Here is a 144179-nt window from a genome sequence, read left to right as displayed (position 1 = left end):
TGTTGTATTCTGATTCGTCTAGCTAAGAGTCTGGTCGCTCTCGTTCCTTCTTCATAGTATGTCTGTTTCACATATCTAGCCTTTTTCTCAATTTCTGTCAGTAATTCTTTGTTTATCTTTTCTCTAACGTCTTTTACTTCCCTAAGTGTCTCTTGGTTCTTTGAGTTTTGGTGTTTTTTCTCTAATTCTTTCAGTTTCTTTACTAAGTTCTGGTATGTCTCTATTCTGGCCCTCTTGAGTAGTGCTGCCTTTGCTATCAATTTTCCTCGTATTACTACCTTCATTGCATCCCATATAATGTTTGGATCTACCTCTCCGTTATCATTTTCCTCTCTGTATCTTATTATGTCTTCTTTTACTTTGTCTACTAAGCATTTGTTATTCAATAGCCCTACGTTCAGTCTCCAGACTGTGTTTCTCCATCTACTTTTCAGATTTACTGTCAGATATGTTGCGCTGTGATCTGATATGTCTGTTACCCCTATTCTACAATCTTCTACTCTGTATCTGTCCCCTGTTGTCATGAGGAAGTAATCTATAACTGAATATGTTGTGTGTGGATGTGAATAATGTGTGTATTCCCTGTCTAGTGTGTGTGTTTCTCTCCATATATCCGTGATTCCTAATTCTGTCATTTGTATTTTCATATATTTGCTAATGTGTGTTCTCCATCTCTTTGTGCTTGTCGTGTCCATGTCGTAATTCAATACTACGTTGAAGTCTCCTGTACAGATTAAAACGCCTTCCCCTTCCATTGCTATAATATCAAAGATTGTTTCAAATAGGTATTTCTCACTGTCTGGGGGTGCATATATATTCATTAATGTTACCATTTGGCCTTCCATTTTCCCCTTGGCCATTACATATCTCCCCTCTTTATCTCTCACTTCTTTAATCAATTCAAACTTCACTGCATTCTTAATCAATATAGCTACTCCTCTCCTAAGGTTCTGTTTAAAAGAACTATAAAACATATTCTCGTATCCGAATCTCTTCAGTTTTTCATGTTCTTGTTGTATTAGATGAGTTTCTTGTAGAAAAATAACCTGTGCCTCCTCTTTTCTAAGCTTCGTCATCACCTTACTCCTTTTGATTGGATTATTCATTCCATTAACATTCAGCGACATCATCTTAATACTTTTAATTTGTGTCATCTTTCCATTCGAAATGATCTCCCGTTCTACCCATGTCACATAAAATAATATTTGTAGTTGTAGCCACTGCTAACTCTACTCGACTTACATTCAAAGAACTATAATAAACATTTACAACATTCACAAAGTTTGACAATTCCATGGTGTCAGAGGTATTTATTTTCTTTCCTCTATCCCCTGCTGGGGGGTGGGGAGAAAAGGCTCTCCTATTGAGAGGGCTCCCCCTAGTGGCTAAAAAAGAAAGCTCACCATGTAAGTCCAGCATTGTCTGTGTGCTGCCCTGTCCTTGAGCTCCCGGTAATATGATTTTTTTTTATTTATTTTTTTTAATATATATATATTCTTGAGATTCTTGTGTATACTGATGTTATGTTTTAGCACATATATTTGTTTTTTGGGGGATATTTGTTTAAATGTATAATCTGTTGTTAGAAGCTCCCATGTTAATTTTCTTGTCCTCAGCAAGGGTCACATTATTGACCAGCCCAAAAAAGCTTGAAAAACCTCTCCACTTACATACATATCAAATCAAGGATAAGGGTTATAAATGTATAAAACAATGCATGCCATGAAACTCAAATAATATTTTCCATAGAAATCTGCCTATCAAAGTTGTGTCCTCAGTTTATGTCAACTCCGTCAGACTTTTTCATAAACCTAATTAAATCAGGCAATAGCATGGCCAGCTCTATCCCTGAGGACCCCTTTTCCTTTCCCTGCCTGTGGTGAATGCAACACTACCACACATGGTCTGGTAAATTTGATACTTTTTGATATTTTAGACAAACAATGTCAATATTCCTATGGTCACAGCTGGAACATGTCAACACCATCTCTCCGTTATTATACTTTTAAAAAACAATAGTGGATTGAATTCAAGTGTTTCAGTGAGATTATTAAGACAGCTAGCAACTGCCAAAAAACTAGCTAGCTGCAGTGCACAATACAGGCTTGGAGGGAAAATGTCTCTGTCAGACATCAACTCCATCAGATTTTGTGTCTGACGGAGTTGACGTGTAAGCTGACGGAGTTGACAAATCCATCAATAACGTCATACTATGCTATTATTATACTATTTTTGAACATGGTAAAGGATTTAAATGTTATTTCAGAGTTGTATCTGCACAGAAGTAGCATGCATAGCATGCATTACAATACACTTCTGACTTTTAGAGCATGGGCAGGCTGTGGTCTGCTTATTGAATAATTGTCTTACTTTCCCAGCACATGTGTTAATACATAAATATAAATATATCACTTGTCTACGTGGTTGATTGATTGATGTAAAATTTCATAACCCAGTAGGGATACAAGACAGAAGAAAACAGTTATTCTTGTTCTTATACTGTTTACTTAGATCATCAGAGCAAAGGTGAACAGTGGTAAACTGTGGATATTTCATCTTAATATTTTTATAATAATTCTTAATAGGACTGGTCCATGTGTGTCTACTGTAGATTGCTACATCATCCTTTATCTGACTCTTTCCATCCATAGTGTAATACATTATGGTATGGAGTGATCAACAGGATAATATTTTGCTAGTCAGTTGTCTCAATCTTATCAGTTGTCACAAGTGTAGAGTTCAAGAAAAATCAGGATCAGATAAAAATCAGATCAGGATATTCTAGATAACAATGCCAGACAGTGCAGGGAGTCTCTCAGACAGGAAAAGCAACGAAGTAAAATGCGAAAAAGGCATTCAAGAGAAATAAAAACTATGAAAGAGAATATTACAAATGTAACAAAGCAACGAAACAACCTGATAAAAACAATAATGTGCAGAAAAAAGGCTACAAATACATCACCACTGGACTCTCCAGGCACGGAAACAAAGAAGATGCTATCAGGAAGCAAAGTAAGGAATCCGAAAATCCAAAAGGCCCTTCTATTCCACAACATCCCCAGAAGAGGGCTGAAGACAAACAAACAAACTCCTGGCCCACGGCGCCAAAAACCAGCACTGAGTGTGTCATCAGGCACGATTCTTAAAAAGTATCGTCTTCTTCAACAAATGAAAGAGTTTGGGTTAACCTACAAGTTAATGAGAGAAAAGGAGCAGCCTCAGAAAAAGCCAACATTAATACAGGGTATAACACAGACTGTTCAGGATTTCTTCCTGAACTCTGCACGTGTGACGACGGATAAGACTGACACAATCACCAGGAACAAGATCAAGCGGCAGATAATGATCCTGCTAGACTCCATGCTCAACCTCCACACTGAATTCCAGATTAAGAACCCCACTCTAAAGCTGAGCTATTCTTCATTCTGTGCTCTGAGGCCCTTCTATGTCACAGCACCAAAAGCATCTGATTGGAAGACATGTCTGTGTCAAATACATGAAAATGCATGCTTAATGCTCGAGGTCCTTAAAATGTCTGGTGTTGTGAAGTCAAACATACTGGATGACAGTTTTCAATTAGTTTGTTGCTCTGCAGCAAGTGAGACATGCCTTCTTCGCGCCTGCTCACGATGTCTAAACAAAGGTACAGTTACAACCCAAGAGCAAGACAAAATCGATGTTCAATGGAGGCAGGGGGAGAGAGTTCAAGAAGACACACGCAATGGAATCGACATCAACACTAAGCTCGTCGAACACCGAGGCAGCCTTTCAGAGCTCATCAAACTCTATGAGCAAAAACTCAGAAAGGAAACCACAACACATGTGTGTTCAGTGCGAAACCAGTCAAAAGAATACAGCAACACAATTGAGTCCTGTGATGAGAGTACAGCAATCGTCCATGTTGACTTTTCAGAATCCTGGAAATTCAAATATAAAGCTGAAGTTCAGGCCTGCCATTTCGGACAAAATCTGCCACAGATAACACTCCATACCAGAATGTATTACACTAAGGGTGGAAAGGCAGGGTTTTGCACACTGTCAGAGTCAAAGAGACAGGATGCTGCGGCAATCTGGACACAAATGGATCCAGTCCTAAAAGATATCAAGACAAAATATCCACAGGTTACCACCGTGCACTTTTGGTCTGATGGTCCAAGCAAACAAGAACAAGAAGAACTTTTTTCTTCTGGGGTTTGAAAAGACAACGTGGAACTTCTTCCCCACTTCTCATGGTAAGGGCGCACCAGACGGCATTGGCGGAAGAGTAAAAAGAACATTTACATTTACATTTAGTCATTTAGCTGACGCTTTTATCCAAAGCGACTTACAAGTTCTGTACGACAAGCCATCAGGAAGGGCACAACTCTATCAGCTGAGCAACAATGTTCATCAAAGTGTTGAGTGCTACAGTGTAGGTTAGTTTATTAGGACAAGTGCATGACAGTACGGTTAGTTAGGGTTAGATTTTTTTTTTTTTTTTTTTTTTTTTTTAATTCAGATAATGGTTGAAGAAGTGCGTCTTTAGTCGACGGCGAAAGATTGGACGTGATTCGGCTGTCCTAACTGGGGTGGGTAGTTCATTCCACCATTGTGGGGCAAGGACTGAGAATAGGCGACTTCTCTTTGATGACCCTCCCGGAGCTTGGATAGGAGTAGGTCTGAGGCGGCCAGAAGATGCAGAGCGTAGGGGTCTTGAGGGTGTGTAGTTAGAGACCATTGACCGGAGGTAGGCGGGAGCGGTTCCCTTTGCCGCACGGTATGCTAGGTCGAGGGCCTTGAAGCGGATTCGTGCAGCAATGGGGAGCCAGTGCAGGTCCCTAAGAATAAAGTAAATAAGAGTAAAAAGAACAGCTGACAACCTGGTCCTGAGAGGAAATGATGTGACGGATGGACACATATTCTTCAAAAAGGTCTCAAACAGTCTGAATGGTGTTCAGCTGTATCACATTGTGGAAGAAGACATGCAAAGATACGACACTTCTCATGAATCCTCTCAAACCGGTTCCCTCAACAAGACAAATACACCAGATCATCACACATAAGGACAGGATCCACAACAGACAACTATCCTGCTTTTGCAGCGAGATGTTGGATTGCCAGTGCTTCTGCCCAGCTACCTCCTATTACCATGGCAACCCAGGAGAACAGCAGAGTGATACACGGAGGGCAAGGAAGAAGAGACCTCTGGCCATGTTGTGGGAGGAGATGGAAAATGAGATGGAAGAGGGTATCGAGATGGAAGATGTAATGGAGGAGTTGGACAAAGAACCTTTGAAAGGTCCTGAGGGTACGGTGACAGTAACGACTGTTAGCAGCCTTAGTAATGGATACTGGTTAGCAGTAGTATATGATGACCACTGGTGGCTAGCCAAGACCATCAATGTGGATAATGAGCAACAAGATGTGAAAGTTGAATTTCTGCATCCCCATGGTCCAACAGAAAAGGTTCAGCCCAAATGTGGCAAGAAGGATGTCTGTTTCTGCCCAGTTCAAGACATCATAGTGAAACTAATCAGAAATGCAGAAGGAAAGGAAGAGGAGAAGTGGGTGAGAAAGTGGAGATCAGGAAGTGGTGTAGAGGAGGTAGATGAAAACAGGGACGAGAAGAAGGGGTCCTGTTCTCCATTATTGTTTTTGTTGTTGGAAACGGTGCATTTTGTAATAGTTGGAAACAGTGTATGTAAAGTTTGTTGTTTATTACAATTGAGTTAACAAAATGTTCAGTATAAGACAAGGAGTTATTAGTTCTTATTATTGTCACTTTCATCTGTTTAAAAAATTTAGCAGAGATGTAAATCCAATTTTGTCAACTCCGTCAGTTTCTCAGATGACCGTCAGATCATTGTCAACAATATCAGATGTTTATTTTTGTTAATCTTGGGGAAAATACAAATACCTTCTTCAGTTTATGTTGTTTAAGTAATAAAGTAGCATTAGATCTTCATCCTATTGTGTCTTATTTACTTAATGTTTTTTTTTTATCATATCAAAATTTAAAACAAAGTTTGAAAATGCTAATATTTCTAACTCTGGGTTTTCAGAATAGTGTGAAATTACACCTGAGGTTTATATATTATATTTTATTGCATACCAGAGTAACTAAACACTATCTGCAGTGCACAATACAGGCTTGGAGGGAAAATGTCTCCGTCAGACATCAACTCCATCAGATTTTGTGTCTGACGGAGTTGACGTGTAAGCTGACGGAGTTGACAAATCCATCAATAACGTCATACTATGCTATTATTATACTATTTTTGAACATGGTAAAGGATTTAAATGTTATTTCAGAGTTGTATCTAATCCTTCACTACTTCCAACGCTTCCAGCTTATTTACAGGACACTACAGATGTTCTCAATAAAATCAAAGAGCAAGGTAATATTGGACCAGGCACTTACTTGGCGACAATGGATGTAGAAGCCCTTTACACCAGTATTGCCCATGACCAAGGCATGACAGCCATGAGACATTTTTTAGATACTCGCACTGACTCACAGGACCCCCCTACAGATTTTTTGGTCGAACTAACCAAATTTACTTTACTTAATAATGTGTTTTTATTTCAGGACAAAATTTATCGACAGGTAAAAGGCTGTGCTATGGGTGCATGTTTTAGCCCTTCATATGCAGGCTTGTTTATGGGAAAATGGGAGGAGGACTATGTGTTCAACACTCAAAACGTATTTAAAGATAAGATCATCTGGTGGGCCAGATATATAGATGACATCATTATGTGGTGGAAAGGCACTATTGATGAATTGAAAGCTTTTCATAGTTATTTGAACAACACTAACCCAAATATAAAACTGTCTCTAGATTTTAGTCCTGATAAGATCCATTTTCTGGACTTAGAAATCACTAAAGACTTGAATGGTGACTTACATACGTCATTGTACAGGAAGTTAACGCATAAAAATACTATTTTACATGCAGAGAGCTTCCACCCCTCTACTTTGATCAACAATGTTCCGTACGGCCAATTTAAAAGAGTACGTAGAATTTGTGACAGTGAGGCTGATTTTAGAGAAAAGAGCGGAGAAATGTATGATCGCTTTAGAGAACGTGGCTATACACATAATACTCTTAAAATAGCTATATCTGAAGCCGCTACTGTAGAACGCGACTCCCTCTTAAAAAGAAAGACACTGAAAGAGAAAACCGATAGGGTGTTTTTCTCTACCACTTATAGTACTAAAGCCCTTGCTGTTCGCAATATAATTAAAAAGAATTGGAGCTTGATCCAATGTGATGAGTCCCTGTCTAACATTTTCCCTGACCCGCCCCTCTGTACATTTAGGAGAGCTCCCAATCTCGGAGATAAATTAGTACGAAGCCATCTACCGGCAGATGTCAAATCTACATGGCTACCTAAGCCTCCTATAGGAACGTATAGATGTGGTCACTGCAAACAATGTGATGTGGTGATAAGATCAAAAGCTTTTACCCACCCAGTTACAAAACAGACATATACTTCTAACAGCTTTATTAATTGTCAAACGACACATGTTATTTATATACTGTCTTGTTCCAAATGTGACTCTTTCTATGTTGGTCGTACGAAACGCTGTCTACTTGATCGACTGGCAGATCATAAATATGCTATTAAAACTAACAACATGGATTATGCAATGGCTAAACATATTCATGAAGTTCACCATAGTACCTCTGCTTTATTTACAGCTATCGGAATTGACAGTGTTCCACTCACGTCTAGAGGAGGTAATAGACAAAGAATTCTAAACCAGAAAGAAAGTCGCTGGATCGATAGACTACAGGCCACCTCACTCCCAGGTTTAAATGATTCCATAGACATGGTATCATTTTTATAGGCCAGTAGATCACTTTATTTATTTATTGTATTTATACATTGTTATTTATTGTATTTTGATAGACTACAGGCCACCTCTTTACAGGTTTAAATGACTCTACGGACATACTGTCACTTTTATAGGCTAAGTAGATTACATTATAGTATTATTATTCTTTGTCATGCATTACTCAATGCTCTTACATTGTTGTCTTTTGATAATTGTTTTTTGATAATTGTTGGTAATTGTTTATATTGTTATTGGTCTATTCTATTTTTGACTCATTTCTTTATGTTGTTATAATATTTTGAGCTTGTGTGTATATATACTTATATAATATACAAATTTGTTTTTCTATTTAGTATTATTGTATATTTACTTCAACTCAAATTGAGAATGTTGCTTTGCCTTCATTTAATTGGGACCAGCTGTCCCCCATTGTAATTAGTGTCTCCCTGAGTTGTGTGTTTTTTCCTTTTTTCCTCTATTTAGTCACAGTATTGTTTTTGTCACAGCAACACCCTGAAGAAGGCCATGTAGGCCGAAACATGTTGGACTTTTAAAAGATTTTTCTAAATAATGTAAGCCACTTATTAAAGGCTTTTTAAAAACTGTAGAGCTGCCTTGGATCTCAACCTCTCTTATATTACAACATACTTCAGAACTTTAGATTCTTGTTGGACTGGAATAATTAGAATTATATACTTTTTTGTGTGTCTGACAGAGTTAACACAAATCAAGTTTCAAAGGGAAACATGTGAATTTGTTGAAAATGTTTTTCTATGTAGAGCCCGCACCTTTACATGGTTAAATAGCTCAGACCTTTCTCTACATGAATATATAACTCTAATCAATATAGTGTGTATTCTCAAAATATAATATTTAAAAAGTGTTTTGTCCCGACTCTCAAGAATCAGTGATATATATAAAACATTTAAAATAAATGTATTAAAAATAAAAAATTCGAATCTTGATTTAGAATTCTAATGCCAACGTAAGGAACGAAGGTCCGAACATTCGAGCGTTTGGGCTCAGCCCTAGTGTGTGTGTGTTTGTTTGCGTTTGCACGTGCCTGTAGAGTAAGTGTGATGTGAACCACTGTGTGTGGATGCAGTATTATAATATTCATGTTTTGCTGCAGGCTATATTATCAATACATAAATCATGGCACCGTGGGCATAGACCGCTGCCAGCGGCTGGACGACTAACGGCTGCAGAACTGCAGAACTATTGGGGACGTCGACAGCACAGGCCGCTATACCAAGAGGTGAACTCACTGCTTTGCATTGAAAATAGAGCTGATGACGGATCCATTTGAGGTATGGGGGCTGACTTAGATCGCATCCTCCTCCCGGTCATCACCACGGGACGTCCACCACTCTGGTCATCACCACATTTACATTTACATTTACATTTAGTCATTTAGCTGACGCTTTTATCCAAAGCGACTTACAAGTTATGTACGACAGGTCATCAGGAAGGGTACAACTCTATCAGCTGAGTAACAATGTTCATCAAAGTGTTGCGTGTTACAGTGTAGGTTCGTTTATTAGGACAAGTGCATGACAGTAAGGTTAGTTGGGGTTAGATTTATTTGTTTATTTATAAAAAAAAAATCCCATTATTTCAGATAATGGTTGAAGAAGTGCGTCTTTAGTCGACGGCGAAAGATTGGACGGGGTTCGGCTGTCCTAACTGGGGTGGGTAGTTCATTCCACCATTGTGGGGCAAGGACTGAGAATAGGCGGCTTCTCTTTGATGACCCTCCCGGAGCTCGGATAGGAGTAGGTCTGAGGCGGCCAGAAGATGCAGAGCGTAGAGGTCTTGAGGGTGTGTAGTTAGAGACCATTGACCAGAGGTAGGCGGGAGCGGTGCCCTTTGCCGCACGGTATGCTAGGTTGAGGGCCTTGAAGCGGATACGTGCAGCCACTCACAGGGAGACAGGGCGAGGGGACAAACTCAGCGCACCCCTAGAGATGAATGAGTAGCCTCTTGCAAGAAGGCAGCAGCTACTACACATTCATGCTTGTGAAGTCACCTAGGCAGTGGCGGCCGGTGGGTACTTCGCCACTAGGGGCGCTATACCAAACATTTTGCAAACATGTACAAGGCACGCATTGGCGAATATTATCACCATTGCCATCGATCAATATATGATCAGTCAGTCAAATGCAACGACGTTTCCAATAGCCCAACACAAACACGCACAGCTCTCTCTCTCTCTCTCTCTCTCTCTCTCTCTCGCTCTCTCTCTCTCTCTCTCGCTCTCTCTCTCTCTCTCTCTCTCTCTCTCTCTCTCTCAGATGATGTCAGATCCATTCAATAATAAACACATTTGTAAAGCTCGTTATTTTAAACAAGTTACCATTCATTGTCTGAGTGGTTATGCCCCACATGCGGCGAAATTAGAGAGAGAGAGAGAGAGAGAGAGAGAGAGCGAGAGAGAGAGAGAGAGAGAGAGAGAGAGAGAGAGAGAGCGAGAGAGAGAGAGAGAGCATTTTAGTAAAGTTACATTTTCAACAAGATTGCTGCTATTTAAACACTTCATGGAAACGGGGTAACGTTAACCTTATGTCGACTGTAGTATTGTATGACCTCGACATAACGTTTAAACGTTAACGTTACTCCGTTTCCATGAAGTAATTATAAAAGTGGCCAGCTAAGATAACGGAGCTAACAGCTAGCAGTAGCTAACGTTAGCTGAAAGCTGTAACGTTACAACGTTATGCGGCATCAGTAGACAACGTATCATGTATTAAACTAGAGTTAAGATCGCTAATCTACCTTGTTGTTGGCTTGTTGATAAAGTATATCCACTACATGGCATTGTCCATCCAGCCTGTGTTGATGTCCATCCATTGTTGTCCCTCCGCATCCATATAGCTTGTTGTTAGCCAACAAGCTGTGTGAGTGAAGAGCTGTGTCTTTGTCCATTTCCGCCTCGAACAGCCTGCAAACTACCTGGCGTTCTATCGCCATGCTCTAAGACAAACTCTAACCTTAACCAACTTTGAAAGAGTGCCTAAGCTTAACAGTCTAAAGAACTTGCAGTCACGGCACGCTCGTCTAAGACAAACAGCTGCCTGCATCATTCTCACAACAACACAACTATCTCCACCGACCAACCTAGGAATAACCTAGAATTGGAACATTAGAAATTGGATTCGGCCAATCAGAGATCGTCTCTGTGAAATTCTGCTACGGAAAAAAATACTGGCGTCGGCCAATCAGAGAGCGTCTCTGCGAAATGCGGCTACAGATATTCTTGACGCTACTGGCTAGACCGCTTCAAATCGCGCCCGGATTCCAACATAATAGTCATATTTCAACGCACAACGCGTTATGCACTGATTGGCTGTGATGGATACAGCGATCAAACTGTGACGCGCACTCAGAGCGCTATCGCGTATAGCCCGGGCCGAGAAATACGAAAAAATTAAAAAAAATAAAAAAAACGTGATGTCACTTCCTGCTCTGGAAAACGAGTGTTTTTTAATTGCGATAATAACGTTATATTGTGCATTGGAAACACAAACATACTTAAAATGAGTAAATATTATTAATTTTAAACATGTTTATATTATTTATAGGGCTATAAAACTAAAAACTAAAAACTTATTTTTCTTGTTCTCTCATATAACCAGGGTAGGGCCTGAGGGGGGGGCGGCGCCCGAGCGCCCCTAGTGGCGAGCCGCCACTGCACCTAGGGTCTATGTTCTGATGTGATCAGAACCAATACTCTGCGTTGTGAATTGTCTGTCCTAAAAGCCCTGGTACTTTCAAAAGACCATACTGGCCTTGTTCGACGGCAGCTAAGCAGGAGAAATGAAGGAGAAGTTGTCTCAAATCTGGTTTTAATTCAAAGTTAAAAGTGTAATCACAATGGTTCTGGTTCAATTAAAAAAAAGAACGCAATAGTCGGATCACTAGACACTATGCTGTCTGCGATCCCAACTAGACTAAGAAAGTAGATTAAAGTATGATAGTTGTTGAATTGTCTTTGTTCTCTGTTGATAACAAAGACCGTGTTCTCAGTTCCAAAAGCTTGTTCTCCCTGTGTTCCTTTGTTCCTGCTGCCGCTCCGCTGTGTGAAAAGGTGGGAGGTGTGTTCCTGTGTTGGTTCCGTTTTCAGTGTGTCTCCAAAGTCACAACACCCCCCTTTTTATGTAAAGCCGGGAGTGTCTGCGTGATGTCACAGGAGTGACGTCAAGCAGATGTTCCCCTCCAATCACGGCCTCCCTAAGTTTGAATTTGAAATAGAAGGTTGTCCTCAGTAAGCCAACCCTCTCTACTTTGTTTCAGGTCAAAGAACTAGATACCGTCTAAACTAACTTAATACTTTGGTTATTAACCCCAAGATATATATATATTCGAATTGAGATTGATTTCATACACACAGAGATATAATTTTTGAATAGTTTCTCTTGATGCTAAATGAGAATCACAGTAGTTTTATCATTAAGCCCACTTCTATAGTTTTCTAATCATCTTCTTTTAACTTAAATCCATTATACAGTTATTATTCAGCACTTTTAGTATTTTCCAATGTAGTTTCAGAAGTGGCTTAATTTCAAACTCTGTGATTCTTATTCATAAACATGGCATATTTCATATCATTAGATTCAGGATTATTACCACAATATAACAGGATCATTTGCAGTTCATTTTAAGCTAATTTAGGTATAGAAACAGACATTTGAAAGTGTACCTGAGTTACTGAGATACTGAATCCTAGTCCCTCCTACGGCAGCTGTCCCCACATGTCATGCCACAGGGCCAGTTTAACAGATAACACAGGTGACTCTTGATCTATTGTCTGCAGCTGCCAACAGTTGTATGCAAATCTACCTCCTGTTGTGAGCCCAAGTCTCTGTAGACACACACACTCTATGAGCTAAGTCACCCTAGTCAAATCAGGTTTAAACTATATTTGATTGCCAATTGTTACACTTTGACTGTTTCTATAAGACTAGAACACATGATTTTGATTAGTTTCTGAATTCCTTAACCCAAGGTAACAGACATCCTTTTCTCTTATCTATTTGAACACAAGTTTCAGGCAGAATGTAGATCTATGGTTACCAAATACTACTGCAGTCCACACTTGGATAGAGATTAACTATCCTTAATTAGCTAGTATTATATGCTAACCATAGATCCTAACTTCTACTTATTGCTTTCCACTACCTGGATAAAATAAAACATTTTAAATCATACTTGGATATAATACATACGGCATCCCACACTTGGATCCTAAAAAATCAAAACAACATTATTTTTCTACATCTCTTTCCTATGTATAATTATCGTCACCCAAACATCTTTATTTTCAGTCCATTTTCATTATTGTGTGCAGTCTTTGACACTCTTTTTCGTACCAGGATCAATTTCCACTGGTTTCCATTGCGGGTGTCAAATTCTGACTTGGAACCAGGAGAGGGGGGTCAATGTTTTCTGGATTGACCTGGCCACCCCCTCCTCATTTCTCAGAGACGGTGCAGATCAAGACTGCTGATCTCACTCTTAATGCTACCGCCAACTCTTGGCTTCAACACAGGGAGGTAGAATCAGAAAGCCAGTTGACTTCCGATCCCTCCCCTTCTTCTGTCGAGGCCTCGTGCCTCGTGCTGTCACTCGAATAGGGGCATGACCCCCTGCTGTATGGCCTGTTCAGTTGAACCAGGAGCTCTTCCCTCAGATGTCAGTTGCGTCGATCTCAGGTGGGGTGATGAGACCTCCCCTCTGGCGCTGTCACGGCTGTTGAGGAGGTTGTGTTGTCTCCTACAGTCGTCGCTGGCTCAACCCCTGTCGACCCTCGGAATAGTGGAAGAGGTTTGATTCCCCCCCCCCTCCGCCTGGTCGTTGATAAGGGCGATAGAGGCTCCACTCCCTCGCTCGATGACACCCGGTCAGTTGCTAAGGCCTTGCAGCCTGTCTGTTGACAGCCGGAGCAGTTGATGAGGCCTTGCAGCCTGTCTTCTCGTAGATTGCCTGTCGTTTGGCCTCTCTCGTTCCCCTCCGAAGCCTCAAGACTCGGTCATTGCGTTGGCCGGAACTCTCAACGCTTGAGAGTTAGGCTTCTCCTGGATCTCTTGGTACCTGCAGTGTTGTGGTTCCCCATGGAACCGCTGGGTAGACACTAGCCAGTGTCCTGGATCAACAGTACCGATGGAGTCCTTGGTCTTCCTCGTACCACACTCTGATGACTGCTGACTCCTCAATCTCCCATTCGTATCCTGCAGTGAGTATATATCGCTTCGGTGGACAACGCAGGTTACTTCTATCACAACAATTGATTGAGAATCCATATTTTTCCTCCCTCAGACACTCTTTACTGGTCTGAGTTTGACAACTTTCTTTTCCAAATCATTTATCTATATATTTCATGGCTTCTAGATCGTTAATATTCAAAATTCAGAAAAATTCACATGGCTCTCATTATATTATGCTGTCAAAACAGTATATCCCCACCACCCTTTGATGTGGAATAACATTCTAAACATCATACCTCTGTTTCTGGACAGCTGCCTCGGGGCCCGGACAGCCAGTACTGACGAGACCTCTCCCCCAGTAGCCCTACACGCACGGCAACAAATCACAGTCTGCTTTAAACACACATCTTTCACACGCTCTGCCAGCCTCTAACAAGCCGTCAGAGTCCCCCACAAGCCAATCATCAATTGCACATGTCCACACCCTACACAAAGGCTATTTGGCCAATGGCGACCAAAACCTACTGAGCTTATCAATGTACAGAGAATCATGTTTTCCAACACTCCACCAATCGCGACACAACCCCCAGATCCTAGATCTGGATCCTTAATGAGCGGATAACAACACCCTGAACCAGCTCTAGTCCATTCACATTGTTCTCAGTCCACTGTATAGACATATATTACCAGTCCCGTTGTGTCGTCACCATCCTCCGTTCCTAAGAAAAAAATAAAGAAAAGAAACAAAACAAAGAAAAAACCGCCCAAAACAATAATTGAAAACAATAAACAAAATTTGTGAGCATCGCTTTTTCAACTCACTCTTAGAAACAAAATTAACCTATCATCTAGGGGCGTAACCACCCCAATATATACTAAGAAACAAAATGAAAAAATCAAAAGAATAAACAAAATGAAAACTTCCAGCCTAAGGCAGGAATTGCTTGTAAAACACTAGGAAAGAAACACGAAAAGAAATAAACGCCTATATCTATTATTCCTGATTATTGATGTTCGTCTATCAATATCTTAAAACCTAGGAAAGACTATAGGTCTTCTTAATTTCATAATCATGCAGTCCACACTTTGACCAAACTGATTATTGATCAAGCATGGATAATTAGTACTGATCACAAGCAGACGCAGTGTCACATCATTTCACTGTCTAATATTTCCTGTCTAATATTAACTGTTTTAACCCAGAGTCTACATGACAATCTTTCTTTCTCTCTCCCATCTGTGCAGCCTGGCCAGGCTGCACAGGTGGGAGACATCAAAAATCGTCCACCATACCATTCTCTCTTACGTTTTCCTTACTGCCACAGCAAGAGTTGATCAGAAACACTGTAGCAAAAAGGAAAATCTATGATTGGTATATTTCCCTACTGGGAATATTTGATTTGATGTTCTTGTTAGTCCGATTAGTTCATGCATCCGTCAGTTACTTCATCCCTCCACGTTAGTCACACATCCATTTTAGTAACTTCCACTCATAACCTAATCACCTAACCCCTCTATATATTTTTTATTCTATTTTTATTCTAATCAGTTGTATATATTTTTTATTCAATTCATTCTATTTTTTTTCTAATCAGTTGTATATATTTTTTATTCAATTCATTTTCATTTTTAATCGCTTTCTATATTCTTTATTCTGCTGGCGGCCTCTGCAGACATGACCTTTGAAAATGACCTATCAGTCCACAGATCCAGCAAACCTGTCTTTGTTCCCTCGGTTGTGGGGCCCTGTGGGCCCCCGCCTGTAATCGGATGGCCCTGGGTTCATCGGGCCCAGAGTCTGTCCTTGCTCTCTGCCATTATCTCCATGGCTCTCACCTCTGACAGTCCATTCCTGGTTTCGCCCCCCTTGAGCCTGTTCTGGGGAGAAAACCACGTACCTATTTTGTTCAGCCACCGTCCTTTGAGCCTGCTGTTGGGAGGGGTCTGGAAATTAACCCCGCCCGAGGCTCTCAGCACCCTGTCGAGGCCCCGCTCCCTGTCTGGGCAACGTGGCACAGGGCATTGCTTGATCACGGCGGCCTAATTCCGACGCCCGAAGCATGGCCTCAATCACTGTACCATCTCAAGTTTCAAGTTTCAAGTTTCTTTAATAGTTGTCATACAGAAGTACAGAATACTTTCATACAAAATGCTTCTTACTGTTACGCTCCAGAGACTGTGCTAGACAAGATAGTATCAAATAACATAGTATAGCATGTAATTTTAGAAGAAGAAAATGAGGTCACAGTGTTCGGTATAGACATATGTACAATGTTCTGAGTTACCATATAATATACAATACTATGCAGTGTACTAATGTACAGTACTATATAGTGCAAAGCAGAAATGGGATGAGGTACAATTTAGGTACAATTTACAGTAAGGTGTACGAGTTGTAGTGCAATCCTTCATCAATAAATATAAAGTGTGGGGAGTGGGTGCTACAGTGTGTTTGTTTAAAGTGGGTGTGTGCTATAAAGTGTGTGGAGTGGGTGCTACAGTGTGTTTGTTTAAAGTGAGTGTGTGCGTGTGGATGTGTGTGCTATGTGCGTTTGGTGGTTGTTGTTGTGTAGTGTTCATTCATTGTTCGTTTAGCAGCCTGATGGCCTGGGGATAGAAGCTTCTTCTGAGTCTTTCTGTGCTCGCCTTGAGACTCCGGTATCGCTTGCCTGACCGCAGCAGTTCAAAGAGGCAGTTGTTCGGGTGACTGGAGTCTTTAATGATTCTCTTCGCCTTGCCCTTGCAACGCTTGTTGTAAATGTTCTGGAGGGTGGGGAGCCCCCCTCCAATTGTGCGTTCGGCTGAACGTGTCACTCTTTGTAGTCTGCTTCGGTCTTGTGCAGTGCTATTCCCAAACCAGGAGGTGATGTTGCCGGTCAAGATGCTCTCTATTGTACATGAGTAGAAGTTCTTAAGGATCTTCTGACTGACTTGGAACTTCCTTAGGCGCCTGAGGAAGTAGAGGCGTTGTCGTGCCTTCTTCACAACACTGTCAATGTGTGTGGTCCATGTCAAGTCCTCGGATATGTAGGCTCCGAGGTACTTAAAGCTGTTGACTCTCTCAACCGGTGCCCCGTCGATGCTGAGGGGGCTGTAGTCCTTGACCCCCGACCTCCTGAAGTCCACAATCATCTCCTTTGTTTTGCTGACGTTCAGGGAGAGGCTGTTTTCCTGGCACCATCCCGCCAGGACCTTGACCTCTTCCAGGTAGGCCCTCTCGTCGTTGGCAGAGATCAGGCCCACCACCACTGTGTCGTCAGCAAATTTGATGATTGTATTGCTACTCCGCTGAGCCACACAGTCGTGTGTGTACAGGGAGTAGAGGAGGGGACTCAGAACACAGCCCTGGGGGGCCCCTATGTTGAGGGTGATGGATGAGGAGGTGCAGTTGCCTGCTCTCACCACCTGGGGTCTGCCAGTCAGGAAGTCCAAGACCCACTGGCAGAGGTCATAGTTCAAGCCCAGGTCCCTGAGCTTGGCTATGAGTATGGAGGGGACTATGGTATTGAATGCCGAGCTGTAGTCGATGAATAGCATTCTCACATAGTTCCCCTGCCTCTTGTCCAGGTGTGATGCTGCTGTGTGCAGCACATGGGCTATGGCGTCCTCCGTGGACCTGTTGGGGCGGTATGCAAATTGCAGGGGGTCCATGTTGATGGGGAGGGAGGAGCAGATGTAGCCCTTTACTAGCTTCTCAAAGCACTTCATGGCTATGGAGGTGAGAGCTACAGGGCTGTAGTCGTTGAGGCAAGCAGGCTTGGATTTTTTGGGTACAGGGATAATAGTGGACTTCTTCAGGCAGGTGGGGATGACAGCCTGTTCTAAGGACAGGTTAAATATGTCAGTGAATACTGGGGCCAGTTGGTCGGCACAGACTTTTAGGACGCGGCCGGGGATGCCGTCTGGACCTGCTGCCTTCCTGATATTCACTTTCTTAAAGGTCCGCCTCACCTCATGCTCTGTTACCCTGAACACTGCGCCTCCATCAGCAGCCGACCCCCCCCCCCCCCCCATTGCCGTGGCTTGTGAGCTGGTGTTGTTATTACCAGCATCAAACCTTGCATAGAAGGTATTGAGGTCATTTGCTAAGGAGATGTCACTGTTCAGTTTGAGGGAGGCGCCTTTGTAGTCTGTCATCGTTTTGAGCCCCTGCCACATAGCTCTAGAGTCAGCTTGTTCAAACTGGAGTTCAATTTTATCCCTGTAGCGCCGTTTGGCCTCTGACACTGTCCTCCTTACGTTGTATCGCGCCACCTTGTGGTCATTCATGTTGCCTGCCACTAGGCCGTCGTTGTATGCTTTGGTGCGCTCTCTCAGAGCTTCACGGACGGATTTGTCTACCCAGGGTTTTTGATTTGGGTAAACTCTCATTTTGGTAGTGGGGATTGTTTCTTCCACCATAGTACAAACATAGTCCAGCACTGTTTCCGTGTAGACATTAATGTTATCTGTGTCGCGGAACACATTCCAGTCTGTGCAGTCAAACGCAGACCGGAGCGTCTCCTCTGACGTCAAATCCCATTTCTGCACCTCTCGCGAGACTACAGGAGTACTTTTGATTCTCTGTTTGTACATTGGTGAAAGAAAGATTGACGCGTGATCTGATTTACCAAAGCCACTATCAGAATGAGCCTTGTAGCCACCTTTAAATTGCGTGTAACAGTGATCTAGGATGTTACCGCCTCTGGTGTTGCAAGTCACATGCTGATAGAAGTCAGGTAATACCTTTCTCAGATTGGCGCTATTGAAATCACCCAGCACCAAAATGGCGGCGTTAACGTTCGCCGCTTGTATTCTATTTACCTCGTCGTGGAGTCTGGAGAGCGCGACGTTGTTACTGGCTTGCGGTGGAATATACACTCCTACAAGGATGATCGCCGTTAACTCCCTCGGGAGGAAGAAAGGACGACACTTGATGGTTATATATTTCAGATCTGGGCAGCAGTGGTTGGATAATTCCTTCACGTTAGTTGGATCGCTCCAATTGTTGTTGAACATGAAGGCAATACCTCCTCCACGTTGTTTACCGGACTCTGCTGGCCGATCTTTGCGGTGGATAAAGAAGTGTTCGGCTGGTTGGATTGCGTGGTCTGGAACCTCCGGCGTGAGCCACGTTTCGGTGAAGCAGAGAACGTTGCAGTCCCTAACGTCTCTTTGGTATTGAATCCTTGCTCGGATGTCATCCAGTTTATTGTCAATTGATTGTACATTGGCTAGCAATATACTGGGCAATGGTGTTCGGTGGCGTCTGGATCTCAGCCTGTTACGGATCCCAGCTCTCTTCCCACGCCGTCTGGTTCTTTTGTTCCTGGGATCAAGGAACAAAGGATCTGGTCCTACTCTCCGGAGGATCTCCTCAGGCCATTGTTGCGGTTCGGAAAGCTGGTCCAGTGAGTAATCCAATCGGTAAGTTTCCCGTAATCCGATGTCTATAAGTGACTGACGGTCATACACATTAAATGCACCTACTGTTGGTACAGACAAAACTCTTAAAACTATAAATATTAACAAAAGTAAGCACAGTCTCGACGGAGCGAACAGAAAGGCAGCCGGTCGGTGCAGCGCCATTCTCTCCAGTAGCAGTACATTCTTTCTCGCCAGTTCTTGCTCCAGTCGCTGCATCTCGTGTGCGGCTTGACCAATCTCCAGCTGTGTCTTCATCAGGTCTCGATGAACTGCCTCATGTCGTTCGAACGCTGCTATAAACGCTCTCTGTTGTCTATAGGTCGACACCTCTTCCCCCATCCCAGCGCTGGCGGTCTGACTTCCCATCTCCGGGCCCCGCCTCTCATCTTGACCCTGGTGCTGAGGGGGTTCTGGACCGCGGGGACTTGCGGGCTGTGGACACTGTTCTTGATACCGACCCTGGTTTTGCCCGTGTCCGCCTCTTCGTCTGTTATTCCATCGCGGACCTCCTCCTCTGGGTTGAGGACGATACTCTTCTCCTCGGGGTCGATATTCTTGGTCACAGTCCCTAGCTGTATGTCCGAGATTTTCGCACCACCCTGGCCCTTGCTGACTGGCTCCTCGTCCCCTGGCCACGCCTCTCAGTTTGGTGCTGATGTTGGGGGTGGGGGGAACCTGGGCAATAACACTGGTGGTCTGTAAATTGCAGTCACCTGCAATGGCCACTCCAGCGTGGATCGGCTCTGGTAATACAGTTGTCTCTGGTTCTCTCTCCCCAAAGACCCCCTGTGTTGGAGTTAAAGACATTATTTCCAGTCCCTCCGTCACACTGGTCTCAGGAGGGGAGTCAGTCACATTCAAATCAAATCAAATCAAATCAAATTTATTTATAGGGCCCGACAACACACGTTAATGTCCCCATGGGCCGTACAGGTCTTCTTTAAACAAGTCAAGAAGACAACATAACAATAAGTCAAGAACAGAACAAGAACACCATAGGGTCCAAACATTTTTTAGATGAATGCAAATAAATGAAAGAATGCAAGCACTCCCAGACATACCCCACGCGAAGGTAAGGAAAAACTCACTAAAACCTAACAATAGGGAAAAAAAAGCTCCACAGGCAATGTGGAGGAGAGAAACCTTAGAAGGGCCGTTCAAGGGGGGATCTCCCTTCTTAGATGTCGGTGATAGTAGTCAATAGTAAATCAATCAGGTTAACGTCACTGTTCAATTCGGTCAATGAAATGTCTGCAGAAGTTATCGGCATGTCCCCACCATTGGCCTAACTACTGTTGGCCATTTTTATATTGCTTCTATTTATTATACTATGGGTTAATGAAATAGACTAATTTTCAACTCTCTTTTTCGTTATCTTATTTTTTCTTCTCATTGCTCCTATCAAAGCTGGTGAATCTGCTCTATATTAACCATTCCCACTCGCTCTCATACACTAAAATTTTACCGTTTGGAAAGCAAGTTCCTCTGTACTTCACCCTATTTTTACAACCTTGAGTTAAAAATCACTCATACTGGCAGAGTTCTCTTCGGTTCAAATAACAAACTCAGCAAGACTGACGACTTCTCGGTTACAGTGGGTGACAATATTGTCACAAGGAAAGATGAAATTACCTACCTGGGTTCCATCCTAGAGGCTAATCTTTCCTGTGACAAAATGGCATCCAATGTAATAAAAAAAGTCAACCAACGAACGCGATTCTTGTACCGGATCTCCTCTCTGGTAAACAAGAATACCCTGAAGACTCTAGCAGGAGCACTCATTCAAGGGTACTACGACTATGCTTGCACCTCATGGTACCAAAGCACCTCAAAGGCACTAAAAAACAAATTACAAACATCTCAAAACAAGCTAGTCAGACTACTACTTGACCTGACTCCTAGAACCCACCTCACCCCTGCCCACTTTGACAACCTAGGATGGCTTAGAGTAGACGACAGAGTACAGCAACTTGCAATGGGCCTGGTCTACAAGATACACTACGCGACCAAGGTACCCATGTACATGTCAAAATACTTCCCAAAGGTCAGTGAATACCACGATCACAACACCAGAGGGAGCTCCACAAATCATGTAAAACCCAGATTCGGCTCAAACAAGGGACTAAACACGTTTCGCAATTATGCCACATCAATGTGGAACGCCCTGCCTAAAGCTGTAAAGGAATGTGAATCACTACCCACCTTCAAAAACACTCTCAAAAAACACCTACGTGAGACTGCAATTCGAAACTGGCCCCTACAAATGTCCTAACCTAGTTGTACAGTAAATGACCAAGTAAGGCTTTGTCAACATTCCAATGTACAGTGTAAAATGTGTGTGTGTCCCCTACCCAACCCCCCCCCCCCCCCCCCCCCCCCACCTCCAATGTACAGCCCTCACCCAACCCACCCAACCCCACCCCACCAACCTCCTCCAATGTACAGTTTCTACGCCAAATGTATATACACTCCTTTTCTGGACACTTTTGTATCACAAACAGTACTGTATTTGCAAATCTGATATGTCATAAATGTATAGATGTAGCAGTACTGTCTATCTGTATGTCATGTATGTCATATATGTTATGATGAATTGAAAATGGGGGACCCTGGTGGAAACAAGACGAAAGTCTTTCTCTGGTCTGCATCCCCTAACAATTGTATGTATTGAGATGTACTGTACTGTACCCATTCTGCAATCTGTTAATAAACTTTTCAATCAATCAATCAATCAGTTATTTGGTGCAGACCGGAATTGACAAAACGCTTAGTGATACTACACCCAGACTTCAACAGTCAATTTGATCCCCCGTTGGAGTTTGGAATCGTCAGCACTGCCTCTGTCCGCCCTCGAGCAGCTATGAAGAAAGAAAGAAAAAAACATACACTTAATTATCAGTGGCATTTCCCTTTCACAATCCATCATTATCTTTAAGCATGGAATGTCGGGCATCTTCTATACTAATATCACTTTAGAGAGCGTTAGTGCAATTTTCTTTCGAATTTTAACGACACGGCCTTAGTTGTTTTCTGTTCTGTTGTCTTCATCGGAAAACTGGATCTTCCAATCCTTCTGTCATGTATCCGCATCACATGACTCTGGGGAACACTATTTCGCATCGGCCTCTTCCGTCTGTTGATCAATCAGAAATTTGTTATTCACAGCCTATTATTTCTAAACACTTGTGCTGGATATGGTAATTTAGGTGAATAAAATCACTTCTTCCGCTTAATGAATTTGTAATTCCTTTCTCATAAAATATTTAAACTCTTATTGCTCTGCAAATGACTATGTGTATATGTAATCCTAACATGTCCTTCTATGTGTAGCTTTATTTATTTCTATCTGAGAAAGTCTAAAAATGTATTCCTCTCATATATCGCTTTTTACACTATGTGTAGCTGTATTTATTTTTATCTGAGGACGTCTAGAATGTATTTCTATCATCATTTATTTTTACATCACAATATTCACATAATTTACTCATAATTAATCCACATTCCCCCCGTTTTAACACCTTAATCTTAGGTGCTAAACACCACGCTTTCAACTCACGAGGAATTAAATCAATTTTCCGTGATTTATATCACAGAATCCCTGTGGCTTGGCACAGTGTCCCCCAACCTGTTCATTAAACCACAGGTGCAGACACCACCCCCATCTTGAAATCCCTGCAGACCAATGATATCCCACCGGTCGCCATTCGCAGCCCTAGGCCCCCCTTCCAGTAGCGACCTGAAAGTGAAACCCCGGGCTCCCCGCACAAGGATACTCAAAATCCATACTCAAAATCCATACAACCACCGCTACACTCACACAGCACCTCAGATTCAAATTAACAACAGCAAACACCTTCACATAAATACCCACACATAATGCGACTCAACGCGCGTAGTGTGGCAGCGAGCTATGACACAGCGCACACACGACGCATCCACATTAATGCGCGCAGTTAGACAGCGAGCTTCGACGCAGCTGACTACCCCCGCACGCCACGACGCCTGCAGTCCCCAGTGGGGGAGTTGGGAGCTGGCACCCCCGTCGAAATGAAAAGAAAAATTACACCTTCTTCGCCGAAATCTAAACACAACCGTGGCCGGCAGGAATCCTACCACTGAACCCCCAATGCATAACAAACCCTGGCACGTCCCCTCCATCACACGCCTTGTTCTTCCACCAACATCGCCATCGCAGGTGCAGCCGAGCAGAGCGACCCCTCATACGCAGGTCCATCTGCGCAGAGAGTCCCAAACCTAACCTCAAAACACGCTCCGACTTACGGCCCACCATCATGAACGCAACACACAAGACACTGACACGGAGTCTCTACCACACCAGCCAGAGTTCGTCCAAACGCAAAGGAAGAAGCACGAGCGTCATGCCAACCAAAGTGTAGCGCCACTGGTCCAACACGACCGGCCGCCACCCAGGGACCACATCATACGGCCCTTATCGCCTCACTTCTCCGTTAAATCAAGGGACCGGAAGATGGCCGGAGACCCTGAGTGAGCCATAAAGCATGGCCCCACCGCCGCTGCCACGACATCATTGCCCTGACGCTGGCCATTACCACCACCAGCACTAGAAACCTTGCAGAAAATAACAATAACCTGCACTAGAAACCTACAGAAAAGACCAGCAATCTGCACTAGAAACCTACAGAAAATAACAATAGCCTGCTCCAGAAACCTACAGAAAAATAACCATAAACAATTAAACAAGTTCAAACATGAGAGAAAGAGAGAGCGTAGAGAGCTTGTACCATTGTAAACTCGCACCCAGTCTAACTCAGCTGCACACCTAACCTGCATGAGTCACTAGGCCCACCCAACCGAGGGAGAGGGAAAAGGGGGGAATATGAATGAGCGCATCACTGTATCGCATCGCACCCCTAATGCACACCTGTGCCATCTCCATTTGCACTCAAACTACACCTCCAGAGAGAGAGAGAGAGAGAGAGAGAGAGAGAGTGAGAGAGAGAGAGGGAGGGAGGGAGAGAGAGGGAGAGAGGGGGAGGGAGGTCGGGAGAGAGAGAGAGGGAGTGAGAGAGAGAGAGAGAGAGAGGGAGAGAGAGAGAGAGAGATAGAGGGAGAGAGTGAGAGGGAGGGAGAGAGAGAGAGAGAGAGAGAGAGAGAGAGAGAGGGAGGGAGGGAGGGAAAGAGAGGAAGGGAGAGAGGGGGAGGGAGGGCGGGAGAGAGAGAGAGAGAGAGAGAGAGGGAGGGAGAGAGAGCGGGAGAGAGGGGGAGGGAGGGCGGGAGAGAGGGAGAGAGGGGGAGGGAGAGGGATAGAGGTAGAGAGTGAGAGAGAGGGAGGGAGAGAAAGAGAGAAAGAGAGGGGAGAGAGAGAGAGGGAGAGAGGAAGAGAGAGAGGGGGGAGAGAGAGAGAGAGAGAGAGAGAGAGAGAGAGGGGGGGAAGAGGACTTAAAGAGCTATCATGTCCACGTATCACCCTATTGGCCGAAACTACAACCCAATCTATGCAGTACTAGCGACTAGACCCTCCTATGACTAGAGCCTAAAACATGACTTTTCCGCCCCCTAGTGGACTTTAAACCCCACACCATCCCCACCGACCCCAGCTCTCACACCCATTACACCAACAGCCTAATGCGCACGCGCGTGTCCCCCTTATGGCCACCAAATGCCCTAACCATAATTACAGTGTCCCCAACATCATTACACTGTAACCTAAACACGACGCATCAGCATTAATGCGCGCAGCTAGGCAGCCTATAGCCCCTGCAAGCTACGACGCAGCGAACACATGATGCCCCATCACTAATGTGCGCAGTTAGGCAGCCTCTCGCCACCGCAAGCTATGATGCCGCGGTTTACCACCGCAGCCACAACTCTGCGGTCCTCAGCATCGAACTGCCCCATCGAGAGAGAGAGGGAGGGGGAGGAGGGGGAGGGGGGGGAAACCTGGGCCCCACATTCCACTACTAGATTAAACTATTTCACCAAACTACCACAGCATAACAATAAAATATTTAAACTCTACTATCAAACTAATCTCTAAAAGAAAAACCTCCTGTGTGTAGAACCACATGAAACAAAAGCAGCTTTGAATGGAAACTTAACCTGGCCTCTGCTGCCCCCTACTGCATTCCTAAACAAACACCACCTTGAAAAATACATTTGTTTACAAGTGAAGTCCCATCCCTAGCATCCCGCGAGATAACCCGAGAGCCCCGTCATGCTACGTCGTTAGCACAGGTAGCTTAGCATATTAGCCTCGTTAGCTCTTTAGCTCAGCAGCATAGCCTAGCAGTGCCCAGGACGACTTCCGGGTCAAACCTCCGCCCCAGTTGATTCCTTATTACATTAAATTGTTACCTTAAACGTGCCGAATTTGAAAATTTTAAAGTGCCATACACATCCCCGTAGCCCCATGATATTTCCGATCGACTTCATATACTCGAAACCACGACACCCAGACCACCGTTAACCCCGGTCGCCCACGTGGCTAAGAGACATTAAGAGTGAGAGATTAAGAGTGAGACATTAAGAGTGAGAGATTAAGAGTGAGTGAGACAGTAAGAGTGAGACATTAAGAGTGAGACATTAAGAGTGAGACATTAAGAGTGAGATATTAAGAGTGAGACATTAAGAGTGAGAGATTAAGAGTGAGTGAGACAGTAAGAGTGAGACATTAAGAGTGAGAGATTAAGAGTGAGACATTAAGAGTGAGAGATTAAGAGTGAGTGAGACAGTAAGAGTGAGACATTAAGAGTGAGACAGTAAGAGTGAGACATTAAGAGTGAGAGATTAAGAGTGAGCGAGACATTAAGAGTGAGACAGTAAGAGTGAGACATTAAGAGTGAGAGATTAAGAGTGAGTGAGACAGTAAGAGTGAGACATTAAGAGTGAGATATTAAGAGTGAGACATTAAGAGTGAGAGATTAAGAGTGAGTGAGACATTAAGAGTGAGACATTAAGAGTGAGACAGTAAGAGTGAGACATTAAGAGTGAGATATTAAGAGTGAGCGAGACATTAAGAGTGAGACAGTAAGAGTGAGACATTAAGAGTGAGAGATTAAGAGTGAGTGAGACAGTAAGAGTGAGACATTAAGAGTGAGATATTAAGAGTGAGACATTAAGAGTGAGACATTAAGAGTGAGTGAGACATTAAGAGTGAGACATTAAGAGTGAGACAGTAAGAGTGAGACATTAAGAGTGAGAGATTAAGAGTGAGTGAGACATTAAGAGTGAGACATTAAGAGTGAGACAGTAAGAGTGAGACTTTAAGAGTGAGATATTAAGAGTGAGCGAGACATTAAGAGTGAGACATTAAGAGTGAGACATTAAGAGTGAGACATTAAGAGTGAGACATTAAGAGTGAGATATTAAGAGTGAGAGATTAAGAGTGAGTGAGACAGTAAGAGTGAGACATTAGTGAGAGATTAAGAGTGAGTGAAACATTAAGAGTGAGACATTAAGAGTGAGACAGTAAGAGTGAGACATTAAGAGTGAGATATTAAGAGTGAGCGAGACATTAAGAGTGAGACATTAAGAGTGAGACATTAAGAGTGAGACATTAAGAGTGAGAGATTAAGAGTGAGTGAGCTGCGTTCCAAAGACCCCTGAAAAAACTATCACATTTCCCCACGGCTGTTGGTCATTAAAATTTCATAATAATACAACAACAAGCTCTCACGTTTTGTCAGTCATTCCTAACCTCTAGCAGACTCTCAAACATACATAGTAGTGCAACACATTACCTTAGATATAATACAAACACCCATACAGATTCACATTCTATGCAACTTTTTCCAATAGCTTCCGCGTGGCCATTTTGTTAAAATTCACATTTCATTTAACTTTTTTCAATAGCTTAACAGCGCTCAATTTTACCGCACTCAAGTGCATCATCATACTACAAACGCAAAGGACGTTTACCTTGCAAACGCATATTGAAACAAATATTGTTACTAATCGCTTTTTGTAATCGTCGTCGCGGGCCGAGACAGTGGAATTGAGCGTCCAGGCGAGCATGCCCTCTCAGGATATGTACCGAATATTTAACCTGTCTTGAACTCGCTTTTTCAGGGCCAGCCAGGCAATTCGATCCCCCTAACCAAGCTCTAACACGGCCAGATTATGGTAGGATAGCTGCTACGTTTAGTAAAAAATCCCCGCCCGTAGAAACACCGGGTATAATCGGCTAGACCGAACAAACCTCTAAGCTAATTGCATGCTCACCCAAAACTCAGCCGCCGTCCGCCCATCCCCACCATCTGGGAACCCCGCGACTCGCAACGAGCTTATACCATATTAGCACCCTCTTAACATAACCACCCTTCCCCGCGGCCTGCAACGGTGTTGAACTGAAACCTGGAAACTCCATTCGCGTCCTTGCCGACGTCCTGTACCCCTGCTTTCTGTCGCTTGAGAGGCGCCAGTAAACAAAGGCACGGCGTTAGCCCTGCAATCGCACATATCAAGGCCCACTCACCGTATACAGAACACGAAAAACACAACTCATCACTACACACCCTGGAAGACGACCCGCGATTGACTGAACTAGCCGGGGCCAGTCATATCCAGAGCTGCACACTAACGTACCTACCCATCACATAGATAATCTAGCAGTGATCAAACGCTATTTATCCAGTGCGGCACGTCCCCTTCTATTGAAGCGGAATACCTTGAACCCCCTGCTTCAAATCGATGCTCCCAATATGATAAACGAACGTTACTGTTGTGAAGGGCCAGATTAAACTGAGAATCTACCTTTATTGTTTGATATACTTTGTATATTATTTATATATATACACGGAATATCCCTTTACCTGCGTTCAAACCAGAGTAATATTCGCTCTCCTTATTGGACAGCGCCCCTAGGCGCCAGCGCGCAGGCCCCCAACGGCAGGTTCAAAGACAAGTTCAGGCATGTCAGGACATGCCCGGAGACAGCGTATTGATACCAGACAAAGACTGCGGTTTGGGACTAGATATTCACTTAAGTATATATACGGCGCAGGTGCGCAGAGTTGTTGTTCATCCCGAGTCAACGTGCAGTGAAGTGAGCAACCTTGCGTCTAACAGAGCGTTGAGAACCACGTGCGAATAGAATAGTAAAGTGTCAGAGTTTAATGCAGTAACGTCGAGTTCGACCTAATCTAATGTGAAGTAAATAGTTCTTCATTTATTGTATATCGTGCGGCCACAGTTCGTTCGTGTGTAGCATTACCCAGCGGTTCGTCGTGTCTTTAGCTAGTGTACTTAGCCAGGGTGTGTGGCCTAAATACGTCGCCCACACCCGAGCAGTCCTAGGCGGAGAACCGTTGGACATGTACACAGGAGAATCGGCGTCGGCGATTGCAGAACCATTACTGGTTGGATTATATTGATTTGGAACGTGTTACCCGGAGAAGAGCATCGTTGATTTCCACTATCGTTTGGGATTCAACCTCGTGAGGATTACAACTCGGGCTGGCCTCGTGGACGGAGGCTGGCTAACTGTCATCAATGCTATCGAGCATTTGGATTACAATTATTGCTTTGCTGCTGATCAAGGGAGTTACAAGGACCGACTCCTGTACCTGGAGTCTCTTTATTCCTCATTGAATCAGACTGAGTACCCGAACATTCCTCTACCCTCCAGGCCTTACACCCCCGGAGGGAACCCATTGTCTCCAGGCGGTACCAGTGTTGCCCTATATAGTTGCTACTATACGACAGGTGGTGTCAACTTAGACCCATCGTAGGATTCCTGCTATTCTTAGTGACTCATGCTATTGACTGACTTTATGCATATTCTTCGCCATACAAGCGCAACCCTAATTCTCATTCTGTAACCTAATGTTGCATAATAATAATAAAATACCCTCAAATACTATTTCTTTGTCAATGCCGTGTTCTTGTGGGTGTTCACCATCTATATTTGATGTACTGTCTGGCCAGTAATTAAAGTACATAACTAGCAGTGGTTTAATCTATCACAATCTTTAATACAGTCAGGGTTTTGTAACCCCTCAGTTACAATTGGTCCTTCGAGCCGGAGGGTATCAGTGTAATATTTAATATAATATTAATATTGACATGGCCAGCGGTGAACACTCTCCAAGCGGCTCCCCTAAACTAGAATGCCCGCAGCGCAAACGTCAGCTACCTCCATATCTGGAGGACTTCGCTTTCGTTCTACCCCTTAGCTTATCTAAACAGACGTTAAATACGGATAAATCGGATAGTTTAAGCATGTCCAATCCTATCGACTTGGCGACCCTGCCAGTAGAGACCCCAGTGGGTTCAAACGAAACGGGACTATACCTCCAGCCAGCGTCACCGGGATAGACCCCGGAGCGCTCCAGGATAAAGAAAGCGCTCCAGGGATAGAACCCGACACACAACCAAGAGAAGAGTACCGCGCCCAGGAGATAGATCTCGGAGCGCGCCAGGAGAACAGATCTCCAACAAGCCCTGTCAGCACCCGATCACCTCCGTCAGTGTCATCCCCCAGCGAGGCGGACCAGAGACTGGCGCAAGCCTTGATCGCCACGCTGACAGCCTCAACCGAAAGAGACCGACTTCAGGGTGAGCGCGACCGGCTTCAAGCAAAGACGCTTAGCGAGCGCGAACACTCTGCCATGGAGAGAGAGCGCCTCCACGCGCAACTCCAAGCGCAAGCCCTTAGTGAGCGCGAACACTCTGCAGCGGAACGAGAGCGCCTCCGGGCGCAACAATTAAGTGAGCGCGAACACTCTGCCGCGGAACGAGAGCGCCTCCAGGCTCAACAAATGAGCGAGCGCGAACAACGAGAGCGCCTCCAGGCGCAACAATTAAGAGAGCGCGAACACTCTGCAGCGGAACGAGAGCGCCTTCACGCGCAACTCCAAGCGCAAGCCCTTAGTGAGCGCGAACACTCTGCAACTGAACGAGAGCGCCTCCAGGCGCAACAAAGGAGTGAGGACGACCGCATCAGACTGGAGGAGAGGCGCCTTCAGACGGAAGAGAACATCGAACGAGACCGCGCCAATGCACAGCGCGACGCCGCCAATGCACAGCGCGAAGCAGAGCGCGACGCCGCAAATGCGCAGCGCGAAGCAGAGCGCGACCGGCTGCAGGCGCAGATGATAGAACAATTGATCGCCAGGGCGACACCCCCTCTCTCCGCACGGAGCTCCCGGAGATCATCACAAGAACCGGCCTACGTCGCCGAGAGACTAACTAGAAGACTCCAGGACCTAGAAGAGGAAGAGGAGGAATATCAAGCCCACCAGCACAAACATACTTTGGACCAGGAGGCCCAGTACAGCCCCGACTTCAGCCCCGAGTCACTGCACTACAAACCCCCGACCCAACTCACGGGTGAGTTTGACGTACAGTCAGCACCGAGGAACAGCACCTGGGGACCCGGCCTCTGGTACCCACCAAGTACTAACCCACGACCACACGTACGGGGAGACTCGCCCAGGAGGCCTCTTCCCCTACGCTCACCAATGTACCAGCCATCCATGGCATCGTACCTTGGCACACCGACGTTCCCAGACTTTACGCGCGAGGACAGAGCACAGTACACGGAATTACGCATGTGTTTGGAGACTATGATGTCCGATGTCCACGACGAGTCGTACAAATATGCCATCCTCCTCAAGCATCTCAAGGTGCCCAGAGCGCATAACATAGCGCTGGCATATTCCAACTCAAGCACCCCATACTCCGCGGCTCTGGTGGCCCTCGACCAGCGTTATGGACGCATATGGGATTACGTGATCCAAGAAATACGGGATATCGACCGCCTCCCCCCAGCCAAAGACAATAGAGCACTGGATGACCTCTCTATCAAGGTACAATCCCTCGTGGGGATGCTGGGGTCCCAAAAGGAGAAGGGGAGATATGAACTGTATGCAAATTCTAATGTGGAGCGAATACTGGAGAAGCTCCCTCCAGCCCGCCAAGAGCGTTTTCGGCGGCAGAGAGACCACCGTGATCCCAACGGCCCCGAGCCATCCCTCCTAGACCTGGCCGCTTTCCTCGCAAGGGAAGTTAGCAGCCTACGACTGGACACATTCGTGTGGAGTGGATCTAGCCCAAGAGATGGACCTCGGAGGTCCAACGATAACCGCCGGTCAGTGACAGTTATGCACCAGGCCGAGTCAGTGCCGCAGCACAAGAACCACAGCACCCCCCAGACCAAAAGGAAGTGGAATATTGTATGCCAGTACTGTGAAAATGAACATTGGCTGTCTCAATGTGACACCTTCAAGAAGCTGACCGCTGACGAGGTGAGTCAGTGGATCAAAGCCAACCGCCGCTGCTTCCGCTGCGCACGCAGCCATATGGCAGCTGAGTGCCGCCTAAAGAAAAGATGCAGCAAGTGCGACGGCGCCCACTTGGAGGTCCTACACGACAGCAACAAGAAGAAACCCGTACCCCCAAGCAGCTCGAGAGTGAACGTCATGTACATAGACCCTGCGAAGAGCGGGAGCTCCCGAGTGCTCTTGAAGGTGGTCCGAGTGCTCTTAAGCTACGGGGACAAGGTCATGGACACTTACGCCGTCCTAGACGATGGGTCAGAAAAGACTCTCCTCCTCGCATCCGCCGCAGCCCGGCTGGGTCTGCGGGGGAGCGAAGAAACAATGACAATCCGTACCATTAGAAGAGACCTGAAAACCATAAAGGGTGAAAATGTCTCCTTCACGATAGCAGCGGTCGGGCAGCCCGAGAAGCAGTATAGCATCACTAACGCCTTCACCAGCCACGACATAGGCCTGTCACAGTACACCTACCCCATCCCAAAGCTGATGGAGAAATACGTGCACCTACGTCAACTACCTATACCGCTCATCGACGACACCACCCCGACCCTGCTCATAGGATCCGACCACGCACACCTCATCGTCCCAACGGACCGGGTCCACATCGGGCCCAGAGGCTGTCCAGCAGTGGTCGAGACCCGCCTGGGTTGGACACTACAAGGCCCCCTCTCCGGGTCTTCCAACCGACCGACAGCCACTCGCTGTCTCTACACGAGGATAAACGAAGAAGACACCACCCTCTTGCAGCATGTCGAGAGGCTATGGATATTAGACGCGATGCCCTTTAAGAATGAAAAGAAACTCGTTCGTTCAAAGGAAGACACTTATGCCATAGCCCTCCTCGAGCAGAAGACAAAGAGAGTCGAGGTCAACGAAGTGATGAGATACGCAACTCCACTCTTGAGGCGAGAGGGTATGCCCACCCTCCACGCCTCCAGAGAAGCGACAGAGCGATATCTACTGAACACCGAGCGGCGTCTAGCCAAAGACCCCACTCAAGCCACTTTGTACCGCGCTGAGATCGACAAGCTGATCACAGCGGGACACATAAAGAAAATTGACATTCAAGAGGCCGACCAGACGACTGAATCCTGGTACGTGCCCCACCACAAGGTCCACCACAACGGCAAGGATCGCATTGTATTCAACTGCAGCTACCAGATCGGACTACAGAATCTGAATAAAGAACTCTTGCCCGGCCCGACACTCGGCCCCTCTCTCCTCGGCGTACTACTACGTTTCCGCCAAGACAAGGTGGCCATCAGCGGCGACATCAAAGGGATGTTCCTGCAGGTGCGACTAGTGGAGGAGGACAAGCCCCTGCTGCGGTTCCTATGGAGAGAGAGGATCAAAGATGAGCAACCATCCATCTACCAATGGGAGGTCCTCCCCTTCGGCACCACATGCAGCCCATGCTGTACTACGTTCGCACTTCAAAAACATGTGACAGAAGACCCTGAAGCTGACGAGGAGGTCAGACAAAGTGTAGAGAGGAGTTTCTACGTGGACAACTGTCTGCAAAGCGTCTCGACGCCAGAAGAAGCCGAAGCCCTCCTGCTCAAGCTCCGCACCTCACTGATCAAAGGCGGCTTTGATCTCCGGCAGTGGGCCAGCAGTGACCCTCAAGTACTTCGCAGCCTCTCCCCAGAGACAAAGGCAGCAAGCAGCGAGACCTGGATGGCGACCACCCCAGGTGAAGCACAGGAAATGACATTGGGCCTAGTCTGGCGCTTCAAAACAGACTCGCTCCATTACAAATACACACCCCTGACCCCGGAGCAGGGAAGGTCAACCCCTCTACCGACCCCTCTAGCGTATACAGAACACTCGCAAGTCAATACGACCCGCTGGGGTGTATCCTACCTTACACCACTCGGGCGAAAATGATTGTACGAGAGCTGTGGGACAAGGAACAGGGCTGGGACGACCCCATACCCGACCACCTAGCTTCCACCTGGAGAGAGTGGGAGAGAGAACTCAGCTCGCTCCAAAATGTGAACATACACCGGAGCTACTTCCCACCCACAGTGCGGCTGGAGACGTGCCAGATGGACCTGCACGTCTTCAGTGACGCCTCGGAAGTGGCCTGCGGCTCGGTGGCCTACTTGCGGGCCCGAGATGAGGGAGGAGAAATACACACAGCCTTCATCCTGGCTCGCTCAAGAATAGCCCCCGCAAGCAACAATCGATCCCGCGTCTAGAGCTCTGCGCAGCTCTGGTAGGCGCGCAACTCGCCACGTTAATCCAACGTGAACTCACCATCCCGGTGCAAAGAACAATCTTGTGGTCAGACTCCATGACCGTACTCACATGGATCCAGTCCGATTCTTGTAGATACAAGGTCTTCGTGGGAGTCAGAATCACAGAGATTCAAGACCTGGTAGGATCAGCGTGCTGGAGGTACGTGGACACGAAACAGAACCCAGCCGATGTCATCACACGGGTCCCTAGATGACCTCACACGTCCCAATATCTATAGTGACGGTCCTGAGTTCCTCAAGCTCCCGGAGGAGGAGTGGCCTACCCCCACCCCACGGGAGGCTAGTCAAGAGGAGGCAGAGATCAAGAAATCTATGTTCTGTGGGTTGATGCACACCCCAGTCCCCACTGACCCTAACATAGACGACTGCCTCACCTTTGAGAGTGCGCAGCTAAAAACATTCCTGTGGCACCACCCTGAGGTTCCCCCCACTACAGACATTGACGCATCGAACTACGCAGAGGCAGAACTCCTTCTGCTACAGCGAGCCCAAAGAGACTCGTTCCCCGACGAGCTAGACTGCCTGCAGGGAACAAAGCCAATCCCGTCAGACAGCAGACTGCTCCACTTGGCCCCTGAGCGCGACACCCATGGCCTCATCAGGGTGGGTGGTCGTCTGAGACGGGCCCCGGACTTAACGGATGACGCCAAGTTTCCTATAGTCCTCAACAGCCGACACAAGGTCACTGAGCTCATCATAAAGAAATACGACGAGGATGTACACCACGCTGGCGCAGAGAGAGTCTTCGCTGAGATCCGACGTCGCTATTGGATACTGAACGGAAGAGAAGCAGTACGTCGCTTCCAGCGGACTCGTCTAGACTGTCGCAAGTGGCGAGCACAACGCCCTCGAGTACGTCTCAAGTTATGTAGCAGATGTCGACCCAGTCACCCCCAACACTCTCTTGATGGGGCGGCTGGACCCCGCGCTTCCACAGACGGTGTACAGACCTGAAGAAGCGAACGGCCGAAGAATGTGGAGGTACAGTCAAATATTGGCTGACAAGTTTTGGAACAGTTTCCTCCTCCACTACCTACCGTCTCTCCAAACCCGTCAGAAATGGGTAAAGGACAGAGACAACTTACAAGTGGACACAGTCGTTATGATCATAGACCAGTCACTACCCCGAGCCAGGGGAGTAAAAAGTACCCAGAAATTATACTTAAGTGAAAGTATGGGTACCGTCTCAAAATCTGACTCAAGTAAAAGTCAAAGTATCTGGCTAAAAACACACTTGAGTAAAAGTAAAAAAGTCCTACTTTTAAATGTACTTAAGTACTAAAAAGTAAAAGTAATTTTTTTTAAAGGGATAGACCTCAAACTCATTCCATCGTGGGCCAAGTTTTCATTTGAACTATACATTGATTGCACCAGGTGAGTTAGATGAAGGGGTGAGCCAATTAGTGAAATCATCAGCTGGTGTTTAGGCAAGGCTGGAATGAAACCAAGCATACACTCTGCCCACAATGGAATGTGTTCTGTGATAGACAATGCTGAAATGAAAGAACAGAGGACACTTTTTTAGCATAAAAATTATTTAATGCACTTCTCCATTGAAGGTAAACTAACATGGACGGCATTCACATCACAGCATGAATAATATCACAATATTAAAAACAGAATGGTGTATCCTGAATAATATCACAATATTAACCACAGCATACTGGATTATCCTGAATAATATCACAATATTAAAGGCAGAATACTGGAGTACCCTGAATAATATCACAATATTAAAGACAGAATACTGGAGTACCCTGAATAATATCACAATATTAAAGACAGAATACTGGAGTACCCTGAATAATATCACAATATTAACCACAGCATAATGCGGATCTGACTGTCTATTCTTCTGATAGCAGGTGTTTAATCAAAGATCCCCGCTTTCTAGTGTTGCACAAGGACCAATCAGCATGGGTATGAGAGGTCGCCATTTCGCAGCAGCAACAGGTTCCCAGCACTTTTGCAAACATTTGCTTGTTTCTATCGCATAAAACCATTTTGAGAGAAATTAAACATCTTACTATCAGACTGGATTTGTTAGTGGATGAAACTATCAACGATTTGGAAGCGTTTATTGACGTGTTTTATGATAATATGTCGGCCAAAAAGGCAGCTGGACAGGAAAGAAAACGCAGTAGGACTCAGCTGGGCTCTAGCGATACGGAGTTTTCACTTCTTGCAGAACTAAAAGTAATGCGTGAGTCTATGTCAACCATGCAAAAGCAGCTGGAGAAGTTGGATCTTTTGAAGAAGCTAAGTGACGACGTGGAGGAGTTAAAGCAATCAGTGGAATTCAACAACTCCCTAATCGAAGTCCTAAGGAAGGACAACGCTTCTCTCAGGGCTGACGTTATAAGACTAAAGAAAGTCACAATCGAGCTCCAAGAAGACAACTACAAAACGGCGAATGATGTGCTGGATCTACAGAACCGAAGCATGAGAGACAATATAATTATACATGGGCTTCCTGAACAAAGTGGTGAAGAAAGGGGAGGTAAGGGAGCTTACATAAAGTCGGAGCAGATCGTTCGGTCTTTCTTGGTGGACAGTCTCAAGATGATAAAGCCAGACGCAGACGCAATCCGCTTCTGCAGAGTGCACCGTCTTGGGCAATCCAAGCCTGGGGTCCAGAAGTCTCGTCCCATAGTGGCGAGGGTCACCGAGTCCAAAATGAAGCATGCCATCATGGAGAAAGGCAGAGAGTTGAAAGGCTCTGCCTTCGCGATCACTGATCAATATCCATCGGAGATCATGAGGAGACGACGTCTACTCCATCCAATTATGACAGACGCCAGGAACAGCAACAAAAAGACCCGTCTGTTCATCGATAAACTCTTCATTGATGGACAGTTGTATCGCAACTCCGATATTACATATTGGCTGACGGGCGGTGATGAAAAAGCACAGGCTGGACGCTAACGTGTTTCTACTGCAGTAAACAATGGCGCAGGCTTGTGACGATACACGCGACTATGGTTGCTATGGTAACTATCCTCACTGAAAGTAACATCCCGTTCCAAGTGATGTCTGATGACCATTTATGTGTGTCCTGGGTTGTTGTGGTGTTTCTAACGTATTTTTATAACATATCTGTGGTATTTTCTACATCATGTATATGGGCAATTTACCAAAAGGCTTAATCTTTGCCCACATTAATATATGTAGTCTTAGGAATAAGACACATGAGCTGGCTCTCTTCTTACAGGCTAATAAGATACATATTCTTGCTGTGTCAGAAATGCATTTGGATGACTCTATCTGTAACTCTAGTATGGCTATAGCTGGTTTTACTTTGTATAGAAAGGACAGGAACAGATTTGGGGGAAGAGTGGGATTATATATATATGATCTATTTCCGGTAAAACTACGAAATGACATTGACATCAGTGATATTGAGGCCATCTGGCTGCAGGTACAGCTGCCACACCTAGCTGAGATATCAGAGATTTTACTATTAGACCATTTACATATCTTAGCTATAACACACCTTTTGCTATGACTAAATTTCCAACAAAAGGCCTAATAATGGTTCATCTAAATGTATGCAGTCTTAGAAATAAAATTCACGAGGTAGAACGCCTGACTTGTCAGCATAATATCCATATTTTTACTGTATCAGAAACCCACCTTGAACCCTCATTTGGTAATGAAGAGGTGTCAATACAGGGCTACAATATATTCAGAAAAGACAGAAATAGATATGGTGGTGGTGTGGCAATATATATTCAAAGTCATATCCCTGCTGAACCTATGAATGATCTAACTATAGATGATATAGAGGCACTATGGGTCCTGGTACATCTACCACATACTAAGCCATTTCTTATAGGATGTTGTTATAGACCCCCTAATGCTGGCATGAATTATCTGTCAGATGTATGCAGCATGGTTGATAAAGCCTCTGATGGAAACAGAGAAGTATACTTTTTAGGTGACATGAATATTGATTGGCTTTCTGATAAGTGTAATATGAAAAGCAAGTTATTATCTATGGCTCAAACATGCAATATGACACAAATGGTATCGCAGCCAACACGAATTTTTACCAATAAGCACGGTAGAACTTCTTCTACATGTTTGGACCTTGTAACGCTGTTCTAAAGTAGTCTCTATAGCAGTGGGATTTAGTGATCATAATTTGGTTGCATTATCTAGGAGTACTAAAATCCCCAAAGGAGGTAATAAAATGATCAACAAAAGATCCTACAAACACTTCAATAAGGAAGTATTTGTTGGTGAGGTAGACAAGGTAGACTGGTCTATAGTGTGCAAAGAGAACAACCCCGAAATAGCAGTTAATGTATTTATGAATCTGCTCATGGAAATTGTGAACAGGCATGCACCATTCAGAAAATTTACTGTTCGGTCGAAAGGTGCTTCATGGCTGGATAAAGAAATCCTTGACCTAATGACTCTGAGGGATAATGCAAAGAAAACAGCACATCAACTAGGCTTGAAGTCAGATAGACAAATCTACTGTCAATTAAGGAACAGAGTGACGAGGCTAAATAAAACTAAAAAGAAAGAGTATTATAAACATAGGATTAGTGAAACAAAAAATGATGGGAAAAAACTATGGTCAACACTGAATGAGATAATGGGCAGGAAATCAAATACATCAATCTCCTTCATACAATCTGAAGGTAAATTCATAACAAAACCTCATGACATGGCAAACTACTTCAATGATTTCTTTAAAAATAAAGTTGATAAATTAAGAGGATGTCTACAAAGTAGTGATGGTTCACTATCTCATTCACTAATAAAGAAAGAAATAATGAAAGGCAAAAACTGTCTCTTTAGCTTTAATGAGATTGATAGAGCAACAGTTTTGAAATTAATTATGTCTCAAGCTGATTCCACTTCCTCCGGTATAGACAACTTAGACAGCAAAATACTTAAACTTGTGGTTAACTCTGTAGCTACTCCTATATGTCATATATTCAATCAGTGCTTAATCAGTGGGGTTCATCCTACAGCATGGAAGGAAGCTAAAATCATCCCACTTCCGAAAGACAAAAATAAAACATTTAACGGTCCAAATAGCCGTCCGATCAGTATTTTACCATTGCTAAGCAAAATAATAGAAAAAATAGTATTCAAACAGGTCATGGATTACTTTTTCAATAACAATCTGCTCTCAGCCTTTCAGCATGCATACAGGGAAGGTCATTCTACGAGCACTGCACTCTTGCAAATGAGTGATGACTGGTTATCAAGTATGGATGACAAGAAATTAGTAGGTGCCGTTATGTTGGATTTCAGTGCAGCATTTGATGTAATTGATCATACCTTGCTTGTAGATAAGCTAAAGTGTTACGGTTTCACCTCCAATGCACTATCATGGTTTATTAATTATCTCTCAGGGAGACAACAGAGAGTCTTCTTTAATGGCAGCTTTTCAAAATGGAATCCCATTAACTGTGGGGTTCCACAAGGAAGCTGCCTAGGGCCTTTGTTATACTCCATCTTTACCAATGATTTACCGTTGGCTGTAAAAAATGTTAAAACAATTATGTATGCTGATGACACAACATTATACAGTGCAGCTACAGCTGAGCAAGATGTAACTGACACCTTAAACAGGGCCTTAACAGACATTTATGAATGGATTGAGTGCAACAAGTTGGTGATAAATATCTCTAAGACAAAGGCCATTGTGCTTGGATCTAGACACATGTTGGGCATGCATCCTCAATTAAAACTGTCAATTGGCACCACACAAATTGAACAAGTGAACACAATAAAACTTCTCGGAGTTACTATTGATAGCTCCTTATCTTGGTATATCTAAACATATAAATAATATTGTCATTAAAATGGGTAGAGGAATTTTTATGACTAGGAAATGTTCTGCTTTTATCACTCCCTCCATAATGAAATCTGTTATTCATTCTTTGGTTTTGTCTCATTTAGAATACTGCCCTGTTATCTGGTCGTCAGCTACAAAATCGAATTTAAAAAAGTTGCAGGTTGCTCAGAATAAAGCGGCTCGCCTGGTACTAGGCTGTTCATACAGGACAAGTATTGGTTTTATGCATGAACATCTGGCATGGCTGATGGTTGAAGATAAAGTATCGATGAGTCTTCTAATGCTGCGGAACATTATTAGCACTGGTAAGCCATCTAGCTTGGCTCAGCAGTTAGAAATGACTTCTGAGCATGGTTACAACACTAGAGGAGCCGCTTCTGGTAACATCAGAACAAAATCGGCACCAAAATCAAATTTTCTCAAACTCACTGGCATATATAGGTCAATAGCACTCTGGAATGCTCTGCCGAAAAACATCTCATCCACAATACAAAATAAAATTACTTTCAAAACAAATATTAAGAGATATCTTGCAAACATGTCAAGTATGTAACTGTTATCTGTGTATTATATATATATTTTTTTGTTTGACAGGAATGTTAGATTTTATAATGTGAATTTGTATATTTGTATTAATTTTTAATTTGTGTTTTGTTTAAATTTTTATTCGTATTCTTTGTTGTACATTTGTAATGTATTTTTTTTGTCTAGGACCCCAGGAAGACTAGAGGCTCTTTCATGGGTCTCTAATGGGGATCCTTTAATAAACATAAACATAAACGTATGGGCGGGTTCATTTAACATTGATGGGGATTTGATTAGCTGACCTGCGGTCGCAGGATTAATAACGTTAACGTTAGTTCGGCCAGATAAACAATTAAAATATACTAATTAAAATGGTTGGACCTGTGAGATTTGTACTTTGTACTTTGTAAGTCTGCATTTTAAATGTAAGGAGTAAAAAGTATGTTTTTTTTCTCTGAAATGTAATGGAGTAGAAGTACAAAGTATACAAACCTAATAATACTTGAGTAAAGTACAAATCCCCCAAAACAGTACTTAAGTATTGTAACGAAGTACAATTACTCAAGTACTTTACACCCCTGCCCCGAGCTATGTGGCCGGCTGGCCACGTAAGGAAAGTGATCACTGGTGCCGACGGAAGCAACAATTAAGTGAGCGCGAACACTCTGCTGTGGAACGAGAGCGCCTCCAGGCTCAACAAATGAGCGAGCACGAACAACGAGAGCGCCTCCAGGCGCAACAATTAAGAGAGCGCGAACACTCTGCAGCGGAACGAGAGCGCCTTCACGCGCAACTCCAAGTGCAAGCCCTTAGTGAGCGCGAACACTCTGCAACTGAACGAGAGCGCCTCCAGGCGCAACAAAGGAGTGAGGACGACCGCATCAGACTGGAGGAGAGGCGCCTTCAGACGGAAGAGAACATCGAACGAGACCGCGCCAATGCACAGCGCGACGCCGCCAATGCACAGCGCGAAGCAGAGCGCGCCGCCGCCAATGCGCAGCGCGAAGCAGAGTGCGACCGGCTGCAGGCGCAGATGATAGAACAATTGATCGCCAGGGCGACACCCCCTCTCTCCGCACGGAGCTCCCGGAGATCATCACAAGAACCGGCCTACGTCGCCGAGAGACTAACTAGAAGACTCCAGGACCTAGAAGAGGAAGAGGAGGAATATCAAGCCCACCAGCACGAACATACTTTGGACCAGGAGGCCCAGTACAGCCCCGACTTCAGCCCCGAGTCACTGCACTACAAACCCCCGACCCAACTCATGGGTGAGTTTGACGTACAGTCAGCACCAAGGAACAGCACCTGGGGACCCGGCCTCTGGTACCCACCAAGTACTAACCCACAACCACACGTACGGGGAGACTCGCCCAGGAGGCCTCTTCCCCTACGCTCACCAATGTACCAGCCATCCATGGCATCGTACCTTGGCACACCGACGTTCCCAGACTTTACGCGCGAGGACAGAGCACAGTACACGGAATTACGCATGTGTTTGGAGACTATGATGTCCGATGTCCACGACGAGTCGTACAAATATGCCATCCTCCTCAAGCATCTCAAGGTGCCCAGAGCGCATAACATAGCGCTGGCATATTCCAACTCAAGCACCCCATACTCCGCGGCTCTGGTGGCCCTCGACCAGCGTTATGGACGCATATGGGATTACGTGATCCAAGAAATACGGGATATCGACCGCCTCCCCCCAGCCAAAGACAATAGAGCACTGGATGACCTCTCTATCAAGGTACAATCCCTCGTGGGGATGCTGGGGTCCCAAAAGGAGAAGGGGAGATATGAACTGTATGCAAATTCTAATGTGGAGCGAATACTGGAGAAGCTCCCTCCAGCCCGCCAAGAGCGTTTTCGGCGGCAGAGAGACCACCGTGATCCCAACGGCCCCGAGCCATCCCTCCTAGACCTGGCCGCTTTCCTCGCAAGGGAAGTTAGCAGCCTACGACTGGACACATTCGTGTGGAGTGGATCTAGCCCAAGAGATGGACCTCGGAGGTCCAACGATAACCGCCGGTCAGTGACAGTTATGCACCAGGCCGAGTCAGTGCCGCAGCACAAGAACCACAGCACCCCCCAGACCAAGGGGAAGTGGAAGATTGTATGCCAGTACTGTGAAAATGAACATTGGCTGTCTCAATGTGACACCTTCAAGAAGCTGACCGCTGACGAGGTGAGTCAGTGGATCAAAGCCAACCGCCGCTGCTTCCGCTGCGCACGCAGCCATATGGCAGCTGAGTGCCGCCTAAAGAAAAGATGCAGCAAGTGCGACGGCGCCCACTTGGAGGTCCTACACGACAGCAACAAGAAGAAACCCGTACCCCCAAGCAGCTCGAGAGTGAACGTCATGTACATAGACCCTGCGAAGAGCGGGAGCTCCCGAGTGCTCTTGAAGGTGGTCCGAGTGCTCTTAAGCTACGAGGACAAGGTCATGGACACTTACGCCGTCCTAGACGATGGGTCAGAAAAGACTCTCCTCCTCGCATCCGCCGCAGCCCGGCTGGGTCTGCGGGGGAGCGAAGAAACAATGACAATCCGTACCATTAGAAGAGACCTGAAAACCATAAAGGGTGAAAATGTCTCCTTCACGATAGCAGCGGTCGGGCAGCCCGAGAAGCAGTATAGCATCACTAACGCCTTCACCAGCCACGACATAGGCCTGTCACAGTACACCTACCCCATCCCAAAGCTGATGGAGAAATACGTGCACCTACGTCAACTACCTATACCGCTCATCGACGACACCACCCCGACCCTGCTCATAGGATCCGACCACGCACACCTCATCGTCCCAACGGACCGGGTCCACATCGGGCCCAGAGGCTGTCCAGCAGTGGTCGAGACCCGCCTGGGTTGGACACTACAAGGCCCCCTCTCCGGGTCTTCCAACCGACCGACAGCCACTCGCTGTCTCTACACGAGGATAAACGAAGAAGACACCACCCTCTTGCAGCATGTCGAGAGGCTATGGATATTAGACGCGATGCCCTTTAAGAATGAAAAGAAACTCGTTCGTTCAAAGGAAGACACTTATGCCATAGCCCTCCTCGAGCAGAAGACAAAGAGAGTCGAGGTCAACGAAGTGATGAGATACGCAACTCCACTCTTGAGGCGAGAGGGTATGCCCACCCTCCACGCCTCCAGAGAAGCGACAGAGCGATATCTACTGAACACCGAGCGGCGTCTAGCCAAAGACCCCACTCAAGCCACTGTGTACCGCGCTGAGATCGACAAGCTGATCACAGCGGGACACATAAAGAAAATTGACATTCAAGAGGCCGACCAGACGACTGAATCCTGGTACGTGCCCCACCACAAGGTCCACCACAACGGCAAGGATCGCATTGTATTCAACTGCAGCTACCAGATCGGACTACAGAATCTGAATAAAGAACTCTTGCCCGGCCCGACACTCGGCCCCTCTCTCCTCGGCGTACTACTACGTTTCCGCCAAGACAAGGTGGCCATCAGCGGCGACATCAAAGGGATGTTCCTGCAGGTGCGACTAGTGGAGGAGGACAAGCCCCTGCTGCGGTTCCTATGGAGAGAGAGGATCAAAGATGAGCAACCATCCATCTACCAATGGGAGGTCCTCCCCTTCGGCACCACATGCAGCCCATGCTGTACTACGTTCGCACTTCAAAAACATGTGACAGAAGACCCTGAAGCTGACGAGGAGGTCAGACAAAGTGTAGAGAGGAGTTTCTACGTGGACAACTGTCTGCAAAGCGTCTCGACGCCAGAAGAAGCCGAAGCCCTCCTGCTCAAGCTCCGCACCTCACTGATCAAAGGCGGCTTTGATCTCCGGCAGTGGGCCAGCAGTGACCCTCAAGTACTTCGCAGCCTCTCCCCAGAGACAAAGGCAGCAAGCAGCGAGACCTGGATGGCGACCACCCCAGGTGAAGCACAGGAAATGACATTGGGCCTAGTCTGGCGCTTCAAAACAGACTCGCTCCATTACAAATACACACCCCTGACCCCGGAGCAGGGAAGGTCGACCCCTCTACCGACCACCAGACGGAGCGTATACAGAACACTCGCAAGTCAATACGACCCGCTGGGGTGTATCCTACCTTACACCACTCGGGCGAAAATGATTGTACGAGAGCTGTGGGACAAGGAACAGGGCTGGGACGACCCCATACCCGACCACCTAGCTTCCACCTGGAGAGAGTGGGAGAGAGAACTCAGCTCGCTCCAAAATGTGAACATACGCCGGAGCTACTTCCCACCCACAGTGCGGCTGGAGACGTGCCAGATGGACCTGCACGTCTTCAGTGACGCCTCGGAAGTGGCCTACGGCTCGGTGGCCTACTTGCGGGCCCGAGAGGAGGGAGGAGAAATACACACAGCCTTCATCCTGGCTCGCTCAAGGATAGCCCCCCGCAAGCAACAATCGATCCCGCGTCTAGAGCTCTGCGCAGCTCTGGTAGGCGCGCAACTCGCCACGTTAATCCAACGTGAACTCACCATCCCGGTGCAAAGAACAATCTTGCGGTCAGACTCCATGACCGTACTCACATGGATCCAGTCCGATTCTTGTAGATACAAGGTCTTCGTGGGAGTCAGAATCACAGAGATTCAAGACCTGGTAGGATCAGCGTGCTGGAGGTACATGGACACGAAACAGAACCCAGCCGATGTCATCACACGGGGGATGTCCCTAGATGACCTCACACGTCCCAATATCTATAGTGACGGTCCTGAGTTCCTCAAGCTCCCGGAGGAGGAGTGGCCTACCCCCACCCCACGGGAGGCTAGTCAAGAGGAGGCAGAGATCAAGAAATCTATGTTCTGTGGGTTGACGCACACCCCAGTCCCCACTGACCCTAACATAGACGACTGCCTCACCTTTGAGAGTGCGCAGCTAAAAACATTCCTGTGGCACCACCCTGAGGTTCCCCCCACTACAGACATTGACGCATCGAACTACGCAGAGGCAGAACTCCTTCTGCTACAGCGAGCCCAAAGAGACTCGTTCCCCGACGAGCTAGACTGCCTGCAGGGAACAAAGCCAATCCCGTCAGACAGCAGACTGCTCCACTTGGCCCCTGAGCGCGACACCCATGGCCTCATCAGGGTGGGTGGTCGTCTGAGACGGGCCCTGGACTTAACGGATGACGCCAAGTTTCCTATAGTCCTCAACAGCCGACACAAGGTCACTAAGCTCATCATAAAGAAATACGACGAGGATGTACACCACGCTGGCGCAGAGAGAGTCTTCGCTGAGATCCAACGTCGCTATTGGATACTGAACGGAAGAGAAGCAGTACGTCGCTTCCAGCGGACTCGTCTAGACTGTCGCAAGTGGCAAGCACAACGCCCTCGAGTACGTCTCAAGTGATGTAGCAGATGTCGACCCAGTCACCCCCAACACTCTCTTGATGGGGCGGCTGGACCCCGCGCTTCCACAGACGGTGTACAGACCTGAAGAAGCGAACGGCCGAAGAATGTGGAGGTACAGTCAAATATTGGCTGACAAGTTTTGGAACAGTTTCCTCCTCCACTACCTACCGTCTCTCCAAACCCGTCAGAAATGGGTAAAGGACAGAGACAACTTACAAGTGGACACAGTCGTTATGATCATAGACCAGTCACTACCCCGAGCTATGTGGCCGGCTGGCCACGTAAGGAAAGTGATCACTGGTGCCGACAGAAAGGTCAGAGCGGCAGAAGTTATTGTCCAGGGGCGGACCTACACCCGACCTGTGGCGAGGCTGATAGAGTTGCCGAGGTTCCCTGACTCCCCTGATGACGATCATGACCCACTGACTTTGTAGATTGCCCTACTCCCCCTAACAGACATTGAGCAGTTGACTGGACTATTAATCTGTCTCCTTTAACTAATTAGGTGCGGACTAATTAGGAGGCGGCTGTTGTGAAGGGCCAGATTAAACTGAGAATCTACCTTTATTGTTTGATATACTTTGTATATTATTTATATATATACACGGAATATCCCTTTACCTGCGTTCAAACCAGAGTAATATTCGCTCTCCTTATTGGACAGCGGCCCTAGGCGCCAGCGCGCAGGCCCCCAACGGCAGGTTCAAAGACAAGTTCAGGCATGTCAGGACATGCCCGGAGACAGCGTATTGATACCAGACAAAGACTGCGGTTTGGGACTAGATATTCACTTAAGTATATATACGGCGCAGGTGCACAGAGTTGTTGTTCATCCCGAGTCAACGTGCAGTGAAGTGAGCAACCTTGCGTCTAACAGAGCGTTGAGAACCACGTGCGAATAGAATAGTAAAGTGTCAGAGTTTAATGCAGTAACGTCGAGTTCGACCTAATCTAATGTGAAGTAAATAGTTCTTCATTTATTGTATATCGTGCGGCCACAGTTCGTTCGTGTGTAGCATTACCCAGCGGTTCGTCGTGTCTTTAGCTAGTGTACTTAGCCAGGGTGTGTGGCCTAAATACGTCGCCCACACCCGAGGAGTCCTAGGCGGAGAACCGTTGGACATGTACACAGGAGAATCGACGTCGGCGATTGCAGAACCATTACTGGTTGGATTATATTGATTTGGAACGTGTTACCCGGAGAAGAGCATCGTTGATTTCCACTATCGTTTGGGATTCAACCTCGTGAGGATTACAACTCGGGCTGGCCTCGTGGACGGAGGCTGGCTAACTGTCATCAATGCTATCGAGCATTTGGATTACAATTATTGCTTTGCTGCTGATCATGGGAGTTACAAGGACCGACTCCTGTACCTGGAGTCTCTTTATTCCTCATTGAATCAGACTGAGTACCCGAACATTCCTCTACCCTCCAGGCCTTACACCCCCGGAGGGAACCCATTGTCTCCAGGCGGTACCAGTGTTGCCCTATATAGTTGCTACTATACGACAGGTGGTGTCAACTTAGACCCATCGTAGGATTCCTGCTATTCTTAGTGACTCATGCTATTGACTGACTTTACGCATATTCTTCGCCATACAAGCGCGACCCTAATTCTCATTCTGTAACCTAATGTTGCATAATAATAATAAAATACCCTCAAATACTATTTCTTTGTCAATGCCGTGTTCTTGTGGGTGTTCACCATCTATATTTGATGTACTGTCTGGCCAGTAATTAAAGTACATAACTAGCAGTGGTTTAATCTATCACAATCTTTAATACAGTCAGGGTTTTGTAACCCCTCAGTTACAGTTACGAATCCCCATTATAATCATTGCGCCCACCAAGAACCCCGCGACTGACGCGGAGCCCCGGCGGGCGTCCTCAGCAAGACTATTGAGTCATACATTTCTAATGCAACCCCCGTTCGACCTGAACGCCTCGTACTTTCATTCATCACGGCCCCGTATTCACCTGATCTCTTTGTAGATTCGCAGGAGACTGTCGTGATGAGTCTCCCAGGCACCGATTAGCCGAGAGTCAGAAAAAGATTCCTGGCGCATCAGGACATGGGTCAAGGCACCATTTTGAAGTCACCCCTATGTGATCAGAACCAATACTCTGCGTTGTGAATTGTCTGTCCTAAAAGCCCTGGTACTTTCAAAAGACCATACTGGCCTTGTTCGACGGCAGCTAAGCAGGAGAAATGAAGGAGAAGTTGTCTCAAATCTGGTTTTAATTCAAAGTTAAAAGTGTAATCACAATGGTTCTGGTTCAATTAAAATAAAGAACGCAATAGTCGGATCACTAGACACTATGCCGTCTGCGATCCAAACTAGACTAAGAAAGTAGATTAAAGTATGATAGTTGTTGAATTGTCTTTGTTCTCTGTTGATAACAAAGACCGTGTTCTCAGTTCCAAAAGCTTGTTCTCCCTGTGTTCCTTTGTTCCTGCTGCCGCTCCGCTGTGTGAAAAGGTGGGAGGTGTGTTCCTGTGTTGGTTCCGTTTTCAGTGTGTCTCCACAGTCACAACACCCCCCTTTTTATGTAAAGCCGGGAGTGTCTGCGTGATGTCACAGGAGTGACGTCAAGCAGATGTTCCCCTCCAATCACGGCCTCCCTAAGTTTGAATTTAAAATAGAAGGTTGTCCTCAGTAAGCCAACCCTCTCTACTTTGTTTCAGGTCAGAGAACTAGATACCGTCTAAACTAACTTAATACTTTGGTTATTAACCCCAAGATATATATATTCGAATTGAGATTGATTTCATACACACAGAGATATCATTTTTGAATAGTTTCTCTTGATGCTAAATGAGAATCACAGTAGTTTTATCATTAAGCCCACTTCTATAGTTTTCTAATCATCTTCTTTTAACTTAAATCCATTATACAGTTATTATTCAGCACTTTTAGTATTTTCCAATGTAGTTTCAGAAGTGGCTTAATTTCAAACTCTGTGATTCTTATTCATAAACATGGTATATTTCATATCATTAGATTCAGGATTATTACCACAATATATCAGGATCATTTGCAGTTCATTTTAAGCTAATTTAGGTATAGAAACAGACATTTGAAAGTGTACCTGAGTTACTGAGATACTGAATCCTAGTCCCTCCTACGGCAGCTGTCCCCACATGTCATGCCACAGGGCCAGTTTAACAGATAACACAGGATATGTGACTCTTGATCTATTGTCTGCAGCTGCCAACAGTTGTATGCAAATCTACCTCCTGTTGTGAGCCCAAGTCTCTGTAGACACACACACTCTATGAGCTAAGTCACCCTAGTCAAATCAGGTTTAAACTATATTTGATTGCCAATTGTTACACTTTGACTGTTTCTATAAGACTAGAACACATGATTTTGATTAGTTACTGAATTCCTTAACCCAAGGTAACAGACATCCTTTTCTCTTATCTATTTGAACACAAGTTTCAGGCAGAATGTAGATCTATGGTTACCAAATACTACTGCACTTGTTTCCTCATTTTGAAATTAAGCTCTTTCTATCTGATCAGTCGGCCAAGACAATGTTTACGACATTGTCAGAACATTTTATTTTCAGCGAAGCAGTCCTCTCTCCCTCTCTCTCTCTCTCTCTCTCTCTCTCTCTCTCTCTCTCTCTCTCTCTCTCTCTCTCTCTCTCTCTCTCTCTCTCTCTCTCTCTCTCTCTCTCTCTCTCTCTCTCTCTCTCTCTCTCTCTCTCTCTCTCTCTCTCTCTCCCTCTCTCTCTCTCTATGCACTGCTAGAAAACAAAGGAGGAGAGACTGTACAACTTCCAGAGCACATTATTTGGAACAGAGTTGGAAACATGGCTGTCTGTTGTGCTCCCGTTCAGGTGGTCTTTTTACATTTAACATTTAGTTATTTAGCTGACGCTTTTATCCAAAGCAACTTACAAGTTCTGTACGACAAGTCAGCAGGAAGGGCACAACTCTATCAGCTGAGTAACAATGTGCATCAGTGTTGAAACTTGAAACTTCCAACGAGGTTGTCGTAAGAGACACACACTGTTGGTGAATGAGGTCCAATGTCTTTAGATCAAGCCAATAAGCCAAACATGGTAAACAGTAAGTGATGTGTTACTTGTGAACGCTGCACCAAAATACAAACAGGCTTCTCCTTACTGACTTCTATGTGTCTACTGCGTTAATGTGGCTTCCGATTAGGACCCGTAGTTCTGTACAGGCGCAGTACAAAGGCACATTCTCTGGTGTGGTTTTCTGTTTGGCTTGTGCCCACCACCATGTGGTGGTCAAAAGGGAGGGAGTGGCATTGATTTTATGGTTCATATAAAGTATATATATATGGTTGGTATAAAAGGTAATCCATTACAGATTGAACCAACAAAGCCTGCCACTGCTTTGGCATCAGAAACCTCCGTCTTTGATTTTCACTTATAAAATATTGAGGTCAGTTCTAAGTGTTTTTTCTTTTTTATGTAAAGATGACCGCGTTCATCGTTACGCTTCAAAGAGTCAAATGCCTGTTGTGGAATATGTTGTGGCCTTTTCCTGTCCGGTTATTATCATTTTGAAGTGTTTTTTAGAATTAGAATATCGAGTAGATACTTGTGTCTGTAGAACAGCGTTCTATACAGCAGCTCACTCCTAGAACACTGAACACTCCACACACAAGTACACATGAGCACACACACACACACACAACACACATGCTGCAATCGCTTTAAACAATCGCTTTAAACAAAATGTCACTTTAAACTAAATGGAAAGGTCACTTTAAAGGAATGAGGAATATAAAGGTCACTTTAAGGAAAAAAACGATGTGGTTCTTGGATAGTATAGTTTAGATATAGTAAGTATAGCATAATGACGGAGTTAAAACTGTATATTGTATAGTATATTGTACATAGGACCCAGTGCCTTCTCAGGAATTTAGCATGTCTATTTTTATCATGCACATCTCATGTCTTCTTATTACCTGTTTTTTTATGTCTATTTTATTATTCTATTAGTGCACAATCGATGTGGGCATGACCACCCGCATTTCATTGTGTGCCCTGGTATGGATGTGACAAATAAACCTCTTGATACTTGTGTACTTCTCAGGGGAGATTTAAAAAAGCCTTAAAGGATAAAATAATTTGTTTTTTTTCTTTAAAAAAATTATATCTTGCAGCATATTTTAAGTTTTTCTTTCTTATATTAAAATATATTAGTTTTTAAGAATTTGTAAAGGATAGGCAAAAATAAGCATGTGCTTCAGCCTATTCCTTTTTTTCGGTCGTTGATTTTGGATTTTGTGTGCGAGCTTGCTTTGAATATGTACATTTGTGATTTTTTATTTTTTTATTAAATTTTTTTTGCAAGTTCCCACAGGTGTGTTTGATTTGTCTGTAAACAACACTGAAAAATAAACTTAATTCATTCATTCATTCATTCATTCATTCATTCATTCGTTCATTCGTTCATTCATTCATTCATTCATTCATTCATTCATTCATTCATTCATTCATTCATTCATTCATTCATTCATTCATTCATTCATTCATTCATTCATTCTTGAATCTTGAATCTACCTCCATGGGGGACCAGCAGCTCAGGAGGCAGATCGGTCGTCTGGTCGATGTGCCCTTGAGCAAGACACTTTAATCACCAGTACATTGTATATATATATACTATTTGTAGCAGGGTGGATTATCCCTGCTTCGTGGGAACGGGTGTGCACAGCCACTGGGTAGCGAGACACAGTAGATCTCTGTCTGACTGCACCTCCGTCTTTGGGTCTGGAGCATCAACTGGAGGCTGGCCGTGGGAGTGAATGGGGCCCGGGATTTACCAACCTGGTCTGGTACTCTGGTCTTCATCTCCCTTCCAGGGCGGTCAGCAGTACTCCCCAACATGCTCTCACTTTCCCCAATTACTCCTTTAACCCTCCCACACCTAGTGACTGAATTGTAAATAAATAACTTGGTTCCCCCCGCAAGCAGTACCCTCCCTCAGTGACACTAGAAACCTTACAGTAAGAAGGGAAAGGTGGGATAGGAAGGGGTTAATTGCAGCAACGTTACCCACACCAAAATGGCTAATACTGGGCACAGGAATGGACACGCACACAGAACCCCATTTAAGCCTTTATGTTAGTTGGTACTATTCGGTTACAAGGATTTAATAAGAATGGTCAAATAGAATGAAGTCCTACTATTACTCCGTTTGTAACTCAAGACCTTATAGACTCTTATTTACACCCACCTCTGGGTCAGTACCAGGGATAATATATTCCAATGTGCTCGACTCATCACCCACGTCTGGGTTAGTACCATGTATAATACCTCTAAGGCTTTACTTATGATGCACCAGGTCTGTAACCTCCCCACAGGGAAAGGGTTAATTGAATGGGAATTATTATTAAAGAACCAACACGTTATCACACTCAAAGGAAATCAAAAATGTGGGCCCACTGTACCAAAACAAGAGTCCTATACTAATGCCGGCATAGAATGTATATGGGGTACCCCTATGAACTGTAGTTAGCAACCATTAGCTTCGCCCGTAGGCCGCATTACACTGTGTACTGTGCAATAAGATCCGGCGCATTGGCGCTCTGCTGTACTCAACCAAGATGGCGTCCTCGCCGCGCCCCCACTGTTCGGGGTAGCAAGATGGCGTCGAACGCTCTCGTCACGGGCACTAGCAAGCGGGGCTGGAGCAGAGGAAGCAGTAGCGGGCTGTGAGCGTGTGCTGGATGATGGCGCCTCTGCTGGACGGGAAGAACTCCCGTGCTGGGCTGAAGACCGCCGGTGCAGAGCAGACATCCACGCCGGCGAAGACTGGTTGTTGACGGCCGGTGTTGGATAGACGTGCAGCCATACACTTGCCCTACCTTACACTGAAGCTACTCTCTGGGTCCCAAACAGCCCTCCTGCTAGCCGTGATATAATGACGCAGGGTGTCTCTAAACACCGGTCCTCTTCAGGCCACGCTGGCGGGGCACCTCACTAGAGGGAATATCTTTAACTTAAGCCACACTTGGTTATACCGCACTTCTTCTAGGATAACTCGTTGTATCACTAGGGTTATTCAGTGGGGAAAACATGCAACACTCCACTACGGTTACTCTTCTAGGATAACCCGTAATATACTCAAGTTCAATACGTTCGCCCGTGTGCTCCACAACGGGGGCTCTGTCGAGACACGTCTGATCACATTCAAGTCCAAACTCGAAGAGGCTCGTTCTCTTCCTTCCGTCTCCATTCACCTGCTTCCTCCCCCGTTGCTCTCGTACGCTCACTGCCTGCCACCTCCCCCTGCTGGTCGCCAACTAGCCACACAGGGAAAACTGGATGGGTGAATATGATCCAGTGATACTGCTTATAATCCATATTCCAGCCGGTAGAAAAGGAGAAGCCCGCGTCATTGTCCGAGAGAATATTAATGGAAACTAGTTAGTATGTCTTGGTGCACCAGGGGAGATAAAAGGCAAGTCAGCACTTCTGAATAATAGCCATATTTTCAGGGTGCTACATATTGCACTTTACTGTTACATTTGCACTCTGGTTGGATGCCAAACTTATTTTCTGTTGTACTGTACTTGTGCTGTATGATGACAATACATTTTAATCTAATCTAATCTAATCTAATCTAATCTAATCTAATCTAATCTAATCTAATCTAATCTAATCTAATCTACAGTGTGCATAAATGAGCAATACATTTCTTAAACAGAACCATCTTGTCCTCTGTCCACCGTGGGGATGTTCAACCTCCTATAACCAGACCTAGAGAGAAACATCGAGAGAGAAGAGAGAGAGAGAGAGAGAGAGAGAGAGAGAGAGAGAGAGAGAGAGAGAGAGAGAGAGAGAGAGAGAGAGAGAGAGAGAGAGAGAGAGATGATTCTTCCAGGCATCACAAGGTTCCAGCGCCCAGCGAGCGAGTGGGTTGTTTATTCATGCGCCGAGGAGACGGACACGGCTGAGTGAACATCGAGAGAGATGTGGAACGCCCTACCCACAGCCGTAAAAAAATGTGAATCCCTACCCACATTCAAAACCGCTCTTAAAGAGCACCTACGGGAGGCTGCAATTTGAAACTGGCCACCGTAAATGTCCAAATCCCCCCACCACCACCCGCTCCTAATGTACAGTCTCCTCCCCATCATATGTATATATTTTCTGTTAGGATCTCTGGGTAACAGTACTGTATATTTGCATATCATATATGTCACAAATGTAACAGTACTATATACCTGTATAATGTCATGTATGTCCCTATGTCATAAATGTCATGATGTCATGTATATTGTGTATGTCATAAATGTCACTATGAATTGAAAATGGGGGACCCTGATGTAAACAAGACAGACGTCTTTCTCTGGTCTGCATCCTGCAGAATGGGTACAATACAGTACGGCTCAATACACACGATTGTTAAGGGGATGCAGACCAGAGAAAGACTTTTGTCTTGTTTACATCAGGGTCCCCCATTTTCAATTCATCATAACATTTATGACATACAAGATATACAAATATACAGTACTGTTTATTTACAGACAGAGTTTCTAAAAGAGAATATATACATTTGAGGGGGAGGTAACTGTACATTTGGGGGGGGGGTTGATGAGGCAAAGAGCACGGATAACGCATCAATTAAAACACGTACAACTTGACTGGCAAAGGTTGGAGATCGAGGTTTTAAACTCAAGCTTTAAGAAGAAGAAGAAGTCTTTATTTGTCATGCAGATGAACACACACATGTGAGACGGGCGACCTACAGGAACACACACACACACACACAAATGAGTGTCAATGAGTCGCCAATTAAATGTCTCGCCACGCCCCGGGGACCAAACCAAGTGCTCCTGTCCGTCTTTGTCAGGGACGCGACAGTGTTAGCGATCTGTTATGCATGTTTTTCCATTGGGTTTATCTTATCGGGGGGGGGAAACCCTTGCGAGCACGGGGGGGAGAACATGCAAACTCCACACAGAAAGGCACGGGAGATACCCCACCTGGGTACCTGGCAACACGGAAACCTGGTCCCCAAGCGGGAATCGAACCCTGGGACCTTCTAGCTGTGAGGCGACCCCACTGTGCAGAGAGGTGGGGGTTCACTCAGAGAGGTGGGGGTTCACTCAGAGAGGTGGGGGTCCACTCAGAGAGGTGGGGGTTCACTCAGAGAGGTGGGGGTCCACTCAGAGAGGTGGGGGTTCAGTCAGAGAGGTGGGGGCTCACTCAGAGAGGTGGGGGTTCACTCAGAGAGGTGGGGGTTTACTCAGAGAGGTGGGGGTTCAGTCAGAGAGGTGGGAGTTCAGTCAGAGAGGTGGGGGCTCACTCAGAGAGGTGGGGGTTCAGTCAGAGAGGTGGGGGCTCACTCAGAGAGGTGGGGGTTCACTCAGAGAGGTGGGGGTTCACTCAGCCTCACTGTGGCCCCCTGGAGGCCTCAGATCAAAGACAGAGGCCTATAAACTCAATCTGACCCAGATGTAGAGAAGCCGGATAGTCTGTGTTTAACCCTTTCACTGCCACACTACAGAAGGTTAACCCTTTACTATCACACTACCGACGTTTACCGGTCGGTAGTGTGATAGTAAAGGGTTAACCTTCTGTGTATTGTCGCAGTGAAAAGGGTTAACCGTTTGGTAGTCGTGCAAATTCAGAATCCTTCTATAAAGAAGTGAGCAGACTTCAAGTTTCAAGTTCAAGTTTCTTTATTATTTGTCTGAATACAGAAATACAGAATCCTTTGCATGAAATGTTTCGTTCTGTTTCACACCTGAGAGTGTGCTAGATAATAACAAGATAGTATAAATAAGTATAACAATATACTATTATTATTATTATTATTATTATTATTATTATTATACTAATACTAATAATAATATATAATAATATAATAAAAACGTTTTGTATTTTGTATGGGCTAAACAGGTAACACAGCTGACAATCATTTCTATACATTCTGTATATCGTTTCAGTTTATTGGAAATCCTGCAGAAATAAATTACATTTTTGCCAACTGTACCCAGTTGGGTTGAAATGCTATATATATATATATCCACATCTGTCTGTACATACCTGCATACAATTCCTTTTACATATCTGTAGATATTATATCTATATCTGTACATATCCCTTACCTACTCTTACTAGTTACACTGCTGGCCAGTATGACTTACTACCATAGTGTCTTTATACCTGTATCACTGTACATATTAATACTACAACTCTGTACATACATCTGATTGGCACTATTACTCAGTAGTACTCATTTATATATTTTATACCCAGTTTAATCACTTGTACATTGTATATTACAATCACACTTTATTGTTACATTTGCACTCTGGTTGGACACCAAACTTCCTTTAGTTGTACTGTACTTGTGCTGCATGATGACAATACATTTTAATCGAATCTAATCGAATCTAATGTAATCTAATGTAATCTAATCTAATCTAATCCATGCCGTGAAGACCTCGTCAGGTTGAAACGTCTCCCCCCCTTTTGATCTATATAGGTGTAGCGGAGCAAATAAATATATATATATACATTAGTCCTGTAACAACGATATATATTCCAGCGTCTCCTGGTGCAGATGTGTCCTCCCACGCCTGCCTGTCTTTGATATGTAAATGATATGCTAATGAGCGGGCGTCACGGAGGCAGCAGCGTTCGCTGACATCAGATAGATATAGATATATAGATATAGATAGATAAAACGCAAGAAAGCTTACAGCTTATTTCCATTGCGGAAACCCTTCAGATGTCTGTGAGTGATATGTAGTGGTGGTGGGTGTCTGCCTGGATGTGTGTAGGTGTACGAGAGTCAGAGTGCAGCACGATACAACATGCACTTGTCAGCAGAGCCTGTTGGCCAGATGACCACCAGCCGCCTCGTTGTTTGTGATTGATTGATTTGATATTCATGATTTGATATTCGTGATTTCATGATTTGATATTCATGATTTGATATTCATGATTTCATGATTTGATATTCATGATTTGATATTCATGACTTGATATTCGTGATTTGATATTCATGATTTCATGATTTGATATTCATGATTTGATATTCATGATTTGATATTCATGGTTTGATATTCATGATTTCATGATTTGATATTCATGATTTGATATTCATGATTTGATATTCATGATTTGATATTCATGATTTCATGATTTGATATTCATGATTTGATATTCATGACTTGATATTCGTGATTTGATATTCATGATTTCATGATTTGATATTCATGATTTGATATTCATGATTTGATATTCATGATTTCATGACTTGATATTCATGACTTGATATTCATGATTTCTTGATTTGATATTCATGACTTGATATTCGTGATTTCATGATTTGATATTCATGACTTGATATTTGTCATTTGATATTCGTGATTTGATACTCATGATTTGATATTCATGACTTGATATTCGTGATTTGATATTCATGACTTGATATTCGTGATTTGATATTCATGATTTGATATTCATGTTTGATATTCATGACTTGATATTCATGATTTGATATTCATGGCCCCGGTAAATGTCAAAATCCCGTCCCCCCCCACTCCCCCACCCAACCCCCTCTAATGTACAGTTTCTTCCCCTTCGGACTTCTATTTTTTTTTTTACGATGTTCTCTCTTTCTTACACAGTACCATATATTTGTATGTCTTGTATGTCAGAAATGTCCTGGTGAATTGAAAATTGACCCCGATGTAAACAAGACAAAAGTATTTTTCTGGTCTTCATCCTATTAGAAGTTGTTTTGAGAAAATGGGGGGGTGAAAAATAATGCATGTGGATGAGAGCCTTGACATTAAGTGGTTGTAGCTACGGAGACATGATCCAATAGACTTTTATATACGCCTGAGTCTCCTGAATTCCAAGTCGATCGGCACTTTCTCGGCCGAGCTATAGTCACTTTTCCGCACCTACTCCCGAACTACGCATGCGCAGATCGCCCACAGAGATTGGTTCATCAATCATTATCTGCACAGTGGGAGTAGGTGTGAAAAAGCGACTATAGCTCGGCTGAGAAAGTGCCGATCGACTTGGGATCAAATCATTTTTATTACTGAATGAAACTGTAAACAGAGAGGCCTATTGGGATGTTAGATCCTAATGTGAAAAACTGTGATTTACCTTACCTTGCTACCTCTCTATCTTTTTTTTGCTTGCTTATGCTTATATATATTTTTTTTACTGCTGTGAAGCACTTTGAACTGCAATTTCTGTATGAAAAGTGCCATACAAATAGCGTTTATTATTATTATTTGCATTTTGTTTTTGCATTTAGTACATTTTAGTTTTGTATATTGTATATTTTGTGTAGTGTTTGGTCTTTTTAGTTTTACTGTATGAAGCACAATCTCAGGAGGCTCATACAGAACCAAGCATTTCACTGTAATGTACATGTAGCTTATATGTGGCAAATAAAACAAATCTTGAACTTAAAACTTTAACTAGTATTAGGATACATAATAGTTTCTCTTGCTATTTCAAGAAAAGTAGAATCAGACTTCTGATTAATATATATAAATGCATAATGCTTTGCATTATATTCTCTCTCTCTCTCTCTCTCTCTCTCTCTCTCTCTCTCTCTCTCTCTCTCTCTCTCTCTCTCTCTCTCTCTCTCTCTCTCTCTCTCTCTCTCTCTCTCTCTCTCTCTCTCTGTCTCTCTCTCTCGGTGTGCTCTACCCAGCAGCAGGGAGCTCTGTAAAGAGAGAGAGAGACGACCACAGAGAGCTCTGCTCAGACATTCTATTTCAATTTGACTGCAGCCCCATAAACACGGTGAAATTGAGAGGCGAATCGAAGTAGAATGTGCAGCGGACAGCGAGTAAAACTCCAGCGTCAAGTCGTTCTAACAATAGCCCTGATGATCGGAGCGTGGCGGCAAATTAAAACCGCTTTTGAGGCTTGAGCTGCAGGAAACACAGCGCTGTGCAGTTCAGCCTCAACCAGAGCAGTTAAAGCCACGCAGTTCAGCCTCAACCAGAGCAGTTAAAGCCACGCAGTTCAGTCTCAACCAGAGCAGTTAAAGCCACGCAGTTCAGCCTCAACCAGAGCAGTTAAAGCCACGCAGTTCAGCCTCAACCAGAGCAGTTAAAGCCACGCAGTTCAGCCTCAACCAGAGCAGTTAAAGCCACGCAGTTCAGTCTCAACCAGAGCAGTTAAAGCCACGCAGTTCAGCCTCAACCAGAGCAGTTAAAGCCACGCAGTTCAGCCTCAACCAGAGCAGTTAAAGCCACGCAGTTCAGCCTCAACCAGAGCAGTTAAAGCCACGCAGTTCAGCCTAAACGTTCCAGCCCCCACCCCCCTGGTGTTCCAGCCCCCACCCCCCTGGTGTTCCAGCCCCCGCCCCCCTGGTGTTCCAGCCCCCCTGGTGTTCCAGCCCCCACCCCCTGGTGTTCCAGCCCCCGCCCCCCTGGTGTTCCACCCCCCTGGTGTTCCAGCCCCCGCCCCCTTGGTGTTCCAGCCCCCCCCCCCCCCCTGGTGTTCCAGCCCCCGCCCCCCTGGTGTTCCAGCCCCCTTGGTGTTCCAGCCCCCCCCCCCCCCCCTGGTGTTCCAGCCCCCACCCCCCTGGTGTTCCAGCCCCCCCCCCCCCCCCTGGTGTTCCAGCCCCCACCCCCCTGGTGTTCCAGCCCCGGCCCCCCTGGTGTTCCAGCCCCCTGGTGTTCCACCCCCCTGGTGTTCCAGCCCCCACCCCCCTGGTGTTCCACCACCCTGGTGTTCCAGCCCCCCCCCCCTGGTGTTCCAGCCCCCACCCCCCTGGTGTTCCACCCCCCACCCCCTGGTGTTCCAGCCCCCCCCCCCCTGGTGTTCCAGCCCCCCCCCCCCTGGTGTTCCAGCCCCCGCCCCCCTGGTGTTCCAGCCCCCACCCCCTGGTGTTCCAGCCCCCGCCCCCCTGGTGTTCCACCCCCTTGGTGTTCCAGCCCCCCCCCCCCCCTGGTGTTCCAGCCCCCACCCCCCTGGTGTTCCAGCCCCCCCCCCTGGTGTTCCAGCCCCCACCCCCCCCCCTGGTGTTCCAGCCCCCACCCCCCTGGTGTTCCAGCCCCCCCCCCCCCCCCCTGGTGTTCCAGCCCCCACCCCCCTGGTGTTCCAGCCCCCACCCCCCTGGTGTTCCACCACCCTGGTGTTCCAGCCCCCGCCCCCCTGGTGTTCCAGCCCCCACCCCCTGGTGTTCCAGCCCCCGCCCCCCTGGTGTTCCACCCCCCTGGTGTTCCAGCCCCCGCCCCCTTGGTGTTCCAGCCCCCCCCCCCCTGGTGTTCCAGCCCCCACCCCCCTGGTGTTCCAGCCCCCCCCCCTGGTGTTCCAGCCCCCACACCCCCCCCCCCTGGTGTTCCAGCCCCCACCCCCCTGGTGTTCCAGCCCCCACCCCCCCCCTGGTGTTCCAGCCCCCACCCCCCTGGTGTTCCAGCCCCCCCCCCCCCCCCCTGGTGTTCCAGCCCCCGCCCCCCTGGTGTTCCAGCCCCCACCCCCCTGGTGTTCCACCACCCTGGTGTTCCAGCCCCCACCCCCTTGGTGTTCCAGCCCCCACCCCCTTGGTGTTCCAGCCCCCGCCCCCCTGGTGTTCCAGCCCCCACCCCCCTGGTGTTCCAGCCCCCCCCCCCTGGTGTTCCAGCCCCCCCTGGTGTTCCAGCCCCCACCCCCTGGTGTTCCAGCCCCCCCCCCTGGTGTTCCAGCCCCCACCCCCCTGGTGTTCCACCCCCCACCCCCTGGTGTTCCAGCCCCCCCCCCCCCTGGTGTTCCAGCCCCCACCCCCCTGGTGTTCCAGCCCCCCCCCCCCCCCCCCCCGGTGTTCCAGCCCCCACCCCCCTGGTGTTCCACCCCCCACCCCCTGGTGTTCCAGCCCCCACCCCCCTGGTGTTCCAGCCCCCACCCCCCTGGTGTTCCACCCCCCACCCCCTAGTGTTCCAGCCCCCGCCCCCCTGGTGTTCCTTGGTGTTCCAGCCCCCACCCCCTGGTGTTCCAGCCCCCGCCCCCCTGGTGTTCCAGCCCCCACCCCCTGGTGTTCCAGCCCCCCCCCCTGGTGTTCCAGCCCCCACCCCCCTGGTGTTCCACCACCCACCCCCTGGTGTTCCAGCCCCCACCGCCTGGTGTTCCAGCCCCCACCCCCCTGGTGTTCCACCCCCCTGGTGTTCCAGCCCCCACCCCCCGGTGTTCCAGCCCCCACCCCCCTGGTGTTCCACCTCCCACCCCCTGGTGTTCCAGCCCCCACCCCCCTGGTGTTCCAGCCCCCACCCCCCACCCCCCTGGTGTTCCACCCCCCACCCCCTGGTGTTCCAGCCCCCACCCCCCACCCCCCTGGTGTTCCACCCCCCACCCCCTGGTGTTCCAGCCCCCGCCCCCCTGGTGTTCCTTGGTGTTCCAGCCCCCGCCCCCCTGGTGTTCCAGCCCCCACCCCCCTGGTGTTCCAGCCCCCCCCCCTGGTGTTCCACCCCCCCCCCCCCCCCCCTGGTGTTCCAGCCCCCACCCCCCTGGTGTTCCAGCCCCCCCCCCCCCCCCCCGGTGTTCCAGCCCCCACCCCCCTGGTGTTCCACCCCCCACCCCCTGGTGTTCCAGCCCCCACCCCCCTGGTGTTCCAGCCCCCACCCCCCTGGTGTTCCACCCCCCACCCCCTAGTGTTCCAGCCCCCGCCCCCCTGGTGTTCCTTGGTGTTCCAGCCCCCACCCCCTGGTGTTCCAGCCCCCGCCCCCCTGGTGTTCCAGCCCCCACCCCCTGGTGTTCCAGCCCCCCCCCCTGGTGTTCCAGCCCCCACCCCCCTGGTGTTCCACCCCCCACCCCCTGGTGTTCCAGCCCCCACCCCCCTGGTGTTCCAGCCCCCCCCGCCTGGTGTTCCAGCCCCCACCCCCCTGGTGTTCCAGCCCCCCCCCCCCGGTGTTCCAGCCCCCACCCCCCTGGTGTTCCACCCCCCACCCCCTGGTGTTCCAGCCCCCACCCCCCACCCCCCTGGTGTTCCACCCCCCACCCCCTGGTGTTCCAGCCCCCACCCCCCCACCCCCCTGGTGTTCCACCCCCCACCCCCTGGTGTTCCAGCCCCCGCCCCCCTGGTGTTCCAGCCCCCACCCCCCTGGTGTTACACCCCCCCCCCCCCCCCCCCCCCCCCCCTTGGTGTTCCAGCCCCCCTCGGTGTTCCAGCCCCCCCCCTGCCATGTTCGTCTGTCATTATTCAAACGTCGGCAGTCCCCCCCCCCCCCCCCCCCGGACCCTCACGGGACCACTCAGCCTATCTCAGCGAGGATGATAAGCGAGTCGGGGAGGTCGGGGGGGGGAGACGCTGTAGCTCTACTCTGGTGGGATCTGTGTGGACTGACTCACAGGGCAGACGATGTTACAGCAAAGCAAACAAGATAGAAGACAAAACAAATACTGCCGATACTCACACTCAGGTTTGTATCTGGAGGCGAGGAGCGCGCTCAGCCGTATAGACTCATCCCCCCCATGACACACGCCACACACACACTGCCTGGGACGGGCCTTAAGTGCCGGTAGCCATCAGGCTCCACAACCGTGGGCACAGACTGCTGCCAACTGCTGGAGAACTAACGGCTGGTGAACTTGAGAACTGTCAGGACTGTCTGACTCTTAATAATAAACACTGTTAGGACTATCTGACTCTTAATAATAAACACTGTTAGGACTATCTGACTCTTAATAATAAACACTGTTAGGACTGTCTGACTCTTAATAATAAACACTGTTAGGACTGTCTGACTCTTAATAATAGACACTGTTAGGACTATCTGACTCTTAATAATAAACACTGTTAGGACTGTCTGACTCTTAATAATAAACACTGTTAGGACTGTCTGACTCGTAATAATAAACACTGTTAGGACTATCTGACTCTTAATAATAAACACTGTTAGGACTGTCTGACTCTTAATAATAAACACTGTTAGGACTGTCTGACTCTTAATAATAGACACTGTTAGGACTATCTGACTCTTAATAATAAACACTGTTAGGACTGTCTGACTCTTAATAATAAACACTGTTAGGACTGTCTGACTCTTAATAATAAACACTGTTAGGACTATCTGACTCTTAATAATAAACACTGTTAGGACTGTCTGACTCTTAATAATAAACACTGTTAGGACTGTCTGACTCTTAATAATAAACACTGTTAGGACTATCTGACTCTTAATAATAAACACTGTTAGTACTATCTGACTCTTAATAATAAACACTGTTAGGACTATCTGACTCTTAATAATAAACACTGTTAGGACTGTCTGACTCTTAATAATAAACACTGTTAGGACTGTCTGACTCTTAATAATAAACACTGTCAGGACTGTCTGACTCTTAATAATAAACACTGTTAGGACTGTCTGACTCTTAATAATAAACACTGTTAGGACTATCTGACTCTTAATAATAAACACTGTTAGGACTATCTGACTCTTAATAATAAACACTGTTAGGACTGTCTGACTCTTAATAATAAACACTGTTAGGACTGTCTGACTCTTAATAATAAACACTGTTAGGACTATCTGACTCTTAATAATAAACACTGTTAGGACTGTCTGACTCTTAATAATAAACACTGTTAGGACTGTCTGACTCTTAATAATAAACACTGTTAGGACTATCTGACTCTTAATAATAAACACTGTTAGGACTGTCTGACTCTTAATAATAAACACTTAGGACTGTCTGACTCTTAATAATAAACACTGTTAGGACTGTCTGACTCTTAATAATAAACACTGTTAGGACTGTCTGACTCTTAATAATAAACACTGTTAGGACTGTCTGACTCTTAATAATAAACACTGTTAGGACTGTCTGACTCTTAATAATAAACACTGTTAGGACTATCTGACTCTTAATAATAAACACTGTTAGGACTATCTGACTCTTAATAATAAACACTGTTAGGACTATCTGACTCTTAATAATAAACACTGTTAGGACTGTCTGACTCTTAATAATAAACACTGTTAGGACTGTCTGACTCTTAATAATAAACACTGCTAGGACTATCTGACTCTTAATAATAAACACCGGTAGGACTATCTGACTCTTAATAATAAACACTGTTAGGAGTCGGACTATCTGACTCTTAATTAATAATGAGATGAGATGGCTGGCACAATCCGCATATTTATGTGTTTCCTCTAAAAATGGGAAGCTAGGGAGGGACTTTGCGGATATTGATTGGCGTTTACAGTAGCCAATAGTACTGAACGTGCATTGCGGTCGACCCATTAGCTAACAAGCAAACGTTAGCAACGCTACACAACGCTAGTAAAATTAGCAATGTACATTAGCAATGTTACACAACATTAGAAGCTAACTTTAGCTAGCAAGGTGAAGTTGAACATTGGTTTCATTAACGAGGCAGAGTGCTAGCTTATTCTAGAAAGCATTTCATTGGACACAATTTTTTTTATACACCCCTCTGTGCAGGATGACTGTTTTCTTTTCTTTTTTCTTTTTCTTTTTTAAATCATTTTCTAGGAAATGACAAACTCTAAAATACCATTAAGACAACCGGCAAAACAACTTTTCTTATCATCTCCTCCTTGCTGCAGACTCCGGACACATCAGCCTCCTCATCCTTCTCGACCTCTCAGCGGCGTTCGACACAATATCCCACTCAGTCCTCCTCAAATGCATCTCCGACAACCTAGGCATCACCGGTACAGCTCTGTCATGGTTTCATTCATATCTCACAAATAGATCTCAGTTTGTCAGCGTCAGCGGCTAATTATACTTACTTAATAGGTGTCTACGTGACTGTGCGTTGCTTTAGACCAAGTTAAGGCATTTGTAACAACTTCTGTGAAGTTAGCTGAGTTAGGCAAGTTCGGTCGAGCACAGCTGAACAATGGACAAGAACACCGGCGGGCTGGTTTACCCGCGGCAGGACAACAACAACAACAACAACGGCGGGCTGGTTTACCCGCGGGAGGCTCTCCTCTGCTTTCGAGACAGAGTTGCAGAGCCACAGAGGAATCTACCAGCCGAAATAAGGATTCGCAGACGGGGAAATCGAGCTGGCACGAGCGTGAAGGACAGGAGAAAGGACAGCAGGAGATTCAAGCCTTACCTGCCCTCTGTCGTCATGGGGAACGTGCGATCGCTGGCCAACAAGACCTACGAGCTCTCAGCCCTGATGATCAACCAGCGTGAGTACAAGGAGGCAAGCCTACTGTGCTTTACAGAATCCTGGCTGAACGAGAACATCCCGGACAGTGCAATCGAACAGGAGGGCTTCACGGTGGTGCGCGCCGACCGGAGTAAACAGAGCGGCAAGCGGAGAGGCGGAGGGCTTGTTGTCTTTGTTAACTCCAAATGGTGCCACCCGGGGCACATCACCATTAAGGAACACATCTGTACCCCCGACATTGAACTATTGGCACTGAGTCTGCGGCCATACTATTTACCGCGAGAAATAACACACGTCCTGGCTCTAACTGTTTACATCCCACCCAGCGCGGCGGCGGCGCAGGCGAGTGACGTCATACACTCCACCGTCGCGGCGCTTCAGACAAAACACCCGGATGCATTTATTTTTATCAATGGGGACTTCAACCATGTCAGACTGAACAAGACCCTGACAAACTTCACCCAGTATGTCACCTGCAAAACCAGGGGAGACAAAACTCTGGACCTCCTGTATGCTAACGTGAAGGAGGCTTTCAGTGCGACTTCCCTGCCCCCCCTCGGCCAGTCAGACCACAACCTTGTGAGTCTTGTATCCACATACACGCCTCTCATTAAGAGACAGCCTCCGACCACCATGTCTGTCCCACAGTGGTCTGACGACGTCGAGGAGGAGCTACAGGAGTGTTTCAGGTCGACAGACTGGGATATGTTTGAGAGGGCCCATGGTGATGACATTGATGGACTATCCCACTGCATCACAGACTACATCAGGTTCTGTGAGGAGAGCATCGTACCCACAAAGAAGGTACGCTGCTTTTCAAACAATAAACCCTGGATTAGCAAGGACATTAAACACCTGCTAAACAGGAAAAAGAGGGCCTTCATGGCAGGGGACACTGAGCAGGCCAGGGCTGTCCAAAGGGAGCTCAAAAAAGAGCTAAGGGCAGCCAAGGTCAGCTACAAGGACAGGCTGGAGGGCAGACTACAGGCCAACAACACCAGGGAGGTGTGGGCGGGGGTCAGGACGATCACTGGTTTCAAACAGCAGGGCACAGCTGTTGAGGGCCCGCCAGAGCGTGCAAACGAGTTCAACTCGTTTTTCAACCGCTTTGACCAGAGTGGCCTCCCCACACCCCTCCCCCCACCCATCGACACCAGCACCAGATCACACCTACAAAGCAGCCCCCCCACCCCCCACCCACCCACACCCATCAGCAACGGCACCCCACCGCCAACACCAGCAGACTGCCCACCACCCCCAACCCTGACGATCACAACCAGTCAGGTCAGTAGGCAGCTCTCCAGAATGAATGTAAACAAGGCCAGAGGACCGGACAACACCAATCCCAGGGTGCTCAAGGTATGTGCGGAGCAGCTGGCAGCACCGCTCCAGCATCTTTTCAACCTCTCCCTGAGGCTGGAGAGGGTGCCCCAGCTCTGGAAGACCTCCTGCATTGTCCCGGTGCCCAAGAAGGGACGTCCCAGCACCCTCAACGACTACAGGCCAGTCGCTCTGACGTCACACGTCATGAAGACGTTTGAGAGACTGGTCCTGCAACACCTCAAGCCCCTGGTGCGTGACTCCCTCGACCCCCTGCAGTTTGCATACCAGGCAAACATCGGGGTGGAGGATGCCATCATCTACATGCTCCACAGAGCGTACACGCACCTGGAGAAGCCGCACAGCTCAGTGAGGATTATGTTCTTTGATTTCTCCAGCGCCTTCAACACCATCCAGCCGTCACTGCTAGCGGAGAAGCTCTCTGCGATGCAGCTGGAGCACGGCTTGGTGGCCTGGATCAAGGACTATCTCACTGAGAGGCCACAGTACGTCAGACTAAAGGACAGTCAGTCTGACGTACTGGTGAGCAACACCGGCGCCCCCCAAGGAACTGTGCTGTCACCCTTCCTCTTCACCCTCTACACCTCAGACTCCTGCCGCAACTCAAGCGGGTGCCACCTGCAGAAGTTCTCAGACGACTCCTCCATCGTAAGCTACATCACCGACGATGATGAGGAGGAGTACAGAGCCCTGGTGGAGAGCTTCGTGGGGTGGAGCGACAGCAACCACCTCCAACTCAACACCAGTAAGACCAAGGAGCTGGTGGTGGACTTCCGGAGGGGCAAGAAGAGGCCCCCCCCGATTCCCATCTCCATCCGAGGGGTTTAAGTTTAAGTTTAAGTTTATTTGGATCCCCATTAGCCACAGCAGTGCTGGGGCTATTCTTCCTGGGGTCCATAACACATAAAATACAGTTACAGACTTATACACTCACAACATTTACATGTCATACAGACAATTAAAACAACAATAAAAACCCTTATACACTCATAACATTTACATGTCATACAGACAATTAAAACAACAATAAAAACCCTTATACACTCACAACATTTACATGTCATACAGACAATTAAAACAACAATAAAAACCCTAATCAAATTCATAATACAATATAAAAATATATACTCCGTTATGAATGAATTCATAATACAATACAATAATACCTACTCATAATTAATTCATAATACAATACAGCATAATATACTATTTAGCTTTTACATACATTATCTATGTTCATATCAGCCAATTATACAATATTTTAATAATATATCCCTATCAGACACATGCCTTTTCATCCATATATACCTATCTCTTTATCAGACACATACATTTTCATTTACGTACACACTATCTATTAGGGAATGTCAATTTCTTTGGTTGAAAATGTTGTTTTACCACGATTTTGAAACGACATTTACTATTCTCCTGCTTAACATGTCTGGGAAGAGAGTTCCATTCCTGCATACCACGGAACATGACAGTTCGCTTCATTGCATTCGACCTCACTTTTGGGTGGATGTGGAGATGGTGGACTCATACAAGTTCCTTGGGGTACACCTGAACAATAAACTGGACTGGTCGGACAACACAGAGGCCCTCTACAGGAAGGGACAGAGCAGGCTGTTCTTCCTGAGGAGACTCAGGTCCTTCAATGTGTGCAACAAACTGCTGCAGTCTTTTTACCAGTCTGTTGTGGCCAGCATCCTCTTCTATGCTGTGGCATGCTGGGGAGGCTACATCAACTCAAGGGACACCAACAAGCTCAACAAGCTGGTGAGGAAGGCTAGCTCCGTGGTGGGAGTCGAGCTACCTAGACTTGAGGTGATGGTAGAGAGGGGGATGATGAGGAAGCTGGCTGCCATCATGGAGAACCCCTACCACCCCCTCTACGACGAGCTAGTCAAGATGAGAAGCTCGTTCAGCCACAGACTCATTCCCCCCCGACACTCAACTAACCGCCTCGGACAGTCCTTCATACCAGCGGCCATCAGGCTCCACAACAGTGGGCAGCGACTAGCAGCCTCCAGGCTCCACAACAGGGGGCAGCGACAGCGACTGCTACCAGACATTGACCTGGGACTTATAGGAACCCAAGGAGGACAACCTACACTACCTTAGGCTTACTGCACCCTATGTGGATACTGTGATACTGTGAATAATGTATATTTCAGTGGATACCGTGATACTGTGAATAATGTATACTCAGTAGATAGTAAATTATAACACTACCTAATGCATACTGCACCTTATGTGACACTGTGAATAATGTGAATATTCCTCAGCTAGTCAGATAGTAAATTATATTGACCATATTGATCAAATTGTTTACACTGCCTGTGTTGTTTTTTACTACCTGTGTACTGTGTTGTTTTACTACCTGTACCCCCCCCCCCCCTCCCCGCCATGCTGCTATGATGCCTGAATTTCCCCAAGGGGATCAATAAAGGAATATCTTATCTTATCTTATCTTATCATCCTCCCCCCCGGCCCCAGTCAACCACCGTGCTGGGTCCCCTACTATTCACCATTTACATGCTCCCCCTCGGTCAGATTATACGTCACCACGGACTGAACTTTCATTGTTATGCTGATGATACTCAGCTCTATATCAGCACCTCACCATCCTCCCAGCTCCCCCCACAGTCTGTAGTCAACTGCCTCCACGCCATAAAAACCTGGATGTCAACCAAATTACTGAAACTCAACAGCAAAAAGACAGAGCTCATGGTTGTGGCCCCCAAGGCACTGCTCGGGAAGGTTGGAGATCTCCTCCTCCACGTTGACGGCTGTTCCATCTCCCCGTCTCTCGAAGTCCGTAACCTGGGCGTCACCCTTGACTCCACACTTTCATTTCACTCCCACATCAAATCCGTCACCAAGTTTGCCTTCTACCACCTCAGGAACATCTCCCGTCTCCGACCCTCACTCTCAGACTCTGTGGCTGAGACCCTGATCCACTCATTTGTCACCTCCCGGTTGGACTACTGTAATGGAGTCTTGTTCGGGGTACCCAGCAAAGCCCTGGACAGGCTCCAGTATGTTCAGAACTCAGCTGCCATTCGTTAATACCTGTTATCCAATCGTGGAGCACAGAATTGGGATTAGAACACCATCACTATCAATTGGACCAGAGTTTGGGGAAATATTACTATGGCATCACTCATCAATAGCAGATTCATTTCAATTTTGTCCATAAAACATATTTAACCCCCCAGAAAGCTTATAGAATGAGACGTGCTATTTCACCAAACTGTACACTTTGTTCTCTAAATACTACTGGTACTTTTACACATATGATGTGGGAATGCCCCACAGTCAAACGTTTCTGGGAACAGATAACTAATTATCTATCTAAAGTATTACAAAAACATATTCCCTGTTGTCCCAAATTACTTCTCCTTAATGATGATGATTCTTTAGCTTTAAGTATTGTTCAGAGACAATTTTGGCTGGCAGGAAGTACTGCTGCAAAAAAAATGTTGCCGCTGCGATGGCAAGCTCCACACTCTCAACAGTTATTAGCTGATGTTGTAACAATGGAGCTTTCTACAGCTAGATTAAATGGTGCAAGCTATCAAACAATAGATAGCTGGAACCATATTCTCTATCAAGTTAGGACCTTTACTATATAGCTAGCAGGACATAACTAATTATATCTGTATAATTCCTTTAAATGTTAATTCTTTTGGTCTTTGTTGAAATCTTTGTTCAATTATTTTTCTTCTCAGGCCTATGACGGGGTGGGTTGGGGGGGGGGTTACTATTATTATTATTATTATTATTATTATTATTATTATTATTATTATTATTATTATTATTATTATTATTATTATTATTATTATTATTATTATTATTATTATTATTATTATTATTATTATTATTATTATTATTATTATTATTATTATTATTATTATTATTATTATTATTATTATTATTATTATTATTATTATTATTATTATTATTATTATTATTATTATTATTATTATTATTATTATTATTATTATTATTATTATTATTATTATTATTATTATTATTATTATTATTATTATTATTATTATTATTATTATTATTATTATTATTATTTTATTTATTTTTTGTCAACGGTGGTTGGTGCAGGGGTTAGGGGGTAGGAGTTTCTCATTTTAAATGAGGCAAGGGGCAAGCCAATGCGTGTAATTGGCAAATAATTTAAATGTATGTTTTATGTGCATTGTATGCCTGTACCTGTGCCTTTTCTTCCAAAAAATGAAATAAAAATAATATATAAAAAAAAAAAAGAAAAAAAAAACTCAGCTGCCAGGGTTCTCACTCACACCAAGCCCTGGCAGCACATCACCCCCACCCTCATCCACCTCCACTGGCTTCCAGTCAAGTTCCTCATCACCTTCAAACTCCTGCTCCTCACCTACAAATCCCTCCATGCCCTCGCCCCCTGGTACAGTACCTGTCTGATCTCCTCCACCAGTACACTCCATCCCGGAACCTACGATCCTCTGATCTAGGTCTCCTCTCGATCCCTCGCACCAGGTTACAGACTTTTGGGGACAGAGCCTTCAGCGTGGCATCCCCTACCCTCTGGAACTCTCTCCCCCCCGAAATCCGCAAAGCCCCAACCCTGGACACCTTCAAATCCGCTCTAAAAACACACCTCTTCACCAAGGCTTTTCCCCATCAGTTAGTTTAGATTAGATTAGGTCCATTATCCCTTACCTTCCCTCATCCCCTCTTCCCCCCCCCCCCCCCTATTTTCCTTGCCCTATTTTTTGTCCTGATTGTGAAGCGACCTTGGGTTCTATGAAAGGCGCTATATAAATTTGATCTATTATTATTATTATTATTATTATTATTATTATTATTATTATTATTATTATTATTATTATTATTATTATTATTATTATTATTATTATTATTATTATTATTATTATTATTATTATTATTATTATTATTATTATTATTATTATTATTATTATTATTATTATTATTATTATTATTATTATTATTATTATTGTTGGGACAGATACTGGCATAGATGATCATGTGATAATAATAATAATAATAATAATAATAATAATAATAATAATAATAATAATAATAATAATAATAATAATAATAATAATAATAATAATAATTATAATAATAATAATAAACTTTATTTGCATAGCACCTTTCATGCAAGAATTGCAGCTCAAATTGCATCACAACAGTAAAAACAGACAGGCATAAAATGAGCACAAAATCTACAAAAAAGTGCAAATTTAAATACAAATAAATAAAAGAGTAAAATAATGCAACAGTGCAGTGCAATAAATAAGCATAAAATAGATAGCAGCAAAATAGACAAAGTCAGTATCCTTTCTTTAGCTTTTGTGATTTATGATCACAGGGATAAAAGAACTTAAAACATCTATTTTGATTTCATGGGGCCTTTAAGGGATTACCGTTATTTGGAAGAGGTTAACGCTGCGATGACTAAAATACGTTGAAATACTGTGTGTGTGTGCATGAGGTATAGGGTGACCAGATGCAAAAAGTCCAAAAGTGGGACAACAGTAAGATTTTGGTGGGACAAAGTGGGACAACAGTAAGATTTTGGTGGGACAAAGTGGGACAAAGTGGGACAGATAGATAATGTAATTTTTTTTATTAGAATAACTGCCATGGTCTTCACTGAATAGATTTAAATCAAAGGTTAAAGGTTAAATCAAAATAAATACAAATTAAATACCACCTAACATCTGTTTTAAATATTCAAACGTCATCACTTGACAGGAATGTCTTGTGTTTGATATTCCCTGTTAACACAGAACTAGGGAAAACAGTGTAGTATAATACAAAAATAATAATACAAATAAATTGTGTTTCTATATTAGAATAACTGCCATGGTCTTCACCGAATAGATTTAAATCAAAGGTTAAAGGTTACCACAGTCGGCTGACCTGTATGAATGGGAGTGTTGTACTGTGTGATAGACACTTGTTATCTCAGCTGCAGTGACCTTGTCCGTCTGGCTATCATTGTTTGGTTTAAAAAGAAACGTATCCATAGATCTGGATGTTTCTTTTTGGTGAGCCACTTTCAAGTGAGACTCACGTCCACTGTGGCGCTTCAAGTCGTATTCTCCTCCATGCGCAATTGAAAACGAACTATGACACAAAACACAGAAAGCCTGCTGCGGATTTCCTGCCATCTGCCTCACCCAGTCATGTGTCGTTTGCCAGTCTTGGTTGTAACTGCAGGTCCGTTTCTTTTTACTGCTTTCCATCTTGAACTAGTTTGCTTGTAATGTTGTTGTGTTTTTTTGACCAATCAGATTTGCGATATGAGGTAGCGTCTCGACTCAGTCTCAGTCACGTCACAAGCAGGCAAGCAGCGCGCTAAAGTACTATAACCAATCAGAGCAATGTGTGTGGACAAGAGGCGGGTTGCTACGTTTACTGTCTGTAGGGAGGGGCTTTTAGACGCATGTTTTTTTTGGCTTCGAAAAGAGGGACATCCTCTCAATATGAGGGACGTGGGACATTTGGTCAAATGGTGGGACAGTACAACCAAAAGGGGGACACCTGGTCACCCTAATGAGGTATGACCCGGCATTCCAACATGTTCTGGACATCTCGGAATGATCTATTTTGCATTGCATATTATATTGATTATAGTATGGATCCAAAGGATGTGCACAATTATGCATTTTATGATATTGGATTTCTGCCCGATGTCATTTTAGACGATGGCGATGTGATTTATAGGCTGCACCTTCAACTCTTAAACCTCTGATTGATTGATTGAACATTTTATTAACATATTGCAGAATGGGTACAATACAGTACGGCTCAATACACACAATTGTTAAGGGGAAGCAGACCAGAGAAAGACTTTCGTCTTGTTTACATCAGGGTCCCCCATTTTCAATTCATCATAACATAAATTATATTACATACATGACAGACAGTACTGCTACATCTAGACATTTATGACATACCAGATCTAAAAATATACAGTACTGTTTAAGAGTACAACGCCTTTCATATAGACCCTGGCGTTGGAAACTCTGATTAATAGACAGAGTTTCTAAAAAGAGAGTATATACATTTGAGATTATATACATTTGAGGGGGAAGAAACTGTCCATTGGAGGAGGTTGGGTAGGACTCTGGTCTATCTAAACCACTGGACTCTGGTCTAAACCACTGGACTCTGGTCTATCTAAACCACTGGACTCTGGTCTATCTAAACCACTGGACTCTGGTCTATCTAAACCACTGGACTCTGGTCTATCTAAACCTCTGGACCCTGGTCTATCTAAACCACTGGACTCTGGTCTATCTAAACCACTGGACTCTGGTCTATGTAAACCACTGGACTCTGGTCTATCTAAACCACTGGACCCTGGTCTATCTAAACCTCTGGACTCTGGTCTATCTAAACTACTGGACTCTGGTCTATCTAAACCACTGGACTATGGTCTATCTAAACCACTGGGCTCTGGTCTATCTAAACCACTGTACTCTGGTCTATCTAAACCACTGTACTCTGGTCTATCTAAACCACTGGACTCTGGTCTATCTAAACCACTGGACTCTGGTCTATCTAAACCTCTGGACTCTGGTCTATCTAAACCTCTAGACTCTGGTCTATCTAAACCACTGGACTCTGGTCTATCTAAACCACTGGACTCTGGTCTATCTAAACCACTGGACTCTGGTCTATCTAAACCACTGGACTCTGGTCTATATTCTAAACCACTGGACTCTGGTCTATCTAAACCACTGGACTCTGGTCTATCTAAACCACTGGACTCTGGTCTATCTAAACCACTGGACTCTGGTCTATCTAAACCACTGGACTCTGGTCTATCTAAACCACTGGACTCTGGTCTATATTCTAAACCACTGGACTCTGGTCTATCTAAACCTCTGGACTCTGGTCTATCTAAACCACTGGACTCTGGTCTATCTAAACCACTTGACTCTGGTCTATCTAAACCACTGGACTCTGGTCTATCTAAACCGCTGGACTCTGGTCTAAACCACTGGACTCTGGTCTATCTAAACCACTGGACTCTGGTCTAAACCTCTGGACTATAATCTATCTAAACCTCTGGACTCTGGTCTATCTAAACCTCTGGACTCTGGTCTAAACCACTGGACTCGGTCTATCTAAACCACTGGACTCTGGTCTATCTAAACCTCTGGACTCTGGTCTATCTAAACCACTGGACTCTGGTCTAAACCACTGGACTCGGTCTATCTAAACCACTGGACTCTGGTCTATCTAAACCACTGGACTCTGGTCTATCTAAACCACTGGACTCTGGTCTATATTCTAAACCACTGGACTCTGGTCTATCTAAACCACTGGACTCTGGTCTATCTAAACCACTGGACTCTGGTCTATCTAAACCACTGGACTCTGGTCTATCTAAACCACTGGACTCTGGTCTATCTAAACCACTGGACTCTGGTCTATATTCTAAACCACTGGACTCTGGTCTATCTAAACCACTGGACTCTGGTCTATCTAAACCACTGGACTCTGGTCTAAACCACTGGACTCTGGTCTATCTAAACCACTGGACTCTGGTCTATCTAAACCACTGGACTCTGGTCTAAACCACTGGACTCTGGTCTATCTAAACCACTGGACTCTGGTCTATCTAAACCTCTGGACTCTGGTCTATCTAAACCACTGGACTCTGGTCTATCTAAACCACTGGACTCTGGTCTATCTAAACCTCTGGGCTCTGGTCTATCTAAACCACTGGACTCTGGTCTATCTAAACCACTTGACTCTGGTCTATCTAAACCACTGGACTCTGGTCTATCTAAACCGCTGGACTCTGGTCTAAACCACTGGACTCTGGTCTATCTAAACCACTGGACTCTGGTCTAAACCTCTGGACTCTAATCTATCTAAACCTCTGGACTCTGGTCTATCTAAACCTCTGGACTCTGGTCTATCTAAACCACTGGACTCTGGTCTATCTAAACCTCTGGACTCTGGTCTATCTAAACCACTGGACTCTGGTCTAAACCACTGGACTCGGTCTATCTAAACCACTGGACTCTGGTCTATCTAAACCACTGGACTCTGGTCTATCTAAACCACTGGACTCTGGTATATCTAAACCTCTGGACTCTGGTCTATCTAAACCACTGGACTCTGGTCTATCTAAACCACTGGACTCTGGTCTATCTAAACCACTGGACTCTGGTCTATCTAAACCACTGGACTCTGGTATATCTAAACCACTGGACTCTGGTATATCTAAACCACTGGACTCTGGTCTATCTAAACCACTGGACTCTGGTCTATCTAAACCTCTGGTCTATCGAAACCACTGGACTCTGGTCTATCTAAAGCACTGGACTCTGGTCTAAACCACTGGACTCTGGTCTATATTATAAACCACTGGACTCTGGTCTATCTAAACCTCTGGACTCTGGTCTATCTAAACCACTGGACTCTGGTATATCTAAACCACTGGACTCTGGTCTATCTAAACCACTGGACTCTGGTCTATCTAAACCACTGGACTCTGGTCTATCTAAACCACTGGACTCTGGTCTATCTAAACCACTGGACTCTAGTCTATCTAAACCACTGGACTCTGGTCTATCTAAACCGCTGGACTCTGGTCTATCTAAACCACTGGACTCTGGTATATCTAAACCGCTGGACTCTGGTCTAAACCACTGGACTCTGGTCTAAACCTCTGGACTCTAATCTATCTAAACCTCTGGTCTATCGAAACCACTGGACTCTGGTCTATCTAAACCACTGGACTCTGGTCTATCTAAACCACTGGACTCTAGTCTATCTAAACCACTGGACTCTGGTCTATCTAAACCGCTGGACTCTGGTCTATCTAAACCACTGGACTCTGGTATATCTAAACCGCTGGACTCTGGTCTAAACCACTGGACTCTGGTCTAAACCTCTGGACTCTAATCTATCTAAACCTCTGGTCTATCGAAACCTCTGGACTCTGGTCTATCTAAACCACTGGACTCTGGTCTATCTAAACCACTTGACTCTGGTCTATCTAAACCACTGGACTCTGGTCTATCTAAACCGCTGGACTCTGGTCTAAACCACTGGACTCTGGTCTATCTAAACCACTGGACTCTGGTCTAAACCTCTGGACTCTAATCTATTTAAACCTCTGGACTCTGGTCTATCTAAACCTCTGGACTCTGGTCTATCTAAACCACTGGACTCTGGTCTATCTAAACCTCTGGACTCTGGTCTATCTAAACCACTGGACTCTGGTCTAAACCACTGGACTCTGTCTATCTAAACCACTGGACTCTGGTCTATCTAAACCACTGGACTCTGGTCTATCTAAACCACTGGACTCTGGTCTATCTAAACCTCTGGACTCTGGTCTATCTAAACCACTGGACTCTGGTCTATCTAAACCACTGGACTCTGCTCTATCTAAACCACTGGACTCTGGTCTATCTAAACCACTGGACTCTGGTCTATCTAAACCACTGGACTCTGGTATATCTAAACCACTGGACTCTGGTATATCTAAACCACTGGACTCTGGTCTATTTAAACCACTGGACTCTGGTCTATCTAAACCTCTGGTCTATCGAAACCACTGGACTCTGGTCTATCTAAAGCACTGGACTCTGGTCTAAACCACTGGACTCTGGTCTATATTCTAAACCACTGGACTCTGGTCTATCTAAACCTCTGGACTCTGGTCTATCTAAACCACTGGACTCTGGTCTATCTAAACCACTGGACTCTGGTCTATCTAAACCACTGGACTCTGGTCTATCTAAACCACTGGACTCTGGTCTATCTAAACCACTGGACTCTGGTCTATCTAAACCACTGGACTCTGGTCTATCTAAACCACTGGACTCTAGTCTATCTAAACCACTGGACTCTGGTCTATCTAAACCGCTGGACTCTGGTCTATCTAAACCACTGGACTCTGGTATATCTAAACCGCTGGACTCTGGTCTAAACCACTGGACTCTGGTCTAAACCTCTGGACTCTAATCTATCTAAACCTCTGGACTCTGGTCTATCTAAACCACTGGACTCTGGTCTATCTAAACCACTGGACTCTGGTCTATCTAAACCTCTGGTCTATCTAAACCACTGGACTCTGGTCTATCTAAACCACTGGACTCTGGTCTATCTAAACCACTGGACTATGGTCTATCTAAACCACTGGACTCTGGTCTATCTAAACCACTGTACTCTGGTCTATCTAAACCACTGTACTCTGGTCTATCTAAACCACTGGACTCTGGTCTATCTAAACCACTGGACTCTGGTCTATCTAAACCTCTGGACTCTGGTCTATCTAAACCTCTAGACTCTGGTCTATCTAAACCACTGGACTCTGGTCTATCTAAACCACTGGACTCTGGTCTATCTAAACCACTGGACTCTGGTCTATCTAAACCACTGGACTCTGGTCTATATTCTAAACCACTGGACTCTGGTCTATCTAAACCACTGGACTCTGGTCTATCTAAACCACTGGACTCTGGTCTATCTAAACCACTGGACTCTGGTCTATCTAAACCACTGGACTCTGGTCTATCTAAACCACTGGACTCTGGTCTATATTCTAAACCACTGGACTCTGGTCTATCTAAACCTCTGGACTCTGGTCTATCTAAACCACTGGACTCTGGTCTATCTAAACCACTTGACTCTGGTCTATCTAAACCACTGGACTCTGGTCTATCTAAACTGCTGGACTCTGGTCTAAACCACTGGACTCTGGTCTATCTAAACCACTGGACTCTGGTCTAAACCTCTGGACTATAATCTATCTAAACCTCTGGACTCTGGTCTATCTAAACCTCTGGACTCTGGTCTAAACCACTGGACTCGGTCTATCTAAACCACTGGACTCTGGTCTATCTAAACCTCTGGACTCTGGTCTATCTAAACCACTGGACTCTGGTCTAAACCACTGGACTCGGTCTATCTAAACCACTGGACTCTGGTCTATCTAAACCACTGGACTCTGGTCTATCTAAACCACTGGACTCTGGTCTATATTCTAAACCACTGGACTCTGGTCTATCTAAACCACTGGACTCTGGTCTATCTAAACCACTGGACTCTGGTCTATCTAAACCACTGGACTCTGGTCTATCTAAACCACTGGACTCTGGTCTATCTAAACCACTGGACTCTGGTCTATATTCTAAACCACTGGACTCTGGTCTATCTAAACCACTGGACTCTGGTCTATCTAAACCACTGGACTCTGGTCTAAACCACTGGACTCTGGTCTATCTAAACCTCTGGACTCTGGTCTATCTAAACCACTGGACTCTGGTCTATCTAAACCACTGGACTCTGCTCTATCTAAACCACTGGACTCTGGTCTATCTAAACCACTGGACTCTGGTCTATCTAAACCACTGGACTCTGGTATATCTAAACCACTGGACTCTGGTATATCTAAACCACTGGACTCTGGTCTATTTAAACCACTGGACTCTGGTCTATCTAAACCTCTGGTCTATCGAAACCACTGGACTCTGGTCTATCTAAAGCACTGGACTCTGGTCTAAACCACTGGACTCTGGTCTATATTCTAAACCACTGGACTCTGGTCTATCTAAACCTCTGGACTCTGGTCTATCTAAACCACTGGACTCTGGTCTATCTAAACCACTGGACTCTGGTCTATCTAAACCACTGGACTCTGGTCTATCTAAACCACTGGACTCTGGTCTATCTAAACCACTGGACTCTGGTCTATCTAAACCACTGGACTCTGGTCTATCTAAACCACTGGACTCTAGTCTATCTAAACCACTGGACTCTGGTCTATCTAAACCGCTGGACTCTGGTCTATCTAAACCACTGGACTCTGGTATATCTAAACCGCTGGACTCTGGTCTAAACCACTGGACTCTGGTCTAAACCTCTGGACTCTAATCTATCTAAACCTCTGGACTCTGGTCTATCTAAACCACTGGACTCTGGTCTATCTAAACCACTGGACTCTGGTCTATCTAAACCTCTGGTATATCTAAACCACTGGACTCTGGTCTATCTAAACCACTGGACTCTGGTCTATCTAAACCACTGGACTATGGTCTATCTAAACCACTGGACTCTGGTCTATCTAAACCACTGTACTCTGGTCTATCTAAACCACTGTACTCTGGTCTATCTAAACCACTGGACTCTGGTCTATCTAAACCACTGGACTCTGGTCTATCTAAACCTCTGGACTCTGGTCTATCTAAACCTCTAGACTCTGGTCTATCTAAACCACTGGACTCTGGTCTATCTAAACCACTGGACTCTGGTCTATCTAAACCACTGGACTCTGGTCTATCTAAACCACTGGACTCTGGTCTATATTCTAAACCACTGGACTCTGGTCTATCTAAACCACTGGACTCTGGTCTATCTAAACCACTGGACTCTGGTCTATCTAAACCACTGGACTCTGGTCTATCTAAACCACTGGACTCTGGTCTATCTAAACCACTGGACTCTGGTCTATATTCTAAACCACTGGACTCTGGTCTATCTAAACCTCTGGACTCTGGTCTATCTAAACCACTGGACTCTGGTCTATCTAAACCACTTGACTCTGGTCTATCTAAACCACTGGACTCTGGTCTATCTAAACTGCTGGACTCTGGTCTAAACCACTGGACTCTGGTCTATCTAAACCACTGGACTCTGGTCTAAACCTCTGGACTATAATCTATCTAAACCTCTGGACTCTGGTCTATCTAAACCTCTGGACTCTGGTCTAAACCACTGGACTCGGTCTATCTAAACCACTGGACTCTGGTCTATCTAAACCTCTGGACTCTGGTCTATCTAAACCACTGGACTCTGGTCTAAACCACTGGACTCGGTCTATCTAAACCACTGGACTCTGGTCTATCTAAACCACTGGACTCTGGTCTATCTAAACCACTGGACTCTGGTCTATATTCTAAACCACTGGACTCTGGTCTATCTAAACCACTGGACTCTGGTCTATCTAAACCACTGGACTCTGGTCTATCTAAACCACTGGACTCTGGTCTATCTAAACCACTGGACTCTGGTCTATCTAAACCACTGGACTCTGGTCTATATTCTAAACCACTGGACTCTGGTCTATCTAAACCACTGGACTCTGGTCTATCTAAACCACTGGACTCTGGTCTAAACCACTGGACTCTGGTCTATCTAAACCACTGGACTCTGGTCTATCTAAACCACTGGACTCTGGTCTATCTAAACATCTGGACTCTGGTCTATCTAAACCACTGGACTCTGGTCTAAACCACTGGGCTCGGTCTATCTAAACCACTGGACTCTGGTCTATCTAAACCACTGGACTCTGGTCTATCTAAACCACTGGACTCTGGTATATCTAAACCTCTGGACTCTGGTCTATCTAAACCACTGGACTCTGGTCTATCTAAACCACTGGACTCTGGTCTATCTAAACCACTGGACTCTGGTCTATCTAAACCACTGGACTCTGGTATATCTAAACCACTGGACTCTGGTATATCTAAACCACTGGACTCTGGTCTATCTAAACCACTGGACTCTGGTCTATCTAAACCTCTGGTCTATCGAAACCACTGGACTCTGGTCTATCTAAAGCACTGGACTCTGGTCTAAACCACTGGACTCTGGTCTATATTCTAAACCACTGGACTCTGGTCTATCTAAACCTCTGGACTCTGGTCTATCTAAACCACTGGACTCTGGTATATCTAAACCACTGGACTCTGGTCTATCTAAACCACTGGACTCTGGTCTATCTAAACCACTGGACTCTGGTCTATCTAAACCACTGGACTCTGGTCTATCTAAACCACTGGACTCTGGTCTATCTAAACCACTGGACTCTAGTCTATCTAAACCACTGGACTCTGGTCTATCTAAACCGCTGGACTCTGGTCTATCTAAACCACTGGACTCTGGTATATCTAAACCGCTGGACTCTGGTCTAAACCTCTGGACTCTAATCTATCTAAACCTCTGGTCTATCGAAACCACTGGACTCTGGTCTATCTAAACCACTGGACTCTGGTCTATCTAAACCACTGGACTCTAGTCTATCTAAACCACTGGACTCTGGTCTATCTAAACCGCTGGACTCTGGTCTATCTAAACCACTGGACTCTGGTATATCTAAACCGCTGGACTCTGGTCTAAACCACTGGACTCTGGTCTAAACCTCTGGACTCTAATCTATCTAAACCTCTGGTCTACCGAAACCTCTGGACTCTGGTCTATCTAAACCACTGGACTCTGGTCTATCTAAACCACTTGACTCTGGTCTATCTAAACCACTGGACTCTGGTCTATCTAAACCGCTGGACTCTGGTCTAAACCACTGGACTCTGGTCTATCTAAACCACTGGACTCTGGTCTAAACCTCTGGACTCTAATCTATCTAAACCTCTGGACTCTGGTCTATCTAAACCTCTGGACTCTGGTCTATCTAAACCACTGGACTCTGGTCTATCTAAACCTCTGGACTCTGGTCTATCTAAACCACTGGACTCTGGTCTAAACCACTGGACTCGGTCTATCTAAACCACTGGACTCTGGTCTATCTAAACCACTGGACTCTGGTCTATCTAAACCACTGGACTCTGGTCTATCTAAACCTCTGGACTCTGGTCTATCTAAACCACTGGACTCTGGTCTATCTAAACCACTGGACTCTGCTCTATCTAAACCACTGGACTCTGGTCTATCTAAACCACTGGACTCTGGTCTATCTAAACCACTGGACTCTGGTATATCTAAACCACTGGACTCTGGTATATCTAAACCACTGGACTCTGGTCTAAACCACTGGACTCTGGTCTATATAAACCACTGGACTCTGGTCTATCTAAACCACTGGACTCTGGTCTATCTAAACCACTGGACTCTGGTCTATCTAAACCACTGGACTCTGGTCTAAACCACTGGACTCTGGTCTATCTAAACCGCTGGACTCTGGTCTAAACCACTGGACCCTGGTCTATCTAAACCACTGGACTCTGGTCTATCTAAACCGCTGGACTCTGGTCTATATAAACCCCTGGACTCTGGTCTATCTAAACCACTGGACTATGGTCTAAACCACTGGACCCTGGTATAATGTGGTATATCTAAACCACTGGACTCTGGTCTATCTAAACCACTGGACTCCGGTCTAAACCTCTGGACTCTGGTCTATCTATACCACTGGACTCTGGTCTATCTAAACCACTGGACTCTGGTCTATCTAAACCGCTGGACTCTGGTCTAAACCATTGGACTCTGGTCTATCTAAACCCCTGGACTCTGGTCTATCTAAACCACTGGACTCTGGTCTAAACCACTGGACCCTGGTATATCTAAACCACTGGACTCTGGTCTATCTAAACCACTGGACTCTGGTCTATCTAAACCTATGGACTCTGGTCTATCTAAACCACTGGACTCTGGTCTAAACCACTGGACCCTGGTCTATCTAAACCACTGGACCCTGGTCTATCTAAACCACTGGACTCTGGTCTAAACCTCTGGACTCTGGTCTATCTATACCACTGGACTCTGGTCTATCTAAACCACTGGACTCTGGTCTATCTAAACCACTGGACTCTGGTCTATCTAAACCACTGGACTCTGGTCTATCTAAACCACTGGACTCTGGTCTATCTAAACCACTGGACTCTGGTCTATCTAAACCACTGGACTCTGGTCTATCTAAACCACTGGACTCTGGTCTATCTAAACCTCTGGACTCTGGTCTATCTAAACCACTGGACTCTGGTCTATCTAAAACACTGGACTCTGGTCTATCTAAACCACTGGACTCTGGTCTATCTAAACCACTGGACTCTGGTCTATCTAAACCACTGGACTCTGGTCTATCTTAACCACTGGACTCTGGTCTAAACCACTGGACTCTGATCTATCTAAACCACTGGACTCTGGTCTAAACCACTGGACCCTGGTCTATCTAAACCACTGGACTCTGGTCTAAACCACTGGACCCTGGTATATCTAAACCACTGGACTCTGGTCTATCTAAACCACTGGACTATGGTCTATCTAAACCACTGGACTCTGGTCTATCTAAACCACTGGACTCTGGTCTATCTAAACCACTGGACTCTGGTCTAAACCACTGTACTCTGGTCTATCTAAACCGCTGGACTCTGATCTAAACCACTGGACTCTGGTCTATCTAAACCACTGGACTCTGGTATATAATCTAAACCACTGGACTCTGGTCTATCTAAACCACTGGACTCTGGTCTATCTAAACCACTGGACTCTGGTCTATCTAAACCACTGGACTCTGGTCTAAACCACTGGACCCTGGTCTATCTAAACCACTGGACTCTGGTCTATCTAAACCACTGGACTCTGGTCTATCTAAACCACTGGACTCTGGTCTATCTAAACCTCTGGACTCTGGTCTATCTAAACCTCTGGACTTTGGTCTATCTAAACCACTGGACTCTGGTCTATATAAACCACTGGACTCTGGTCTATCTAAACCACTGGACTCTGGTCTATTTAAACCACTGGACTCTGGTCTATCTAAACCACTGGACTCTGGTCTACCTAAACCACTGGACTCTGGTCTATCTAAACCACTGGACTCTGGTCTATCTAAACCACTGGACTCTGGTCTATCTAAACCACTGGACTCTGGTCTAAACCACTGGACTCTGGTCTATATAAACCACTGGACTCTGGTGTATCTAAAGCACTGGACTCTGGTCTATCTAAACCACTGGACTCTGGTCTAAACCTCTGGACTCTGGTCTATCTATACCACTGGACTCTGGTCTATCTAAACCACTGGACTCTGGTCTATCTAAACCACTGGACTCTGGTCTATCTAAACCACTGGACTCTGGTCTATCTAAACCACTGGACTCTGGTCTATCTAAACCACTGGACTCTGGTCTATCTTAAACCACTGGACTCTGGTCTATCTAAACCACTGGACTCTGGTCTATCTAAACCTATGGACTCTGGTCTATCTAAACCACTGGACTCTGGTCTAAACCACTGGACTCTGGTATATCTAAACCAATGGACTCTGGTCTAAACCACTGGACCCTGGTCTATCTAAACCACTGGACTCTGGTCTATCTAAACCACTGGACTCTGGTCTATCTAAACCACTGGACTCTGGTCTATCTAAACCACTGGACTCTGGTCTATCTTAAACCACTGGACTCTGGTCTATCTAAACCACTGGACTCTGGTCTATCTAAACCTATGGACTCTGGTCTATCTAAACCACTGGACTCTGGTCTAAACCACTGGACTCTGGTATATCTAAACCAATGGACTCTGGTCTAAACCACTGGACCCTGGTCTATCTAAACCACTGGACTCTGGTCTATCTAAACCACTGGACTCTGGTCTAAACCACTGGACTCTGGTCTATCTAAACCACTGGACTCTGGTCTATCTAAACCACTGGACTCTGGTATATCTTCTAAACCACTGGACTCTGGTCTATCTTAAACCACTGGACTCTGGTCTATCTAAACCACTGGACTCTGGTCTATCTAAACCTATGGACTCTGGTCTATCTAAACCACTGGACTCTGGTCTAAACCACTGGACTCTGGTATATCTAAACCAATGGACTCTGGTCTAAACCACTGGACCCTGGTCTATCTAAACCACTGGACTCTGGTCTATCTAAACCACTGGACTCTGGTCTAAACCACTGGACTCTGGTCTATCTAAACCACTGGACTCTGGTCTATCTAAACCACTGGACTCTGGTATATCTTCTAAACCACTGGACTCTGGTCTATCTAAACCACTGGACTCGGTCTATCTAAACCACTGGACTCTGGTCTATCTAAACCTCTGGACTCTGGTCTATCTAAACCACTGGACTCTGGTCTAAACCACTGGACTCGGTCTATCTAAACCACTGGACTCTGGTCTATCTAAACCACTGGACTCTGGTCTATCTAAACCACTGGACTCTGGTCTATATTCTAAACCACTGGACTCTGGTCTATCTAAACCACTGGACTCTGGTCTATCTAAACCACTGGACTCTGGTCTATCTAAACCACTGGACTCTGGTCTATCTAAACCACTGGACTCTGGTCTATCTAAACCACTGGACTCTGGTCTATATTCTAAACCACTGGACTCTGGTCTATCTAAACCACTGGACTCTGGTCTATCTAAACCACTGGACTCTGGTCTAAACCACTGGACTCTGGTCTATCTAAACCACTGGACTCTGGTCTATCTAAACCACTGGACTCTGGTCTAAACCACTGGACTCTGGTCTATCTAAACCACTGGACTCTGGTCTATCTAAACCTCTGGACTCTGGTCTATCTAAACCACTGGACTCTGGTCTATCTAAACCACTGGACTCTGGTCTATCTAAACCTCTGGGCTCTGGTCTATCTAAACCACTGGACTCTGGTCTATCTAAACCACTTGACTCTGGTCTATCTAAACCACTGGACTCTGGTCTATCTAAACCGCTGGACTCTGGTCTAAACCACTGGACTCTGGTCTATCTAAACCACTGGACTCTGGTCTAAACCTCTGGACTCTAATCTATCTAAACCTCTGGACTCTGGTCAATCTAAACCTCTGGACTCTGGTCTATCTAAACCACTGGACTCTGGTCTATCTAAACCTCTGGACTCTGGTCTATCTAAACCACTGGACTCTGGTCTAAACCACTGGACTCGGTCTATCTAAACCACTGGACTCTGGTCTATCTAAACCACTGGACTCTGGTCTATCTAAACCACTGGACTCTGGTATATCTAAACCTCTGGACTCTGGTCTATCTAAACCACTGGACTCTGGTCTATCTAAACCACTGGACTCTGGTCTATCTAAACCACTGGACTCTGGTCTATCTAAACCACTGGACTCTGGTATATCTAAACCACTGGACTCTGGTATATCTAAACCACTGGACTCTGGTCTATCTAAACCACTGGACTCTGGTCTATCTAAACCTCTGGTCTATCGAAACCACTGGACTCTGGTCTATCTAAAGCACTGGACTCTGGTCTAAACCACTGGACTCTGGTCTATATTATAAACCACTGGACTCTGGTCTATCTAAACCTCTGGACTCTGGTCTATCTAAACCACTGGACTCTGGTATATCTAAACCACTGGACTCTGGTTTATCTAAACCACTGGACTCTGGTCTATCTACACCACTGGACTCTGGTCTATCTAAACCACTGGACTCTGGTCTATCTAAACCACTGGACTCTGGTCTATCTAAACCACTGGACTCTAGTCTATCTAAACCACTGGACTCTGGTCTATCTAAACCGCTGGACTCTGGTCTATCTAAACCACTGGACTCTGGTATATCTAAACCGCTGGACTCTGGTCTAAACCACTGGACTCTGGTCTAAACCTCTGGACTCTAATCTATCTAAACCTCTGGTCTATCGAAACCACTGGACTCTGGTCTATCTAAACCACTGGACTCTGGTCTATCTAAACCACTGGACTCTAGTCTATCTAAACCACTGGACTCTGGTCTAGCTAAACCGCTGGACTCTGGTCTATCTAAACCACTGGACTCTGGTATATCTAAACCGCTGGACTCTGGTCTAAACCACTGGACTCTGGTCTAAACCTCTGGACTCTAATCTATCTAAACCTCTGGTCTATCGAAACCTCTGGACTCTGGTCTATCTAAACCACTGGACTCTGGTCTATCTAAACCACTTGACTCTGGTCTATCTAAACCACTGGACTCTGGTCTATCTAAACCGCTGGACTCTGGTCTAAACCACTGGACTCTGGTCTATCTAAACCACTGGACTCTGGTCTAAACCTCTGGACTCTAATCTATCTAAACCTCTGGACTCTGGTCTATCTAAACCTCTGGACTCTGGTCTATCTAAACCACTGGACTCTGGTCTATCTAAACCTCTGGACTCTGGTCTATCTAAACCACTGGACTCTGGTCTAAACCACTGGACTCTGTCTATCTAAACCACTGGACTCTGGTCTATCTAAACCACTGGACTCTGGTCTATCTAAACCTCTGGACTCTGGTCTATCTAAACCACTGGACTCTGGTCTATCTAAACCACTGGACTCTGCTCTATCTAAACCACTGGACTCTGGTCTATCTAAACCACTGGACTCTGGTCTATCTAAACCACTGGACTCTGGTATATCTAAACCACTGGACTCTGGTATATCTAAACCACTGGACTCTGGTCTATTTAAACCACTGGACTCTGGTCTATCTAAACCTCTGGTCTATCGAAACCACTGGACTCTGGTCTATCTAAAGCACTGGACTCTGGTCTAAACCACTGGACTCTGGTCTATATTCTAAACCACTGGACTCTGGTCTATCTAAACCTCTGGACTCTGGTCTATCTAAACCACTGGACTCTGGTCTATCTAAACCACTGGACTCTGGTCTATCTAAACCACTGGACTCTGGTCTATCTAAACCACTGGACTCTGGTCTATCTAAACCACTGGACTCTGGTCTATCTAAACCACTGGACTCTGGTCTATCTAAACCACTGGACTCTAGTCTATCTAAACCACTGGACTCTGGTCTATCTAAACCGCTGGACTCTGGTCTATCTAAACCACTGGACTCTGGTATATCTAAACCGCTGGACTCTGGTCTAAACCACTGGACTCTGGTCTAAACCTCTGGACTCTAATCTATCTAAACCTCTGGACTCTGGTCTATCTAAACCACTGGACTCTGGTCTATCTAAACCACTGGACTCTGGTCTATCTAAACCTCTGGTCTATCTAAACCACTGGACTCTGGTCTATCTAAACCACTGGACTCTGGTCTATCTAAACCACTGGACTATGGTCTATCTAAACCACTGGACTCTGGTCTATCTAAACCACTGTACTCTGGTCTATCTAAACCACTGTACTCTGGTCTATCTAAACCACTGGACTCTGGTCTATCTAAACCACTGGACTCTGGTCTATCTAAACCTCTGGACTCTGGTCTATCTAAATTTCTAGACTCTGGTCTATCTAAACCACTGGACTCTGGTCTATCTAAACCACTGGACTCTGGTCTATCTAAACCACTGGACTCTGGTCTATCTAAACCACTGGACTCTGGTCTATATTCTAAACCACTGGACTCTGGTCTATCTAAACCACTGGACTCTGGTCTATCTAAACCTCTGGACTCTGGTCTATCTAAACCTCTAGACTCTGGTCTATCTAAACCACTGGACTCTGGTCTATCTAAACCACTGGACTCTGGTCTATCTAAACCACTGGACTCTGGTCTATCTAAACCACTGGACTCTGGTCTATATTCTAAACCACTGGACTCTGGTCTATCTAAACCACTGGACTCTGGTCTATCTAAACCACTGGACTCTGGTCTATCTAAACCACTGGACTCTGGTCTATCTAAACCACTGGACTCTGGTCTATCTAAACCACTGGACTCTGGTCTATATTCTAAACCACTGGACTCTGGTCTATCTAAACCTCTGGACTCTGGTCTATCTAAACCACTGGACTCTGGTCTATCTAAACCACTTGACTCTGGTCTATCTAAACCACTGGACTCTGGTCTATCTAAACTGCTGGACTCTGGTCTAAACCACTGGACTCTGGTCTATCTAAACCACTGGACTCTGGTCTAAACCTCTGGACTATAATCTATCTAAACCTCTGGACTCTGGTCTATCTAAACCTCTGGACTCTGGTCTAAACCACTGGACTCGGTCTATCTAAACCACTGGACTCTGGTCTATCTAAACCTCTGGACTCTGGTCTATCTAAACCACTGGACTCTGGTCTAAACCACTGGACTCGGTCTATCTAAACCACTGGACTCTGGTCTATCTAAACCACTGGACTCTGGTCTATCTAAACCACTGGACTCTGGTCTATATTCTAAACCACTGGACTCTGGTCTATCTAAACCACTGGACTCTGGTCTATCTAAACCACTGGACTCTGGTCTATCTAAACCACTGGACTCTGGTCTATCTAAACCACTGGACTCTGGTCTATCTAAACCACTGGACTCTGGTCTATATTCTAAACCACTGGACTCTGGTCTATCTAAACCACTGGACTCTGGTCTATCTAAACCACTGGACTCTGGTCTAAACCACTGGACTCTGGTCTATCTAAACCTCTGGACTCTGGTCTATCTAAACCACTGGACTCTGGTCTATCTAAACCACTGGACTCTGCTCTATCTAAACCACTGGACTCTGGTCTATCTAAACCACTGGACTCTGGTCTATCTAAACCACTGGACTCTGGTATATCTAAACCACTGGACTCTGGTATATCTAAACCACTGGACTCTGGTCTATTTAAACCACTGGACTCTGGTCTATCTAAACCTCTGGTCTATCGAAACCACTGGACTCTGGTCTATCTAAAGCACTGGACTCTGGTCTAAACCACTGGACTCTGGTCTATATTCTAAACCACTGGACTCTGGTCTATCTAAACCTCTGGACTCTGGTCTATCTAAACCACTGGACTCTGGTCTATCTAAACCACTGGACTCTGGTCTATCTAAACCACTGGACTCTGGTCTATCTAAACCACTGGACTCTGGTCTATCTAAACCACTGGACTCTGGTCTATCTAAACCACTGGACTCTGGTCTATTTAAACCACTGGACTCTAGTCTATCTAAACCACTGGACTCTGGTCTATCTAAACCGCTGGACTCTGGTCTATCTAAACCACTGGACTCTGGTATATCTAAACCGCTGGACTCTGGTCTAAACCACTGGACTCTGGTCTAAACCTCTGGACTCTAATCTATCTAAACCTCTGGACTCTGGTCTATCTAAACCACTGGACTCTGGTCTATCTAAACCACTGGACTCTGGTCTATCTAAACCTCTGGTATATCTAAACCACTGGACTCTGGTCTATCTAAACCACTGGACTCTGGTCTATCTAAACCACTGGACTATGGTCTATCTAAACCACTGGACTCTGGTCTATCTAAACCACTGTACTCTGGTCTATCTAAACCACTGTACTCTGGTCTATCTAAACCACTGGACTCTGGTCTATCTAAACCACTGGACTCTGGTCTATCTAAACCTCTGGACTCTGGTCTATCTAAACCTCTAGACTCTGGTCTATCTAAACCACTGGACTCTGGTCTATCTAAACCACTGGACTCTGGTCTATCTAAACCACTGGACTCTGGTCTATCTAAACCACTGGACTCTGGTCTATATTCTAAACCACTGGACTCTGGTCTATCTAAACCACTGGACTCTGGTCTATCTAAACCACTGGACTCTGGTCTATCTAAACCACTGGACTCTGGTCTATCTAAACCACTGGACTCTGGTCTATCTAAACCACTGGACTCTGGTCTATATTCTAAACCACTGGACTCTGGTCTATCTAAACCTCTGGACTCTGGTCTATCTAAACCACTGGACTCTGGTCTATCTAAACCACTTGACTCTGGTCTATCTAAACCACTGGACTCTGGTCTATCTAAACTGCTGGACTCTGGTCTAAACCACTGGACTCTGGTCTATCTAAACCACTGGACTCTGGTCTAAACCTCTGGACTATAATCTATCTAAACCTCTGGACTCTGGTCTATCTAAACCTCTGGACTCTGGTCTAAACCACTGGACTCGGTCTATCTAAACCACTGGACTCTGGTCTATCTAAACCTCTGGACTCTGGTCTATCTAAACCACTGGACTCTGGTCTAAACCACTGGACTCGGTCTATCTAAACCACTGGACTCTGGTCTATCTAAACCACTGGACTCTGGTCTATCTAAACCACTGGACTCTGGTCTATATTCTAAACCACTGGACTCTGGTCTATCTAAACCACTGGACTCTGGTCTATCTAAACCACTGGACTCTGGTCTATCTAAACCACTGGACTCTGGTCTATCTAAACCACTGGACTCTGGTCTATCTAAACCACTGGACTCTGGTCTATATTCTAAACCACTGGACTCTGGTCTATCTAAACCACTGGACTCTGGTCTATCTAAACCACTGGACTCTGGTCTAAACCACTGGACTCTGGTCTATCTAAACCACTGGACTCTGGTCTATCTAAACCACTGGACTCTGGTCTATCTAAACATCTGGACTCTGGTCTATCTAAACCACTGGACTCTGGTCTAAACCACTGGGCTCGGTCTATCTAAACCACTGGACTCTGGTCTATCTAAACCACTGGACTCTGGTCTATCTAAACCACTGGACTCTGGTATATCTAAACCTCTGGACTCTGGTCTATCTAAACCACTGGACTCTGGTCTATCTAAACCACTGGACTCTGGTCTATCTAAACCACTGGACTCTGGTCTATCTAAACCACTGGACTCTGGTATATCTAAACCACTGGACTCTGGTATATCTAAACCACTGGACTCTGGTCTATCTAAACCACTGGACTCTGGTCTATCTAAACCTCTGGTCTATCGAAACCACTGGACTCTGGTCTATCTAAAGCACTGGACTCTGGTCTAAACCACTGGACTCTGGTCTATATTCTAAACCACTGGACTCTGGTCTATCTAAACCTCTGGACTCTGGTCTATCTAAACCACTGGACTCTGGTATATCTAAACCACTGGACTCTGGTCTATCTAAACCACTGGACTCTGGTCTATCTAAACCACTGGACTCTGGTCTATCTAAACCACTGGACTCTGGTCTATCTAAACCACTGGACTCTGGTCTATCTAAACCACTGGACTCTAGTCTATCTAAACCACTGGACTCTGGTCTATCTAAACCGCTGGACTCTGGTCTATCTAAACCACTGGACTCTGGTATATCTAAACCGCTGGACTCTGGTCTAAACCTCTGGACTCTAATCTATCTAAACCTCTGGTCTATCGAAACCACTGGACTCTGGTCTATCTAAACCACTGGACTCTGGTCTATCTAAACCACTGGACTCTAGTCTATCTAAACCACTGGACTCTGGTCTATCTAAACCGCTGGACTCTGGTCTATCTAAACCACTGGACTCTGGTATATCTAAACCGCTGGACTCTGGTCTAAACCACTGGACTCTGGTCTAAACCTCTGGACTCTAATCTATCTAAACCTCTGGTCTACCGAAACCTCTGGACTCTGGTCTATCTAAACCACTGGACTCTGGTCTATCTAAACCACTTGACTCTGGTCTATCTAAACCACTGGACTCTGGTCTATCTAAACCGCTGGACTCTGGTCTAAACCACTGGACTCTGGTCTATCTAAACCACTGGACTCTGGTCTAAACCTCTGGACTCTAATCTATCTAAACCTCTGGACTCTGGTCTATCTAAACCTCTGGACTCTGGTCTATCTAAACCACTGGACTCTGGTCTATCTAAACCTCTGGACTCTGGTCTATCTAAACCACTGGACTCTGGTCTAAACCACTGGACTCGGTCTATCTAAACCACTGGACTCTGGTCTATCTAAACCACTGGACTCTGGTCTATCTAAACCACTGGACTCTGGTCTATCTAAACCTCTGGACTCTGGTCTATCTAAACCACTGGACTCTGGTCTATCTAAACCACTGGACTCTGCTCTATCTAAACCACTGGACTCTGGTCTATCTAAACCACTGGACTCTGGTCTATCTAAACCACTGGACTCTGGTATATCTAAACCACTGGACTCTGGTATATCTAAACCACTGGACTCTGGTCTAAACCACTGGACTCTGGTCTATATAAACCACTGGACTCTGGTCTATCTAAACCACTGGACTCTGGTCTATCTAAACCACTGGACTCTGGTCTATCTAAACCACTGGACTCTGGTCTAAACCACTGGACTCTGGTCTATCTAAACCGCTGGACTCTGGTCTAAACCACTGGACCCTGGTCTATCTAAACCACTGGACTCTGGTCTATCTAAACCGCTGGACTCTGGTCTATATAAACCCCTGGACTCTGGTCTATCTAAACCACTGGACTATGGTCTAAACCACTGGACCCTGGTATAATGTGGTATATCTAAACCACTGGACTCTGGTCTATCTAAACCACTGGACTCTGGTCTAAACCTCTGGACTCTGGTCTATCTATACCACTGGACTCTGGTCTATCTAAACCACTGGACTCTGGTCTATCTAAACCGCTGGACTCTGGTCTAAACCATTGGACTCTGGTCTATCTAAACCCCTGGACTCTGGTCTATCTAAACCACTGGACTCTGGTCTAAACCACTGGACCCTGGTATATCTAAACCACTGGACTCTGGTCTATCTAAACCACTGGACTCTGGTCTATCTAAACCTATGGACTCTGGTCTATCTAAACCACTGGACTCTGGTCTAAACCACTGGACCCTGGTCTATCTAAACCACTGGACCCTGGTCTATCTAAACCACTGGACTCTGGTCTAAACCTCTGGACTCTGGTCTATCTATACCACTGGACTCTGGTCTATCTAAACCACTGGACTCTGGTCTATCTAAACCACTGGACTCTGGTCTATCTAAACCACTGGACTCTGGTCTATCTAAACCACTGGACTCTGGTCTATCTAAACCACTGGACTCTGGTCTATCTAAACCACTGGACTCTGGTCTATCTAAACCACTGGACTCTGGTCTATCTAAACCTCTGGACTCTGGTCTATCTAAACCACTGGACTCTGGTCTATCTAAAACACTGGACTCTGGTCTATCTAAACCACTGGACTCTGGTCTATCTAAACCACTGGACTCTGGTCTATCTAAACCACTGGACTCTGGTCTATCTTAACCACTGGACTCTGGTCTAAACCACTGGACTCTGATCTATCTAAACCACTGGACTCTGGTCTAAACCACTGGACCCTGGTCTATCTAAACCACTGGACTCTGGTCTAAACCACTGGACCCTGGTATATCTAAACCACTGGACTCTGGTCTATCTAAACCACTGGACTATGGTCTATCTAAACCACTGGACTCTGGTCTATCTAAACCACTGGACTCTGGTCTATCTAAACCACTGGACTCTGGTCTAAACCACTGTACTCTGGTCTATCTAAACCGCTGGACTCTGATCTAAACCACTGGACTCTGGTCTATCTAAACCACTGGACTCTGGTATATAATCTAAACCACTGGACTCTGGTCTATCTAAACCACTGGACTCTGGTCTATCTAAACCACTGGACTCTGGTCTATCTAAACCACTGGACTCTGGTCTAAACCACTGGACCCTGGTCTATCTAAACCACTGGACTCTGGTCTATCTAAACCACTGGACTCTGGTCTATCTAAACCACTGGACTCTGGTCTATCTAAACCTCTGGACTCTGGTCTATCTAAACCTCTGGACTTTGGTCTATCTAAACCACTGGACTCTGGTCTATATAAACCACTGGACTCTGGTCTATCTAAACCACTGGACTCTGGTCTATTTAAACCACTGGACTCTGGTCTATCTAAACCACTGGACTCTGGTCTACCTAAACCACTGGACTCTGGTCTATCTAAACCACTGGACTCTGGTCTATCTAAACCACTGGACTCTGGTCTATCTAAACCACTGGACTCTGGTCTAAACCACTGGACTCTGGTCTATATAAACCACTGGACTCTGGTGTATCTAAAGCACTGGACTCTGGTCTATCTAAACCACTGGACTCTGGTCTAAACCTCTGGACTCTGGTCTATCTATACCACTGGACTCTGGTCTATCTAAACCACTGGACTCTGGTCTATCTAAACCACTGGACTCTGGTCTATCTAAACCACTGGACTCTGGTCTATCTAAACCACTGGACTCTGGTCTATCTAAACCACTGGACTCTGGTCTATCTTAAACCACTGGACTCTGGTCTATCTAAACCACTGGACTCTGGTCTATCTAAACCTATGGACTCTGGTCTATCTAAACCACTGGACTCTGGTCTAAACCACTGGACTCTGGTATATCTAAACCAATGGACTCTGGTCTAAACCACTGGACCCTGGTCTATCTAAACCACTGGACTCTGGTCTATCTAAACCACTGGACTCTGGTCTATCTAAACCACTGGACTCTGGTCTATCTAAACCACTGGACTCTGGTCTATCTTAAACCACTGGACTCTGGTCTATCTAAACCACTGGACTCTGGTCTATCTAAACCTATGGACTCTGGTCTATCTAAACCACTGGACTCTGGTCTAAACCACTGGACTCTGGTATATCTAAACCAATGGACTCTGGTCTAAACCACTGGACCCTGGTCTATCTAAACCACTGGACTCTGGTCTATCTAAACCACTGGACTCTGGTCTAAACCACTGGACTCTGGTCTATCTAAACCACTGGACTCTGGTCTATCTAAACCACTGGACTCTGGTATATCTTCTAAACCACTGGACTCTGGTCTATCTTAAACCACTGGACTCTGGTCTATCTAAACCACTGGACTCTGGTCTATCTAAACCTATGGACTCTGGTCTATCTAAACCACTGGACTCTGGTCTAAACCACTGGACTCTGGTATATCTAAACCAATGGACTCTGGTCTAAACCACTGGACCCTGGTCTATCTAAACCACTGGACTCTGGTCTATCTAAACCACTGGACTCTGGTCTAAACCACTGGACTCTGGTCTATCTAAACCACTGGACTCTGGTCTATCTAAACCACTGGACTCTGGTATATCTTCTAAACCACTGGACTCTGGTCTATCTAAACCACTGGACTCGGTCTATCTAAACCACTGGACTCTGGTCTATCTAAACCTCTGGACTCTGGTCTATCTAAACCACTGGACTCTGGTCTAAACCACTGGACTCGGTCTATCTAAACCACTGGACTCTGGTCTATCTAAACCACTGGACTCTGGTCTATCTAAACCACTGGACTCTGGTCTATATTCTAAACCACTGGACTCTGGTCTATCTAAACCACTGGACTCTGGTCTATCTAAACCACTGGACTCTGGTCTATCTAAACCACTGGACTCTGGTCTATCTAAACCACTGGACTCTGGTCTATCTAAACCACTGGACTCTGGTCTATATTCTAAACCACTGGACTCTGGTCTATCTAAACCACTGGACTCTGGTCTATCTAAACCACTGGACTCTGGTCTAAACCACTGGACTCTGGTCTATCTAAACCACTGGACTCTGGTCTATCTAAACCACTGGACTCTGGTCTAAACCACTGGACTCTGGTCTATCTAAACCACTGGACTCTGGTCTATCTAAACCTCTGGACTCTGGTCTATCTAAACCACTGGACTCTGGTCTATCTAAACCACTGGACTCTGGTCTATCTAAACCTCTGGGCTCTGGTCTATCTAAACCACTGGACTCTGGTCTATCTAAACCACTTGACTCTGGTCTATCTAAACCACTGGACTCTGGTCTATCTAAACCGCTGGACTCTGGTCTAAACCACTGGACTCTGGTCTATCTAAACCACTGGACTCTGGTCTAAACCTCTGGACTCTAATCTATCTAAACCTCTGGACTCTGGTCAATCTAAACCTCTGGACTCTGGTCTATCTAAACCACTGGACTCTGGTCTATCTAAACCTCTGGACTCTGGTCTATCTAAACCACTGGACTCTGGTCTAAACCACTGGACTCGGTCTATCTAAACCACTGGACTCTGGTCTATCTAAACCACTGGACTCTGGTCTATCTAAACCACTGGACTCTGGTATATCTAAACCTCTGGACTCTGGTCTATCTAAACCACTGGACTCTGGTCTATCTAAACCACTGGACTCTGGTCTATCTAAACCACTGGACTCTGGTCTATCTAAACCACTGGACTCTGGTATATCTAAACCACTGGACTCTGGTATATCTAAACCACTGGACTCTGGTCTATCTAAACCACTGGACTCTGGTCTATCTAAACCTCTGGTCTATCGAAACCACTGGACTCTGGTCTATCTAAAGCACTGGACTCTGGTCTAAACCACTGGACTCTGGTCTATATTATAAACCACTGGACTCTGGTCTATCTAAACCTCTGGACTCTGGTCTATCTAAACCACTGGACTCTGGTATATCTAAACCACTGGACTCTGGTTTATCTAAACCACTGGACTCTGGTCTATCTACACCACTGGACTCTGGTCTATCTAAACCACTGGACTCTGGTCTATCTAAACCACTGGACTCTGGTCTATCTAAACCACTGGACTCTAGTCTATCTAAACCACTGGACTCTGGTCTATCTAAACCGCTGGACTCTGGTCTATCTAAACCACTGGACTCTGGTATATCTAAACCGCTGGACTCTGGTCTAAACCACTGGACTCTGGTCTAAACCTCTGGACTCTAATCTATCTAAACCTCTGGTCTATCGAAACCACTGGACTCTGGTCTATCTAAACCACTGGACTCTGGTCTATCTAAACCACTGGACTCTAGTCTATCTAAACCACTGGACTCTGGTCTAGCTAAACCGCTGGACTCTGGTCTATCTAAACCACTGGACTCTGGTATATCTAAACCGCTGGACTCTGGTCTAAACCACTGGACTCTGGTCTAAACCTCTGGACTCTAATCTATCTAAACCTCTGGTCTATCGAAACCTCTGGACTCTGGTCTATCTAAACCACTGGACTCTGGTCTATCTAAACCACTTGACTCTGGTCTATCTAAACCACTGGACTCTGGTCTATCTAAACCGCTGGACTCTGGTCTAAACCACTGGACTCTGGTCTATCTAAACCACTGGACTCTGGTCTAAACCTCTGGACTCTAATCTATCTAAACCTCTGGACTCTGGTCTATCTAAACCTCTGGACTCTGGTCTATCTAAACCACTGGACTCTGGTCTATCTAAACCTCTGGACTCTGGTCTATCTAAACCACTGGACTCTGGTCTAAACCACTGGACTCTGTCTATCTAAACCACTGGACTCTGGTCTATCTAAACCACTGGACTCTGGTCTATCTAAACCTCTGGACTCTGGTCTATCTAAACCACTGGACTCTGGTCTATCTAAACCACTGGACTCTGCTCTATCTAAACCACTGGACTCTGGTCTATCTAAACCACTGGACTCTGGTCTATCTAAACCACTGGACTCTGGTATATCTAAACCACTGGACTCTGGTATATCTAAACCACTGGACTCTGGTCTATTTAAACCACTGGACTCTGGTCTATCTAAACCTCTGGTCTATCGAAACCACTGGACTCTGGTCTATCTAAAGCACTGGACTCTGGTCTAAACCACTGGACTCTGGTCTATATTCTAAACCACTGGACTCTGGTCTATCTAAACCTCTGGACTCTGGTCTATCTAAACCACTGGACTCTGGTCTATCTAAACCACTGGACTCTGGTCTATCTAAACCACTGGACTCTGGTCTATCTAAACCACTGGACTCTGGTCTATCTAAACCACTGGACTCTGGTCTATCTAAACCACTGGACTCTGGTCTATCTAAACCACTGGACTCTAGTCTATCTAAACCACTGGACTCTGGTCTATCTAAACCGCTGGACTCTGGTCTATCTAAACCACTGGACTCTGGTATATCTAAACCGCTGGACTCTGGTCTAAACCACTGGACTCTGGTCTAAACCTCTGGACTCTAATCTATCTAAACCTCTGGACTCTGGTCTATCTAAACCACTGGACTCTGGTCTATCTAAACCACTGGACTCTGGTCTATCTAAACCTCTGGTCTATCTAAACCACTGGACTCTGGTCTATCTAAACCACTGGACTCTGGTCTATCTAAACCACTGGACTATGGTCTATCTAAACCACTGGACTCTGGTCTATCTAAACCACTGTACTCTGGTCTATCTAAACCACTGTACTCTGGTCTATCTAAACCACTGGACTCTGGTCTATCTAAACCACTGGACTCTGGTCTATCTAAACCTCTGGACTCTGGTCTATCTAAATTTCTAGACTCTGGTCTATCTAAACCACTGGACTCTGGTCTATCTAAACCACTGGACTCTGGTCTATCTAAACCACTGGACTCTGGTCTATCTAAACCACTGGACTCTGGTCTATATTCTAAACCACTGGACTCTGGTCTATCTAAACCACTGGACTCTGGTCTATCTAAACCACTGGACTCTGGTCTATCTAAACCACTGGACTCTGGTCTATCTAAACCACTGGACTCTGGTCTATATTCTAAACCACTGGACTCTGGTCTATCTAAACCTCTGGACTCTGGTCTATCTAAACCACTGGACTCTGGTCTATCTAAACCACTTGACTCTGGTCTATCTAAACCACTGGACTCTGGTCTATCTAAACCGCTGGACTCTGGTCTAAACCACTGGACTCTGGTCTATCTAAACCACTGGACTCTGGTCTAAACCTCTGGACTATAATCTATCTAAACCTCTGGACTCTGGTCTATCTAAACCTCTGGACTCTGGTCTAAACCACTGGACTCGGTCTATCTAAACCACTGGACTCTGGTCTATCTAAACCTCTGGACTCTGGTCTATCTAAACCACTGGACTCTGGTCTAAACCACTGGACTCGGTCTATCTAAACCACTGGACTCTGGTCTATCTAAACCACTGGACTCTGGTCTATCTAAACCACTGGACTCTGGTCTATATTCTAAACCACTGGACTCTGGTCTATCTAAACCACTGGACTCTGGTCTATCTAAACCACTGGACTCTGGTCTATCTAAACCACTGGACTCTGGTCTATCTAAACCACTGGACTCTGGTCTATCTAAACCACTGGACTCTGGTCTATATTCTAAACCACTGGACTCTGGTCTATCTAAACCACTGGACTCTGGTCTATCTAAACCACTGGACTCTGGTCTAAACCACTGGACTCTGGTCTATCTAAACCACTGGACTCTGGTCTATCTAAACCACTGGACTCTGGTCTATCTAAACCTCTGGACTCTGGTCTATCTAAACCACTGGACTCTGGTCTAAACCACTGGGCTCGGTCTATCTAAACCACTGGACTCTGGTCTATCTAAACCACTGGACTCTGGTCTATCTAAACCACTGGACTCTGGTATATCTAAACCTCTGGACTCTGGTCTATCTAAACCACTGGACTCTGGTCTATCTAAACCACTGGACTCTGGTCTATCTAAACCACTGGACTCTGGTCTATCTAAACCACTGGACTCTGGTCTATCTAAACCACTGGACTCTGGTCTATCTAAACCACTGGACTCTGGTCTATATTCTAAACCACTGGACTCTGGTCTATCTAAACCACTGGACTCTGGTCTATCTAAACCACTGGACTCTGGTCTAAACCACTGGACTCTGGTCTATCTAAACCACTGGACTCTGGTCTATCTAAACCACTGGACTCTGGTCTAAACCACTGGACTCTGGTCTATCTAAACCACTGGACTCTGGTCTATCTAAACCTCTGGACTCTGGTCTATCTAAACCACTGGACTCTGGTCTATCTAAACCACTGGACTCTGGTCTATCTAAACCTCTGGGCTCTGGTCTATCTAAACCACTGGACTCTGGTCTATCTAAACCACTTGACTCTGGTCTATCTAAACCACTGGACTCTGGTCTATCTAAACCGCTGGACTCTGGTCTAAACCACTGGACTCTGGTCTATCTAAACCACTGGACTCTGGTCTAAACCTCTGGACTCTAATCTATCTAAACCTCTGGACTCTGGTCAATCTAAACCTCTGGACTCTGGTCTATCTAAACCACTGGACTCTGGTCTATCTAAACCTCTGGACTCTGGTCTATCTAAACCACTGGACTCTGGTCTAAACCACTGGACTCGGTCTATCTAAACCACTGGACTCTGGTCTATCTAAACCACTGGACTCTGGTCTATCTAAACCACTGGACTCTGGTATATCTAAACCTCTGGACTCTGGTCTATCTAAACCACTGGACTCTGGTCTATCTAAACCACTGGACTCTGGTCTATCTAAACCACTGGACTCTGGTCTATCTAAACCACTGGACTCTGGTATATCTAAACCACTGGACTCTGGTATATCTAAACCACTGGACTCTGGTCTATCTAAACCACTGGACTCTGGTCTATCTAAACCTCTGGTCTATCGAAACCACTGGACTCTGGTCTATCTAAAGCACTGGACTCTGGTCTAAACCACTGGACTCTGGTCTATATTATAAACCACTGGACTCTGGTCTATCTAAACCTCTGGACTCTGGTCTATCTAAACCACTGGACTCTGGTATATCTAAACCACTGGACTCTGGTTTATCTAAACCACTGGACTCTGGTCTATCTACACCACTGGACTCTGGTCTATCTAAACCACTGGACTCTGGTCTATCTAAACCACTGGACTCTGGTCTATCTAAACCACTGGACTCTAGTCTATCTAAACCACTGGACTCTGGTCTATCTAAACCGCTGGACTCTGGTCTATCTAAACCACTGGACTCTGGTATATCTAAACCGCTGGACTCTGGTCTAAACCACTGGACTCTGGTCTAAACCTCTGGACTCTAATCTATCTAAACCTCTGGTCTATCGAAACCACTGGACTCTGGTCTATCTAAACCACTGGACTCTGGTCTATCTAAACCACTGGACTCTGGTCTATATTCTAAACCACTGGACTCTGGTCTATCTAAACCACTGGACTCTGGTCTATCTAAACCACTGGACTCTGGTCTATCTAAACCACTGGACTCTGGTCTATCTAAACCACTGGACTCTGGTCTATCTAAACCACTGGACTCTGGTCTATATTCTAAACCACTGGACTCTGGTCTATCTAAACCACTGGACTCTGGTCTATCTAAACCACTGGACTCTGGTCTAAACCACTGGACTCTGGTCTATCTAAACCACTGGACTCTGGTCTATCTAAACCACTGGACTCTGGTCTATCTAAACCTCTGGACTCTGGTCTATCTAAACCACTGGACTCTGGTCTAAACCACTGGGCTCGGTCTATCTAAACCACTGGACTCTGGTCTATCTAAACCACTGGACTCTGGTCTATCTAAACCACTGGACTCTGGTATATCTAAACCTCTGGACTCTGGTCTATCTAAACCACTGGACTCTGGTCTATCTAAACCACTGGACTCTGGTCTATCTAAACCACTGGACTCTGGTCTATCTAAACCACTGGACTCTGGTCTATCTAAACCACTGGACTCTGGTCTATCTAAACCACTGGACTCTGGTCTATATTCTAAACCACTGGACTCTGGTCTATCTAAACCACTGGACTCTGGTCTATCTAAACCACTGGACTCTGGTCTAAACCACTGGACTCTGGTCTATCTAAACCACTGGACTCTGGTCTATCTAAACCACTGGACTCTGGTCTAAACCACTGGACTCTGGTCTATCTAAACCACTGGACTCTGGTCTATCTAAACCTCTGGACTCTGGTCTATCTAAACCACTGGACTCTGGTCTATCTAAACCACTGGACTCTGGTCTATCTAAACCTCTGGGCTCTGGTCTATCTAAACCACTGGACTCTGGTCTATCTAAACCACTTGACTCTGGTCTATCTAAACCACTGGACTCTGGTCTATCTAAACCGCTGGACTCTGGTCTAAACCACTGGACTCTGGTCTATCTAAACCACTGGACTCTGGTCTAAACCTCTGGACTCTAATCTATCTAAACCTCTGGACTCTGGTCAATCTAAACCTCTGGACTCTGGTCTATCTAAACCACTGGACTCTGGTCTATCTAAACCTCTGGACTCTGGTCTATCTAAACCACTGGACTCTGGTCTAAACCACTGGACTCGGTCTATCTAAACCACTGGACTCTGGTCTATCTAAACCACTGGACTCTGGTCTATCTAAACCACTGGACTCTGGTATATCTAAACCTCTGGACTCTGGTCTATCTAAACCACTGGACTCTGGTCTATCTAAACCACTGGACTCTGGTCTATCTAAACCACTGGACTCTGGTCTATCTAAACCACTGGACTCTGGTATATCTAAACCACTGGACTCTGGTATATCTAAACCACTGGACTCTGGTCTATCTAAACCACTGGACTCTGGTCTATCTAAACCTCTGGTCTATCGAAACCACTGGACTCTGGTCTATCTAAAGCACTGGACTCTGGTCTAAACCACTGGACTCTGGTCTATATTATAAACCACTGGACTCTGGTCTATCTAAACCTCTGGACTCTGGTCTATCTAAACCACTGGACTCTGGTATATCTAAACCACTGGACTCTGGTTTATCTAAACCACTGGACTCTGGTCTATCTACACCACTGGACTCTGGTCTATCTAAACCACTGGACTCTGGTCTATCTAAACCACTGGACTCTGGTCTATCTAAACCACTGGACTCTAGTCTATCTAAACCACTGGACTCTGGTCTATCTAAACCGCTGGACTCTGGTCTATCTAAACCACTGGACTCTGGTATATCTAAACCGCTGGACTCTGGTCTAAACCACTGGACTCTGGTCTAAACCTCTGGACTCTAATCTATCTAAACCTCTGGTCTATCGAAACCACTGGACTCTGGTCTATCTAAACCACTGGACTCTGGTCTATCTAAACCACTGGACTCTAGTCTATCTAAACCACTGGACTCTGGTCTATCTAAACCGCTGGACTCTGGTCTATCTAAACCACTGGACTCTGGTATATCTAAACCGCTGGACTCTGGTCTAAACCACTGGACTCTGGTCTAAACCTCTGGACTCTAATCTATCTAAACCTCTGGTCTATCGAAACCTCTGGACTCTGGTCTATCTAAACCACTGGACTCTGGTCTATCTAAACCACTTGACTCTGGTCTATCTAAACCACTGGACTCTGGTCTATCTAAACCGCTGGACTCTGGTCTAAACCACTGGACTCTGGTCTATCTAAACCACTGGACTCTGGTCTAAACCTCTGGACTCTAATCTATCTAAACCTCTGGACTCTGGTCTATCTAAACCTCTGGACTCTGGTCTATCTAAACCACTGGACTCTGGTCTATCTAAACCTCTGGACTCTGGTCTATCTAAACCACTGGACTCTGGTCTAAACCACTGGACTCTGTCTATCTAAACCACTGGACTCTGGTCTATCTAAACCACTGGACTCTGGTCTATCTAAACCTCTGGACTCTGGTCTATCTAAACCACTGGACTCTGGTCTATCTAAACCACTGGACTCTGCTCTATCTAAACCACTGGACTCTGGTCTATCTAAACCACTGGACTCTGGTCTATCTAAACCACTGGACTCTGGTATATCTAAACCACTGGACTCTGGTATATCTAAACCACTGGACTCTGGTCTATTTAAACCACTGGACTCTGGTCTATCTAAACCTCTGGTCTATCGAAACCACTGGACTCTGGTCTATCTAAAGCACTGGACTCTGGTCTAAACCACTGGACTCTGGTCTATATTCTAAACCACTGGACTCTGGTCTATCTAAACCTCTGGACTCTGGTCTATCTAAACCACTGGACTCTGGTCTATCTAAACCACTGGACTCTGGTCTATCTAAACCACTGGACTCTGGTCTATCTAAACCACTGGACTCTGGTCTATCTAAACCACTGGACTCTGGTCTATCTAAACCACTGGACTCTGGTCTATCTAAACCACTGGACTCTAGTCTATCTAAACCACTGGACTCTGGTCTATCTAAACCGCTGGACTCTGGTCTATCTAAACCACTGGACTCTGGTATATCTAAACCGCTGGACTCTGGTCTAAACCACTGGACTCTGGTCTAAACCTCTGGACTCTAATCTATCTAAACCTCTGGACTCTGTTCTATCTAAACCACTGGACTCTGGTCTATCTAAACCACTGGACTCTGGTCTATCTAAACCTCTGGTCTATCTAAACCACTGGACTCTGGTCTATCTAAACCACTGGACTCTGGTCTATCTAAACCACTGGACTATGGTCTATCTAAACCACTGGACTCTGGTCTATCTAAACCACTGTACTCTGGTCTATCTAAACCACTGTACTCTGGTCTATCTAAACCACTGGACTCTGGTCTATCTAAACCACTGGACTCTGGTCTATCTAAACCTCTGGACTCTGGTCTATCTAAATTTCTAGACTCTGGTCTATCTAAACCACTGGACTCTGGTCTATCTAAACCACTGGACTCTGGTCTATCTAAACCACTGGACTCTGGTCTATCTAAACCACTGGACTCTGGTCTATATTCTAAACCACTGGACTCTGGTCTATCTAAACCACTGGACTCTGGTCTATCTAAACCACTGGACTCTGGTCTATCTAAACCACTGGACTCTGGTCTATCTAAACCACTGGACTCTGGTCTATATTCTAAACCACTGGACTCTGGTCTATCTAAACCTCTGGACTCTGGTCTATCTAAACCACTGGACTCTGGTCTATCTAAACCACTTGACTCTGGTCTATCTAAACCACTGGACTCTGGTCTATCTAAACCGCTGGACTCTGGTCTAAACCACTGGACTCTGGTCTATCTAAACCACTGGACTCTGGTCTAAACCTCTGGACTATAATCTATCTAAACCTCTGGACTCTGGTCTATCTAAACCTCTGGACTCTGGTCTAAACCACTGGACTCGGTCTATCTAAACCACTGGACTCTGGTCTATCTAAACCTCTGGACTCTGGTCTATCTAAACCACTGGACTCTGGTCTAAACCACTGGACTCGGTCTATCTAAACCACTGGACTCTGGTCTATCTAAACCACTGGACTCTGGTCTATCTAAACCACTGGACTCTGGTCTATATTCTAAACCACTGGACTCTGGTCTATCTAAACCACTGGACTCTGGTCTATCTAAACCACTGGACTCTGGTCTATCTAAACCACTGGACTCTGGTCTATCTAAACCACTGGACTCTGGTCTATCTAAACCACTGGACTCTGGTCTATATTCTAAACCACTGGACTCTGGTCTATCTAAACCACTGGACTCTGGTCTATCTAAACCACTGGACTCTGGTCTAAACCACTGGACTCTGGTCTATCTAAACCACTGGACTCTGGTCTATCTAAACCACTGGACTCTGGTCTATCTAAACCTCTGGACTCTGGTCTATCTAAACCACTGGACTCTGGTCTAAACCACTGGGCTCGGTCTATCTAAACCACTGGACTCTGGTCTATCTAAACCACTGGACTCTGGTCTATCTAAACCACTGGACTCTGGTATATCTAAACCTCTGGACTCTGGTCTATCTAAACCACTGGACTCTGGTCTATCTAAACCACTGGACTCTGGTCTATCTAAACCACTGGACTCTGGTCTATCTAAACCACTGGACTCTGGTATATCTAAACCACTGGACTCTGGTATATCTAAACCACTGGACTCTGGTCTATCTAAACCACTGGACTCTGGTCTATCTAAACCGCTGGACTCTGGTCTAAACCACTGGACTCTGGTCTATCTAAACCACTGGACTCTGGTCTAAACCACTGGACTCTGGTCTATCTAAACCTCTGGACTCTGGTCTATCTAAATTTCTAGACTCTGGTCTATCTAAACCACTGGACTCTGGTCTATCTAAACCACTGGACTCTGGTCTATCTAAACCACTGGACTCTGGTCTATCTAAACCACTGGACTCTGGTCTATATTCTAAACCACTGGACTCTGGTCTATCTAAACCACTGGACTCTGGTCTATCTAAACCACTGGACTCTGGTCTATCTAAACCACTGGACTCTGGTCTATCTAAACCACTGGACTCTGGTCTATATTCTAAACCACTGGACTCTGGTCTATCTAAACCTCTGGACTCTGGTCTATCTAAACCACTGGACTCTGGTCTATCTAAACCACTTGACTCTGGTCTATCTAAACCACTGGACTCTGGTCTATCTAAACCGCTGGACTCTGGTCTAAACCACTGGACTCTGGTCTATCTAAACCACTGGACTCTGGTCTAAACCTCTGGACTATAATCTATCTAAACCTCTGGACTCTGGTCTATCTAAACCTCTGGACTCTGGTCTAAACCACTGGACTCGGTCTATCTAAACCACTGGACTCTGGTCTATCTAAACCTCTGGACTCTGGTCTATCTAAACCACTGGACTCTGGTCTAAACCACTGGACTCGGTCTATCTAAACCACTGGACTCTGGTCTATCTAAACCACTGGACTCTGGTCTATCTAAACCACTGGACTCTGGTCTATATTCTAAACCACTGGACTCTGGTCTATCTAAACCACTGGACTCTGGTCTATCTAAACCACTGGACTCTGGTCTATCTAAACCACTGGACTCTGGTCTATCTAAACCACTGGACTCTGGTCTATCTAAACCACTGGACTCTGGTCTATATTCTAAACCACTGGACTCTGGTCTATCTAAACCACTGGACTCTGGTCTATCTAAACCACTGGACTCTGGTCTAAACCACTGGACTCTGGTCTATCTAAACCACTGGACTCTGGTCTATCTAAACCACTGGACTCTGGTCTATCTAAACCTCTGGACTCTGGTCTATCTAAACCACTGGACTCTGGTCTAAACCACTGGGCTCGGTCTATCTAAACCACTGGACTCTGGTCTATCTAAACCACTGGACTCTGGTCTATCTAAACCACTGGACTCTGGTATATCTAAACCTCTGGACTCTGGTCTATCTAAACCACTGGACTCTGGTCTATCTAAACCACTGGACTCTGGTCTATCTAAACCACTGGACTCTGGTCTATCTAAACCACTGGACTCTGGTCTATCTAAACCACTGGACTCTGGTCTATCTAAACCACTGGACTCTGGTCTATATTCTAAACCACTGGACTCTGGTCTATCTAAACCACTGGACTCTGGTCTATCTAAACCACTGGACTCTGGTCTAAACCACTGGACTCTGGTCTATCTAAACCACTGGACTCTGGTCTATCTAAACCACTGGACTCTGGTCTAAACCACTGGACTCTGGTCTATCTAAACCACTGGACTCTGGTCTATCTAAACCTCTGGACTCTGGTCTATCTAAACCACTGGACTCTGGTCTATCTAAACCACTGGACTCTGGTCTATCTAAACCTCTGGGCTCTGGTCTATCTAAACCACTGGACTCTGGTCTATCTAAACCACTTGACTCTGGTCTATCTAAACCACTGGACTCTGGTCTATCTAAACCGCTGGACTCTGGTCTAAACCACTGGACTCTGGTCTATCTAAACCACTGGACTCTGGTCTAAACCTCTGGACTCTAATCTATCTAAACCTCTGGACTCTGGTCAATCTAAACCTCTGGACTCTGGTCTATCTAAACCACTGGACTCTGGTCTATCTAAACCTCTGGACTCTGGTCTATCTAAACCACTGGACTCTGGTCTAAACCACTGGACTCGGTCTATCTAAACCACTGGACTCTGGTCTATCTAAACCACTGGACTCTGGTCTATCTAAACCACTGGACTCTGGTATATCTAAACCTCTGGACTCTGGTCTATCTAAACCACTGGACTCTGGTCTATCTAAACCACTGGACTCTGGTCTATCTAAACCACTGGACTCTGGTCTATCTAAACCACTGGACTCTGGTATATCTAAACCACTGGACTCTGGTATATCTAAACCACTGGACTCTGGTCTATCTAAACCACTGGACTCTGGTCTATCTAAACCTCTGGTCTATCGAAACCACTGGACTCTGGTCTATCTAAAGCACTGGACTCTGGTCTAAACCACTGGACTCTGGTCTATATTATAAACCACTGGACTCTGGTCTATCTAAACCTCTGGACTCTGGTCTATCTAAACCACTGGACTCTGGTATATCTAAACCACTGGACTCTGGTTTATCTAAACCACTGGACTCTGGTCTATCTACACCACTGGACTCTGGTCTATCTAAACCACTGGACTCTGGTCTATCTAAACCACTGGACTCTGGTCTATCTAAACCACTGGACTCTAGTCTATCTAAACCACTGGACTCTGGTCTATCTAAACCGCTGGACTCTGGTCTATCTAAACCACTGGACTCTGGTATATCTAAACCGCTGGACTCTGGTCTAAACCACTGGACTCTGGTCTAAACCTCTGGACTCTAATCTATCTAAACCTCTGGTCTATCGAAACCACTGGACTCTGGTCTATCTAAACCACTGGACTCTGGTCTATCTAAACCACTGGACTCTAGTCTATCTAAACCACTGGACTCTGGTCTATCTAAACCGCTGGACTCTGGTCTATCTAAACCACTGGACTCTGGTATATCTAAACCGCTGGACTCTGGTCTAAACCACTGGACTCTGGTCTAAACCTCTGGACTCTAATCTATCTAAACCTCTGGTCTATCGAAACCTCTGGACTCTGGTCTATCTAAACCACTGGACTCTGGTCTATCTAAACCACTTGACTCTGGTCTATCTAAACCACTGGACTCTGGTCTATCTAAACCGCTGGACTCTGGTCTAAACCACTGGACTCTGGTCTATCTAAACCACTGGACTCTGGTCTAAACCTCTGGACTCTAATCTATCTAAACCTCTGGACTCTGGTCTATCTAAACCTCTGGACTCTGGTCTATCTAAACCACTGGACTCTGGTCTATCTAAACCTCTGGACTCTGGTCTATCTAAACCACTGGACTCTGGTCTAAACCACTGGACTCTGTCTATCTAAACCACTGGACTCTGGTCTATCTAAACCACTGGACTCTGGTCTATCTAAACCTCTGGACTCTGGTCTATCTAAACCACTGGACTCTGGTCTATCTAAACCACTGGACTCTGCTCTATCTAAACCACTGGACTCTGGTCTATCTAAACCACTGGACTCTGGTCTATCTAAACCACTGGACTCTGGTATATCTAAACCACTGGACTCTGGTATATCTAAACCACTGGACTCTGGTCTATTTAAACCACTGGACTCTGGTCTATCTAAACCTCTGGTCTATCGAAACCACTGGACTCTGGTCTATCTAAAGCACTGGACTCTGGTCTAAACCACTGGACTCTGGTCTATATTCTAAACCACTGGACTCTGGTCTATCTAAACCTCTGGACTCTGGTCTATCTAAACCACTGGACTCTGGTCTATCTAAACCACTGGACTCTGGTCTATCTAAACCACTGGACTCTGGTCTATCTAAACCACTGGACTCTGGTCTATCTAAACCACTGGACTCTGGTCTATCTAAACCACTGGACTCTGGTCTATCTAAACCACTGGACTCTAGTCTATCTAAACCACTGGACTCTGGTCTATCTAAACCGCTGGACTCTGGTCTATCTAAACCACTGGACTCTGGTATATCTAAACCGCTGGACTCTGGTCTAAACCACTGGACTCTGGTCTAAACCTCTGGACTCTAATCTATCTAAACCTCTGGACTCTGGTCTATCTAAACCACTGGACTCTGGTCTATCTAAACCACTGGACTCTGGTCTATCTAAACCTCTGGTCTATCTAAACCACTGGACTCTGGTCTATCTAAACCACTGGACTCTGGTCTATCTAAACCACTGGACTATGGTCTATCTAAACCACTGGACTCTGGTCTATCTAAACCACTGTACTCTGGTCTATCTAAACCACTGTACTCTGGTCTATCTAAACCACTGGACTCTGGTCTATCTAAACCACTGGACTCTGGTCTATCTAAACCTCTGGACTCTGGTCTATCTAAATTTCTAGACTCTGGTCTATCTAAACCACTGGACTCTGGTCTATCTAAACCACTGGACTCTGGTCTATCTAAACCACTGGACTCTGGTCTATCTAAACCACTGGACTCTGGTCTATATTCTAAACCACTGGACTCTGGTCTATCTAAACCACTGGACTCTGGTCTATCTAAACCACTGGACTCTGGTCTATCTAAACCACTGGACTCTGGTCTATCTAAACCACTGGACTCTGGTCTATATTCTAAACCACTGGACTCTGGTCTATCTAAACCACTTGACTCTGGTCTATCTAAACCACTGGACTCTGGTCTATCTAAACCGCTGGACTCTGGTCTAAACCACTGGACTCTGGTCTATCTAAACCACTGGACTCTGGTCTAAACCTCTGGACTATAATCTATCTAAACCTCTGGACTCTGGTCTATCTAAACCTCTGGACTCTGGTCTAAACCACTGGACTCGGTCTATCTAAACCACTGGACTCTGGTCTATCTAAACCTCTGGACTCTGGTCTATCTAAACCACTGGACTCTGGTCTAAACCACTGGACTCGGTCTATCTAAACCACTGGACTCTGGTCTATCTAAACCACTGGACTCTGGTCTATCTAAACCACTGGACTCTGGTCTATATTCTAAACCACTGGACTCTGGTCTATCTAAACCACTGGACTCTGGTCTATCTAAACCACTGGACTCTGGTCTATCTAAACCACTGGACTCTGGTCTATCTAAACCACTGGACTCTGGTCTATCTAAACCACTGGACTCTGGTCTATATTCTAAACCACTGGACTCTGGTCTATCTAAACCACTGGACTCTGGTCTATCTAAACCACTGGACTCTGGTCTAAACCACTGGACTCTGGTCTATCTAAACCACTGGACTCTGGTCTATCTAAACCACTGGACTCTGGTCTATCTAAACCTCTGGACTCTGGTCTATCTAAACCACTGGACTCTGGTCTAAACCACTGGGCTCGGTCTATCTAAACCACTGGACTCTGGTCTATCTAAACCACTGGACTCTGGTCTATCTAAACCACTGGACTCTGGTATATCTAAACCTCTGGACTCTGGTCTATCTAAACCACTGGACTCTGGTCTATCTAAACCACTGGACTCTGGTCTATCTAAACCACTGGACTCTGGTCTATCTAAACCACTGGACTCTGGTATATCTAAACCACTGGACTCTGGTATATCTAAACCACTGGACTCTGGTCTATCTAAACCACTGGACTCTGGTCTATCTAAACCTCTGGTCTATCGAAACCACTGGACTCTGGTCTATCTAAAGCACTGGACTCTGGTCTAAACCACTGGACTCTGGTCTATATTCTAAACCACTGGACTCTGGTCTATCTAAACCTCTGAACTCTGGTCTATCTAAACCACTGGACTCTGGTATATCTAAACCACTGGACTCTGGTCTATCTAAACCACTGGACTCTGGTCTATCTAAACCACTGGACTCTGGTCTATCTAAACCACTGGACTCTGGTCTATCTAAACCACTGGACTCTGGTCTATCTAAACCACTGGACTCTAGTCTATCTAAACCACTGGACTCTGGTCTATCTAAACCGCTGGACTCTGGTCTATCTAAACCACTGGACTCTGGTATATCTAAACCGCTGGACTCTGGTCTAAACCACTGGACTCTGGTCTAAACCTCTGGACTCTAATCTATCTAAACCTCTGGTCTATCGAAACCACTGGACTCTGGTCTATCTAAACCACTGGACTCTGGTCTATCTAAACCACTGGACTCTAGTCTATCTAAACCACTGGACTCTGGTCTATCTAAACCGCTGGACTCTGGTCTATCTAAACCACTGGACTCTGGTATATCTAAACCGCTGGACTCTGGTCTAAACCACTGGACTCTGGTCTAAACCTCTGGACTCTAATCTATCTAAACCTCTGGTCTACCGAAACCTCTGGACTCTGGTCTATCTAAACCACTGGACTCTGGTCTATCTAAACCACTTGACTCTGGTCTATCTAAACCACTGGACTCTGGTCTATCTAAACCGCTGGACTCTGGTCTAAACCACTGGACTCTGGTCTATCTAAACCACTGGACTCTGGTCTAAACCTCTGGACTCTAATCTATCTAAACCTCTGGACTCTGGTCTATCTAAACCTCTGGACTCTGGTCTATCTAAACCACTGGACTCTGGTCTATCTAAACCTCTGGACTCTGGTCTATCTAAACCACTGGACTCTGGTCTAAACCACTGGACTCGGTCTATCTAAACCACTGGACTCTGGTCTATCTAAACCACTGGACTCTGGTCTATCTAAACCACTGGACTCTGGTCTATCTAAACCTCTGGACTCTGGTCTATCTAAACCACTGGACTCTGGTCTATCTAAACCACTGGACTCTGCTCTATCTAAACCACTGGACTCTGGTCTATCTAAACCACTGGACTCTGGTCTATCTAAACCACTGGACTCTGGTATATCTAAACCACTGGACTCTGGTATATCTAAACCACTGGACTCTGGTCTAAACCACTGGACTCTGGTCTATATAAACCACTGGACTCTGGTCTATCTAAACCACTGGACTCTGGTCTATCTAAACCACTGGACTCTGGTCTATCTAAACCACTGGACTCTGGTCTAAACCACTGGACTCTGGTCTATCTAAACCGCTGGACTCTGGTCTAAACCACTGGACCCTGGTCTATCTAAACCACTGGACTCTGGTCTATCTAAACCGCTGGACTCTGGTCTATATAAACCCCTGGACTCTGGTCTATCTAAACCACTGGACTATGGTCTAAACCACTGGACCCTGGTATAATGTGGTATATCTAAACCACTGGACTCTGGTCTATCTAAACCACTTCACTCTGGTCTAAACCTCTGGACTCTGGTCTATCTATACCACTGGACTCTGGTCTATCTAAACCGCTGGACTCTGGTCTAAACCACTGGACCCTGGTCTATCTAAACCACTGGACTCTGGTCTATCTAAACCGCTGGACTCTGGTCTATATAAACCCCTGGACTCTGGTCTATCTAAACCACTGGACTATGGTCTAAACCACTGGACCCTGGTATAATGTGGTATATCTAAACCACTGGACTCTGGTCTATCTAAACCACTGGACTCTGGTCTAAACCGCTGGACTCTGGTCTAAACCATTGGACTCTGGTCTATCTAAACCCCTGGACTCTGGTCTATCTAAACCACTGGACTCTGGTCTAAACCACTGGACCCTGGTATATCTAAACCACTGGACTCTGGTCTATCTAAACCACTGGACTCTGGTCTATCTAAACCTATGGACTCTGGTCTATCTAAACCACTGGACTCTGGTCTAAACCACTGGACCCTGGTCTATCTAAACCACTGGACCCTGGTCTATCTAAACCACTGGACTCTGGTCTAAACCTCTGGACTCTGGTCTATCTATACCACTGGACTCTGGTCTATCTAAACCACTGGACTCTGGTCTATCTAAACCACTGGACTCTGGTCTATCTAAACCACTGGACTCTGGTCTATCTAAACCACTGGACTCTGGTCTATCTAAACCACTGGACTCTGGTCTATCTAAACCACTGGACTCTGGTCTATCTAAACCTCTGGACTCTGGTCTATCTAAACCACTGGACTCTGGTCTATCTAAAACACTGGACTCTGGTCTATCTAAACCACTGGACTCTGGTCTATCTAAACCACTGGACTCTGGTCTATCTAAACCACTGGACTCTGGTCTATCTTAACCACTGGACTCTGGTCTAAACCACTGGACTCTGATCTATCTAAACCACTGGACTCTGGTCTAAACCACTGGACCCTGGTCTATCTAAACCACTGGACTCTGGTCTAAACCACTGGACCCTGGTATATCTAAACCACTGGACTCTGGTCTATCTAAACCACTGGACTATGGTCTATCTAAACCACTGGACTCTGGTCTATCTAAACCACTGGACTCTGGTCTATCTAAACCACTGGACTCTGGTCTAAACCACTGTACTCTGGTCTATCTAAACCGCTGGACTCTGATCTAAACCACTGGACTCTGGTCTATCTAAACCACTGGACTCTGGTATATAATCTAAACCACTGGACTCTGGTCTATCTAAACCACTGGACTCTGGTCTATCTAAACCACTGGACTCTGGTCTATCTAAACCACTGGACTCTGGTCTAAACCACTGGACCCTGGTCTATCTAAACCACTGGACTCTGGTCTATCTAAACCACTGGACTCTGGTCTATCTAAACCACTGGACTCTGGTCTATCTAAACCTCTGGACTCTGGTCTATCTAAACCTCTGGACTTTGGTCTATCTAAACCACTGGACTCTGGTCTATATAAACCACTGGACTCTGGTCTATCTAAACCACTGGACTCTGGTATATCTAAACCGCTGGACTCTGGTCTAAACCACTGGACTCTGGTCTAAACCTCTGGACTCTAATCTATCTAAACCTCTGGTCTACCGAAACCTCTGGACTCTGGTCTATCTAAACCACTGGACTCTGGTCTATCTAAACCACTTGACTCTGGTCTATCTAAACCACTGGACTCTGGTCTATCTAAACCGCTGGACTCTGGTCTAAACCACTGGACTCTGGTCTATCTAAACCACTGGACTCTGGTCTAAACCTCTGGACTCTAATCTATCTAAACCTCTGGACTCTGGTCTATCGAAACCTCTGGACTCTGGTCTATCTAAACCACTGGACTCTGGTCTATCTAAACCTCTGGACTCTGGTCTATCTAAACCACTGGACTCTGGTCTAAACCACTGGACTCGGTCTATCTAAACCACTGGACTCTGGTCTATCTAAACCACTGGACTCTGGTCTATCTAAACCACTGGACTCTGGTCTATCTAAACCTCTGGACTCTGGTCTATCTAAACCACTGGACTCTGGTCTATCTAAACCACTGGACTCTGCTCTATCTAAACCACTGGACTCTGGTCTATCTAAACCACTGGACTCTGGTCTATCTAAACCACTGGACTCTGGTATATCTAAACCACTGGACTCTGGTATATCTAAACCACTGGACTCTGGTCTAAACCACTGGACTCTGGTCTATATAAACCACTGGACTCTGGTCTATCTAAACCACTGGACTCTGGTCTATCTAAACCACTGGACTCTGGTCTATCTAAACCACTGGACTCTGGTCTAAACCACTGGACTCTGGTCTATCTAAACCGCTGGAATCTGGTCTAAACCACTGGACCCTGGTCTATCTAAACCACTGGACTCTGGTCTATCTAAACCGCTGGACTCTGGTCTATATAAACCCCTGGACTCTGGTCTATCTAAACCACTGGACTATGGTCTAAACCACTGGACCCTGGTATAATGTGGTATATCTAAACCACTGGACTCTGGTCTATCTAAACCACTGGACTCTGGTCTAAACCTCTGGACTCTGGTCTATCTATACCACTGGACTCTGGTCTATCTAAACCACTGGACTCTGGTCTATCTAAACCGCTGGACTCTGGTCTAAACCATTGGACTCTGGTCTATCTAAACCCCTGGACTCTGGTCTATCTAAACCACTGGACTCTGGTCTAAACCACTGGACCCTGGTATATCTAAACCACTGGACTCTGGTCTATCTAAACCACTGGACTCTGGTCTATCTAAACCTATGGACTCTGGTCTATCTAAACCACTGGACTCTGGTCTAAACCACTGGACCCTGGTCTATCTAAACCACTGGACTCTGGTCTAAACCTCTGGACTCTGGTCTATCTATACCACTGGACTCTGGTCTATCTAAACCACTGGACTCTGGTCTATCTAAACCACTGGACTCTGGTCTATCTAAACCACTGGACTCTGGTCTATCTAAACCACTGGACTCTGGTCTATCTAAACCACTGGACTCTGGTCTATCTAAACCACTGGACTCTGGTCTATCTAAACCACTGGACTCTGGTCTATCTAAACCTCTGGACTCTGGTCTATCTAAACCACTGGACTCTGGTCTATCTAAAACACTGGACTCTGGTCTATCTTAACCACTGGACTCTGGTCTAAACCACTGGACTCTGATCTATCTAAACCACTGGACTCTGGTCTAAACCACTGGACCCTGGTCTATCTAAACCACTGGACTCTGGTCTAAACCACTGGTCCCTGGTATATCTAAACCACTGGACTCTGGTCTATCTAAACCACTGGACTATGGTCTATCTAAACCACTGGACTCTGGTCTATCTAAACCACTGGACTCTGGTCTATCTAAACCACTGGACTCTGGTCTAAACCACTGTACTCTGGTCTATCTAAACCGCTGGACTCTGATCTAAACCACTGGACTCTGGTCTATCTAAACCACTGGACTCTGGTATATAATCTAAACCACTGGACTCTGGTCTATCTAAACCACTGGACTCTGGTCTATCTAAACCACTGGACTCTGGTCTAAACCACTGGACCCTGGTCTATCTAAACCACTGGACTCTGGTCTATCTAAACCACTGGACTCTGGTCTATCTAAACCACTGGACTCTGGTCTATCTAAACCTCTGGACTCTGGTCTATCTAAACCTCTGGACTTTGGTCTATCTAAACCACTGGACTCTGGTCTATATAAACCACTGGACTCTGGTCTATCTAAACCACTGGACTCTGGTCTATTTAAACCACTGGACTCTGGTCTATCTAAACCACTGGACTCTGGTCTACCTAAACCACTGGACTCTGGTCTATCTAAACCACTGGACTCTGGTCTATCTAAACCACTGGACTCTGGTCTATCTAAACCACTGGACTCTGGTCTAAACCACTGGACTCTGGTCTATATAAACCACTGGACTCTGGTGTATCTAAACCACTGGACTCTGGTCTATCTAAACCACTGGACTCTGGTCTAAACCTCTGGACTCTGGTCTATCTATACCACTGGACTCTGGTCTATCTAAACCACTGGACTCTGGTCTATCTAAACCACTGGACTCTGGTCTATCTAAACCACTGGACTCTGGTCTATCTAAACCACTGGACTCTGGTCTATCTAAACCACTGGACTCTGGTCTATCTTAAACCACTGGACTCTGGTCTATCTAAACCACTGGACTCTGGTCTATCTAAACCTATGGACTCTGGTCTATCTAAACCACTGGACTCTGGTCTAAACCACTGGACTCTGGTATATCTAAACCAATGGACTCTGGTCTAAACCACTGGACCCTGGTCTATCTAAACCACTGGACTCTGGTCTATCTAAACCACTGGACTCTGGTCTATCTAAACCACTGGACTCTGGTCTATCTAAACCACTGGACTCTGGTCTATCTTAAACCACTGGACTCTGGTCTATCTAAACCACTGGACTCTGGTCTATCTAAACCTATGGACTCTGGTCTATCTAAACCACTGGACTCTGGTCTAAACCACTGTACTCTGGTCTATCTAAACCGCTGGACTCTGATCTAAACCACTGGACTCTGGTCTATCTAAACCACTGGACTCTGGTATATAATCTAAACCACTGGACTCTGGTCTATCTAAACCACTGGACTCTGGTCTATCTAAACCACTGGACTCTGGTCTAAACCACTGGACCCTGGTCTATCTAAACCACTGGACTCTGGTCTATCTAAACCACTGGACTCTGGTCTATCTAAACCACTGGACTCTGGTCTATCTAAACCTCTGGACTCTGGTCTATCTAAACCTCTGGACTTTGGTCTATCTAAACCACTGGACTCTGGTCTATATAAACCACTGGACTCTGGTCTATCTAAACCACTGGACTCTGGTCTATTTAAACCACTGGACTCTGGTCTATCTAAACCACTGGACTCTGGTCTACCTAAACCACTGGACTCTGGTCTATCTAAACCACTGGACTCTGGTCTATCTAAACCACTGGACTCTGGTCTATCTAAACCACTGGACTCTGGTCTAAACCACTGGACTCTGGTCTATATAAACCACTGGACTCTGGTGTATCTAAACCACTGGACTCTGGTCTATCTAAACCACTGGACTCTGGTCTAAACCTCTGGACTCTGGTCTATCTATACCACTGGACTCTGGTCTATCTAAACCACTGGACTCTGGTCTATCTAAACCACTGGACTCTGGTCTATCTAAACCACTGGACTCTGGTCTATCTAAACCACTGGACTCTGGTCTATCTAAACCACTGGACTCTGGTCTATCTTAAACCACTGGACTCTGGTCTATCTAAACCACTGGACTCTGGTCTATCTAAACCTATGGACTCTGGTCTATCTAAACCACTGGACTCTGGTCTAAACCACTGGACTCTGGTATATCTAAACCAATGGACTCTGGTCTAAACCACTGGACCCTGGTCTATCTAAACCACTGGACTCTGGTCTATCTAAACCACTGGACTCTGGTCTATCTAAACCACTGGACTCTGGTCTATCTAAACCACTGGACTCTGGTCTATCTTAAACCACTGGACTCTGGTCTATCTAAACCACTGGACTCTGGTCTATCTAAACCTATGGACTCTGGTCTATCTAAACCACTGGACTCTGGTCTAAACCACTGGACTCTGGTATATCTAAACCAATGGACTCTGGTCTAAACCACTGGACCCTGGTCTATCTAAACCACTGGACTCTGGTCTATCTAAACCACTGGACTCTGGTCTAAACCACTGGACTCTGGTCTATCTAAACCACTGGACTCTGGTCTATCTAAACCACTGGACTCTGGTATATCTTCTAAACCACTGGACTCTGGTCTATCTAAACCACTGTACTCTGGTCTATCTAAACCACTGGACTCTGGTCTATCTAAACCACTGGACTCTGGTCTAAACCACTGGACCCTGGTCTATCTAAACCACTGGACTCTGGTCTATCTAAACCACTGGACTCTGGTCTATCTAAACCACTGGACTCTGGTCTATCTAAACCTCTGGACTCTGGTCTATCTAAACCTCTGGACTTTGGTCTATCTAAACCACTGGACTCTGGTCTATATAAACCACTGGACTCTGGTCTATCTAAACCACTGGACTCTGGTCTAAACCACTGGACCCTGGTATATCTAAACCACTGGACTCTGGTCTAAACCGCTGGACTCTGGTCTATCTAAACCACTGGACTCTGGTCTATCTAAACCACTGGACTCTGGTCTATCTAAACCACTGGACTCTGGTCTAAACCACTGGACCCTGGTCTATCTAAACCTCTGGACTCTGGTGTATCTAAACCACTGGACTCTGGTCTATCTAAACCACTGGACTCTGGTCTAAACCTCTGGACTCTGGTCTATCTATACCACTGGACTCTGGTCTATCTAAACCACTGGACCCTGGTCTATCTAAACCACTGGACTCTGGTCTATCTAAACCACTGGACTCTGGTCTATCTAAACCACTGGACTCTGGTCTATCTAAACCACTGGACTCTGGTCTATCTTAAACCACTGGACTCTGGTCTATCTAAACCACTGGACTCTGGTCTATCTAAACCTATGGACTCTGGTCTATCTAAACCACTGGACTCTGGTCTAAACCACTGGACTCTGGTATATCTAAACCAATGGACTCTGGTCTAAACCACTGGACCCTGGTCTATCTAAACCACTGGACTCTGGTCTATCTAAACCACTGGACTCTGGTCTTAACCACTGGACTCTGGTCTATCTAAACCACTGGACTCTGGTCTATCTAAACCACTGGACTCTGGTATATCTTCTAAACCACTGGACTCTGGTCTATCTAAACCACTGGACTCTGGTCTATCTAAACCACTGGACTCTGGTATATCTAAACCACTGGACTCTGGTCTAAACCACTGGACCCTGGTCTATCTAAACCACTGGACTCTGGTCTATCTAAACCACTGGACTCTGGTCTATCTAAACCACTGGACTCTGGTCTATCTAAACCTCTGGACTTTGGTCTATCTAAACCACTGGACTCTGGTCTATATAAACCACTGGACTCTGGTCTATCTAAACCACTGGACTCTGGTCTATCTAAACCACTGGACTCTGGTCTATCTAAACCACTGGACTCTGGTCTATCTAAACCACTGGACTCTGGTCTATCTAAACCACTGGACTCTGGTCTAAACCACTGGACTCTGGTCTATATAAACCACTGGACTCTGGTCTATCTAAACCACTGGACTCTGGTCTATCTAAACCACTGGACTCTGGTCTATCTAAACCACTGGACTCTGGTCTAAACCACTGGACTCTGGTCTATCTAAACCGCTGGACTCTGGTCTAAACCACTGGACCCTGGTCTATCTAAACCACTGGACTCTGGTCTATCTAAACCGCTGGACTCTGGTCTATATAAACCCCTGGACTCTGGTCTATCTAAACCACTGGACTATGGTCTAAACCACTGGACCCTGGTATAATGTGGTATATCTAAACCACTGGACTCTGGTCTATCTAAACCGCTGGACTCTGGTCTATCTAAACCACTGGACTCTGGTCTATCTAAACCACTGGACTCTGGTCTATCTAAACCACTGGACTCTGGTCTAAACCACTGGACCCTGGTCTATCTAAACCTCTGGACTCTGGTCTATCTAAACCACTGGACTCTGGTCTATCTAAACCACTGGACTCTGGTCTAAACCTCTGGACTCTGGTCTATCTATACCACTGGACTCTGGTCTATCTAAACCACTGGACTCTGGTCTATCTAAACCGCTGGACTCTGGTCTAAACCATTGGACTCTGGTCTATCTAAACCCCTGGACTCTGGTCTATCTAAACCACTGGACTCTGGTCTAAACCACTGGACCCTGGTATATCTAAACCACTGGACTCTGGTCTATCTAAACCACTGGACTCTGGTCTATCTAAACATATGGACTCTGGTCTATCTAAACCACTGGACTCTGGTCTAAACCACTGGACCCTGGTCTATCTAAACCACTGGACCCTGGTCTATCTAAACCACTGGACTCTGGTCTAAACCTCTGGACTCTGGTCTATCTATACCACTGGACTCTGGTCTATCTAAACCACTGGACTCTGGTCTATCTAAACCACTGGACTCTGGTCTATCTAAACCACTGGACTCTGGTCTATCTAAACCACTGGACTCTGGTCTATCTAAACCACTGGACTCTGGTCTATCTAAACCACTGGACTCTGGTCTATCTAAACCTCTGGACTCTGGTCTATCTAAACCACTGGACTCTGGTCTATCTAAAACACTGGACTCTGGTCTATCTAAACCACTGGACTCTGGTCTATCTAAACCACTGGACTCTGGTCTATCTAAACCACTGGACTCTGGTCTATCTAAACCACTGGAATCTGGTCTAAACCACTGGACTCTGATCTATCTAAACCACTGGACTCTGGTCTAAACCACTGGACCCTGGTCTATCTAAACCACTGGACTCTGGTCTAAACCACTGGACCCTGGTATATCTAAACCACTGGACTCTGGTCTATCTAAACCACTGGACTATGGTCTATCTAAACCACTGGACTCTGGTCTATCTAAACCACTGGACTCTGGTCTATCTAAACCACTGGACTCTGGTCTATCTAAACCACTGGACTCTGGTCTATCTAAACCACTGGACTCTGGTCTAAACCACTGGACCCTGGTCTATCTAAACCACTGGACTCTGGTCTATCTAAACCACTGGACTCTGGTCTATCTAAACCACTGGACTCTGGTCTATCTAAACCTCTGGACTTTGGTCTATCTAAACCACTGGACTCTGGTCTATATAAACCACTGGACTCTGGTCTATCTAAACCACTGGACTCTGGTCTATCTAAACCACTGGACTCTGGTCTATCTAAACCACTGGACTCTGGTCTATCTAAACCACTGGACTCTGGTCTATCTAAACCACTGGACTCTGGTCTAAACCACTGGACTCTGGTCTATATAAACCACTGGACTCTGGTCTATCTAAACCACTGGACTCTGGTCTATCTAAACCACTGGACTCTGGTCTATCTAAACCACTGGACTCTGGTCTAAACCACTGGACTCTGGTCTATCTAAACCGCTGGACTCTGGTCTAAACCACTGGACCCTGGTCTATCTAAACCACTGGACTCTGGTCTATCTAAACCGCTGGACTCTGGTCTATATAAACCCCTGGACTCTGGTCTATCTAAACCACTGGACTATGGTCTAAACCACTGGACCCTGGTATAATGTGGTATATCTAAACCACTGGACTCTGGTCTATCTAAACCGCTGGACTCTGGTCTATCTAAACCACTGGACTCTGGTCTATCTAAACCACTGGACTCTGGTCTATCTAAACCACTGGACTCTGGTCTAAACCACTGGACCCTGGTCTATCTAAACCTCTGGACTCTGGTCTATCTAAACCACTGGACTCTGGTCTATCTAAACCACTGGACTCTGGTCTAAACCTCTGGACTCTGGTCTATCTATACCACTGGACTCTGGTCTATCTAAACCACTGGACTCTGGTCTATCTAAACCGCTGGACTCTGGTCTAAACCATTGGACTCTGGTCTATCTAAACCCCTGGACTCTGGTCTATCTAAACCACTGGACTCTGGTCTAAACCACTGGACCCTGGTATATCTAAACCACTGGACTCTGGTCTATCTAAACCACTGGACTCTGGTCTATCTAAACCTATGGACTCTGGTCTATCTAAACCACTGGACTCTGGTCTAAACCACTGGACCCTGGTCTATCTAAACCACTGGACCCTGGTCTATCTAAACCACTGGACTCTGGTCTAAACCTCTGGACTCTGGTCTATCTATACCACTGGACTCTGGTCTATCTAAACCACTGGACTCTGGTCTATCTAAACCACTGGACTCTGGTCTATCTAAACCACTGGACTCTGGTCTATCTAAACCACTGGACTCTGGTCTATCTAAACCACTGGACTCTGGTCTATCTAAACCACTGGACTCTGGTCTATCTAAACCTCTGGACTCTGGTCTATCTAAACCACTGGACTCTGGTCTATCTAAAACACTGGACTCTGGTCTATCTAAACCACTGGACTCTGGTCTATCTAAACCACTGGACTCTGGTCTATCTAAACCACTGGACTCTGGTCTATCTAAACCACTGGAATCTGGTCTAAACCACTGGACTCTGATCTATCTAAACCACTGGACTCTGGTCTAAACCACTGGACCCTGGTCTATCTAAACCACTGGACTCTGGTCTAAACCACTGGACCCTGGTATATCTAAACCACTGGACTCTGGTCTATCTAAACCACTGGACTATGGTCTATCTAAACCACTGGACTCTGGTCTATCTAAACCACTGGACTCTGGTCTATCTAAACCACTGGACTCTGGTCTAAACCACTGTACTCTGGTCTATCTAAACCGCTGGACTCTGATCTAAACCACTGGACTCTGGTCTATCTAAACCACTGGACTCTGGTATATCTTCTAAACCACTGGACTCTGGTCTATCTAAACCACTGGACTCTGGTCTATCTAAACCACTGGACTCTGGTCTATCTAAACCACTGGACTCTGGTCTAAACCACTGGACCCTGGTCTATCTAAACCACTGGACTCTGGTCTATCTAAACCACTGGACTCTGGTCTATCTAAACCACTGGACTCTGGTCTATCTAAACCTCTGGACTCTGGTCTATCTAAACCTCTGGACTTTGGTCTATCTAAACCACTGGACTCTGGTCTATATAAACCACTGGACTCTGGTCTATCTAAACCACTGGACTCTGGTCTATCTAAACCACTGGACTCTGGTCTATCTAAACCACTGGACTCTGGTCTATCTAAACCACTGGACTCTGGTCTATCTAAACCACTGGACTCTGGTCTATCTAAACCACTGGACTCTGGTCTATATAAACCACTGGACTCTGGTCTATCTAAACCACTGGACTCTGGTCTATCTAAACCACTGGACTCTGGTCTATCTAAACCACTGGACTCTGGTCTAAACCACTGGACTCTGGTCTATCTAAACCGCTGGACTCTGGTCTAAACCACTGGACCCTGGTCTATCTAAACCACTGGACTCTGGTCTATCTAAACCGCTGGACTCTGGTCTATATAAACCCCTGGACTCTGGTCTATCTAAACCACTGGACTATGGTCTAAACCACTGGACCCTGGTATAATGTGGTATATCTAAACCACTGGACTCTGGTCTATCTAAACCGCTGGACTCTGGTCTATCTAAACCACTGGACTCTGGTCTATCTAAACCACTGGACTCTGGTCTATCTAAACCACTGGACTCTGGTCTAAACCACTGGACCCTGGTCTATCTAAACCTCTGGACTCTGGTCTATCTAAACCACTGGACTCTGGTCTATCTAAACCACTGGACTCTGGTCTAAACCTCTGGACTCTGGTCTATCTATACCACTGGACTCTGGTCTATCTAAACCACTGGACTCTGGTCTATCTAAACCGCTGGACTCTGGTCTAAACCATTGGACTCTGGTCTATCTAAACCCCTGGACTCTGGTCTATCTAAACCACTGGACTCTGGTCTAAACCACTGGACCCTGGTATATCTAAACCACTGGACTCTGGTCTATCTAAACCACTGGACTCTGGTCTATCTAAACCTATGGACTCTGGTCTATCTAAACCACTGGACTCTGGTCTAAACCACTGGACCCTGGTCTATCTAAACCACTGGACCCTGGTCTATCTAAACCACTGGACTCTGGTCTAAACCTCTGGACTCTGGTCTATCTATACCACTGGACTCTGGTCTATCTAAACCACTGGACTCTGGTCTATCTAAACCACTGAACTCTGGTCTATCTAAACCACTGGACTCTGGTCTATCTAAACCACTGGACTCTGGTCTATCTAAACCACTGGACTCTGGTCTATCTAAACCTCTGGACTCTGGTCTATCTAAACCACTGGACTCTGGTCTATCTAAAACACTGGACTCTGGTCTATCTAAACCACTGGACTCTGGTCTATCTAAACCACTGGACTCTGGTCTATCTAAACCACTGGACTCTGGTCTATCTAAACCACTGGACTCTGGTCTATCTAAACCACTGGACTCTGATCTATCTAAACCACTGGACTCTGGTCTAAACCACTGGACCCTGGTCTATCTAAACCACTGGACTCTGGTCTAAACCACTGGACCCTGGTATATCTAAACCACTGGACTCTGGTCTATCTAAACCACTGGACTATGGTCTATCTAAACCACTGGACTCTGGTCTATCTAAACCACTGGACTCTGGTCTATCTAAACCACTGGACTCTGGTCTAAACCACTGTACTCTGGTCTATCTAAACCGCTGGACTCTGATCTAAACCACTGGACTCTGGTATATCTTCTAAACCACTGGACTCTGGTCTATCTAAACCACTGGACTCTGGTCTATCTAAACCACTGGACTCTGGTCTATCTAAACCACTGGACTCTGGTCTAAACCACTGGACCCTGGTCTATCTAAACCACTGGACTCTGGTCTATCTAAACCACTGGACTCTGGTCTATCTAAACCACTGGACTCTGGTCTATCTAAACCTCTGGACTCTGGTCTATCTAAACCTCTGGACTTTGGTCTATCTAAACCACTGGACTCTGGTCTATATAAACCACTGGACTCTGGTCTATCTAAACCACTGGACTCTGGTCTATCTAAACCACTGGACTCTGGTCTATCTAAACCACTGGACTCTGGTCTATCTAAACCACTGGACTCTGGTCTATCTAAACCACTGGACTCTGGTCTAAACCACTGGACTCTGGTCTATATAAACCACTGGACTCTGGTCTATCTAAACCACTGGACTCTGGTCTAAACCACTGGACTCTGGTCTATCTAAACCGCTGGACTCTGGTCTAAACCACTGGACCCTGGTCTATCTAAACCACTGGACTCTGGTCTATCTAAACCGCTGGACTCTGGTCTATATAAACCCCTGGACTCTGGTCTATCTAAACCACTGGACTATGGTCTAAACCACTGGACCCTGGTATAATGTGGTATATCTAAACCACTGGACTCTGGTCTATCTAAACCGCTGGACTCTGGTCTATCTAAACCACTGGACTCTGGTCTATCTAAACCACTGGACTCTGGTCTATCTAAACCACTGGACTCTGGTCTAAACCACTGGACCCTGGTCTATCTAAACCTCTGGACTCTGGTCTATCTAAACCACTGGACTTTGGTCTATCTAAACCACTGGACTCTGGTCTAAACCTCTGGACTCTGGTCTATCTATACCACTGGACTCTGGTCTATCTAAACCACTGGACTCTGGTCTATCTAAACCGCTGGACTCTGGTCTAAACCATTGGACTCTGGTCTATCTAAACCCCTGGACTCTGGTCTATCTAAACCACTGGACTCTGGTCTAAACCACTGGACCCTGGTATATCTAAACCACTGGACTCTGGTCTATCTAAACAACTGGACGCTGGTCTATCTAAACCTATGGACTCTGGTCTATCTAAACCACTGGACTCTGGTCTAAACCACTGGACCCTGGTCTATCTAAACCACTGGACCCTGGTCTATCTAAACCACTGGACTCTGGTCTAAACCTCTGGACTCTGGTCTATCTATACCACTGGACTCTGGTCTATCTAAACCACTGGACTCTGGTCTATCTAAACCACTGGACTCTGGTCTATCTAAACCACTGGACTCTGGTCTATCTAAACCACTGGACTCTGGTCTATCTAAACCACTGGACTCTGGTCTATCTAAACCACTGGACTCTGGTCTATCTAAACCACTGGACTCTGGTCTATCTAAACCTCTGGACTCTGGTCTATCTAAACCACTGGACTCTGGTCTATCTAAAACACTGGACTCTGGTCTATCTAAACCACTGGACTCTGGTCTATCTAAACCACTGGACTCTGGTCTATCTAAACCACTGGACTCTGGTCTAAACCACTGGACTCTGATCTATCTAAACCACTGGACTCTGGTCTAAACCACTGGACCCTGGTCTATCTAAACCACTGGACTCTGGTCTAAACCACTGGACCCTGGTATATCTAAACCACTGGACTCTGGTCTATCTAAACCACTGGACTATGGTCTATCTAAACCACTGGACTCTGGTCTATCTAAACCACTGGACTCTGGTCTATCTAAACCACTGGACTCTGGTCTAAACCACTGTACTCTGGTCTATCTAAACCGCTGGACTCTGGTCTAAACCACTGGACCCTGGTCTATCTAAACCACTGGACTCTGGTCTAAACCTCTGGACTCTGGTCTATCTATACCACTGGACTCTGGTCTATCTAAACCACTGGACTCTGGTCTATCTAAACCACTGGACTCTGGTCTATCTAAAACACTGGACTCTGGTCTATCTAAACCACTGGACTCTGGTCTATCTAAACCACTGGACTCTGGTCTATCTAAACCACTGGACTCTGGTCTATCTAAACCACTGGACTCTGGTCTAAACCACTGGACTCTGGTCTATCTAAACCACTGGACTCTGGTCTAAACCACTGGACCCTGGTCTATCTAAACCACTGGACTCTGGTCTAAACCACTGGACCCTGGTATATCTAAACCACTGGACTCTGGTCTATCTAAACCACTGGACTCTGGTCTATCTAAACCACTGGACTCTGGTCTAAACCACTGTACTCTGGTCTATCTAAACCGCTGGACTCTGGTCTAAACCACTGGACCCTGGTCTATCTAAACCACTGGACTCTGGTCTAAACCTCTGGACTCTGGTCTATCTATACCACTGGACTCTGGTCTATCTAAACCACTGGACTCTGGTCTATCTAAACCACTGGACTCTGGTCTATCTAAACCACTGGACTCTGGTCTATCTAAACCACTGGACTCTGGTCTATCTAAACCACTGGACTCTGGTCTATCTTAAACCACTGGACTCTGGTCTAAACCACTGGACTCTGGTCTATCTAAACCACTAGACTCTGGTCTAAACCACTGGACTCTGGTCTATCTAAACCACTGGACTCTGGTCTATCTAAACCACTGGACTCTGGTATATCTTCTAAACCACTGGACTCTGGTCTATCTAAACCACTGGACTCTGGTCTATCTAAACCACTGGACTCTGGTCTATCTAAACCACTGGACTCTGGTCTAAACCACTGGACCCTGGTCTATCTATACCACTGGACTCTGGTCTATCTAAACCACTGGACTCTCGTCTATCTAAACAGCTGGACTCTGGTCTAAACCATTGGACTCTGGTCTATCTAAACCCCTGGACTCTGGTCTATCTAAACCACTGGACTCTGGTCTAAACCACTGGACCCTGGTATATCTAAACCACTGGACTCTGGTCTATCTAAACCACTGGACTCTGGTCTATCTAAACCTATGGACTCTGGTCTATCTAAACCACTGGACTTTGGTCTAAACCACTGGACCCTGGTCTATCTAAACCACTGGACCCTGGTCTATCTAAACCACTGGACTCTGGTCTAAACCTCTGGACTCTGGTCTATCTATACCACTGGACTCTGGTCTATCTAAACCACTGGACTCTGGTCTATCTAAACCACTGGACTCTGGTCTATCTAAACCACTGGACTCTGGTCTATCTAAACCACTGGACTCTGGTCTAAACCACTGGACCCTGGTCTATCTAAACCACTGGACTCTGGTCTAAACCTCTGGACTCTGGTCTATCTATACCACTGGACTCTGGTCTATCTAAACCACTGGACTCTGGTCTATCTAAACCACTGGACTCTGGTCTATCTAAAACACTGGACTCTGGTCTATCTAAACCACTGGACTCTGGTCTATCTAAACCACTGGACTCTGGTCTATCTAAACCACTGGACTCTGGTCTATCTAAACCACTGGACTCTGGTCTAAACCACTGGACTCTGGTCTATCTAAACCACTGGACTCTGGTCTAAACCACTGGACCCTGGTCTATCTAAACCACTGGACTCTGGTCTAAACCACTGGACCCTGGTATATCTAAACCACTGGACTCTGGTCTATCTAAACCACTGGACTCTGGTCTATCTAAACCACTGGACTCTGGTCTATCTAAACCACTGGACTCTGGTCTATCTAAACCACTGGACTCTGGTCTAAACCACTGTACTCTGGTCTATCTAAACCGCTGGACTCTGGTCTAAACCACTGGACCCTGGTCTATCTAAACCACTGGACTCTGGTCTAAACCTCTGGACTCTGGTCTATCTAAACCACTGGACTCTGGTCTATCTAAACCACTGGACTCTGGTCTAAACCACTGGACTCTGATCTATCTAAACCACTGGACTCTGGTCTAAACCACTGGACCCTGGTCTATCTAAACCACTGGACTCTGGTCTAAACCACTGGACCCTGGTATATCTAAACCACTGGACTCTGGTCTATCTAAACCACTGGACTATGGTCTATCTAAACCACTGGACTCTGGTCTATCTAAACCACTGGACTCTGGTCTATCTAAACCACTGGACTCTGGTCTAAACCACTGTACTCTGGTCTATCTAAACCGCTGGACTCTGGTCTAAACCACTGGACCCTGGTCTATCTAAACCACTGGACTCTGGTCTAAACCTCTGGACTCTGGTCTATCTATACCACTGGACTCTGGTCTATCTAAACCACTGGACTCTGGTCTATCTAAACCACTGGACTCTGGTCTATCTAAAACACTGGACTCTGGTCTATCTAAACCACTGGACTCTGGTCTATCTAAACCACTGGACTCTGGTCTATCTAAACCACTGGACTCTGGTCTAAACCACTGGACTCTGGTCTATCTAAACCACTGGACTCTGATCTAAACCACTGGACTCTGGTCTATCTAAACCACTGGACTCTGGTCTATCTAAACCACTGGACTCTGGTATATCTTCTAAACCACTGGACTCTGGTCTATCTAAACCACTGGACTCTGGTCTATCTAAACCACTGGACTCTGGTCTATCTAAACCACTGGACTCTGGTCTAAACCACTGGACCCTGGTCTATCTAAACCACTGGACTCTGGTCTATCTAAACCACTGGACTCTGGTCTATCTAAACCACTGGACTCTGGTCTATCTAAACCTCTGGACTCTGGTCTATCTAAACCTCTGGACTTTGGTCTATCTAAACCACTGGACTCTGGTCTATATAAACCACTGGACTCTGGTCTATCTAAACCACTGGACTCTGGTCTATCTAAACCACTGGACTCTGGTCTATCTAAACCACTGGACTCTGGTCTAAACCACTGGACTCTGGTCTATATAAACCACTGGACTCTGGTCTATCTAAACCACTGGACTCTGCTCTATCTAAACCACTGGACTCTGGTCTAAACCACTGGACTCTGATCTATCTAAACCACTGGACTCTGGTCTAAACCACTGGACCCTGGTCTATCTAAACCACTGGACTCTGGTCTAAACCACTGGACCCTGGTATATCTAAACCACTGGACTCTGGTCTATCTAAACCACTGGACTATGGTCTATCTAAACCACTGGACTCTGGTCTATCTAAACCACTGGACTCTGGTCTATCTAAACCACTGGACTCTGGTCTAAACCACTGTACTCTGGTCTATCTAAACCGCTGGACTCTGGTCTAAACCACTGGACCCTGGTCTATCTAAACCACTGGACTCTGGTCTAAACCTCTGGACTCTGGTCTATCTATACCACTGGACTCTGGTCTATCTAAACCACTGGACTCTGGTCTATCTAAACCACTGGACTCTGGTCTATCTAAAACACTGGACTCTGGTCTATCTAAACCACTGGACTCTGGTCTATCTAAACCACTGGACTCTGGTCTATCTAAACCACTGGACTCTGGTCTATCTAAACCACTGGACTCTGGTCTAAACCACTGGACTCTGGTCTATCTAAACCACTGGACTCTGGTCTAAACCACTGGACCCTGGTCTATCTAAACCACTGGACTCTGGTCTAAACCACTGGACCCTGGTATATCTAAACCACTGGACTCTGGTCTATCTAAACCACTGGACTCTGGTCTATCTAAACCACTGGACTCTGGTCTAAACCACTGTACTCTGGTCTATCTAAACCGCTGGACTCTGGTCTAAACCACTGGACCCTGGTCTATCTAAACCACTGGACTCTGGTCTAAACCACTGGACTCTGGTCTATCTAAACCACTGGACTCTGGTCTATCTAAACCACTGGACTCTGGTCTATCTAAACCACTGGACTCTGGTCTATCTTAAACCACTGGACTCTGGTCTAAACCACTGGACTCTGGTCTATCTAAACCACTAGACTCTGGTCTAAACCACTGGACTCTGGTCTATATAAACCACTGGACTCTGGTCTATCTAAACCACTGGACTCTGGTCTATCTAAACCACTGGACTCTGGTCTATCTAAACCACTGGACTCTGGTCTAAACCACTGGACTCTGGTCTATATAAACCACTGGACTCTGGTCTATCTAAACCACTGGACTCTGGTCTATCTAAACCACTGGACTCTGGTCTAAACCACTGGACTCTGATCTATCTAAACCACTGGACTCTGGTCTAAACCACTGGACCCTGGTCTATCTAAACCACTGGACTCTGGTCTAAACCACTGGACCCTGGTATATCTAAACCACTGGACTCTGGTCTATCTAAACCACTGGACTATGGTCTATCTAAACCACTGGACTCTGGTCTATCTAAACCACTGGACTCTGGTCTATCTAAACCACTGGACTCTGGTCTAAACCACTGTACTCTGGTCTATCTAAACCGCTGGACTCTGGTCTAAACCACTGGACCCTGGTCTATCTAAACCACTGGACTCTGGTCTAAACCTCTGGACTCTGGTCTATCTATACCACTGGACTCTGGTCTATCTAAACCACTGGACTCTGGTCTATCTAAACCACTGGACTCTGGTCTATCTAAAACACTGGACTCTGGTCTATCTAAACCACTGGACTCTGGTCTATCTAAACCACTGGACTCTGGTCTATCTAAACCACTGGACTCTGGTCTATCTAAACCACTGGACTCTGGTCTAAACCACTGGACTCTGGTCTATCTAAACCACTGGACTCTGGTCTAAACCACTGGACCCTGGTCTATCTAAACCACTGGACTCTGGTCTAAACCACTGGACCCTGGTATATCTAAACCACTGGACTCTGGTCTATCTAAACCACTGGACTCTGGTCTATCTAAACCACTGGACTCTGGTCTAAACCACTGTACTCTGGTCTATCTAAACCGCTGGACTCTGGTCTAAACCACTGGACCCTGGTCTATCTAAACCACTGGACTCTGGTCTAAACCTCTGGACTCTGGTCTATCTATACCACTGGACTCTGGTCTATCTAAACCACTGGAATCTGGTCTATCTAAACCACTGGACTCTGGTCTATCTAAACCACTGGACTCTGGTCTATCTAAACCACTGGACTCTGGTCTATCTAAACCACTGGACTCTGGTCTATCTTAAACCACTGGACTCTGGTCTAAACCACTGGACTCTGGTCTATCTAAACCACTAGACTCTGGTCTAAACCACTGGACTCTGGTCTATCTAAACCACTGGACTCTGGTCTATCTAAACCACTGGACTCTGGTATATCTTCTAAACCACTGGACTCTGGTCTATCTAAACCACTGGACTCTGGTCTATCTAAACCACTGGACTCTGGTCTATCTAAACCACTGGACTCTGGTCTAAACCACTGGACCCTGGTCTATCTATACCACTGGACTCTGGTCTATCTAAACCACTGGACTCTCGTCTATCTAAACAGCTGGACTCTGGTCTAAACCATTGGACTCTGGTCTATCTAAACCCCTGGACTCTGGTCTATCTAAACCACTGGACTCTGGTCTAAACCACTGGACCCTGGTATATCTAAACCACTGGACTCTGGTCTATCTAAACCACTGGACTCTGGTCTATCTAAACCTATGGACTCTGGTCTATCTAAACCACTGGACTCTGGTCTAAACCACTGGACCCTGGTCTATCTAAACCACTGGACCCTGGTCTATCTAAACCACTGGACTCTGGTCTAAACCTCTGGACTCTGGTCTATCTATACCACTGGACTCTGGTCTATCTAAACCACTGGACTCTGGTCTATCTAAACCACTGGACTCTGGTCTATCTAAACCACTGGACTCTGGTCTATCTAAACCACTGGACTCTGGTCTAAACCACTGGACCCTGGTCTATCTAAACCACTGGACTCTGGTCTAAACCTCTGGACTCTGGTCTATCTATACCACTGGACTCTGGTCTATCTAAACCACTGGACTCTGGTCTATCTAAACCACTGGACTCTGGTCTAAACCACTGTACTCTGGTCTATCTAAACCGCTGGACTCTGGTCTAAACCACTGGACCCTGGTCTATCTAAACCACTGGACTCTGGTCTAAACCTCTGGACTCTGGTCTATCTAAACCACTGGACTCTGGTCTATCTAAACCACTGGACTCTGGTCTAAACCACTGGACTCTGATCTATCTAAACCACTGGACTCTGGTCTAAACCACTGGACCCTGGTCTATCTAAACCACTGGACTCTGGTCTAAACCACTGGACCCTGGTATATCTAAACCACTGGACTCTGGTCTATCTAAACCACTGGACTATGGTCTATCTAAACCACTGGACTCTGGTCTATCTAAACCACTGGACTCTGGTCTATCTAAACCACTGGACTCTGGTCTAAACCACTGTACTCTGGTCTATCTAAACCGCTGGACTCTGGTCTAAACCACTGGACCCTGGTCTATCTAAACCACTGGACTCTGGTCTAAACCTCTGGACTCTGGTCTATCTATACCACTGGACTCTGGTCTATCTAAACCACTGGACTCTGGTCTATCTAAACCACTGGACTCTGGTCTATCTAAAACACTGGACTCTGGTCTATCTAAACCACTGGACTCTGGTCTATCTAAACCACTGGACTCTGGTCTAAACCACTGGACTCTGATCTATCTAAACCACTGGACTCTGGTCTAAACCACTGGACCCTGGTCTATCTAAACCACTGGACTCTGGTCTAAACCACTGGACCCTGGTATATCTAAACCACTGGACTCTGGTCTATCTAAACCACTGGACTATGGTCTATCTAAACCACTGGACTCTGGTCTATCTAAACCACTGGACTCTGGTCTATCTAAACCACTGGACTCTGGTCTAAACCACTGTACTCTGGTCTATCTAAACCGCTGGACTCTGGTCTAAACCACTGGACCCTGGTCTATCTAAACCACTGGACTCTGGTCTAAACCTCTGGACTCTGGTCTATCTATACCACTGGACTCTGGTCTATCTAAACCACTGGACTCTGGTCTATCTAAACCACTGGACTCTGGTCTATCTAAAACACTGGACTCTGGTCTATCTAAACCACTGGACTCTGGTCTATCTAAACCACTGGACTCTGGTCTATCTAAACCACTGGACTCTGGTCTATCTAAACCACTGGACTCTGGTCTAAACCACTGGACTCTGGTCTATCTAAACCACTGGACTCTGGTCTAAACCACTGGACCCTGGTCTATCTAAACCACTGGACTCTGGTCTAAACCACTGGACCCTGGTATATCTAAACCACTGGACTCTGGTCTATCTAAACCACTGGACTCTGGTCTATCTAAACCACTGGACTCTGGTCTAAACCACTGTACTCTGGTCTATCTAAACCGCTGGACTCTGGTCTAAACCACTGGACCCTGGTCTATCTAAACCACTGGACTCTGGTCTAAACCTCTGGACTCTGGTCTATCTATACCACTGGACTCTGGTCTATCTAAACCACTGGAATCTGGTCTATCTAAACCACTGGACTCTGGTCTATCTAAACCACTGGACTCTGGTCTATCTAAACCACTGGACTCTGGTCTATCTAAACCACTGGACTCTGGTCTATCTTAAACCACTGGACTCTGGTCTAAACCACTGGACTCTGGTCTATCTAAACCACTAGACTCTGGTCTAAACCACTGGACTCTGGTCTATCTAAACCACTGGACTCTGGTCTATCTAAACCACTGGACTCTGGTATATCTTCTAAACCACTGGACTCTGGTCTATCTAAACCACTGGACTCTGGTCTATCTAAACCACTGGACTCTGGTCTATCTAAACCACTGGACTCTGGTCTAAACCACTGGACCCTGGTCTATCTATACCACTGGACTCTGGTCTATCTAAACCACTGGACTCTCGTCTATCTAAACAGCTGGACTCTGGTCTAAACCATTGGACTCTGGTCTATCTAAACCCCTGGACTCTGGTCTATCTAAACCACTGGACTCTGGTCTAAACCACTGGACCCTGGTATATCTAAACCACTGGACTCTGGTCTATCTAAACCACTGGACTCTGGTCTATCTAAACCTATGGACTCTGGTCTATCTAAACCACTGGACTCTGGTCTAAACCACTGGACCCTGGTCTATCTAAACCACTGGACCCTGGTCTATCTAAACCACTGGACTCTGGTCTAAACCTCTGGACTCTGGTCTATCTATACCACTGGACTCTGGTCTATCTAAACCACTGGACTCTGGTCTATCTAAACCACTGGACTCTGGTCTATCTAAACCACTGGACTCTGGTCTATCTAAACCACTGGACTCTGGTCTAAACCACTGGACCCTGGTCTATCTAAACCACTGGACTCTGGTCTAAACCTCTGGACTCTGGTCTATCTATACCACTGGACTCTGGTCTATCTAAACCACTGGACTCTGGTCTATCTAAACCACTGGACTCTGGTCTAAACCACTGTACTCTGGTCTATCTAAACCGCTGGACTCTGGTCTAAACCACTGGACCCTGGTCTATCTAAACCACTGGACTCTGGTCTAAACCTCTGGACTCTGGTCTATCTAAACCACTGGACTCTGGTCTATCTAAACCACTGGACTCTGGTCTAAACCACTGGACTCTGATCTATCTAAACCACTGGACTCTGGTCTAAACCACTGGACCCTGGTCTATCTAAACCACTGGACTCTGGTCTAAACCACTGGACCCTGGTATATCTAAACCACTGGACTCTGGTCTATCTAAACCACTGGACTATGGTCTATCTAAACCACTGGACTCTGGTCTATCTAAACCACTGGACTCTGGTCTATCTAAACCACTGGACTCTGGTCTAAACCACTGTACTCTGGTCTATCTAAACCGCTGGACTCTGGTCTAAACCACTGGACCCTGGTCTATCTAAACCACTGGACTCTGGTCTAAACCTCTGGACTCTGGTCTATCTATACCACTGGACTCTGGTCTATCTAAACCACTGGACTCTGGTATATCTAAACCACTGGACTCTGGTCTATCTAAAACACTGGACTCTGGTCTATCTAAACCACTGGACTCTGGTCTATCTAAACCACTGGACTCTGGTCTATCTAAACCACTGGACTCTGGTCTATCTAAACCACTGGACTCTGGTCTAAACCACTGGACTCTGGTCTATCTAAACCACTGGACTCTGGTCTAAACCACTGGACTCTGGTCTATCTAAACCACTGGACTCTGGTCTATCTTAAACCACTGGACTCTGGTCTAAACCACTGGACTCTGGTCTATCTAAACCACTGGACTCTGGTCTAAACCACTGGACTCTGGTCTATCTAAACCACTGGACTCTGGTCTATCTAAACCACTGGACTCTGGTATATCTTCTAAACCACTGGACTCTGGTCTATCTAAACCACTGGACTCTGGTCTATCTAAACCACTGGACTCTGGTCTATCTAAACCACTGGACTCTGGTCTAAACCACTGGACCCTGGTCTATCTAAACCACTGGACTCTGGTCTATCTAAACCACTGGACTCTGGTCTATCTAAACCACTGGACTCTGGTCTATCTAAACCTCTGGACTCTGGTCTATCTAAACCTCTGGACTTTGGTCTATCTAAACCACTGGACTCTGGTCTATATAAACCACTGGACTCTGGTCTATCTAAACCACTGGACTCTGGTCTATCTAAACCACTGGACTCTGGTCTATCTAAACCACTGGACTCTGGTCTAAACCACTGGACTCTGGTCTATATAAACCACTGGACTCTGGTCTATCTAAACCACTGGACTCTGGTCTATCTAAACCACTGGACTCTGGTCTATCTAAACCACTGGACTCTGGTCTAAACCACTGGACTCTGGTCTATCTAAACCGCTGGACTCTGGTCTAAACCACTGGACCCTGGTCTATCTAAACCACTGGACTCTGGTCTATCTAAACCGCTGGACTCTGGTCTATCTAAACCCCTGGACTCTGGTCTATCTAAACCACTGGACTATGGTCTAAACCACTGGACCCTGGTATAATGTGGTATATCTAAACCACTGGACTCTGGTCTATCTAAACCGCTGGACTCTGGTCTAAACCACTGGACCCTGGTCTATCTAAACCACTGGACTCTGGTCTATCTAAACCGCTGGACTCTGGTCTATATAAACCCCTGGACTCTGGTCTATCTAAACCACTGGACTATGGTCTAAACCACTCGACCCTGGTATAATGTGGTATATCTAAACCACTGGACTCTGGTCTATCTAAACCGCTGGACTCTGGTCTATCTAAACCACTGGACTCTGGTCTATCTAAACCACTGGACTCTGGTCTATCTAAACCACTGGACTCTGGTCTAAACCACTGGACCCTGGTCTATCTAAACCTCTGGACTCTGGTCTATCTAAACCACTGGACTTTGGTCTATCTAAACCACTGGACTCTGGTCTAAACCTCTGTACTCTGGTCTATCTATACCACTGGACTCTGGTCTATCTAAACCGCTGGACTCTGGTCTAAACCATTGGACTCTGGTCTATCTAAACCCCTGGACTCTGGTCTATCTAAACCACTGGACTCTGGTCTAAACCACTGGACCCTGGTATATCTAAACCACTGGACTCTGGTCTATCTAAACAACTGGACGCTGGTCTATCTAAACCTATGGACTCTGGTCTATCTAAACCACTGGACTCTGGTCTAAACCACTGGACCCTGGTCTATCTAAACCACTGGACCCTGGTCTATCTAAACCACTGGACTCTGGTCTAAACCTCTGGACTCTGGTCTATCTATACCACTGGACTCTGGTCTATCTAAACCACTGGACTCTGGTCTATCTAAACCACTGGACTCTGGTCTATCTAAACCACTGGACTCTGGTCTATCTAAACCACTGGACTCTGGTCTATCTAAACCACTGGACTCTGGTCTATCTAAACCACTGGACTCTGGTCTATCTAAACCACTGGACTCTGGTCTATCTAAACCTCTGGACTCTGGTCTATCTAAACCACTGGACTCTGGTCTATCTAAAACACTGGACTCTGGTCTATCTAAACCACTGGACTCTGGTCTATCTAAACCACTGGACTCTGGTCTATCTAAACCACTGGACTCTGGTCTAAACCACTGGACTCTGATCTATCTAAACCACTGGACTCTGGTCTAAACCACTGGACCCTGGTCTATCTAAACCACTGGACTCTGGTCTAAACCACTGGACCCTGGTATATCTAAACCACTGGACTCTGGTCTATCTAAACCACTGGACTATGGTCTATCTAAACCACTGGACTCTGGTCTATCTAAACCACTGGACTCTGGTCTATCTAAACCACTGGACTCTGGTCTAAACCACTGTACTCTGGTCTATCTAAACCGCTGGACTCTGGTCTAAACCACTGGACCCTGGTCTATCTAAACCACTGGACTCTGGTCTAAACCTCTGGACTCTGGTCTATCTATACCACTGGACTCTGGTCTATCTAAACCACTGGACTCTGGTCTATCTAAACCACTGGACTCTGGTCTATCTAAAACACTGGACTCTGGTCTATCTAAACCACTGGACTCTGGTCTATCTAAACCACTGGACTCTGGTCTATCTAAACCACTGGACTCTGGTCTATCTAAACCACTGGACTCTGGTCTAAACCACTGGACTCTGGTCTATCTAAACCACTGGACTCTGGTCTAAACCACTGGACCCTGGTCTATCTAAACCACTGGACTCTGGTCTAAACCACTGGACCCTGGTATATCTAAACCACTGGACTCTGGTCTATCTAAACCACTGGACTCTGGTCTATCTAAACCACTGGACTCTGGTCTAAACCACTGTACTCTGGTCTATCTAAACCGCTGGACTCTGGTCTAAACCACTGGACCCTGGTCTATCTAAACCACTGGACTCTGGTCTAAACCTCTGGACTCTGGTCTATCTATACCACTGGACTCTGGTCTATCTAAACCACTGGACTCTGGTCTATCTAAACCACTGGACTCTGGTCTATCTAAACCACTGGACTCTGGTCTATCTAAACCACTGGACTCTGGTCTATCTAAACCACTGGACTCTGGTCTATCTTAAACCACTGGACTCTGGTCTAAACCACTGGACTCTGGTCTATCTAAACCACTAGACTCTGGTCTAAACCACTAGACTCTGGTCTATCTAAACCACTGGACTCTGGTCTATCTAAACCACTGGACTCTGGTATATCTTCTAAACCACTGGACTCTGGTCTATCTAAACCACTGGACTCTGGTCTATCTAAACCACTGGACTCTGGTCTATCTAAACCACTGGACTCTGGTCTAAACCACTGGACCCTGGTCTATCTATACCACTGGACTCTGGTCTATCTAAACCACTGGACTCTCGTCTATCTAAACAGCTGGACTCTGGTCTAAACCATTGGACTCTGGTCTATCTAAACCCCTGGACTCTGGTCTATCTAAACCACTGGACTCTGGTCTAAACCACTGGACCCTGGTATATCTAAACCACTGGACTCTGGTCTATCTAAACCACTGGACTCTGGTCTATCTAAACCTATGGACTCTGGTCTATCTAAACCACTGGACTTTGGTCTAAACCACTGGACCCTGGTCTATCTAAACCACTGGACCCTGGTCTATCTAAACCACTGGACTCTGGTCTAAACCTCTGGACTCTGGTCTATCTATACCACTGGACTCTGGTCTATCTAAACCACTGGACTCTGGTCTATCTAAACCACTGGACTCTGGTCTATCTAAACCACTGGACTCTGGTCTATCTAAACCACTGGACTCTGGTCTAAACCACTGGACCCTGGTCTATCTAAACCACTGGACTCTGGTCTAAACCTCTGGACTCTGGTCTATCTATACCACTGGACTCTGGTCTATCTAAACCACTGGACTCTGGTCTATCTAAACCACTGGACTCTGGTCTATCTAAAACACTGGACTCTGGTCTATCTAAACCACTGGACTCTGGTCTATCTAAACCACTGGACTCTGGTCTATCTAAACCACTGGACTCTGGTCTATCTAAACCACTGGACTCTGGTCTAAACCACTGGACTCTGGTCTATCTAAACCACTGGACTCTGGTCTAAACCACTGGACCCTGGTCTATCTAAACCACTGGACTCTGGTCTAAACCACTGGACCCTGGTATATCTAAACCACTGGACTCTGGTCTATCTAAACCACTGGACTCTGGTCTATCTAAACCACTGGACTCTGGTCTATCTAAACCACTGGACTCTGGTCTATCTAAACCACTGGACTCTGGTCTAAACCACTGTACTCTGGTCTATCTAAACCGCTGGACTCTGGTCTAAACCACTGGACCCTGGTCTATCTAAACCACTGGACTCTGGTCTAAACCTCTGGACTCTGGTCTATCTAAACCACTGGACTCTGGTCTATCTAAACCACTGGACTCTGGTCTAAACCACTGGACTCTGATCTATCTAAACCACTGGACTCTGGTCTAAACCACTGGACCCTGGTCTATCTAAACCACTGGACTCTGGTCTAAACCACTGGACCCTGGTATATCTAAACCACTGGACTCTGGTCTATCTAAACCACTGGACTATGGTCTATCTAAACCACTGGACTCTGGTCTATCTAAACCACTGGACTCTGGTCTATCTAAACCACTGGACTCTGGTCTAAACCACTGTACTCTGGTCTATCTAAACCGCTGGACTCTGGTCTAAACCACTGGACCCTGGTCTATCTAAACCACTGGACTCTGGTCTAAACCTCTGGACTCTGGTCTATCTATACCACTGGACTCTGGTCTATCTAAACCACTGGACTCTGGTCTATCTAAACCACTGGACTCTGGTCTATCTAAAACACTGGACTCTGGTCTATCTAAACCACTGGACTCTGGTCTATCTAAACCACTGGACTCTGGTCTATCTAAACCACTGGACTCTGGTCTATCTAAACCACTGGACTCTGGTCTAAACCACTGGACTCTGGTCTATCTAAACCACTGGACTCTGGTCTAAACCACTGGACTCTGGTCTATCTAAACCACTGGACTCTGGTCTATCTTAAACCACTGGACTCTGGTCTAAACCACTGGACTCTGGTCTATCTAAACCACTGGACTCTGGTCTAAACCACTGGACTCTGGTCTATCTAAACCACTGGACTCTGGTCTATCTAAACCACTGGACTCTGGTATATCTTCTAAACCACTGGACTCTGGTCTATCTAAACCACTGGACTCTGGTCTATCTAAACCACTGGACTCTGGTCTATCTAAACCACTGGACTCTGGTCTAAACCACTGGACCCTGGTCTATCTAAACCACTGGACTCTGGTCTATCTAAACCACTGGACTCTGGTCTATCTAAACCACTGGACTCTGGTCTATCTAAACCTCTGGACTCTGGTCTATCTAAACCTCTGGACTTTGGTCTATCTAAACCACTGGACTCTGGTCTATATAAACCACTGGACTCTGGTCTATCTAAACCACTGGACTCTGGTCTATCTAAACCACTGGACTCTGGTCTATCTAAACCACTGGACTCTGGTCTAAACCACTGGACTCTGGTCTATATAAACCACTGGACTCTGGTCTATCTAAACCACTGGACTCTGGTCTATCTAAACCACTGGACTCTGGTCTAAACCACTGGACTCTGATCTATCTAAACCACTGGACTCTGGTCTAAACCACTGGACCCTGGTCTATCTAAACCACTGGACTCTGGTCTAAACCACTGGACCCTGGTATATCTAAACCACTGGACTCTGGTCTATCTAAACCACTGGACTATGGTCTATCTAAACCACTGGACTCTGGTCTATCTAAACCACTGGACTCTGGTCTATCTAAACCACTGGACTCTGGTCTAAACCACTGTACTCTGGTCTATCTAAACCGCTGGACTCTGGTCTAAACCACTGGACCCTGGTCTATCTAAACCACTGGACTCTGGTCTAAACCTCTGGACTCTGGTCTATCTATACCACTGGACTCTGGTCTATCTAAACCACTGGACTCTGGTCTATCTAAACCACTGGACTCTGGTCTATCTAAAACACTGGACTCTGGTCTATCTAAACCACTGGACTCTGGTCTATCTAAACCACTGGACTCTGGTCTATCTAAACCACTGGACTCTGGTCTATCTAAACCACTGGACTCTGGTCTAAACCACTGGACTCTGGTCTATCTAAACCACTGGACTCTGGTCTAAACCACTGGACCCTGGTCTATCTAAACCACTGGACTCTGGTCTAAACCACTGGACCCTGGTATATCTAAACCACTGGACTCTGGTCTATCTAAACCACTGGACTCTGGTCTATCTAAACCACTGGACTCTGGTCTAAACCACTGTACTCTGGTCTATCTAAACCGCTGGACTCTGGTCTAAACCACTGGACCCTGGTCTATCTAAACCACTGGACTCTGGTCTATCTAAACCACTGGACTCTGGTCTATCTAAACCACTGGACTCTGGTCTATCTAAACCACTGGACTCTGGTCTAAACCACTGGACTCTGGTCTATCTAAACCACTGGACTCTGGTCTAAACCACTGGACCCTGGTCTATCTAAACCACTGGACTCTGGTCTAAACCACTGGACCCTGGTATATCTAAACCACTGGACTCTGGTCTATCTAAACCACTGGACTCTGGTCTATCTAAACCACTGGACTCTGGTCTATCTAAACCACTGGACTCTGGTCTATCTAAACCACTGGACTCTGGTCTAAACCACTGTACTCTGGTCTATCTAAACCGCTGGACTCTGGTCTAAACCACTGGACCCTGGTCTATCTAAACCACTGGACTCTGGTCTAAACCTCTGGACTCTGGTCTATCTAAACCACTGGACTCTGGTCTATCTAAACCACTGGACTCTGGTCTAAACCACTGGACTCTGATCTATCTAAACCACTGGACTCTGGTCTAAACCACTGGACCCTGGTCTATCTAAACCACTGGACTCTGGTCTAAACCACTGGACCCTGGTATATCTAAACCACTGGACTCTGGTCTATCTAAACCACTGGACTATGGTCTATCTAAACCACTGGACTCTGGTCTATCTAAACCACTGGACTCTGGTCTATCTAAACCACTGGACTCTGGTCTAAACCACTGTACTCTGGTCTATCTAAACCGCTGGACTCTGGTCTAAACCACTGGACCCTGGTCTATCTAAACCACTGGACTCTGGTCTAAACCTCTGGACTCTGGTCTATCTATACCACTGGACTCTGGTCTATCTAAACCACTGGACTCTGGTCTATCTAAACCACTGGACTCTGGTCTATCTAAAACACTGGACTCTGGTCTATCTAAACCACTGGACTCTGGTCTATCTAAAC

This window comes from Notolepis coatsorum (assembly GCF_963971535.1).
Source record: "Notolepis coatsorum genome assembly, chromosome: 5".
NCBI lineage: Eukaryota > Metazoa > Chordata > Actinopteri > Aulopiformes > Paralepididae > Notolepis > Notolepis coatsorum.
Note: the sequence above shows the minus strand (reverse complement) of the source record.